Here is a 111,887-nt window from a genome sequence, read left to right as displayed (position 1 = left end):
GATTCTGGGTTTTTAGTTGTGTGGATTTTAGTGAATGGAAGAAGTGTTGAAATCCCATAAACATATGTATATACAAAGGCGTTCGTTGAAAAAGCAATTAATTGTCTTTGTATAAAAGAGTTGAGAAGGTAGGTGTCATAGTTTGTGTTAACAAAGCAATTTCAGCATCCCACATTTGGTTCTTCTTCTACATCAAACACAAGTTCCTCCTTATTTGGCACAACTACTTCATCATCAGCATCCTCTCCTTCACCTCTGTTTGGTACATGTGCCCCTTCTACTCCATCCTCATTCGGTACACCTTTATCCGCATCAAGTACATGTTCATCCATGTTCTGCCTCCCGGGATTGTTTCACCAGAAATCAGCAGAATATAATTCATGCGGGTCCTATGGAGATAATGGTGCTGTGGGGTTTCAAGATATTAGCATTGGTGATACTAGTTTGGGCTATGCAGCAGGAAGTTCTATACATGCAAACTAGTTGTACTGACAAATGACTCCAGTGCTTCTCAGATTGAAATTCCTTGCCTGGATATATTCCATATTCGTTTGAAACTTCAAAAGGATTCATTCATTGGACATGACAATCACTCTGAAGAGGCTGAAACTGGAAATAGAAGGACAGGGTTATTGGGCAGTGGCAAGCAGTCGCTATCAGAGATAAAGGAAATGGATATAGTGGAAGCAGATGAATTTGTACTGGGTAATTGGAAATCTCAAGTCACCACAAGTGGCATGTTTGTGCTTGATGGTTGTGAGGCATTGTTCCCAATGGTTCAGGTTGGAGCTCATCACTTTAGGTGGATCACTGTAAAAAATCCCAGTGAACAGCCATTTGCAATGCAGCTCATTCTTAACTCTGGAGAAATTATTGATGTCTGCAGGAGCACAGATGGTCCTCTGGAGCCCCCTTCATCGAGTATTTCTGTCCATTCTGAATTGACTGCTTCTACTAGGTATGGGTTCTCAATGGCAGAGAGTGCACTACAGAAGCTTATGTTCATCCTTAGGGTAAAGCATCTTTTGGGCCAAAAGTCTTTCACCCTTCAAATCAGAGTGGGTGGAGAAGTTCAGCCCTGATAAGAAATAATCTTTTGCCGGTGTGGAGTGGTTATCATTGAGAGGATTTGGTGGGTCACTTTCCCTAGTCCTGCTTGATGGTGTCATTCCTGACCTCATGGAAGATCATGCCAAGCCTGACTATGGCACCAGTGTCAAGGTCTTCATGGATGCTTCCATCAAGGAGATGATTCCACTGGGAACACTTGAATTTTCCCATGAGGACAAGGGCAACTTTTTTTTTTTTCTCTGTTAAGGTTATCACATTTGTATGATTCAGCTATAAATATAAATTAAAAAATTTACTATATATGCAAACAAATTATACAAAAGTTTCATACATATGGCAATTCTTCTTTTTTTTTCATTCTCAAAAAATCATTTATTAAATGTGAGACTCACAATTCTTCACTTATTACTTATTACATTTGTGCGTGTGGAGGTTTTTTTTTTATTGTGGTTGCGGTTGTTTTTTAAAGTGTTTTTTATACCGAAATATATCAAAATAATATTTTTTATTTTTAAAAAATTATTTTTGAGATCAGCACAATAAAATGATCTAAAACACATAAAAAATTATTTTTTAATAATTATTTTTTAAAATTTTTTAAAAACACGGTGCAAATCTTGTTTTTAAATATTCACTTAAAAGAAAAGGAAGAAAGAGAAGAAAGAGAAGTGCTATCCTTACTCTTTCAATTTTAAGATGTCTCTTCAAGTGCTAAGGGCGGCTCTATTCCATGTTTTTATGCGGTCACCAAACTAATTGTATTTCATGCTTCTTAAAATCAACTTCTTCACCTAAAATAATTATTGCTTTAGAGGCACTGATTGGCTAAATTTTGGATTTTTATGCTTTATATTGTAATTCATTTTAGTCTATACTAGATGGTTCGATTTTTTTTTTTCCCATCGTAAAGGGAAGCCAAGGCAATGCAAATGTTCTCAAAACAGAAAAAGAATAAGACTAGGACTCAGATTATTGACTTTACCCGAACCAATAAGGCTCACATAATTTCAATAATATGAAAAAAATGTTAAAAAATAGACCTAAGTCCATCAAGTTAAACATGCAAAATTTGCGATTTAACGGTAACATTGGGTTAACCCCATAAAAAATAAATTAAAAAATCTAATATTAAAAGGTAAAAATAAAAACAATTAAAAAAATAATGAAAAAAATATCCTAGTCAAATTAGGTTAAATTGTTAACCTCATGATCATATGCATAAGATTGAGACAATCATATATAAAGAAAAGAGGAAAAAAACACATGAAGATCAATTCTTAATAAATCAAACATTGAATAATAATATTAAAAAAAAACAAATTCAATAAAGAACCTTAAAACAAAGATTGAGATCAATATCTGCTAATATTTGAAACAAGTGACCCTACTTATGAGCTCGGGACTAATACCATTGAAGATAAATCCTAAAAAATAATAAAATAAAATTTTTAATCACAAAATATTAAAGGATGAAACTTGAAAAAAAAAAGCAATAAAAAAAAGAAACCAAAACAAAACAAAGAGTAAAAAAAAAAATTATAGTTAGAATTCGACACAAAAATAAATCAAAATCAAATGTTGAGTATGAATGGAAATAAGTACCTACATGTTGGATTTCTTAATAGTTACCCACTAGATAAAAAAATTTAGATATTAATAAATTATCAATTGGATTTTAGGTATCAATCATCTTACTATTATTTGTTATACAATAAAAATAAAAATAATATATATATATATATATATATATATATATAAAGTGTGTGTATTAAATTATTAAATTATAATTTTATATGAATTAAACATTAAGATATGTATATATGATATTGCATTAAAAAATGAAAATGTTCAACAAATATATTTATATAATATAAATATATATTTTTCAGTTTTAATAATATTCATATCTTATCTATTACTTATTAGGTAGGATAATCATAAAAAAAAGATTTATTTGGATTAAATTGTCATCTCTAATAATAAAGGATGAAATTATTGATCTCTATGAATATCTATTACATGAAAATTATATATTATTAAATAAAAAATAAATTAATTACTATATAAATTTGAAAAGTATGTATCAAATTATTAAACTATAAAGTATTAAATATTATAAATATATAAATATTATATTCACTTTAACCACGTGAAAAGATTGTTTTTCTCTAAAAAAACTCAACTCTTCCCTTGCAATTACGAAGGGCAATATTATATTCATTTTTTAACACTGAACAAGCATAGTTTTTTTTTTTTTTTACTCTTCATATTATATTAATTTTAACCTTTATACCTTGAGATTCACTCCAAATTACAAATTCCAAAAAAAAAAGAAAAAAAAACTAAATTGTAACTACATAAAAAACCCTAAATCCTCATTGTTCTTTTATGAAATTTAATTTAGCTAAGATATTTCCTCAAATTTACTCTCTTCCTCTTTACGACTTTTGCTTCCTCTGTCTCTCCAATGAGACTTCATGCTCTTGCTTTTAATGTCTTTTATTGTCCGTCCGTCCGTCCCAGCTCACGTCTGGAAAGTGAAAGCATTTTAGCAGGGAACTCGAGATTTACACGTTCAAAAACACTGTTTGTTTCTGCGTTTCAAAAGTATTTTTGATAAAATTTAAATTTTTTTTTATTTTTTTATTAATTTTAAATTAATATGTTTTTAGTATTTTCAAATCATTTTGATGTGCTGATATCAAAAATAATTTTTAAAAACTAAAAAAACATCATCGGCATGCATTTTGATACCAAAAACTATTTAAAAAGCAACAGCAAACACCGCCAAACAAACCCAAAGCACCAATCCCGCCTTTTTCACATGGGCTGGTGCATGACCGCTTGGCTTCGGTCTGATATGATGTACTGGAAAAAGAAAACAATAAAAGACATGTTAACTTCCATTCACCTTTGCTATCCAAATAAAGATAATTTATATGCTTCCATTCTCTTTTTAAGCCATCCAACCTAAAAGAAGGGCGAGAAATCCGGGCTTAGGGGGCTTAGGGAGAGGTTAAATAAAAACAATGACAATAATAATAATAATAAAAAAAATTAGAGTTTGTAAAAACACAATTTAATTTAATAATTTAAACCGGTAGTTGAGGTTTCAAAATATAGTTTTATATTATTTTGATTTTTAATTTTTTTCTTTATTTTTTTGTAAATATTATTATTCTTTTCAACCTTCAATCAAAATATTATTTTTTTCATGTCAATTTTGTTCTTTATTCTTTTGATTTTCTTGTCTTTTTACTGAATTGATTTTTTTTTTAATTTCACATTTCAATCAAATGTAAAAATTTATTTGTTTTTTTAATTTTGATCATCATTCTTTCGGTTGATATTTTTAAAATTCTTTTGTATAATTGAAATTATTTCTTTTATTTTATCCTTCAATATTTAATTGATTAAAAATTAAACTTCATGGTTTTTTTAGATTAGATGTTTCAGGTCTAGTGACCCGGGTCACGAGTTTAAAAAGTTAACACGATCTTTTTGTTTTTTTATAAAAAATTTTATAATTTTTTTTATTTTTTATCAGATTATTATAATCTTATCATCTAGATCGTAGGTTTGACAAGATATCCCAGTCAATTCAGCTCTGGTTATACATCAGCATCAATGCAGCACATTTTTTCAGATTTAAAAATATTTGCGAGTTTACACGCTTAAAAACTATTCTACCAGTTTATAGTTAAAATAATAATATACTATGAAAACATATGAACAAGCGGTGTCGTGGTGTAGTTGGTTATCACGTCAGTCTAACACACTGAAGGTCTCCGGTTCGAACCCGGGCGACGCCAAACTCGTCTAGGTATCTTGAATTATTTTTGGTTTTGTTTATATGCTAAAAATAACACGCTGTTATTATCATTAATTTTTATTTTATTTTATTTTACATGAGATATCGGGCTTTCTCTATGATATTTTCGTTTAAATTCACTACCGATATAATTTTTCTTCATAAATTTTCGAATATTCGTAAAATCCTAAATCGAAACTGTCAGCATAATGCCAGGCCACAACAGCATTCTTGTGATGCACGGTGTGGATCTTATAAAGATGGGCCATCATTACCACTTGCTTTTAGAAAACCTTTAATATCATTTTGGAACAAAATTAATATTCTTTTTAGTCGAGATTACCCTTCATCGGACCAACTCCATACGACAATGCCTCTTTTAATGATGGACATCATTACCATTTCCTTTTAAATATTCTTAATTAAAATAATATTTTATTATTTCTCTCCGATCAACACAATAAAACCATAAAAAAATCAAATTTATATTTTTAAATACAAAATAATCTGAAAAACACCTTAAAAAACATACTGTGTGCAATATATATATATATATATTATCATAATTGTTAAAGATTTAAAATCAATCTAATAAATTCAAAAATCAAAATTTAATTTAGATCAAACTTCTAGTTACATTAATTTGATGAAATCTAGTTCATCTAATTATATTTCTAATTATTTGACTTAATGAATTAATAATTCAGATATATGTTTTAATCCGTATGCCTATTATTATTATTATTATTATTATTATTATTAAATGCCAATTTGTTCGCCAAGTTTTGATTTCCCTTAAAAAATAAAACCACTACACTACCCTACCTCCTCTCTCAAGTCTCAAGTCTCAAGTCTCCAGTCTCAACAGGAGAACCTCTCAAGAGCGGGAGTGTGGTGATTTTTTAGAGAGAGAAACAAAAAATGGAAATCTCTCCCTCAACGACACAAGAATCTCTCAATCTGAACACAATTCGCAGGTCTCTCTCTCTCTCTCTATCTTGTATTTTATGTGTGTATAAATTCAAATTTAAAATAAAAATAAAAAAAATGTTTTCATTTCTTTTCTCCAGTCGAATAAATGAACTTGAAGAAATCTACAGAGATTGCAATGCAGATAGTTTCTCCGAAATAAACTCTTCTGATTCTGATGAATTAATGAAAGATTCCGCTCATCAACTTGTGGTAATTTTGTAATTCTCTCCACTTTCCCTGTCCAATCCTGTTTATTTTTATGAATTTTATTTATTTCTTCTGCATATATTTCTTTTTTCCTTTTGATTTGTTGTTTCAAAAGTGATCTTTTTCTTCGTACAGAGCAAAGTGAGTCAAACCGTAACCGAGTACTCCGATTTCAGTTTCCTAGGCATTGAAGATTTAGGTAATTCTCTATTTCTCCGTGTATTTTTATTTTATTTTAATCGCATTGTTTTATTTTTTATTTTTACTTCTTTTAAAAAAATTTGACTCGTGATTGTTTGATGTTTAACTATGAAATTTGTTGGTGTAGATGCATACTTAGCACACTTGAAAGAGGAGCTTGACGCGGCAGAGGCTGAGAGTGCAAAGATCTCTAATGAAATTGAGTTGCTCAATAGAACATGTATGGAAGGTAAAAAATTTATGATATTTATATTTTGAAATACATTTATAACAAGTTTAAAATATTAGAGAAACTGAGATTATTTGTGATTTTTTGCAGATTCTAGTGAACTAGAGAATGATCTTGAATGGATGAAGTGTTCGTTGGATTTAATTTCTTCACAGCGGGTAATTTGGAAATCTTTGAGCTAGATTTTTTTAATATATTTTTATGCCCGATTTAATGGAAATGACAGCAATTGATAGGTTTTTGTTGAATTGATTTGAATTTAGACTTTTTGATACTTTACAAGTGCTTGTTGTGAAACAAGTGACTTTTGTTGTTATGTGCTTCCTTTTTGGTCGCGGAGAAAAGATTCGCTGATAATAATGTTGTGGATTGTATGCTTATGCTTAATTTTATGGAGGTAAAGGCCACGATAATGACTGCAAAATGTTTGATGACATAAAATTTTTGATGATACAAAGGGGTTTTCAACACAACTAATTGTAGAGTAAATATTGTCTGGTTAATAAATAAATTAGTCTTCCTTATTATGTGGGATTTTCTATTCGTTTTTGAATGGATAGTTTGGACTTTTGTGGAAATTAGTGGATATCATGTACCAGAAAAGGTGAAATTAAATCTAAAGACTAAGGGGTGGAATGACAAAAATTCACTGCAACTCTGACTGTGTAAGTGAAACATTATCCTTGATGGTGTTAAACAAGTTTCTTCAGCAACAGTTTTACTGTGTAATTCCATGTCTTCTATCACTTCACTTTTCAGATTATCTGAAGAACTAATCACAACCCTTAGCATCTCATTTTTACCCACCTTTTGGTAGGATCGAGAGAAAGAAAAAGGAGATGAACAGATGGAGCACTTTTCAAGTGGAGAAAATCAATCAAATTTGATAAACACAAATGAAGAAAACAAGTTTGAGGTATTGATAACTTGATTCTTAAGTTTATCCTTGTTTGCAACTTGAGAATTATAGTAGCTGAAATTACATGGACAGACTAATGCATTTGTGCAATTACTAAGCTATGAGGTTCTGAAATTGAATCAACTGGTTTCTGTATCATGCCTGATTGACTTAGCACCAGGGAATGCTATTGGGATTCTTTCTATTACATTTCAGTTATGAGTTTCAATGGTGATGCACCTTAGAACTTCAAAATGCAATACCAGTACTGCCTGTTTCACTCACCAATTATCTAACTTTTTTTTTTACCTTGAATTCATTTCCTTGAGCAACTATTCATTGATAGCATTTCATGAGTATGTCTGCTTGCATTTCAGATTTTGAAGCTCGATAATCAGATTGAGGAAAGCACAAGGATTTTGAAGTCCATGCAGGATCTTGATTCCGTATGCAAATGGTAACTCTTTTGGTTTAGACTTTACTTATTTGCTTAGATTTTTTTTTCCTGCACCTGTCATGTATAAGCTTCTCTTTTCATTGTTGTCAGGTATGATGCCATAGAACAAATTGAAGATGTATTGTCGGGTCTGAAAGTCATTGAATTTGATGGAACCTGCATTAGATTGTCATTGCGGACTTATATTCCAAAACAAGATGTATTGTTCCTACAGAAGATTGAAGAAACTAATGTGCCATATGAAATAAACCATGAATTTCTCATAGAAGTTACCAATGGAAGTATGGAGATTAAGAAAGTTGAGGTATGAGTAACTAAAATCTCTCCAAAATTATGAATTGTCTTTCCTTATTCTTCCTATGCATCTTGTTTCCCAAAGAAGGAAAAGAAAAGGAATCTTAGATAACACATTGATGCTAAAAGTTTTGTAGCATTACAATGCAAACTGAATGATATGTGGTGAGCTGATGGTTTGGTCTAAGAAATCTAATCACCATAAACGAGATCATGCTAAAATATAAATGTATCACAATGGGTACCTTTTCAGTTATGGAACATTTTACACTGGACTTACTGGGCTGCCCAAATGGTTTTTGGGTGTTACATGGTCTCCAATGTTTGTGAGGCTGGCTGTCCATCCTTTACCGTGACATGCGATGGATAGGTAATTTAGGGGTGTCCTAGGCATCTGAATTACTTATTTGTATGCTTTATGTTTGCACAATCAATTCAGTAAAAATGTTTCAGCAGATAGGAAGATACCATAACTGCGCAACAAGAAGCTACAGCCTTATTAGCAATTGATGCAACAGAATGTGTTCCCAAGTAGATCCAGTTACAGAATAATAGAAAATAGAAAATGAAGGAAGATTTGAACTACATTCAATTGTACAGTATTTATACAAGGCTATACCATCTTTATTGTTGATTCCACCCCGATTCTCTCTCAATTTTTCATTTTGGCATTCAAACTCATTAAATCTCATGTGAATAGGCAAGAGATATGGAATGGCCAAGATAGTCCATGTTTTGTATTTGTCAAAGTTAGTTTAGTTTCCTCCACATTCCCCTCACTTGTTACATTTCTTACCACTTTTTGGATTTTGTTTATGTTTTGTAGTTTAACTTTTGCTTCTTTCTGCTACCATATTCTGGCTTTTGGATAAGTTTGATATGACATGAGTTGAGTAATAGAACTGAAATACAGGATAGATGAAATGCATCTCGTATCAAAGTCTTTGAACTAGACAGAAAGTTGACTGCGCAAGTTGCATTTCTGTCAGTAAAGTGTTAATGTGCAGTCTAAAGAACTTTATATTCTGAGATAATCTGTGGACAAAATTAGTATGAACTGAAAGCATACCAGTCTTTTTTCGCAGTCTAGTTAAAATATGGAACTTAAATTTTAGCTTCATAAAACTTAATCTGAATTGAGCAAGTGAATAGATTTCAGATATTTAATTTAATGACATTTGGAAACAAGTTAAGGCTAATAGGCATGGACCAAAATCTCAAACGTCTCACCTATAAAGAATGCAAAGGACCCGAGCATAGATTTTCATGCGCTTCTAAATGTTGTGTAGCAATCTGGCTTTAGGATCTTACTCCTTTCAAATTCCTGCTACCATGCCATCTTGATTTTCATTCGTTGATCAATCATTGGATGATCTTATGATGCTCATCTTAACTTATTGTTTTCACGCAGATGTTTCCGAATGACATATATATAGGAGACATTGTTGATGCTGCAAAGTCTTTCAGGTTTGTACTGTTTGGTATTTCTCACTTTTTAATGTCAAAGGTTTCTTTTTTCTTCCTCTTTTCCCTTTTGATGCTGATTAAGATGGAGTGAAGATTTCTTATCCATCTTACCTTAAACTTGATATGTTACTTGAAGAACAAACTCACGGAGTCTTATATGAGAATATTTTTGTGTTATTTGCTGTGAGATTTTCCTTTAGGTTCATTGAAACATAGTCTTGCAATGTCACAGGCAAATGTTTTTGCACTTGGCATTGATGGAGACAAGCTCTTCACTGGAGTGGTTTGTAAGAAAAGCTCAAGATAGAATTATTCAGTCTACTTTGAGACGATTGGTGGCAAGGAGTGCAAGTACATCCAGGTGAGAGTGCTGTGCTTGAGCAAAAGTTATTAGAACTTTGAGGTTCTGAAATAATCTCAGATGTGAAAACAAATTCTTCAAAGCATTTGCAGTTTTAGAATAACTTAATTTGTATTGCAGGCAATCCATTGAATACTTGGACAGAGATGAAATAATAGTTGCTCATATGGTTGGGGGTGTTGATGCTTTTATGGAAGTTTCTCAGGGTTGGCCCATAACAAATTCCCCATTGAAATTGGTATCTCTCAAGAACTCAAATCACCATGCAAAGGAAATTTCGTTGGGCTTTCTCTGCAAGGTTGAGGTGAGCGTTTTTGCCTTCTTCCTTGTTTTTCTATTTTTTTTGGGATGAAAGAGGTGAGCATTGTGTTTCTTGTTCTTCAATATTTTTTTGGATGAAATAAAATGGTCTCGTATGTTCAGAAGTTTTGATCTCTTATAAGTATAGTGCCTTTTTTACCCAACTTTTAATTTGATATCTGTATTACTTCTCCCAGTCAGTCAATTTTCACATTTCTACCTACATCTTGTCATGCATTCTTTAATCTTTTTTTAGTTTTGCTTTTTATGCTAATCAGAACATAGTCGTGTTTCTGATTGATTGCAAATTTGATTGAAGATCTATGTATAGATAAGACTCATAAGCATGCTAATAGTAGGCTAATGACAAGTGCTTTTAATAATGGTGGTGGTGGTGTAGAAGTAATCTTTGAAAGGTTCAGGTTTGTTTGAACATATTGGGTGCACGTATTCAGCAAGGTATATGTGGGTGTATATTCTTTGGGTTTTCGCTGATTTTCCGTTGGTTGTGTAATTTTCAATCATAGGAAGCGGCGAACTCCTTGGATGTACACACGCGGCAGAACTTGTCAAGCTTTGTAGACTCTGTTGAAAAAATTCTTGTAGAACAAATGCACTTGGAACTGCATTCAGATGGTACTTCTAGCGTATGACTACCACTGCACTATTTGGGGACCTAATAATACATGGACCCCCGGGTGTTTGCTCAGATATAACTTGAAGCCATAAACATGCCTGTAGAAGTGTGTCAAGTCTCTTCAGAAATCATTGTGGATGCTACCAAAACGATATCCTCTCCGACACAAGCTTCCATGTATGAATATATGCTCAATTTCACGTATGATGGTTTTCACAAGCACGCTTTGCGTTTCATGTTTCATTTTTCGTGAACAACATGACGAAGTTTTGCTTGATCATATACTTTGGCACTCAAGAATCATGCTATCTTGGATCCATGATTCTTGATACTGTTTCCTTTCCTTGTATGTTTGCTCAACCTACAATTATTTATTTTTAATTTCTGTCCAGGTTTGCAAAACACCATTTCATTTGTTCTTGAGTCTTGGATCTGGTCTCCTTTTGTATTCTCAGGAGTTTGTTGTAATGGTGATAACACTTGAAAAAAGTTGTTTTATAAAAAAGTATTTTTAATTGAGGTTGGTTTGGTATTTATATGTATTTGGATAAAACTGTGGTTGAAATTGAGGTTGAATAAAAAATAGTTTAATGTGTTTGGTTAAAAAATTACTTTTCAAATTGAGGTTATATATATATATATATATATATATATATATATATATATATATATATATATATATATATATATATATATATATATATATATATATATATATATATATTGATGGTTTTTAATTTAAATATTATAGATTTAACTACTCCTATTATATCATGAAATAAATAATATTTATATCAAATATTTTTTATTGTTCCATTAAACTATCTACAATTTCATTACGTATGAAATCCATTCGGACTACAGTTTCTTTAGTTTCTTAAGCGCGCAACATCAGGTAAAATATCATCAGGAACAAAATTGAAATTGCGATTAAATTTTGTAATTGCTACGTCATCAAGCGATCTTCTTCTAATTTTTTTTTGAATAAAACATAATTAAAAATAAAATTAAAAATTGAAATTGATCCAGGGGCCAAATTAAAAAAAAAAGAAGAGAATTTTCTATGAATAAGAGCCTGATTGCAAGATATCATAATTCCAGTGGCCAAATTGAAGAATGACCGCCTCAACTCAAATTGGCGTCGTTTCAAAGCAAACTGTTCATCTCTTTCATCCCGATTCAGTGGAAACGGCAACAACTCGTGGTAACATCCTTCTCGCCCCTATAATGCATGCCATTATCGAGGCACGAACAAAGAACGAAAACAAAGGGAAAGAAAATAGAAAGGACCCTGGTGATAAATAGAGGACGAGCAAAAACAAGAACAGGGGACTGACACAAAGTGGACACATAAAACACATGGAGTGAACGATACACACAGAAGGTGAAAGCGAGGATGAGCAAACACAGGAGAACAAAGCAACAGAAAAAAAAGACCCCGTGAAGGAAGATCGAAGAGTAAGTGAAGGAAAAACAGACACAGAGAGAGGAAAGCACTGGCCAGCCAACACACGAGCACCAGCTTTGCCTCCAAGTATACCAGCCCCCCGGCTCTCCCCCTTTGAACAACAGATCAGAAAAGAAACACAAGCGAACAAACACATATGAAGAAGTAAAAAAACAGAGGACCGAAACTAGTAGAGAGAGAGAGGACAAACCAGAACAAAAAAAGAAAGCAACAAAATAGAAAGAATCAGAGAAAAAGAAAACTAAAGGCATAATAAGAGGCATTGTCCAGAGTGCACCATATCCATTTGCTTCATCTTCAGCACATGTAAACTTCTTCTCCTTCCCAATCATAACAATTGATACTGTACACATAAGTGAATAGTCTTCTTACAAAAGTGAACAGCTTACTGTGTATGGAGGCAAAGAAAGTTCAACCACAGGTTGAAACTTGTAAAAAAACAGTATTTTACTGCTTCCAAAAAATCATGGTCTTGCCGCATATAAATGGTGGGACCCATGTTTTTTAATTTTTTAACCATCTATAACCAAACGGCTATTTAATGCGTTTTTGAAGAAACGCGAACGCTAATGCGTAGCCAAACGGGCTTCTCATATCTTATTTATTCACAGTACATGTGGTATGTTTGGCGACAAGGACATATAGTTCTGTTCTAAAATATAAGATGTTTCAGAATAGTGTTTTTACAATAGCTTAAAATAATAATCCTATTACCTGTAAAACAATTTTATTGTGGTGAATTTAGGGATTTTTAAATGTTTAAGTTAATATTTTTGTAGAGCATGTAATAAATATGCAAAAGAACATCATATCCTAGAAACAATGTTATTTGTTAATAGTGTGTATGATGAAAAAATTGTGAACTTTCAATGATAATACTAAAAAGAGATAAATATTTTTTAAGCATGTATTAATAAATGATAATATTCTTTACATAAATATTAATAAGGAACAAATATTTTTTACATATGTATTAATATGATGAAAATATGATAGGTCATGAGAGATTTTTATACACCTAAAGATGTGAGTGAAGATCTAGATTAAAAAGCCCGGGTTAGTCAAATCTTAAAGGAATATGTGTTGGATTCAGGCTACAAGTTGGGGCTAGGTGATGGGTTCAGGTCAGTCTAAACTCACAAGATTGGGCTAAAACTCAAAAGCCTAAAAGGTGTGAGGACGTGTGTATGACATGGTGTTAGGTCCAAGCATGCACCTGCTTGAGGGGTTGGGCCTAAAGGAGTTAGGAAGCGTGCTAAAAACTTGGGCATAAACACATGCCTTAAGCTTTAACTTATTTTTAGAGACCTTTCAGGGCTTGGATTCTTCTTAAAATAAGCTTAGAACAACAAGAGTTATTTAAAAAATATTAATAAATCCCGGTACAACACCTAGACATGGATTAGAGAACACCAAAATTGTTAAATATTTCGAAGCAAAAACCTCAAAGATGGGGTCGGCAAAGCCTCGAAACCATAGAGAGAGGTTTTGTAATTTATCCTTTCTATTTTATTTTATTTTAGTCTACACTATATAGGTGCTCACACTACGCCACAATCTAATCTTTTTTTTCAATGTAAAAAAAATATATATTAGGGCAATACAAAAGTTCTTAAAAATCAAGAAAAAAATATTAAAACTCGGGTTATTAAATCAATTGAGTTTAATAAACTTGATTAATTTAATAACTTGAAGAAAAATACAATGGTAATAAAGTGAAAAAAATTGACAATTAAAAAAAGATATAAGAAAAAATTCAACTTGAGCCCATCCGAGTTAGGATGCCAAAATTCAACTTGGTTATAATAATAGGGTAACCTTGTTGAAAACAAATTGAATAAAATCATGAAGTTTAATCACAAAAAAACCCTCAATGCTGAAGGTGAAATTAAAAAAAAAAGAGAAAAAAAACCTCGAGTTAAACTAGGCAAACTTGCTAACCTTGTGATTATGAGTATAAGATTGAGATAACCTCATACAAATGAAACCATAAAAAAATAATGAAGACCGATTCCTAATCAATCAAACGCTAAAAGATAAAACTAAAATAAAAAATCAATTTTAAGAAAAATAAAATGTTGAAGGATCTTATCTGATAACGAAGGAAAGAATTAAATGAGAATGTGATAACCTTATAAAAAATAAAATGAAAAATATTTAAAGCTCATTTTGCAGCATACAAAATATTGAAGGACCTAATCGAAGAAAAAAATATAATATAAAAAAGGTCGAATAAAACTCGACTCGAGTCCATTCGAGTCAACATGCAAGATCAACAACCTGGTTGTGATGCTAGGGTAATCTTATCAAAAGAAAATTGAATAAAACTATGAAAGTTAATTATTAAACAATTCAATGTTAAAGGGTGATATAATTTGTATCATTTTAAAATCAATAAAAAATCCAAAAGAAAACAAATAAAAAAATACAAGCCCAATCTCAAATTAAATAAATGCTAAAGAATAAAGCTGAAAAAAATGATTTTAAAAAAGAAAAAAAAAACAAGCACACTTGGACGAATCTTCTAAACTTGAGTAAATCTTTCAAATTCACAACCATAAAATTTTAGTCTTGGGCTCAACAAAGAAGCTTAATACTCAACCAATTTAATGTTGAAGAATGTAACTAGAAAGAAAATATCAATTTTAAAAATTTTTCAAAATAAAAAAATAGCAATCAAAAGAATGAGGATTAAATATGATATAAAAAAAACAAAAGAGAGTGAAATTGCAAAAAAAAAATCTAAAATAAAAAAATAGTAATAAAAAGAATAGGGACCAAACTTGACATGTGAAAAACTAAAAAAGGGTTAAATTGAAAACAAATTCTAATTTGATATATTATTTCATATAAAACAAATTGTAATCAAAAGAATAGGGAACAAATCCAAATGAGAAAATAAATGAAGGGTTCCCCCCTTTAAGCTTTAAAGGGTCATTGAGATAATCGAGATGAAGAGATACAAAAAGGGGGAAAAAAGCCACCTTAGCCAAGCTGAATTCTTGTCGGACACACATGTCACCTTATCATGGAGAGTCTGCCGATATCTTCTAAACATCGTTGTAGATGGTGGTGTTTGGTAATTGGACGGTGCCGTAAGCACCGCCTGAAGGGTGTAGGCAACGTCCACATGCTAACACATATAAAACATGTGTCAGTCACTTTTTTTTTTTTTAATAATATTCATGTTTGTTAAGTTACTAAATTTTCCATAACTAAAACTGATAATAACAAAAAACAACATAAGAAGAGGATAAAAATGACCTTAAGACAACAACCTTATTTTTTTTTAATTTCAAGGGTAAATTTATGGTTTTACGTTAAACAAAAGACAACAAAACCCCTTTATAAAAGCTTAAGCTTTTTTTCTTTTAAGAGTAATTAGGTTATTTTATTGTTTTGAGAAAAAAATAAAAAGACCAAAAAACCCTTTTATACTAGTCTTTATTTAAAAGGTAATTGTGTCATATACTAGGTAAGGTTTGAGTTGGGGTTTTTTTTTTTTATCAAGTTTGACAATATATATACCTTATTAATTACCCATAAGGAAAAGCAAATATCTATAAAAGACTTACTCAGGTTGATATCCATTGGATTTGGATTAAATTATCATCTCTATTATTTATGACTTGATTGTAATAATTTCAAGTGGAATGTTTTTATAAATATTAGAACTCCATTAATAGGAAATTAGCTTAATTATGGATAAAGAGATTCTATGAGAAAGTAGTTATAAAAATTACGTTTATCTCTTGTGTTTAAAACTCAAAATGAACTTAAATAGGGATGAGGGAGGCTTTCATTATCTAATAGACTAAACTGTTAGGATCCAATTATCCAACTTGAATCATATGGACAATTGAATCATATGTGTGTTTTCATAAAAAATCATTACAACATGAATTTATAATGTTATTAGATCAAAACATCTAAAATCACTGAGTAACTTACAACTAGCTATTTGACCAATGCTTTGCTATGGGTCTAATATTTTTTTCTTAAAAGAATATGCTTTTACAATGTGTTTTTGTATATAAAAAAAATTCCAAGCGGAATTCAAAAATTTTATGCATACATCTAATTAAATAAATTGAGAACTATTTATATAACAAAAAAAAAATTATGAAGCCCGATCCCTATCTAGCAGAAGTTAACTAACCAAACCTGTGACCTCAGTCAAGGGTTCAATTGGGTTCAACAATCTTTTTTCATAATTTTTTTTTTATCTAAAATAGAAACTTATAAAATTGAGAACTAACTAAATATTGAGATGATTGGAAAAAAAATCAAACTGAAATAAATTATGTTGCCTAATTAATAATTAATCAAATATTAAATGATGAAATTTAAAAAAATAAGCAAGAAGAGTTAAAGAAATCCAATTATAATAGATAAAAAGAAAAAAAAAAGGCCCAGGCTTTTGGGCCTGGATGGCTAAGAGCTCCTAGGCCTTTAGAACAAGGCCTAAGTGCGCGTGCCTGGAGCAACCATGTCTCTCAGTCTTTTTCTAAAAAAACAATTTAAGGGGTGGCGGACAACAAGTTGTGCACCCCTTAATTTTTGGGAAAAAATAGTGAGCAACATGTCAACTGCCGTGCCTAGATTCCAACGACCTCTAGTCCCTGAAAAATCTGGCTATGCTATTTTAGACCTAGAAAATCCTGTTTTCAACCATATTTTCATCTAAAAAAAAAAAATACCCCAAGCACCTTGTAAAACATATTCATAGCCTCTAACAACCTAAAAATTAGCTTCAAAACCCATAATCGAAACTAAAATTCTTTTAGGGCTATGTTATGACCCGATTCTCAAATCCATGACCAGCATATAGACAAGGTTCCTCTCCAAGTTTCCATACATATAAAAACTCAAACTTACATACAAACTTTTACCATTTAAATAAGCCAGAGTTATATGCAGCTTTTGATACCATATTAAAGTCCATAATATAAATCAACATCTTAATATAATAGTTAATACAAATATCGTAATTGTAGAACTTTAACTAGATATAATAAAATAACACCAATTACAATAAAAGAGCAGGTTTTGAAGTGTAATAAAAGTGATATAATAGCAAAACTATATGCTTAAAAAGGATAAATAATAAGAAGGTGAGCTCAACAACTTAGTGAGAGAGTGAGTATCAATTTTGAACTATCATCCAATTCAATGCCTATAATCTATACACAATCTTAATGACCCATCATTCTTCTTTACAAACAACACTAGAGCTCCCTAATAAGACACACTCGGTTGTATGAACTCCTTGTTCAACAAATATTACAACTGTTCCTTTAGCTCCCTAACTCTACTAGCATCATTCTATATAGTGTCATTGATATTGATTTGGTACCTAGAACCAAATAAATGCTAAACCGAATCTCCCTATACAGAGGCAATCTCGGTAAGTCATTGGAAAAAACATTGATGAACTCCCTGATTATAGGGACTTGGTCTAACTAGAGAACTTTCTACATCCACCATATATGCTAAGTAGCATTGTACCCCTTTCCATGCCATTTTCCTCGAGATGGCCTATAACATAATCGATGAAGATACAATCTTGTCTCCTTGAAACACTAACCCAACTTTTTCATCTAAATAAAACCACTTTCTTACCCCAACATTTGAATGAGGCCACATGCTTTGTTAACCAACCCATTCTCAAAATCACATCAAAATCAACCATATTTAAGACATTTATGTCTCCTATAAAGATCTCTTCTTCAATCTCCATTTCATAATCCAGATACATATACTCCACTAATACTGATTCATCCAAGAGAGTGAAGACTGAAATGAGAAATCCTAATAGAGTAAGTTATCTATCTAACCTCATGGTGAAATACAAGGACATAAATGAATGAGTTGCACCTTTAATAATAAAACGTTTGCTTTAAACGATCAAATAAAAAGAATTCATGAAACAATTGTGTTAGATGCTTGGCATCCTGCTGAGTCAAGGAAAAGACTCTAACATGCCCCTTGCCTTGCTGTATTTAACCTTTGTCACCTGTAACCCGACCTCTCTGACCACGACCACCAAATCCTCGACCACCATAAGCCATATACTAGCTTATCGATGGTGTCTGAACTAAATAGATGTTCCCGGAGCTGATGACTATCTCCTTGAGCACTCCTGAATCTTATAACCTATCTGACCATAACCAAAATAAACCTTAGTCCTCTTGTAGCACTATACACTATTATGGCTTCCTCCACGATGCTGACATGAAGAATTGTCTCTAGATGGAACAAAAGAGCTACGAGGTGCATTTTAAACTGAACTATGATTATAGCTATGAGCACTATTATTGCCATTCTGACTGTTTGAGCCACTAAGTGAAGATCATTGTCTAAAACTCCTCATAACCCATGAGCCCTAACGACCATTTTATCTCCTAGATGGGCTTGCATTTAATCTTTGCTGTCTAAAAGACTAAATCTCTTTCTCGGGCCTTTTAGACTGGCTTGCAGCCATGTCCTCTAATTTTCTTGCCTCAATTAACCTGGTGCTATCAACTGTTGAGGAGTAGGATGAAAACACTTAAGATACCATCATCATATACATCAAGGATTTGAGTCCTCAAATGAACCTCTTCACTCTTCACTCCTAAATGGGTAGAAGATGTTCAACATACCCTAACAACTGAGTAAACTTTAAATCATACTGATCTACTATTATGCTCCCTTAAAATAGCCTTTCAAACTCGTAAAATCTAGCATCCCTAACACTCCGAGGAAGAGATATGTCAAAAAACATGGTGTTAAACTCATTTAATGTCAATTGAGTCTCTGCTGGCCTCACTTTCTTTCTAAACTCAAACCAAGAAATGTCCACATCTCTTTCCAACCTGAATGATACCAAACTTACAGCTTGATGGTCTGTCATCCCAAAGCTTTACAACGCCGCCATATGTCATTTATAAACCTTTAAGGATACTATGAGCTATCTATCCCAGTAAAGGTAATAGGTGCCAACTTTATAAAGTCCTTCAACAACATATTGAATCTCTAAATAGTATGGGATGATGATGGTACATAGCTATCCCTTCTTTAATCTCCTTCCATAGTAAACTTTATTTGGATTCGCATAACCTAACTAAGTTTTTGGAATTCTGTAAGGTATTTAGGGTTAACTACTCCTCCACCTATTTCATCAACCATATTCTTCTCTTCTAACTCTAGAGGCTCCTCCTCCACTAGTGGAGGTACCTCCCTAACATGTTGAGGTACACGTGCACCACCTTTCCTCATTTGCCTTGCAATCCTCAACTACACAATAAGAACATCATCCTAATCATTATCTACTCTACTAGTACCAATTATTTGTCTATTTTTCAGAATTTCCTACAAAAAGTGAAAGCATTTAAGTCATGGTAGAAAAATAGCATGATAACTACCATAGTATTACAGGAAAGTATATCTACCATAAAATTCAAAGAGTAAAAAAAGACATGCTTGATGAGAATTTAGAATTTCAAAGACAACAGACAAGGCGATATGATTCCTAATGCTCTACATATTATGAAATTAATTATTGTTTTTTTAACCTAAGGCTTTAATACCAAATTTATCACGACCCGATTCCCGGATCCATGATAGACACATAAGTAAGATCCCTCTCTAGGTTTCCATACCTATACGAACTCAAACTTACATACAAACTTTTATCATTTAAACAAACTAGAGTTTCACGCAGCTTCTGATATCATAATTAAAGTCCATAATAGAAATCAACATCTTAATACAAGAGTTAATACAAATATCATAATTATAGAGCTCTAACTAGACATAACAGAATAATACTAATTACAATAAAAAAGTAGGTTCTGAAATCCAACAAAAGTGACCTGATAGCAAAACTATATGCCTAAAAATAATAAATAATGAGAGGTTAAGTTCAACAACTCAGTGAGTAGATAACGACAAAGAGAAACATATACAAATTTGATTTTAGGCTTTTTCAAGAAAGTTTCACAAACAAACCATAACAAGGACTATCATGAGGTAAAGCTCATTAGAAAATAAAAATGAGATGAACATATGGCTCCAAAGTGTAGGATGATCATTTCGTACAAGTTGTTGATTCCCCCAATTAATTAGGGTTCTTATACGATATGTACAAAGACTAACACTATGCTATTAACATGGGTATTCTAATTGGCATATTAAGAGGTCATATCATAATCAAACTAATAAAATTATATCTCAAGGATTAACTCATGATATCAATCAAATAAAAAACTATCAAATCAGACATACTCATATTTCATATCCAGAATTTAGATTAAACAAATGATATAAAAGAAGCATGATCCATTTCATACTAACAATTTAAATATTTATACTATTTTTTATGCATATGAAACATTATCCACTTACTTGACTCAAAAGCAGAACAAACACAAAAGCAAGTACTGAAAGAAATCTTATTAATGTCCAGTAAGTGGAATATTAGGAACATCTAAATACAAAAGAAGACATACTAAAACAAAACTTCAAAGGAATGTAAATTCAATTTAATACACTCAACTTAGGGTTTAACTTATAACTCTATACGTTTAGGAACCAATTTGGTCTTTTTTCCAAAAAAGTAAAAAGTCAAATGGTTTCCTGAAATCCAATTCAAAAGAAAACAAATCATAAAACTTGATAATAATTCACTAATAAACCTTAACTTTTCATCAAAACCAATCTGAAAACTAGGATTACATCTAAGGACTAATATGGGCTTTTCTCATGATTTTAGGGATGAAATTGCAATTTGCTAAATTGGAGGACCAAACTAAAAATATCATAAATCCATAATTATACTGAAATCTTATCCATAGTTCATCCTAAATCTTGTACAAGATCTCGAATTTTGTTCCAGGGACTAATTTGTAATTTTTCCAAAATTTAGGGACTAAAATGTAATTTTAAAAAATAAGGGACCAAATTAAAATTTTATCACCCTCAACCTCAAGGAACTTATGTCCAGTATTTCTAGCAAGGGTCTTTTCACAATTTCTTACACCCAATACATCAATTAAACAAATTAGTCTCAAAATCATTATTTGTAACAAAATGATCTAAAAACCAACCAATTAAACCATTACTCATAACAATTAATCCATAATATTTCAATCAACTCATCAATCTAACCCAAAACATAAACTTTAAAACCCTAAATCTTAATAAATTCATAATCTTAATTAATACCAACAATTATACACATCAAAGCACAAATCTTACATTTTAAACTTATTTTCTCTAACCCTCTTCTCCTTCCTTTATCTCTTCTTCTTCTTCTTCTTCTTCTTTCTCACTCTTGATTTTCTCTCTTCAAATTTGATTCTTTGTTTTTTTTCTCTTTCTATTTATATTCACCAATTTTTAAGCAAATTACCAAAGTTTCCTTCAATCATTTATTCCTAAAACATACTCCTTAAAGGGTAAGGTTATTGTTGTCATTTACTATTAAACCTTTCTTTCTTTATTTCAAAATATTATAGGCTCGAATATACCATTTTAGGCAAATTTAAGTGAAAACAACATATAGGATAAACTCTCCTTATCAAAAGGAACTCATTGACAACAAAATCACTCTTTTTCATGCCCTGAATTGGTCTTAACCAAGACTTTTTTTTTCTTTACCATAGGAATCCAACCATTTTTTTCTCCTCTCTCAAACCAGGGACCACAAAATAAAGAAAACAAAGTTTGAGACCATAAATGAATTTCATAATTTTTTAGGGATTGAAAGTTTATAATTTAAAAAGTTGGAGGATCAAAGTGAGTGTTTAGCCCCAAGTTTTTGGAAACCACCTCTTTTGCTACCTTTTTCAGTTTTGCTCCTTGTCTTTGAATCTTGTCATTCCTTAATAAATGTGTTTTAATTGGCCATAATTTTAGGTTTAGAAGGGTGTAATTAGAAAAAAATAAAAAGGGATAAAAAAAAATACCGTTGTAATTCACAATGATCTGGCTCTAGTTGAACAGTGGCATGAGGAACAATTTTTAGTATTTTTAATATTTTTTAAAGTTATGAAACTCGATATAACTTAAAGTTTAGATTACATGTTGGATGAGTTAACTCAAATCAATTCAAGGGTTTTTTTTTTATGTAAAAGAAGTCAAATATAGTTCTGTTTGATCAATCAAGTCAATCAATTTAATTTAAAATTTATCTTAAATCCTGGATTAGCAAATCACCAAATCAATTCATCGAATTGAGCTGAGTTTAATAACACTAGTTTAATAGGGTGTTTGATGCTACAGTTGAACAATAATTTTGCAAATTTTTGAATTTTTTTTCCATATTATTATTTTTTGGATCGTATTGATATGCTGATGTTGAAAATAAATTTTAAAAAATAAAATAAATTATTTTAATAAATTTTCAAACCTCTAATACTATTCCTAATATTATTCCAGATAGGAAGCACTCAAACCATAACTTTATTCACTGGCAGTAAAACCCCTAAAATATAGTAAAATCTAGATTCTATTGTTATTATTTTGTTGTTTGAATCACATAATATGACTGTCACTGCCATTGCACGAACCATCCCCTAAGAAAAAGAAATTTACGTACTTACCTTTAAAAAATCACCAGGCAAGAAAAAGAAAGATGTTTTTAGGTCTTGTTTGTTTTTTTCCTGGAAACAATTTTTCTCACTTTCCCATGTTTGGTAAGCACGTGGGAAGTTAGTCAAAGGAAATTAAATTCTGGTCAAAGGAAAAGTTACACTTTAGTGTTTGGAAAGTGTTTTTCTTTTCTTATCCTTGGAAAACACTTTTCTTTTTTACTTACAGGAACAAAATCTCTCCCTCTCTCTTAATTAGTTTAACTGGAACTCTCTTAAAAAAAAACACTTTTATGCGTGGCTGCTGTAAATCTCTCTCTCTCTCTCTCAAATCTCTTTATTAGAACAAAAGATCATCACAATAATTTCCTTTTTATTCCCTATTAACTACAATAATCTCCATTGAAGCAATGAATCATCCTATTTCAGGTAACCGTTTTCCTCAAATGTTTTTTTATTATCTGCCTTTTGTTTTCCTGTTTTTTGTTTGGATTTTTAGTTGTGATTGTGATTGTGGCATAAATATTGCAAGCTTGTTAATTTGCTGTGTTTTTTATGTTTTATTTGGTTTTTGAAAAAAAAAAACATAACAATCTCATGCTTTGTTTTGTATAAGATATCAGGATCTTGCTTGTTGATTCAATCTTAGATGCTTATAAGAAATTGAATGACCTTTGCTTTAAAAAATCTCAGATGCTATTGTTTGGAATTATTTATGTTATTGACTTTTCATATATTTAAAAATTACTTGGTGCTCTAATGAATGCAAGTAAGACAGTCCTTCAACAATTTCTATCACAATTTAAGCCTAATTTCCCATGAAAGTACTCGATCTGATTTTTCTATACCAAGAGAAACATGTGTGTTAGGAAAAAAAAAAGGTTATACAATGTTGAGATTAATATTGCAATATATAACTTTTAATTGAAAATAATCAAATTGAGAATAAATAGTAGTCTACTGGAAAATATTTGGCAGCCTAAAAGTTTTTTTTTTTCATGTATTCATAGATAATGATCTTCTCTTTATTTTCAAGACGAAAAACCCAAAAGCTTTACAATGTTCGTGATTTTCCAGAGGCGATGGAACAAATTTACTGCATATGCCATAATCACCGATGGAATTATTCCATCGATGACTCATCAATGAGAATACAAACAGAATCTATCCGTCGGTATTCTACAGAGAATTGGAACAAATTTACTACATATGCCATTATCACCGATGGAAATTTTCATCGATATAATTCTAGTGGGATATTTTTTTGAGCCAATTTTCTGTCTGTAAAACCATTGGTTTTTTTTTTACCAACAAAATTAGTAACATATGTTAGAATTACCGATGAACTGTATACCGAAGGACTATTTCTGTCAGTGAATTAGTCAGTAAAATTATCATCGATAGATTGGTAATCACATGCCGACGAAAAAATTCTATCAGTAATATTGTTAATTGTTGTAGTGGCACCTTACGTTTTATAATCAGCAAAGTTAACATCACAACACCGGCATATGCAATTTAGTTTTGGGTTGCTGCTTCAGTCACACAGTGATGTAAAGAAGACAAAGCCAGGATATTAGTACTGTGCTATAAGGCTCCACCTCTTATTCTCTCTTTTTGATATTCTTCACAAACTTAGCCTAGTAAACGAATTTTCTCAACTTGTAGACAAGAAATTACAAAATTTATAATAAAAGCAAAGTCGTAAAACAAAAGGGTTTCATTGATCTTTTCACAATATGCATTGCCTGCACTCTACAGCAGATCGATAATAATTTTTTTAAAATGTAAAAAGAATATTTTATATTTTAAAAAAATATTATTAAAAGAGACTTGGGTGTGATGGTCATGCCAGACCTAAGACAGTTGGGTCTAGGGCCAAGCCAGATCCAAGGTTTTTGGATCTCACATGGCTGCCAAACACCAGACCCAAGACACTTGGGTCTAGCAGCCTGACGACCTATGGCAGACCCAAGACACTATAACATTAATCGGAGTAGCACAACTTGGGTATGACGGCCTAGCTTACGTGATTGGAAATAACTTAATTCTAAAAAATTTTAAATGTTAACGGATGTGATGTTCTCACAACCTTTTTAAAATTTTAAAAGGCTTCAATTGAAGTAGCACAACTTGGTTACAGCATCAAGTTGTGTTATTTTCTTGATTTTGTTAATTATGATAGTTTATAAACTATTTTGATTAATTATAGATTTATAAGAAAAAAACATGATTACTATAACATGTTTATTTTTGCATTTCAAAAATAGTTTTGAAAAAAATTATTTATTTTTATTTTTTTCTTTGCTTTAAATTATTTTTTTAATATTTTTAAATTATTTTCATGTATAATATTAAAACTAAATTTAAAAAATAAAAAATTATTTTAATATATTTTTAAATAAAAAATACTTTTGAAAAAAAATATATCGGTAACAACCATAAAATTGAATTTCTATTGAAGGAATAACAAATTCATAAACATAAAAACTGAATTATTTCAATGGGAAAATATGATTTGAATTTTTAGATCTAAAACGTTAAATTAGATTTTTATGATGGTTTATTGTTTATAAATTATTTATAATTTTTTTATAAATAATTTTTTGACCCACGTTACTTGGGTCTGACAAACATGTTTGTCCCAAGTTTACTTGAATAACAACAACAACAATAATAACAACAACAACAATAACAACAACAATAATAATCATACTAACAACAACAACAACAACAACAACAATCATATTAATAATAGAAGATAGAATTTCTATTAAAGGCATAACAAATTTATAAACATAAAACATGAATTATTTTAATGGGAAAATAAGATTTGAATTTTCAGATTTAAAATGTTAAATTATATTTTTATGATGATTTTTTGTTTATAAATTATTATACTTCGTTTATAAATAATTTTTAAACCTACGTTACTTGGGTCTGACAAACATGTTTGATCCAATTTTACTTGAATAATTATAATAATAACAATAATAGTAATAATAATGAATAACAACAAAATAATAATAACAACAACAACAACAACAACAACAACAACAATCATGTCAAACCTGAGGTGCTTGGGTCTGACAACCATGTCTGACCCAAGTTTAGTTGAGTTTGGCAACATGCCAGACCCACTTTACTTGGGTCCCACAATAATTGGGGCATACGAGACCCAGACGCATAGGTCTGGTAGCCATGCTAGACCCAAACACCTTGGGTCTGGCAGCCATGCCAGACCCATGTGTCTTGGTCTGGCAAACCTGCATGTCTGGCTCTAGCATCATACATGGTTACCAGACCTAAGCAAACAACAAACAAAGAAAGAACAATAATGCACTTTAATTTTCAAGAGAGAGAAAAAAAGAAAAAACTCAAACAATCCATCACTGGTGGCAATCCAACCATGATATGTCTACACGCAACACTCCATATAGAAGAGGACACGGATGCACATCTAGTGATACGACAGATGGACAGATTTGACTATTGGGAAGTGTCTTATGTGCCTTCTTAATGGTGTTGGTGTCGCCCACACACTAGGCCGTATAGAACACACTGCAATAGCTTTTTGATAATAAAAAATACAACATGAAAAATACTATGAAGCCCCCCATGGTCCTCTTAATTACACAAAATACCCATGTAAAAATACCAAAATATCTGCAAAGACAGAGCCTTTTTTTTGTCTTTTCTGATGCTAAAAGCGTTATTTACTTGTACTTGGAAATTGGAAAAACCTGATTGCCCTTGTGGAAGAAAGGCAAAGTAACATTTATCCACTTGCAAAAAGATGAGAAATTGAAAGTGAAACTACTATTGCAATCTACAATGAAATGTCTCTTGGTCTACAGTGATTTTCTCACACCATTTAACTTCTGTTATAATATGCTCCAATTAGGAAATAATAATTCTACTACTATAGTTTAACTATATATTACAGAACAAGGGGACAAATTGGAAGGGAGACAAAAATAAAACTAAAGAAACATTCTAGATTTTACTCCTTTTTTAATATAAATTAATTAGCTTATTGATACACTCGTATTATTTTATCCTTTTATTATCTTATTCTTATACATGTTTTAAATCTTACAATAGCTTGCTATGGAGATATAAGGTGTGAAAATGAGTTAAATGAAGCTAAAGAGTGCAAATTCTTATTGCATTAGGAATCCAAATTGAAGAATGAATCCTAATGGGATCTTTGTGTAGTTTTTGGACCATATTTGAAGCTACAGGTAGAATTTTGTTATGATTCAAGTTGGGATGAAAACTAGATATTTTTCCATCTATATATAGTTAGCCTAATAACTCGTTCAGACAAAAAAGAGTGACATATTTGAAGTTAAGTCTGAAATCTAGCGACAAACTAACACGAGTCTAACCCATCTTTCCATACTAGGATAATGACACAGTATCTCATTAATAATGTGGCAAAGGTCCCACATGATTAGGAAGCCTCTCTAGAAGGTCAAAGTCAATGCATAAGTCATTAGAGTCATATTAATGTAAGAAAACCTTAAAGTAATCTGATTAGAGATTAGTTTTTAACTTGGAAGCTTTTTCACCTCCTCAATTCCATATAAAACCAACCCTAATTCTAAAATAAAAGGGATATTATGTAAAGAACATAGGAGAGGAGAGGGAGAGGGATTTTTTGGTTAAAAAAATTATTTTTCTTTTTCCTTGTCCAAAGTTACGTTAATCATAAATTTCATACAAGTTTAATTGCGACTTTAAGAGGTTAGTGCTCTTTGATTTTAATTAGCATGATGATTTTTGCTTAAAATTATTCTATATTTGAATGTGATACATGAATATCCTGTGTTTTTTTATGATTAAATTTGATGATTGATGACTGAAATTCTATATGATGTGCAACACATGTTTTTTGTTTTAAATCCATTGCTATTAATTAATTTATGTTTAATTAAGGTTATTATTTGATTATGGCTAATTCATGCATGGATGTTAGGTTAACTAAAAAGTAAAAACTTTTTGTTTTTCATGGTTGATTTATTTATTATCACATATCAGATTAGAAAACATATCTAAATTCAATGACTGATGTTTAATTATCCTTAAGGAATATTTCTTATAAAATAAAACAAAAAAAAATTCTCTATATTTTATATATGCCGAATCCACCTCTTATTTTTTCATAATTGATTTCTTTTGTTTTCTTATCTTACTAAGTTGTTAGTTTATATCATAAACAAAAATATACTTTGAATTACTTATCATTTAAATTGTATATTAGTTATTCTATCATATTAGTATAATTAGCACATCTTTACTTGATTTGTTTTAATATAAACTTAAATAGTTTATTTTAATTGAGTACTTAAGTTTTAATACTAGTATCTTTATAGGACAACAACCTTACTTTTTTATACTACAAATCATTAATTTTAAGGGTTTAAATTTGCACAACTTCATAACTCATCCCTTGTACATTATTCAACATCAAGTAATGAAACTACGTTTTCGATGTAAATTCTTGACTCAAAAGAAATGTTATAAAATTAGGTCTAACTTGAAGGGTCAATTTGATAATTCACCTACCCAAAACTTGACTCGAACTAAGTTTTATTTTGAAATAGTCTTCTTTTTATGCCAAAATTGACATTGTTTCGAGGGTTTTTTTTAATCATAGATTGGGCTAACATTGTCAATCCACATGTCAACTAACACAACATGGGCTTTGGGCTATGTCAATCTCTAAGTTGGGTCTTGTAACTATGCTCAAAACATGGATCACTTCTATGTTGTATTTGAACTAATTACAAAAAAAATGATTGCGATAGTTAATTTACTATACTCCTAGACGTGATGCATCATGGACATGAATAGTGTAATTATTATTTTGTCCTCCTAACAAAAGAAAACAATAAGCTTAATATTAAAGGTAATCTGGTCTTCTTCATGGGAGTTAATAGTTATTGTGAGATTGATTTGGGACAATTAGATCTTTTTATTTTTAAAATGGACAATGTAAAGATTATAAACCTTTTAAAGTAAGATATTTTAAAATGCTGATCATGGGAAATTAGGTATTTTTATTCTTTTATATGCATACTGTAAATAATATATTTTCATTTCAAGCAAAATTGTTACAAGATTGATAATCGGCTATTCTATTTTCTTACATTTTAGAAACACGGTGTAAAGAATATATTACTCTTTAAAACAAAATTTGTCAAGTTTGCATTTAGGGACTTTTATGTATTTTCAAATTGGATTTTTAATGCTTAACAGGTTGACTTAGGTACGATTTGGTCTTTTAATAATCATAAATATTATTTTTTAAAAAAGTTGTTGGAGCACATGTTGTCCATGCCAAAATATTGCTTTCCTAAGCAATTTTTGAAGCATCTCATTATGATTTTTCTATTGGTGTTGTGCGTGTACATGAAAAGGCAATGGTTAGACTCTGTTGAATTTTTTTTCCTTCTCCTCTCTTTTTTCCTTTTTCCTTTCCAAAATATAAAGGTGTCATTTTATTTTTATCTATATCAAACTTGATCCTCATTCTTTTGATTGCTATTTGTTTTGTTTTTTTTTGTTTTTTTTTTACTAATTTTTTTTCTTTAGTTTCACCCCCTCATCATTTGGTTTCATTTAATATTTATATCAAATTTGGTTCTTATTCTTTTTATTATTATTTTATTTTTTTCCTTTTTCCTAATGAATTTTGTTTTCAATTTTATCCCTCAATATTATATTTCAAATTATTTTTACATTAAATTTAGTCCCCATTCTTTTTATTACTATTTTTTTTGTTTTATATTTTTTATTGCATTTTTTTTCTCAATTTTATCCCTCAGTATTTTGTTGTTATAGAATTTTTCTGCATTATTTTTTAGGGCTTGCTTTCTATAGGGTTGGTCTCAGGCTCATAACTAAGGTTATAGGTTACAAAAGTTAAAACGAGTCGACTTTATTATTTTTAGGTTCTTTGAAAAAAAAATTAATTTTTTTTTAATATTTGATTTATTAAAAATTAGTCTTTATATTTTTTATTTTCACTTCCTTGTGCATAGGATAATGAGATTTACATGTTAATCAGGATTCATTCAAATTTTTTTTATATATATTTTTTTCAGTTGTACTCTTTAATATTAAATTATTTAATAATTAAACTATTCAATTTGCTTTTTCCATGCTTCGAAATAGCTTTCCATGCGGTCGTCGATTGTCAAATAAGAACAGGTAGAATCCTGAGATTCCCAAAACCAAAACTGCTGATAAAAAATAATTCGGAGGAATTGGAAGTGGCAAAACCTTCATGAATTTCTCTTCTGCTATATCAAAAGAAACAATCATATCCACTCCAGCATGGCCACTTTCTCGCATCCCCAATCAATGCAAGGCCCATCCAAAAATATACCTTGACGGTGTCCTCCCATGCGAATACCAGAATAGATGCCTTGAATTATTCTCCATGTAGTGGTTTTTAGTGTAAAGATTTCAAGCATAATTGGGACTCTATAGTAGCTGGATTCCATAAGACCATATTGTCCACCTCGTCAAGTTTGAACACTAAGCCATTACAAGATCCCAGAAACAACCCGACGGCGAAGGAGTTATTATGACTTCGTAAATTAAGACAACGAAGCTCCACTACTAGCCACTTCGAAGCCTGCAGAATGAAGAGGTTTGGTTGCAACGAGGAGCCTTCGGCAGTTAATGTTGTAGTTTTCATTTGCCCTTTTGAGATTTAACTTAGCAACTGGTTCGTAGGTGAGTATATCAACAATGATACCATGAGGGAGTTTCAACATGGCTTTTCAACTTGATTTCGATTTTTTAATTGCTATTTGAGGAACTTATATTATACACAAAGGTTTTACTAGTAGTTTTTTTTTTTGGAAAGTTTTGTTTATCGTTTGTTGGTGGAAAAAGAGAAGTTATGTCTAATGCCATCATGTACAATGGCTATAATGGAAAGAACAGAGGGATCTTCGATCCTCTTCTCCACATTATATATGAAAATTAGGGGATGCTACAAGAGGCCAATGCCTTTATAGAAGATGAGGCTACCTCCATGTAATTAGAGGTTTTGGCTAGAGCATGTGCTACGTAATTGCAATGTCTAGTTGTCTACTAACAGACACCAAGAAGATAGCTTGAAGCTAGAAGCAAAATGTCACTCACAGTGCTACCAAGGCAGGTGTAATGACTCGTAGACCAACATTCATAGCGAAAACAAGACTATAAAGAATTTTCCTCTCCAGATTCGAAAGTGGTAATATTTTCCTAAACAAGTTAGATTTGACATGTAATCAGAATTAAGAGGCATAAGTAATTACAAATCTACTCAATTCATAGACAGGGAACTTTCAAAAATTGGATCCATGAGGTTAGGAAATCTTTGCATAGCAAAATGAAAGTTCCAAACAACCAGTCTCATGTAAAGTCTGCAGCCATGTAGAGGGTGGGATATTTGGCTTTACCCAAAAGCAACGTACCCTGATTCGTAGTAACTAGTTAAGCTACAGCGAAGTGATCCAAGAAATACAAGAAGCATAAAACGATTAGTATTGCTGGGGAACATTCTTATATTGACTAGAAGTGCAGTCCCTTGCCCAATGCCCTGGCTTACCACATTTGTAACAAGTACCAGATGAACCAGAACCTGCTCCAAATGTAGCAGGAGAATCAGACGTAGACATGCCACAATCTTTTGCCCAATGGCCTTCCTTGCCACATTTGAAGCAGGAAGATCCGGTTCTTGCACCAAAGCTTTTGTTACTGGAGTCATTCATGTTGATGTAGACCTTGGGAGCAATAGCTTGAAGACCAGCTGATGCAGTATTATCATCGCACCATTTGAAGAAACCACAACCTCCCTGCAAAGCAACCAAAAGCACATGACTATCAGATAAAGCTGCATCTGTCTATAGCATTCCAATTCACCAATTGTTCCAGTAGGGAGTGGGGGGGGGGGGGGGGGGGGGGGGGGTGTTCAGATCATGTCATTGAACCGCGGAATGGCAAAATGAGAAACATTGACTATAATTTACAGCATGTATAGTCTATCTCAAGCATGCATAAACAATTCAGAAAAAAATTATAATGAAACAGAGAAGGTATGTTTCTCAGGGTGCCTTTTTCACCAACAACCATCCCTGTCAAATATTTCACACATGAACTCCAGTAAACAATTTCCCACCAATAGAAAACTTACATGGTCAACAATCCATAGCCAAAGAAATTCCACTGCTTTCATTTATGTTAATCACATTTATGAAATATGCCATTGAGCTCTTAGAATTGTCAGCTAACAGTTCGTGCCATATAATGGTTATCTGACCTGTAAACTTCTTTGAAATTGACATCAAATTAACCATTTCAAATTGGTCACAATCACAAGTTCACTGACTCCAATTTTAATGTATACTTTTCTTCTTATCCACAGGCACTGAAATGCACTTCATCATTATGACTTCACAGGGGAAAAAGATATAGAACTATGGCTTTCCATTGAATTAGAACAGAAAAAATAAAGACCATGAAGGACAATTAAAGGGTGCTTTGAGATTTCTTTGCAGTAAAAGGGGAAAGAAGCTGAGACGAGAAGCGGTTATAAACTTATAATGCCTGCACATATAGCATATGATATACAAACAATGATCACATTTTGCACTGCAAATACTTCACTATTCACTACGAAACAACCATGAAAATTCACAAAAGAAATCTTATTCCACAATAACTATAAACACTCGCTTCAAAATCCCTTTGATATTTATCATTTTCAACAAGCCACAACCACAAGTTCACTGCCTACAACAACAACAATGTCTCCATTGCTTATTATGCACATTCAGAGCAATGCATCTGTTACCCCCATCTACTGAATCACAGCCACATCAACCACTAAACCTAATGTATGTAACTCATATCTACCACTAACAAATGTTTATTTGATTATCTTTCACCTACATCTTTTCCATCACACACACTCTTTTAACATTCAAACCTTCCTTGTCCGTCAACTCTCTCTGTTAAGGCTCACAACAGTAAAGAAGAAATCCAAGACATGAAGCAGTTCACATTGGTAGACAATTAAAATTATAAGCTGTTCGAACAAAATTCACTTTTGCACCAACAATTACCTTCTTTCCATTATGAAACAACCATGAAGCATGGACCATGGTTATAAGACCCGCCCAGGGTCCAACCCAATCTAGGGCTTGAGTCATTAGTTGGCCAGGTCAAACCACGGACAGAAGGTTTTAAAAAAATTAAACAACAAAAACAGGAAACTATGTTGTTTTGGTAAAAAAAAAAAAATTCCGGTTGCCAGACTCCAAGACAACAGGGTCACCAGTTTGAATTTTAAGTCAGATCAGGTTTTATAAATGAACGGTCAAAATAAATAAATAAAATCCCAATTCCAGAATACAACTGGATAATTTAAAAACACCCAAAAATCTTCCATATGAAGAAAAGTAGGTACCTACCTGATTTTCAGGACATTTATAGAATTGCCTCCCATTATTGTCCCCTTTTCTAGATGTCAAAATCAAGCAAGACCCAGCTCCACATGAACATTGAAGCTCAGGAAACACGGAATTAGACACAGAACCATGGCTCCCACCCCCTCCGAACCCACCACCATTATTTGCCGCTGGAGATTCATCACACCATTGAAAAAATCCACAACCCCCACTTTCCTACACAAAAGCAAAACCAAAGAAAACTCCTCAGTTTTAACGCGCACGAATGTAATACACGCACGGTCAGGATACAAATCTTTACCTGTCTTTGAGGGCATTTGTAGAAATCCCGCCCGCGATTCCTTTCTGTATTAGCAGTAAAAACATTACAAACACCCAACCCACAAGGACACACCTTCTCGGGAGCCACCGCCCCACTGCCACCGCCACCGCGAGCATTGTAATCAGGAGGAGGGAGTTTGGAAGAACCAACGGCTTTGATTCGCTGTTGCCATAAAGTACTTTTACTTCCTTTTAAAGCTGCCATGTAGTCCCCTTCATTTTTGTATTCGTCCTTCACTTTGATCGTCGTCGTCGTGGTTTTGGTGTTCTCTTGGTTTTCGTTGAAACCTACGGTGGTGATTTTGCGGCGTTTGATGTTGGAAGCGGAGAGAGCTTCGGACTCAGCTTGGGCAACTTGAGAAAGGAAATCATCGTCGTCTGTGTCTTCGATTTCGATTACTGTCGTTTCTCTTTTGGATTTCATTTGAAGGGTCTCTCTCTCTATCTCTCTCTGAATTTGTGTTCTGCCTTTCTGAGTTTTGTTTGGCTCTTTTTCCCTCTTTAGTTTACCCGGGAGAGAGATTTTTCGATTTCGATTAAGGCGGTTTGTTTGTTGGAAATTTTCCTTTTTTTTTTTAAGTGATTTAAACAGTGAAATTTTTTCTGATATTTGATGATGTTATAAAATATAAATTAGAAAATATTTTTTAATATTTAATTTTATTATAAAAAATAATCTGAAAAATAATTTTTTAATATTTTATTTTTAAAAAATTTAACTAACATATATAGAATATGTAATATAAATATTTAATTACTTATAATAATAAAAATGAGATTTAAAAGGTATAAGAATGAATTTTTTTTATTATATCATATATTTATATATAGCTTATTTTATAAAATATAACTATATATATGTAATATAAATATTTTAAATATAATATTATAGATATATAACTTTATGAAATATTTTTTAAGTAGAACCTATTAATTTTTTTTTCATTTGTAAACGTTCAAAATAATTTTTTGATAGTATTAAGAAAGTCAAATTAGTTAATGGTATTAAGTGAAAGTTAGATATTTGGGTTTTTTTGGTATGAATATTTTTTTTTTAGAGATAAATAAATACAAAAATATTCTGATGAGTTTTTTGGATAAATATTGTTTTTTTTTTAAGAGTATGGACAATTATCCCTTTAATATATATCAATTAAGCATTAAGAAATAAATATAAACATTTTACATCAAACATTGTCATCTATAAATATTAAGTTTTGATGTCATACATATACATATTAGTTCAAATTAACAATCATAAACTTACTACATCAAATAAAAACAAGTAAACATACTTGTCAAATAACAAACATAGACTTTCTTATCATGGTAAAATCATCTTAGCAATCAGGTATGTAGTAGTGTTGGTTCACAAAATTTTGAACCCAAATTTTCCTCAAATTAGCATTTTTTACCATAAATATTGTTGTCAACATTTTATTTTGAACCAAGTGATCAAAAGCATCACCAAGAGTAACCTCTTCAAAACCTTCAATTTTCATCATTTTTGTATATAGCTCATTAACATCAAGTTGATTTTTGCTTAGACTTTAAATTGTAAATGTTACATCTCCAATCTTTTTAGACAACTTTTCAACACTATCATGTTCATACATTCGATTTCTCTTCTTATGTTGTCTCTTTTATGCACTAGAGAAAGATGTCTCTTTACCTTTTGAAGTTTCTTCATATTCCCCTTCATTTTCAATTGAAATATATTGCACTTCACTGTTCTCTTCCAAGTTGATATCAGCATACGATTTGATATAATTTTCGGTTATCATGTCTTTTCCATCAACAATTATCATTGCTTCATTCATATAAAGTTTTTTGTTGAGCAATTTGTCATGATTGGGATGTGCTTGTTCATAAAGATTAAAATATACAATTTTTAGTTCCTTATATAAAGTTTTGGAAACAAAAGTAAATGTAAAAATTACAAAGAGTATACTATTTATTATACCTTTACTTCGTCATCATATATATCTTTCGAAACCGTAATCATCTTTAAACAATTATCCCAACTAAAACCTCTTTTATTTTTAAGTTTGGTTATTATTCCTTATTTTTTTTTCACAGTTTTGAGATGATTGTTCACATACTTAGGCTCGCATTGCATGTTGAACTTTTGACTAATTTATGTTGCTACCTTTATAAAAGATTATGCTTTAAAGGTGGAAGAAAACTTGTTTCCTTTAAGTGCTTTCTTGACTAATATCTCAAGTAGCGTGTGAGACATAGACTTAGACCATATGAAGTACTCACCTTTACATTTTTCATTCTTCGGGGTACTCATTTCTACAAAAACAAATCCTAAATTTTTACAAAATAAAATCATACAATATTTAGATTGAACTAATTTTATACAAAAAAAATACAATTAATATCTAAAAAAGAACACATGAAATACATAAGAAATTATAATAAAAGCAACAAACAATCCAAATATATAACAAAGATAATACAAACTCATGAAATATATAATAAAAACAAACACATATAATTAACATTCAATTACTAGTTTCTTTTAGTGTTATAATCATTCCACATAGTTGATGCAATCATTTTTCTTTTTTGTTATCCATTCCCTATTCTCTTCCCTCTCCTTCCATTAGCTTAAACTGATTGTTCTTCTAATTAATTCACTTTCCGAACATATTTCTTCCATAAAAAAGTTATAAGAATCGACTTCCATTATGTGATTATGAATAATACAACATGAAAGCACAACATTCACTTGTGTTTCATAAGACCAAAAAGGTTTTCCATCAATTGATCTAAAACGACTCTTCAAAATACCAAACCCTCGCTCAAAAGCAATTCTTAATGAAGAGTGTCGAAGATTAAATAACTCCTTTTTATTTTTTAGTGAATGTTCTGTAAACTCATTCAAGTGGTATCGAACACCACAAAAAGAAAAAATGATTCCTTTTCGAATATCGTAACCAACATCACCAAGATAATATTTCCCTACAAATAAAAAATCAAACCTATTATTATCTTTATCTAATTAGACAATTTATATGTTTATTGCATATTATAAATATTTAATTTATACCTTCTGGAATTTTTAGACCACTAGGTCTTAAAAATGCATCACCCAAAACTCAAGAATCGTGTACATTTCCTTCCTATCTAGCTAAAACATATATAAACTTCACATCAAAAGTTATAGCTGCTAAAACATTTTGTATTGTTCCCTCTTTTCTACCTCGAAACTTTCCTTGAATTTTAACAGGAACATTTGCAGGAACATGGGTACCATCAATTGCTCCCACGCAATCCTATATAAACATGAAAAAATAATTTATAACCTTTTCTTCTAGATATAATTAATTAATGTATAAAAATATTGGTATTGTTCTCATATCTTAAAATAAGGATAAAATCTGCGATTATTCATTATCTTCGCGGGAACTGTATCCCCTAGATCTTTAATAAGGTGGTTGTATAACTTAGGAACGACTTTTAATACAATTCTAAAGTAACGATGGATAGTTTCAACAGACCTATAGTATGTACCACTAATAAAATGAATCTTTGTTTTCGACCTATAATTTGTAAGAACAAAATTATTTGCTCCCTAATAGACACATTTTGAGATAATCGCAATAGGTTATAACTCGTGAGAACATCACATAAATTATAGACGCAATGTTTATAACCTTGATTCAAAATGTTATCAATATAGAATTCTCGTTGAGCAATTGCATTTATACGTGGTTTTCTTAGTATATAAATTTTATTTCTTTCTCGTTCAATAATAGCTACCTCTGCAGCTATGACAATTACAGCTGCTCCCATAAATGTTGCATGAATAATCTTACTATTCATAATAAGAAAGCGAAGTTTTATGATAACAAAACCCAAAAAAAATTAGGGAATAAACATTCAAAAAGCATATCAAATACTTACACAATCAATACAAGAAATTATAATCAAACCGACACACATTAATAATGGCGTTGGAGGAGAAGGAGGAGGCTGGTCATTCCTGAGACCAAATGGTAAAAAAGAAGGCACACACGTACCACCCATCTGTGATCTCATGTCCATGACTATTTGGCGGAGTTGTTCATAATCCGCCGAGAGTTGCTCGTATTTTTCGGTGAGATGAGCCATGTGCTGATGCAAGGCCACAAACTCCTGAGACTGGGTGCTTAATACCGATTAGGAGCTCCCAATGGTTGAGACACTACGGGCCGCCACAAGTTCTCGGCTGTAGTGTTGGAGAGTTCGTACATCTAATTTCTATCGGGACCACCAGACAATTCTGCCTTCATCTATAAATCCGGATCGAAACTCGGGTGGGTCGAAGGATCGTCCCTGTATCTCTTCCTTAACCGGCTATTATATGTCTCCTGAAAATTAAAAAAAATATATCATCAAATTCAATTCAATAAAATAATAACTTACGAAAAAAATGATTGAACGAACATACCACAAAGTGTTGAGCGCGGTTGTTGACGAACTATTGCACCTCTTTTTAGCGGTCTCCACTTTGCACGTGCATCTCCACAAAAAACTCAATTGGGCTCGACTCATGTCCAAGAGACGTAGCCTATAAGAAAAAAATGTTACAAGTTAAATATATTTATAAATAACAACAAATTAATTAATCTAAATGTCATTAAAATTAATTTTACCATCCGCTTCACATGTGCAACAAATGGAACGAAGCCGCCCGGTGTGCATACCAATAAAGGTAATCCTTCATGAACCCTTTGTGTAGAAGATGCATCGTTACAACATCTTGGTGAAGAAACTTTTTATTCTTATACCTCCTGCATTGACACCTAATACCATCTTCACTAAAATTTCTCGGAATAGATGTTGCGAAACTAATAAAACTCTGAACCTCATTACCATAATCCATCCTCCGCAATCCTTGAGGTGAATCTCGATACATCCATGCACGGTCATCCATGACTTCTATTGGATACATATATATATATATATATATATATATATATATATATATATATATATATATATATATATATCAAATAATGATGACACCAATATGTATTAATTAATTATGTTAAGTAAATAATCAACCTACTTTCATACTTCTCTTAATTCATTATCAATTATCGAGGCACATATAAATTTGAGCACATTAATTTATAGAAATTACAACTCGGCAATAAAATTAACAAAATATAAAATGGACCCGTTAAACAAGCCACTATTTATATCATCACAACACAACTAAGTTGGTAATTCGACATGAGTTTCAACAATTTACAAACAAAACTAATTTACAAAATCTAAAACAAAACATAACATGCACAAAATCATATATCCATACAACAAGTTTGTTAGAGAACAAAAATAAAACAAGTAAACACCCAAACAAAATACAAATACTACAAAAATATGCAATAAAAAAATTAACATTTTAAAATTGTGTTCAAATTTAAAAAATGATAGATCTACTTACTTACAATGGAAAAAACACAAGAAAATTGCTTTTGTAACTGGAAAAGTCGAGAAATGATGAATTGTCTTGAGAAGAGGATGATATGATGGGGGAGGGTGGTTGTTAGTTGCAGATTTAGAGGGGTTTGTTTAGTTGCAAAAGGGAAGAAAGAGAAATGAGGGAGGAGAGGGTCAACCAGGTTCTTATATTAACTATTACCGATGGAATATTTATGTCTGTCAATCTATTGGCATTTCAGTCAGTGAAGTTGATACGTCATTGTACGGACATCCCAGTTTGAATCCCTTTATAATTTCGTTGGTATAATCACCCAAAAAAACTCCTACGTCATCAATCTGCTTTGTTTTTTAAAATTCTTTATATTTCGTCTGAGTTTCTCTCGGTATATACCAATATAATGTTTTTATTGGTATATATCAAAAGGGTTAGCGAGGAAATTAATTCGGTCGGTAAATATTACCGCAAAATAACAACAACAAAATTCTGTCAGCAATGCCATTCATATTTGTTGGATTTCTAGTAGTGTGTTGCTTTCATCAAAGTGGTTTTCCAGGCCATCACTTATTAAGTTGAGCTACTCTTTTCGATCTATTATCGTAGCTTAAGATATTTAAATTACTCTGATGCAGTATTTTCGTTCATATAGGAGGCTATAAAATGATGCTTTCGAGTCATGGCTTTCTACATGTCAATTCTTCTATTGCTAATACGAGCAATACAAGCATGGATATAAGATTCAATAATGGAACCGATACAGCATAGGACTCGGGTTGTCAATTGGAAGATTTAACTTATGAGTTAACGAGTTAATTTAAATTATAATTTATTAAAAAAAACAAACTTCCAAACAACTTGATTCAAAGTAAAATCAAGCCTTTAGTATCTCAATGATTCTTAGTTGACTCGTTCTCATGAACTAGGTTTAATAGTTAACCAAGTCAAGCATAACAATATAATATGTATTTGATATTGCGGTTAAAATATTGTTTGTCTAAAATTTGAATTTTATTTTGCCTAAAATTAATTAATTAATTTTAATGGTTTTTTTATCATTTTAATATGTTAATATCATAAATAAATTTTAAAAAATAAAAATATATATTATTTTAATATATTTTTAAATAAAAAGACATTTTAAAACACAACTTTTACAAAACATTAAGCAGGCTAACTTCCTTGCAGTATCATTGTTAGGATGCTTTCAAAGCCGAGCTATATTAGTCAATCATCTGATATATGTAAATACTTGTATTCTGTAACAGTTAGTTCACTTTTTGGTCCGGTACCGATGACTTATTCAACCAACCACTAGCCTAATGCTAGAACTTAAAAGAAGGCCATGGAAATGGAAGTCGTTCATTCTGTAACAATTATCATTTCCGGGAACAGGGATACTCTTCATTGTATGGTCCAGCTCTGATGACCTGTTCGACGAATATTAATCTAAGGAAAATGGAAGAGGCTCATTTGTAGGTGAAGCAGACAAATTGTCTAGTCTCCTTTTGTGGTTTCCATTTATACCAACCCACTCAAGACATGACCAGGTCAATAATGAAGCTTCTATCTTACCTCACCGCTGAAAATCATTTCTTATACTAATTCTTTCTCCTCCAACAACAGCTAGAGAAACCAAAATCAAGTTGAATAGCCATGTCAAAACTCCCCCAAGACATTATTGTTGATATCCTTACCTACTTGCCAGTCAAGTCTCTTGTTAGATTCAAGTGTGCGTGCAAGCCATGGCAGTCGTTAATCTCCGACCCTCGATTCGTCAAGTTGCATCTCAAACGGGCAATTGAAGGCAACAATATTAACCGCCAAAGGCTCCTTGTTGCGGCCGAGCCTCTTTATAGTTCTGTAGACTTTGAAGCAGCTAGTGATGGTGATGACATTAATGCAGTAATGGAGCTTCCTTATCCTAGCGCAGCAAGTCATACTGAATCCTTCGCTTTTGCATCGATCCGGGGATCTTGTAATGGTTTAGTATGTATACGTAATGGAGGTGACGTTCACGATATGTTTTTATGGAATCCATCTACTAGAGAGTCCAAGAAATTGCCAAAACCAAGTTCTTCTGTGCAGAAAGATGGTTTCCTTACTGGACTTGGTTATGATTCAACTATCGACGATTACAAATTAGTAATTGCCTGCTTAACTACTGCCAATGGTTCTCACCAAATTATGGCGCCTGAAGTCTTCACCCTCAAAACCAATTCATGGAGAAGAATTCAAGGCATCCATTCTGGTATCACCTTGGAAGGAGGTGCAGGAGTATTTTGGAACGGGGCTTTGCATTGGTTAGGGAAGCAAGAAACAGGTGCTGATCATGATGTGGATGTTATTTTTTCGGTTGACGTAGCACAGGAGAAGTTCATGGGGATTGTGCCACTTCCGAACCATTTTTGTACAGCTGTTTTGAGCATCTCAGGAAATTGCTTGTGCATTTTTGGCAAACTGCATCCTGATGAAAGCTACTTCGAGGCATGGATAACAAGTGAATATGGAGTCAAGACATCTTGGAGAAGACGGTATGCTATTCCTTTTGACAGATTATATATGGATTATTTTTCAACAGAAAAGTGCTTGACGAAGAAAGGAGTTCTAATGGACCATCATGGATGTCCAGGGACATTGCAGCTTTACGACCCAGTTGAAGATGCAACAAAGTTATTAAGAGTAAAAAACAATAGTGATCCCATATATGATTCTGTTGTATATACAGAAAGCCTTGTTTCACTTCGATAAATCTAGAATGTTAAAGAACATAAAGCAGCAAAATAAAGCTACAGATCAAGCTGTTTCTTCTTTCATTTCTATGCACGTTTTCGTTACATTTTTTCCATCCTATTGTAAGTGGTTTATTTCAAGTACCATTGTTATTCGGTATCTACAGTGTATGTATGCAATGCTGATAGATTGACTAGTTTCTTGTCTGTTCTGTGCATAATATTGCATCGTAACAGACGTTTATTACAAAGAGAATTACTGCTGTTATGTAGCCCAAAACGTGCCGGACCTCCCATTAAAAGTAAAAAAGAAGAGCTATGAGTAGGTCACCACAATGGATGCTCATGTTTGAAACAATAAACTAGGAAGATTATTAATATCTTCACATAAATGAACATTATTAATTTATATTTGCTTGAGTTTCTCCTTTTATTTCTTTCTACAATCGTGAAAATCATGGGATTTGATTTAATCTCTACCTAACCAAGATATATAATCTCGTCCTTAATTTTTTTCTCTGAAGTACTTACACCAGAGTACCAAGTATCAACCACTGCAGCCATTCAACTGTAAGCCGGCATCACACAAAGGCCAAAGGTAACCGTATCAGATTATAGCAATAAAGTTGAGTTAGTTAGAACCTTTAGAGAAAAACGGGAAGTTAGTGGTTTCAGTGAGTGACAAGGAAGTAGCCCCTGAAGTTAAAAGATGGGGAAATGCCCTGATTGGTTATGTTCTAGGTCAAGATCTACAATTCATGGCCATGAAAAGGTTTGTTGATTCTGAGTGGAGGAGAACATATGGGAATGTCAAGTTCTTTATAATAGAACCAGGAGTTCTTATGTTTGATTCTGAAACAGCTGAAACTAAGCAGCTGGTATTAGACCAGTGCCTGAATTAAACTGCCTAATTTGAAACTCCAGTTGTGGTCTCCTCAATCCTTGGTAAGATTGCAAGTACGGTTGGCACACCTTTGTTTACAGATAAGCTGACAGCAACAAGGGAAAGGTTGTCTCATGCAAGCGTTTGTATAGAACTAACTCCTGATTCAAAGATATCATAATTTTGAAAAGTTGTCAGCTTATTGCTTTTGGTTGTGAAGTATTTGGACATTATTATCAAAATTGTTCAAGGAAAAGGATGGAAAGTGTGGGCTAGTTTTATGGTGCTGGAAATTAATCTTCTAACCCTACTCTGGATTTATGTATCAGGTTGTATTTGTTAGGCTTTTGCTTGGAACTGTTGCTGAATCTGTGTTTCAAAAACAGTTAGGATATTATTTATTTGGTATCCATATGCATACATGTAGGGGGAACTAAAAAGGGTAAATATTAAATAAAGGTAAAGGCATTTACAAGTATTTATTGTGATTCCTAGAGGTCAAGAAGTTTTGGTACCAACTTCAATGACTAAATCCAACCAGGGATGAGCTGTTCTAACAATTTTTTTATATGAATATTAGCTGTTCAAACTTGACTTCCAAGAAAAGAAGTTAACTTTAAGAATTATAGCTGAAACCAAAAAACAGAACACCAAAATCTAGCTAAACAGCCATGTCCAAACTCTCTCAGGACATCATGGTTGATATACTCACTTACCTACCAGTTAAGTCTCTACTACGATTCAAGTGTGTGTGCAAGCTATGGCATTCGTTAATCTCGGATCCGAAGTTTGTGAAATCACACCTCAAAACAGCAAGGGAAGTCAACTCTAATAAGAGCCAGAGACTTCTCCTTTCAACCAGGACTCCTCAGTCCGTTGACTTCGAAGCAGCTAGTGAAGGTGATGAGGATAATGCAGTACAGGAGCTTGAATATCCTGATGTAATAAGGTGCAGTCCTGCTTACTTTATTGGAATTATGGGATCTTGCGATGGCTTGATTTGTTTATTTGTTGACTATGCAAAACTCGTCTTATGGAATCCATCTACTAGAGATTACAAGGAATTGCCAAAACCCAGTTGTGATCATGGCTTTGATTTCTTTGCTGGAATTGGTTATGATTCCTCTAATGATGATCATAAATTTGTAATTCCTAGCTGCACTACGGCTGATGGTTCTGAACAAATTATGGTTGAAGTTCTTACATTGAAAACCAATGTCTGGAGAAAAGTTCCGGAGATCTGTCAAGGTACTTCCTTGGTAGGGGCTCATCGAGGGTTATTTTGCAATGGGGCTGTGCATTGGTTAGGAAAGCAAGAAAATAGGTCTGAGAAAGAGTATGTGGCTGTTTCATTTGATGTAGCAGAGGAGAGATTCAAGGAAGTTGTGCCACTTCCGGATCATTTCGATACGGTGGTTTTGGGGATGTCAGGAAATTCCCTGTGTGCATTTGGTGAATGCCATGGAAGCTATTTTGAGGCATGGATACATGAGCAGGAATATGATAGCAGTGCATCTTTCAGAAGATTATTCAGGCTCCCAGCTGACAGGCTTTCTCAAGAACCTAAAGTAGTATTGTGTTTAACAAAGAAAGGAGAACTTCTGCTTGATTATGATGAATGGCAACTAGCGTTGTACCATCCTGTAGAAGACAAAAATAAATGCATCAGGGCATACAGAGATGGCAATTTATGTGATTTAGCAATATACACAGAGAGTCTAGTTTCCATCAATGGTGATGACAGTAGAAACCCCAGAAGAAGAAGTTGGAGAAAAATGGTGATTGCCTAAGTAATTTGTTGGATTACTTGTTGTCTTTGTTGGTAATTGGATTTTTGGGACCTTTCTCGTTTGGCATGTACACCATTGCATTAGTGTTCATTGTTCAAATATTTTGCTTGGATGGAGGTTGAGATGAGCTAGTTTTTGTTATTTACATATCCCTGTTTTATTCAGCCTTTTTTATCCTCTTCTTCGTAATATGTAGGCTATATTAAGACCACGAATAAATTAAAAATAAAACGAATTGTTTTTTAAAAAATAATTAATCTAAATTGACTCGATAAGATAATAATTCAAGTTATTTTTTGAGTCAATTCTTAAACTTAATAGGATAATTATAATATTTGAGTTTTGTTTGTTTCAATGATATGATATATGTTTTACTTCAATTACAGATTTAAAAATATTTAGATAATCAACGTACACCATAATTTTATATAAATTTCATTAAAAACTCTCTTCAAACCTTGACTAAAAAAAAATTACAAGTAAACATACTTTTTTTCATACAATAACTTCAAAAATTATGAACACATGCTAACATGGTGGAATATTTTCCAGCCCCAAAAGCGTCACCAATAACAAACTAGGTTGCCAAATATCACACACGTCGCCCTAAAAAAGAAGGATAGAGAAGTGCTTCTAATAATATTGTGAAATGAAAATTTTAACCACTGGTAGATGTCACACACACCATTTAAAGGCTAAAGGTTCTTCCTACTCGAACATACGCATCACTCATTTTGATTTTTTTATATTTATTCAAATACTAAATTGTGAAAATATGAAAAAGAATCTTGACCACAATTTAAAATTTTTTCTTTGAAGAATATTTTAGTTATTTCATTATGATTTTGAAATAAAAAAATTACTTTCCAGCAATTAATTTAGTAATGATTAAGATGTCCTGTGAAAAAACCTTAATACCTCCGCTATCTTGTTTTGAGATTTTTGTTGGGTAAAGCAAAATCACCATTATATATATTATGAACAATGTTTTTACATAATATTTTGTCATTTCACAATTCTTTTGAAATACAAATAAACTTATTTATCCTTAATGAATTTAGTAATGATTAATGGATAATATAAAAAGAATTTATTACCCCAATAATTAGTTTTAAGATTTTTATTATGAGGGGTAAATCACCATTACTCTGTTAACAATATTTTCACTCTAAATGAATACCGTTTTTCAAACGAGAACTAGGTTTTGTTAATGTGCCTTTTAGCATTAATGAATAACTGCATGTGTGTCACCATAGATTCCTTAAACTAGCGTGTAAGACTGGAAAAACTGCAGAGAAACACGAGAAGGATATTGGCCAGACTGGAAAAACTGCAGAGAAACACGAAAAGGATGGCCAGTTTAAGGAGAGTCCCGCTTAAAGAATCACCAGTTAATCACTTAATGTCGACTGGTTTGAATCATCACTAGACACTTGACACAGTTTTGATATTTTTTTAGGAGCATACCTCTTAACCACATATCTTTTAATGTTGATAAGCTACCCTTTTTCATGTTCAGCTGTCTATCTTTGAATGGATGGCAACAGATATTAGAAAGATTCGAAATGTGAAATGTGAAAGATTTGACTTGGCTAAGAAAATAACTATTAGAAGACTTCAGGTCTGCTCTGAGATGCCGGAGTTTATCCTGGTCTGCATTGAGCAGGTTCACATGATAAATTGCTATAAGAGCTCATTGTTCTTTGTATTCTACTGGGGTCACTCAAAATATTCACTTCTCTGTCTCTCCACTCTCTAGCTCTTCAACTTCCCTTTTCTTGTTTCTTCAATCCAAGAGGCAAGTCTCTTCCTCTAGCCTAATAAATTCTGTAATGGAATCTGTTTCTAATGATGCTCTAGCTAGGGCTTTCCTTTTTCGTGTTTTTGTAGTTTTTTTTGGAGCAGTGGCAATAAGTTTTGGTGAATCTTGAAGTCTGAAAAGTTTTGGTGAATCTTTACGTCTGAAAGTTGCATCCTACTTAAGCGACAAAACATGAGTCTTAACTATTTAATAATCAGTAGTTTATGGTCTTGAGTTAGATTTCTTGTTTCTTAAAAAGCTAGTATGTTTCATAAAATAATACGAATTCTCCCCCAATATCCTATTAAAGACTAATAAGATGATGCTATTACCTCATGTTAATCTTTGTTGACATGCAGGACATAATCGTAGAATTGTTCAAGGAAGACTACTCGGGTAGCACTGCAAATTCAGAAATCTGACGATGGCTGGAAGCCAGTTGGGAGTGCTTAGTGCGCTTGATGTGGCAAAGACACAATGGTATCATTTCACTGCAATTATAATTGCTGGGATGGGTTTTTTCACTGATGCATATGACCTATTTTCCATTTCGCTTGTCACCAAATTGCTTGGTCGTATATACTACCATGTTGATGGTGCAGAAAAGCCAGGCACTTTGCCTCCGAATGTTGCAGCTGCAGTGAATGGTGTTGCATTTTGTGGAACTTTAGCTGGCCAGCTCTTCTTTGGTTGGCTTGGAGACAAATTAGGCCGAAAACATGTTTATGGAATGACCCTCATGCTCATGCTTATCTGCTCTATTGCCTCAGGACTTTCCTTTGGACATTCTGCTAAGGGTGTCATGGCCACACTTTGTTTCTTCAGATTTTGGCTTGGTTTTGGCATCGGTGGTGACTACCCCCTCTCTGCAACCATAATGTCCGAATATGCCAACAAAAGAACTCGTGGGGCATTCATCGCCGCAGTGTTTGCCATGCAAGGATTTGGAATTTTAACTGGGGGAATTGTTGCTCTCGTTGTATCAACTGCATTTGACCATGCATACCATGTGATGGGGACACCGAACCAGAAACATTGGTTACGCGCGCGTATAATTATAGACGATGGAGGATAGCCCAAACCATTGAGAAATTGGGCTTTAGCTTATGTTTTTGGGCTTAATTCATATGAACTTTTAGTTAAGGTTTATGAATTTGGTTTTATTTGTTGGGTTAGATTTAATTATTGTTGGATATTTTATTTAATGGGCCATAAGCCCAATTGCTTATTCTAGTTAGGGTTTTAGTATAAATACCCTACTTTTCTAAATGTAAGGACAATTATTGATGATTAATGAAAATTGCAGATTTTGCATCTCCCTACTCTCCTCTCCTCTCTTCTTTGGCTTTTTCTTCTCCTCTTCTCCCTCTAGGCTTCTTTCTTTTCCCGGCTTTAATTCTTTTGCTTGTTGTCCCGCATCAAATTTGGTATCAGAGCAAGGCTTTTAATTGTTCTTACAATTAAACGATCTTTGCGTTTATGTGAAACCTACTGTAAAAAAAAAAATCCATGTTCAAGACCCTACTGTTCTAATTACAAGAAACCACGGATCACTGTTCACTATTCACTGTTCAAATCACTGTTCATCATCCAATGTAATCGGGTTTCCAGCAGCGGCGTCCCTGCCATCTGCGGCGTCTCAGCCAGTCACAACAGCTACCCACAACACCCATCACAACGGATCCACGCATCAACCAGTTTCATCCTCACCAGAGAGCAGTTTAGGCATCCCCAATAGCCACCAAAACCGAGATCAGCTCATCATCACTGTTCATCGTCACTGTCTTCGTCGACTCCTCAACAGCGGCGCCCCAGGCAAGCATCAGCGACAACTCGCCACCAAGAAGACCTGCACATCAGTTCCACAGAACAATCGACCACTCCACATCAACGCCGACCACAGCCATCGATCGCAGACCACGCCGAGTTACTGCCTTCAACAAACCTGCAGCGCCACAGCCACCGTAGTTCTCAGTCGTCGGTTCCAGCGTTGCTAACCATCAGCGCCATCAACCGCACCCCAGAAACAGCACCAGCCGCGACCCACCATCCACAGCGCCCTCACCTTCAGCAGCAACCCCGCCCAGATTGACACTGCAGGAGACATCAGTGGATCTCCGGCTTCAGCAGCACAAAATCACCAGCAACAGCCTCCACAGAAGCAGCCCCACTCCTAACTGAGAACCGACTGCCGGATCTGCAAAGTAGAAACGAACCAAAAGGAAGACAGCAAACAGAAGGAAAACAAAGGACACACCCAGCAGTACCCTCCATCTTCGCCGGCCAAACGCCACAGAAGCATCACCGCAGCAACAGCACCAGCACCAACCGCGACTCGCCATCCACAGCGCCATCGCCTTCAGCAGCAACGACCGATCCACACATCAACGGCCCCCGTCCAGCAGAGACTCCACAGACACCGCCGCCTCTTCCCTCGCACCGCCGGCTCCAAGCAGAATCACGAAGCCCCGCTTCGTGCACCATCGCCGACAGCAGCGGCCACAGTTCGCAGAAGCTAGGGGAGCAAGGAAGAAAGAAAGAAAACCACAGCTGAGAATATAATTAACCTAGACACGCCTTCGCCACATCATCACCATGTCAGCATCAGTGTCACCTGCCACGTCATTAGATCTTGCCATGTCGTCTGCCACATCATCGTATCTGCCACATCAGCACTGACCGCCAAGTCATCTGTCCCTTCAGCCATGCCACCCCTGCCACGTCAAACATGATCATCCTCGTCACCCACCACGTCAGCAAACTGGCCATGTCAGCAGTCCATTCATCTGGTTTGCCACGTCAGCTCCAGTTTCCTCCCAGCACTCTAGTTAGTGAATCACTCTCCCATATTTGTTGAAGTTTACGTTTCTTGGTTTTTCACTTGTCATTTAAGGTATTATTAATATTACTTTTGTGCCTAGAAAATTCCCAAAAAAAAAAATCTCACCTAGAATTTTAATTGTTAATTTTTGTTCATCAACCTCTTTCATCAATGATAGCTAATATCTTATTTTATTTGATAATTATGAATTCTTGCTTATGACATCGTATTTGATTAATCTCCACATTTAAAAAAAAAAAAGGGATAAAAAAAAATAGCTTTATTTTTGTATTGTGACTTCACATGCAAGAACCATTTGTGATCTCAATTCCATTTATAAGTTAGTGTTGCATGCATTTATGTCATGATTATTTAGTGTCCAAGCTTAAGTTTACACTTGTTTTAGACTCAACCTTTAGTGATACTCTCAATGACCATTTAAAGGGAACTGCAAACTTAGGTGATCAACATGTTTAAGAGAATTGAGCCCCAAGAGAGCTTTCGAATAAGGCACTCAAAGACTAATGAATATCACAAGAACAATCATTATGGACAAGCTCACTTTGAGCGCCACCAGCATGACTATCATTTAGGTTACTCTAAACATGATGACTTTGATGAGCGAGTCTTGAGTCCTAGCAAAATAAAACCCCCCACTTTTGATGGTCGTCATGATCCTTGGATATTTGATATGTGGATTCGTGATATGGATCGATTCTTTGAGTGGCATAACTTGTCTGATAATAGGAAAGTTAGATTTGCTAAGATGATGCTCATTGATGAAGCTAAAATTTATTGGAGAGATGTTGAGGATTGTTTAGAGATGAGAGATAAACCTCCTATAACTGATTGGATCAAAATGAAGCAAAAACTTCAGGAGAAGTACCTACCCCAGTCTTATAGGAATAAACTCTTAGATCAATGGAACAATCTAAGACAAGGGAATAAGTCTATCAATGAGTATATAACGCAGTTTAACGACTACATGATTAGATGTGCCATAAGAGAGAATGAAGCCATGACTTTGCGTAGATTTTGTAGAGGCTTAAATGATGATCTTAGAAGAGAAGTTGTATTTCAAGGTGTATCTACCCTTGACCAGGCTTATACCTTAGTTAAAGACTACAAGTTGGTCACAAAGAATCAGTGGAAGAATCGTCAGGACTCTTATAGTATCCCTACTAGGTCCCAATTCAGAAACAGTGATTCTTTGTTAGGTGCTTCACCCCATAGACCTAATCCTAATAGCACCCAACTTTGTAAGAAAGATAAAGGTAAACGAGTTGTCAATGAAGTGTCTAAGGTGAGTTCAAAGGTTAAATGTACCAATTGTTTAGGTTTTGGTCATATCTCCTTAGATTGCACCTCTAAACCCTTAGTCATCCAAAAACATAAGGATATAGGTAAAGAGGAATATTGTAGTGTTGAAGTGTATGAGCCTAATCTTGAGGATTTTAGTGACCTGGATGACGAGGATGTGCAAAAAGAGGGACTTAACACAATGAGTCCACATGAGCTTGAGACTGAGGTTAAAAAAGAGTCTGATATGTCTGCTTCAATGGTAGAGGAAGTTTTAGGGAACTCTTCAGTGGAATCGCTTGTAGAGATACGTATGGTCTTAGAAGAGTCTCATGATATTAGTCCTCCTAAACTACCTGATTCCTCATCCCACATGCTTGATGTCCAGCACATCATAAGTTTAGAGCAACATATTGAGCTTTTTGACCCCTTACCACATGCACGTGATGAGGAAGATGAAGATAATCCTAGTTTACTTGATCGTGTTCATACCATATCTACACAGGTTTCAAACAATGTTTGTCACATTCCACACCCTCAATCATTTAGTGTTCATAGTTACAAACCTGAGAAGCCTATAGAACACCCTCCCATATCTCCTCACGATAGGATGTCTAAGTCAGTTGAGTCATTACCATGTAGGGTTCATAATTTGCATATTGAGATCATGAAACAAATTCAAGCAAGTAATGAACAATACAAATTTCGAGCTGATTTACTTAAGTATCATGATGCACTTAATGTTGGAGATTATTTCATGATACAGATTAGACCTGAACGGTGTTCTTTGGAAACCGATCATAAATTGCAAGTAAGTAGTGCTAGACCATTCAAAGTGTTGCAAATGATTAAATCAAATAATTATGTCATTAAATTGCCATTAAACTTTGATATTAACTCTACTTTTAACATGAAGGACCTCATTCTTTATAAAATACAACCTATGTTTGATGCTTCTTTTGATACCCCTACCTCATTATCCATATCTTTGGCACAAAAGGAACATATTAATGCTACTTTGAATGCACAAGTTGTTTTTACCAGGGATGATGAACTTCAGCAAATCCTAGTATATGGGCTCGACGACCAGATTCAGACTATACTTGGATTATCAGAGAGACATCATAACAATTTGATCCTTATATTTGAGAGCATTATCGGAGCTGCCTTGACCTATACTCGACGGGGTCGAGTTCTTCCAACCCCAGGAGAATTGATGGGGACACCGAACCAGAAACATTGGTTACGCGCGCGTATAATTATAGACGATGGAGGATAGCCCAAACCATTGAGAAATTGGGCTTTAGCTTATGTTTTTGGGCTTAATTCATATGAACTTTTAGTTAAGGTTTATGAATTTGGTTTTATTTGTTGGGTTAGATTTAATTATTGTTGGATATTTTATTTAATGGGCCATAAGCCCAATTGCTTATTCTAGTTAGGGTTTTAGTATAAATACCCTACTTTTCTAAATGTAAGGACAATTATTGATGATTAATGAAAATTGCAGATTTTGCATCTCCCTACTCTCCTCTCCTCTCTTCTTTGGCTTTTTCTTCTCCTCTTCTCCCTCTAGGCTTCTTTCTTTTCCCGGCTTTAATTCTTTTGCTTGTTGTCCCGCATCACCATGCCCCTTCATATGAAGCTAATCCAGTGGCATCAACTGTGCCTGAAGCAGACTATGTGTGGCGCATCATTTTGATGTTTGGATCGGTGCCTGCAGCCATGACCTACTACTGGCGAATGAAGATGCCTGAGACTGCTCGTTATACAGCCCTTGTTGCCAAGAATGCTAAGCAGGCAGCTTCAGACATGTCTAAGGTATTGCAAGTGGATCTCTTAGCTGAAGAGAACAGGGAGGAGAACGAGTCATCCAAATCATTCGGCCTTTTCACCAAGAAATTCGCACGTCGCCATGGACTTCATTTGCTTGGAACCAGCGTTTGTTGGTTCTTGTTAGACATAGGCTATTATAGTTCAATTCTTTTCCAGAAGGATATCTTCAGCTCAATTGGATGGATTCCACCTGCGAAAACCATGAATGCTATATATGAAGTGTATCTGATTGCAAGAGCACAAACTCTTATAGCATTATGTGGTACAGTTCCAGGGTATTGGTTCTCCGTAGCTCTGATTGATTATATGGGAAGGTTTGCCATTCAACTAATGGGATTCTTCTTCATGACCGTGTTCATGTTCGCGCTTGCGATCCCTTATCATCACTGGACAAAGAAGTCTAATCGCATTGGCTTCCTAGTCATGTACTCTCTGACCTTTTTCTTCGCAAATTTTGGACCCAACGCCACCACATTTGTTGTGCCAGCAGAGATTTTTCCTGCAAGGCTTAGATCAACATGTCATGGTATATCAGCAGCGGCCGGAAAGGCTGGGGCTATTGTAGGTGCATTTGGATTCTTGTATGCTGCACAAAGCACAGACCCTACACAGACTGATGCTGGCTACCCTCCTGGTATTGGTGTTAAAAAATCACTTATAGTGCTAGGAGGGGTCAACTTCTTTGGGGTCTTGTTCACTCTATTGGTTCCAGAAGCAAAGGGAAAATCACTTGAGGAGATATCAGGAGAAAACGAGGATGAAGATGTTGTGCACGATCAACAGGCCTCTTCAGTTGGGACAATGCCACGATGATTTGGGATTTTTTTCAAGGAAATGTTGATGAAAGTTTGTTATTTTAGTAACATATAGAATGTAATTCTCTAATTTAATACTCCTATGATCTGTAATGAATAAATGATGCAAGCACATCGTCCGCAAACTTTACTACATTTAGCTTTCAATCACTACGCCAAGGAAGCAAAAAACGAACAACGCAGCCTCGGTAAAGTGCTAGAACTGAAACACAATCTTATGTCAAAACTTACTGATCATTGCATCTTTTTTTCTTTTCTTTTCCTTTTTTGTATAATTGCAGGCATTAGACCTCATGTTTACTGGACTCCCCGGTGGATAGTTGGTGGGCCTCGTGCTGTATCTTCATGGCCTTCATGCTCATTTTTGTTAATGAATTGACGCCTTCGTTGGGTTGCAGGATAATATTAATATTCCACTCAAAGTCCAATCAAACAACCTTATGCTATAGGGGGCAAACTCCTCCTCCTCCTCCTCCTCCTCCTCCTCCTATTTGTTTTGTGTTTACCTTTTTATATATAGACTAATTTTAGTAGTTGTGATCACTCTGAACTAGCAATCTATATTCTCCAACCTTTATTGCAATCAAAGTCTACGTTCATGCTACCAATTTTGGAATTAAGCAACACGCAAGTAACGAAAATAAAGATTGTAGACTTTAATAAATAGCAAGACTTGAAAGAAAACTTGCATTCCACTTACAAACGGAGACGGTATCACTCGGCAATTCAACACTTGAGAAGTGATAGAAAGCTGACCCATGTCTTGGCTCAACAAACTCTTCAGCTCAAAATCCAATCCGACTAGCTTAAAGGCTCGTTTGAAAATGCAATACAAACTGTATTTTTAAAAATTTTAAATTTTTTATTTGTTAAAAATAATTTTTTATATATATTTTCAGATCGTTTTGATGTATTGATATCAAAAATAATTTTTAAAAAATAAAACAAATATTATTTTGATATATTTCTAAACAAAAAATATTTTGAATCGCAACTGCTACCACAATCCCAAAAAATCTTAGTATTTAAAGAAAAAAGTTTAAGAGAATTTGCTTTTTCTTTCTTCTTCCTTTTCCCTCTTTGCCATGACTTCCATCCCAATTACCTAAAGATTGTAACTTAAGCTTTTAGGTTTAAAAAAGGATTGAAGAAACATTTTAGGGTATTAGTTGGTCTTAAAAGAACTCATTAGATGACTAAAATTATAGATTATTGAGGAACATATTGTATTTTTATGGGTTCTACATAGTTAAAAATTGACAGATCAGAATTCTAGAAATCTCAATCAACTGGCCAATTGATTGGCTAAATCAGTTGACTGGTTGTTATTGGTCTACTAGTTGCTCTAAACCGGCCGACCGGTTGGCTTGTGATGGCGATCGACCGGTTGGACATTTTGGTCGACCAATTGACCCAACAGTAGGGGTTAATCAAGTCTTTTAGGTTTGATCAGTTTAGGTTATATTCGAGATCAATCGGATGAATCAGTTCGGCTTTCTAATTACGTTTTGTTCTTTAAGCTTAGAGTTTTAATCTTTTATGTTGCTTTGCTTCGAGTCATTTTTAATGTTTTATGTATCCGTTATAGGTTCTGCTGATGTTCCTTTTAACGATCTCTAATAGTCTTCAGTTTTGCATTTGTTTGTCTTTTGCTCTTTTTTTTTCTAGGTGAGTAGGATAATCTTTAATATGCATGTAATATAAATAATATATGCATGTCAATTATATGATGATTAGAATTGATTAATTGTTGAATATTTATATATGTTGTTTTATTATCTGAATACTCATCTATTCTTAAATTTACACTCTCATTCTATTAAATTAATTCTATTCAATATGACATTCATTTACTTTGATAATTATGTGGATATTTATTATGTTTTGATGTAGAATTTGTCAATAACTCCATACTAACAAGCGTAATTAGTTTATATGCACATAGTATTCTATATATCTAACTAGTGAGAGAGACACCAGTTTGTGGCAACTGATCCTCCCACAATAATCACCTTCGATGTCATATGGTCACCATCTGGTATCATCTAATCTCTGGCATGTATTCAACTACCTTATATTAATATGGTTAGTATATATATTTATATCAAGATATATACGACTTTTAAATTATTAATATCTAAGATGTATATTAAATGTTATTCTCTCACTAAGTTGGTTAAACTCACCGCTTCATTTTAATATTATTTCAGGCTCTTAGTTTATGTTAGCATGTGAACCTTGTTGAGAGTTTTTACTTCTTCAGTTTTGATCGATATGTCTTGCTTGTTCCATAAGGTTTTCTTTTAGTTTTTTATTCGATGTCTTAGACACTTCATATTATATTGTTTTAATTAAGTTTGGATTTTAACAATGTAATAAATATTATGAATTATTTGTTTTGCTTTATCTGTTGATGAGAATTTTTGAAGTGTTATTTGATTTTATTGGTTTTGAAGAATATAATATTTTGAAAGATATTCAAACGCTGTAAAATCTTTATATATTTTGTTTTATGGTATGCACGTTCTAAAACTTAGTATAAGTGAAGTGTCGTTACAACATCATTTTTGTACTTTTAGGTTGTGACATCCATGATCCTTTGTAATGTTCCTTGATCCTTTGTTATACGTTGTCTTATGATGCTATATATTGTGAATTTTAATATGAGTTCCGTACTTATTTGTTATAACTATTTTTTTTTTTTACAATAGTTTTTAAGTGTATTTGAAATTGTGGTAGTGGTGACGGTTCAAAGTATTTTTTACTTAGAAATGCATCAAAATAAAAAAAATTATTTTTTAAAAATCATTTTTAACATCAGCACATCAAAATTATATAAAAACATAAAAAAACAAATTTCATTTTAAACAAAATAAAAATTCAAAATTTGAGGAAGTTCCAATAAATGTTCCTCCAAACGAGGCCGAAATTGGAAGAACATTTATCTATTTAAACAAATTTGTTGGAACTTTGGGCCTTACCAAATTCTAGGTATAATACATTTCCTTATGCATTATTGTTCAATACACGATAGTTTTAATATATACATATTTAGGTTCGCCACGCACCAACATGTGTGTATTGACTTCAAGAATTATATTGAGGAGAATACTGAGAAACACTAATAAAAATACCTGATTAAGAATTGTTTGGAGCATTTGTATCAAATCAATAAAATATAAAGATTTGAGACTTGTAATCGAGAACGAATATTTAGGTTCGAACTAAATTAAAGCCTATGTATCTCTGATTGAAAAAACTTAAAAGTTGGTTTACCTAATTGCAACCATCCCATTTGAAAGAAGCAGGAAACAGATGAGGAGAGGTCAAGGAAACTGGTGTCGTGTGTATGTTCATGTGTCAAACAGAGACATGCAAGAGATGATCAGTTGATTCAGGAAAAGTTGAGGTGGAGTTTCAGATGCCAAGTCTTGTTAAAGACTGAATCAATATAGTTACAATAGACAACTGCAATTATCTTATAGATTGGATCTTGGCTTCATTGAAATCTCTTATTTTGGCCTATTTATCCCACTGCAATCCAGTTTTAGATCCACTGGCTAGAGTTCTAGCATGAAATGTCAGTAGCTATACTGCAAGAGCCGAAAGGTAACTAATATCAGAGTGACAATGAAATGTGTCCATGGCGCAATTGATCCATTACCAAATAAGAATCATATCTTGGTAGATATGAACACAAAATGATATGTAGTTGAAACAAACAAATACCTACCCCTTATTGACTGCAACTTTGCACTAAACAGATAAATATACAATCATCTCAATCAAGAGAACATGACAAAATGAGTAGCAAATCTGACCTTTACAATTGTTACTGACGTAAAAATGCAGAGACATTCCACTGTTATCCCAGCTCAACACGACGATAATGGTTTTACAGAAAAGGACTCATCCATCAACAATAAATTGGTCATCCTGAGTATCTCCATCAACCCTACTGTCCCCATGAACCATACCATTTACATGGTGCAAATTCTGCATCATTTGTGAAAGATAATGGTTGCTAGCACCAGAATGATCAGCGAGCCCAGTTGAAGCAGTCCAATGTGAAACAATCCCAAGCAACTGGCCAGTAAGGTTTTGTTGCTCATGAAGAATACGAGTCTGGAACTGCCCCATTTCTGCTCGGTGCTGACTCAACATCTCATCAATCCTCTTCTTCCATTCTGACCTCTTCCTAATCATCCTATCTTCTCATTCCCTCTCTTGAATCAACTCCTCCTCTCTTCTTCTTCTTTCCCTCTCTTCGCTCTCCTTCTCCATAGCTTCCCATTCTTGAATCCTCTGCCTCGTTAACTTTTCCCTATCCTTTTCCATCTCTTCCCTCTTCTTTTCCCTTTCTTCCAACTTCCGTTCCCATTCTTGCTCCCTCTCCACCAGGACATTCTCTCTTCCTTGCCTCTCCCGCTCTCTCTCCAGCTCACGTTGCTCAAACCGAGCCTCCATGTCCCTCAACTGCACCAACTGGTTTGATAGAAATCCAAACACCCTTTTCTGGAATCCCTTCAGTGCCTTCCTCTTTTTCCTCAAATTAGACACATTTGGCTCCACTTCTTCATACATGAAACCATCATCTCCATCCTCCCTCACCCGATCATTACCATTACAATTCTCCTCTGCCTCTTCCCCTTCATAATCAAACCCCAAACCCAGCACCCCATTCTCACCCCCATCAATCCCAGCAAAATCCCCATCAGCCGAATTACCTAGTTGGCCAAACTCTGCCATCTCCATTCCCCTGACACCCCCTAACAAACCCCCACCATTCTCCCTATCCTCATTCAAGACTCCCATCAAATCATTACAATTACTACCATTAGTTCCATAAGAAACTGGAAGATCCCCAAAAACCTCCTTGTACAGCAAAAAATTCGACCAATGTGTACGCCCTTCCAACCAATCAAACCCATCCCCATTGCCACTACACTCTCCACCAGCACAACCTGAATTGTCCATTGATGAAAACTCAGGTTTCTTAATCTTTTGCTTAACAAGCAAGTACTGGTGCCTCATGTTTTGCACCTTAGTAGACACATCTTTCCATGTCCATTGCCAAGGGTAAGCAATCGGATCACGAACATGATGCGCAGAATTCACATACAAAGCAATTGGTTTATATTTCTTCTCTCTAGTTTTCATTTTTGCAAGGGTCCCATCAGAGACCATCTCTCTATATTTCTCAATTAGGGTTTTCTCTTCTACTTCTGTCCATTTCTTTCTTTTTGGTGGCATCATTAGAAGAACCAAAATATTTACAAAAACTACCAAAACCTATAGAAGAATCACCACTAACACTTCTTAACTCAATCAAGATCCCAAGACTGTCACATAAAAAACCGTCTAACATCAACCAAAACAAATCTACCCAGATCAAGAAAACAACAAACTAAGCTCCAAAAGACATAGTAACTAACAGTGCTTACCTTGAACTGGGTATTGCAGAGACGGGTTTCTTGTAAGCTTTCTGGAGGGTGATTTTCTAGGGAAATTTGAGAGAGGAAGTGAAGGAATCTGTGAGAAAGAGTACAAAGTTCAGTGCTTTTCAAGTGAAAGGGACTTCCTTTTTGTCTAGGACTACAGTACCTGTAAAAACCATATAAACGGTAATGTTTTTATGCATCTTTTAGGGATAAACGGTGGTGGTAGATTGGTCGGTCAAGGACATTATTAGTGTCCAATAAACGAAGAAAACTACACATATGATCCTTAGCTTATAAAAAGTTTAATTTTTAGTCCTTTATGTTTTCTTTCACTTCAAAGATGCCATCTTTAAGTATAAAAAAAAATTGATGTCATGTATTACTACTCTTCTATGTAAAATAATGATGTGAAAATAAAAATAGGTAAAATGGTTATAATCTTCTCTCTCTAAAATAAATTGTGTGATTTTCAATAAATTTTAAAAAATAGAATAAACAAAGAGGAAATAGGCGGTCTAAGATTATTATTTTGGTGTAGTGGAAAGAAAAAAAAAATACTAGGATTCTTTAAAATAAATTGAGAATCAACTAACAATTAAAGACAAATTCTTTTAAGGAGGATTCTCCTAAATATATAAATCAAAGTTAATTTTAGTTGTAAGCTTAGCTACATAGAGTGTGTTTGATATTACAGTAGCTGTTATGGTTGTGGTTTAAAAAAAATTATTTTATAAAAAGTATTTTTAGTTGAGTTTGATTTAAAAAAATAGGTGTTTGATTAAAACTGTGGTTGAAATTGAGGTTGAAGAAAAAGTAGTTTTAATATATTTGGTTAAGAATGCTTTTGAAATTGAGGGTTTTAATATATATATTGATGGTTTTTAATTTAAATATTATGGGTTTAACTATTGCTATTACATCATGAAATAAATCACATTTTATATAAAAAAAAATTACTTTAACAAAAAACTATCTACAATTCTATTACGTACAAAATTCATCCGACAAGAACTACAAAATTAGATAAAATATTATCAAGAATAAAATTAAGATTACAGTACGAGTAAATTTAATTTACCTTAAACTAATTTTAAAAAAAAAACAAAAAAAAATTATTGTTCACGTTTATGTGAACAGTGCGAGTGAAATCAATTAACTGCATTAGTTTTTCAGAAAAAAAAAAATTTGTTCAGTGAACAGTGGAGGCATGCTCCACTGTTCACTGAACAGTGGATGCATGCCTCTACTGATTTGGAAAAGAAAAAAAAATTGTTCAGTGAACAGTGAAAGCATGCTCCACTTAGGATTTTGGCCGCGCAGGAAGCAACTCCTTTTTTCTTGCATTTCAAATGTAGCAGACCGTGGGACCTATGAACAGTAACACACGTTTGTTAATTAACCAAACAACTTGTTGCATGAAATCGCAAGAAACGTGGACGCTACCACGTTGCAAAACGCTTTCATAGTCAACACATGACTTAGCTTTTCTTAAAGTATGAAACAGACAAACTTTTCAACTTCATATTAGGAGTTCTTTGATGTTAAAAATAATAACTCTGAATAAGTAATACTTGTTAAAATCATCATGAATCAATCGAATAATATCTATAGAATCAAAATTATATATGACCTTTCTGAAGCCTCTATCACATGTCACCAATAAACAATATTTAATTGCTTACAGTTCTAGAAGTAGATTAGAACCAAAACCTCCATAACTTGTAAGATCCATTAACCATCTCCCTTCAGAATTTTTTAAGAGACCCCTAAAATTCAATCCTCTCTGGGTTCCTAAAAGAGTTGTCATCCACATCAAGTTTCATAAATCTTTTTCAGACTTAAGCCATGAGACAATAGTGGGGTGCCTACACATCACCTCTGGATTATTCCAAGTATCACAACACATTTTTTAGAAAATAAATTTGACGTAAAAACAATTTATCTCTCAAATACTTATCCTCAAAAGCTAAAATATTCTTTCTCCAAATTTATTAGATACCAAACAAGAATAACAAGGAAACGTCTAATGAGGCAAATCTTTGAACCCTCTATCACATCAAAACGCGATACTCTTGTCGGTTTGTGAGATCTAATCCAGGTCAAATATTCTTGGCAAAAACACAATCACTAATACAATGTAAAATGTCCTCGTCCTCGTCCTCCTAGATACAACTACCATAGATTGGAGATGAGAAATATTACACTTAAACCACAATAAATTAGTATGAAGGCTGTTATGAAATTATAGGGACTATTTATTTATTTATTATACAATAAGGATTAATTAACTAATTTTGATAAATTACAAGGACTAAGTTATAATCTGTACTTTTTTCAATGTCTTATGCGAGATCTCTTATCATCTTTTGCCTGATCGAAATTTGGTTATCAGCGTAAAATAATCCTGAGCAGGACAGGGCAAGATAGCTGATGTCAATTGACCTCAATTATCCTTGAAAGGATTCAACATGATTTTTTTTCTTTTTTTTTAGAGAAAAAGAGATTGAAACATGATGTTATCATTTCAATAGAACTTCAGAAGAAATAAGAAGAGAAAATTGAAAGAAATCTATGTTAGCTGATCTTTATCGATCTGAAAATATTGCCCCAAAACAGTAATCATCTTTACACAACAATATTCACATCCTTGATACTACTAATCTCTTCAAGAAAAGCAACCAAAACAAAAAAAACAGAACAAAAAGAGCTACCATTAAGCATAAATAGCAGTATCCGTGCATGTTGTTAATAGCATGCACATTGATCTCTCAGTTGAAAAATGCATGCCCTCTTTCTTGCTAGCTAGCTTGACCTTACATTTGGAAGATAAGAATTTTTCCAAAGAGCGGAAAGGTTGGCCATGGTAGTGCTTAAAATATAGCCATTTGTTGCTCTTCAGTATTTGCACTTGTGGGGGAATTTTCCTTTGTGGAGACGGGAGTTTCGGGTGAAGATTTACTATTTGGAGCATTTCCCATATCCTTTGTTCTATGAAGGAGAAAGGTCCCAGATAAGATTGTGATAAAACCACATACTTCAGTTACAATCTGTGATGCATTTTGTGAGTCCCAGTCCTGTATTGTCACCAAAGATGTGAGGAATGGAACAGATTAGACACCTTCAAATCCGACGAAATCCGATAAAACTAGTATGTTAATCATGATCAAACAATGTCTTTTTGTCAGCTGGCAAGGAGTTGTGTGGGAACAAATGTGGAAGCTAGATCATTAAAATACTAGTACCTTAAACATGATCATGCTGGCAAGGATTGTCAGACTGGTAAACATAACATAGTAGACTGGAGATATAACTGCAGTATTAAAGGTGTCCAGTGCCTGCAAAACACTGCAGATTTAGAGAACGAAAAATTACGCAGCTTGGAGATTCAATGATTCTTATATGCGTAGTGGTTTCAATTCATATGAAAGGATTGCGCACCTCGAAACGTAATGGAGTTAAAATAATTCACTTCAACAACATAAAATTATATTGCGAAGAGGAAGAAGCACACGGATTCAAGCTCCATAGTTTCTGAAATTTACCTTGTTCAAGTAGTTGATCTGCAAAAGGCAAGCAAAAACCACAACTATAGTGAAAAGCCATGTCTGATAGTAGATGAATTGGTTCGATCCTGAAAATGTCAGCTTTAAGGCAATTCCCAAGGCTTTGACACTCATAACCTGCAGATAAATATCAAGGGTTTATCAATAGGAACAGAACTTCCACTGTTAGTACAACCTTCAAAGATAATGAACCGACCGTAATAGATCCCATGAGAGAGCAAATTCCGACATAAACAATCATATTTTTTTCACCATAAAGTGGTGCAAATCGGAAAATGAGGACAGAAACCACAACCAGAACTACTCCACTGTAGACAAGAAAACCTGTTAAAAACAGAAAGTGTTTAGATTGATAAAACTGAAGGATTCAGAAATGATGAATTGTGCAGGCTATGTCAAGAGTGTTTTTTTTTTCCTGTTATCTTATTTCATTTTATCCTTCAGCATAAATCCACAAGAATTCAAAGCATGCAGCTAGAGGATTAAGGATAACATCACCAATACCTGGCTCTGTAGCAAGGTGCCATACTTCCTTGACAGATTCAATAGCTCTCTCCTGCGGAGCATGTAAAACAATACTTGTCGATCCCACCACACAAAGAACACATCCAAGGACACCAAAGATGTGCAGTTTCTCCTTCAAGATGAAATGAGCTAGCACTGCACTGCAGAATGATGTTTTAGTCAGAAAATACCTACACCAGCCATTGGTAAGCTTGCACCCCAACCCACCTTCACGCACAAATACATCTATATAATTACTACAAAATAAGATTTTTAAATCTACAAATACATGCTTAAATAAGGCAAAGGCCAAGGGAAAAGTTATCTTGAATTCACTACTGAGGTAGTAAAATATATCATACCTGAAAATAATACTTAAAGCTCCCAATGGGGTTACAAGAATTGCAGGAGCAAATGCATAAGCTGCAAAATTAGCTATTTCTCCGACAATCACTGTAAGAAAGCTATATATCAACACAAAAATAAATAAAGAGGAGATTCCAAATATCATCATATCCCTTAAAGCAATTGGAAAACATAGTAGTTCTGTTCAAAATCAATCGTTAATAGAACAGAATACACAACCCAGGCAAGCATCCCATGCATAATCAGTAGGCATTAAAACAGATGAAACAACATTGAGTCATGAATCTCTAACATGAAATATCATTGAACAACTCCCTGCCAAAAACTTGAGGGTTTCAAAAATAGCTATCATTTTCTTATACCACACACTGATCGTCTCCATTCTATCTTTTTTCGTTCTTTTTTTCTTCTCGAGTTAAATAAATATGACCTTTCAGATCGCATGAAAATCATTGAAAAATTTTAGCAGGGACATTCACCCTTTGTGTTTGCCTGTCACTTCAAACCAGAAAACAACGGTTGTGAGATAGCATCATCCAAAGACGTCCTTGGTGTCATGGTATGTTAAATTATAATGGAATTTCTATGAATAATCATGTGGTTTTCAGCAAGAATCTTGTATCAATGGTGCTGTTCAGCTTGTTTCTCCACCACCTTTAGGTCCTTTACTGACTTTCCAACTGCTTCTTGCCCATCTTAAGAAGAAAACCTTCAAGAGCTTGCTTGTTTTATATTCTTTTCAATATTCATAGCTAATTGGAACATGGAAGGATTTAGCAAAATTAAGGATGAATCACCATCTATCCATAAGTTTAACCCTGGTTCCAAATTTAAGAAAGGATCTCCAAATTCCCTGCAACTGATTTTCATCCAGTCAGATTTGTCTGTCTACTCAGTTACTGTTATATCCCCTTACTTCAGATTAGTTAATTGGCCATAAAGCTCATTTCGGTCTTAAGTCAAATGCTTGTGCTTAAGCTTGGCTTCATCTCCTCCCAGCAGGAATATGGTTAATTCTCCACCCATAACCAGGTCAAGGCCTGACCTCCAAGTTCCATAATAGCAAATTGACCTCATATCAAACTACATACAAAGTAGGGAAACTAGTCAACTACCTCCCTGAAACTGAAGTAGCTAGCTAGCCTGAGAACAGTTACGCCAGCAAAACCAGTAACTTTACCCTGAAAATTCTTAGTAATCGATTAGATCCACTGGACACATCTAATAAATCATCCTGTGTATCCTTGCGTTTTGTTGCTGCCAATTTGACCTTTTACTTTGAAACTAACACTTCACAATGCCCAGGCTTTGTAATCATCTTCTCTCAAAGCTTTTAAAGCAGGAATCTTTCTGTCTTTCTTTTGCAATTTGCAGTACAGTTAAGGGTAACTTGACATTTCGGCATCATATTATGGATGCAAGGCCATTCAAACTTCCTTTCTTTCTTTCTGTTGCGGTAGAATCAGTATTCCAGGGTTAAAGAATCAACTGATAGCACATGCAATCTCCCTTTTCTGCTTTCTTTTCTAATGAATTGATTGGAAAAGCTAGAAATATTTTCGAAAATTGCAGCAAGTTCAAAATTGCAAAAAAAAAAAAACATGTGTGTTACAGATGACAATTCATGTTCATAAATCATCAAAACTCTATCAGAAAAACAAAGACTATCAACAAAATAAAGGAAGTAAAACTCACTAGCAATCATTCCAGCCCACCACCAAGGTTCACACAAGTACGAATGCCCTCCTGCACCTGATCACATTGTGAAAGCAAAATCAACTAAAAAGATATTGCTTCAATTATATTTTCTAATTCAAACTGAAAAGCTCGGTATCTTTCAAAAACAAATTGTATTGATCAGGAAGAAGAAACAAGCCTGCTCTGGTTCCGTTATTCCCAGATTTAAGAAGACCCTTCTTCTTTACAATAAAGCTAGACCCAATAAAAACGCTTGAAGAAACAGCCAAGACAAGTCCATGAACATTGTCAGGTGAAATCCCCATTGATCAAAAATAGAATTGGAGCCAACTAATATTCGGAATATATGTTTGCTTGCAGGCCAAGATCGGTGTCAAATTCGGGTTCCTGCATTTCCAAAAACAAATTATCAAGAAGAAAAAACTTAATTCTATAATATTAATAAAACCTAGATACAAAATCTTGCACGTGTATCAACGAGTCCAGGTCTTGTAAGAAAGTTCTGATTCTAACCGAAGACATTCAAGTCATTAAAAAAACAGCATATGACATTGACATGATCTATCTAACATGGATTGTAACAACATATGGCAATCCTAGGATCTTGGCGTGCACCCCAATAAATAAATATGTGTAACAGGTAATGACAAAATGTACCTCAACTTTCTTGGCACGCTGCAGACATTGATGGGGCTAAAAAAGTCCCATCTCCATTGTCACATGCATGAAATTGTGGTTTTTCTTAATGGTGATGATGATTCGTTTTCTTTTCTTTGTTTATTAGGTTTTTCTAAGGTTCATTTTGGTGCTTTGCCCTACAAAACAAGCAATAAAGAGGGAAAAGAAAAAAATAAAAGCAAGGAATATTAATTGTTAAAAATACAACTCTACAATTGAAGATATGCTCCGAGTCCTGCGCTCTCTTTTCTCTTTCGAAGGAGGAGTTGGAACAACATTTTACAACTTAAATTAATTATTATTTATGTTGCTTCTCTTCTTCTTCTTTTTTTATTTGCTGATTAGAGTACTATATTAATGATTTTTTTAAAATTAATTTTTAGATTTATAGCTTGTGCTAATTGGTGTTAGTAAGTTCTTCCCTTAAACCTAATGTTTAAAACCTAAATCATGAGGAGACGTACGACAATTAACATGATGCAGGTTCTACCACAGGAAAGAAATAATAGCAGCTTATATAAAGAAAATTCGACAAACAAAACCATAGCGAAAGCTTGTAAATAATAAACTTACAAAAATAAGAAAAATATGATTGTACGTTTAGCATAGACCTTGCTGTATGATACGGAGCTCGGCAGGGGAAATAATGAGCATAGGCCTCCTTGTATAATAATATGTGGCGTAGAAGTTATTGTTTAAGGAAATCTTTATTTAGGAAAATCTACAAAATCATAAAAGAAGAAGAAATTAAAAACTAAAACCTACACCAAAATACGACAAGGAATCCTTTTCTAAATTCTAATATTGCATGAAAAATCCTACACACATTGGGAAAAAAAAACCTTAACAATGTCAAAATTCCGATTCATTGATGAAAAACAGTTTACAATCTTTTTTTTAATATTAACGTGGATGTTCGGGCTAGATTTCACATACCTTAACTAATTTCACGGGTTCTGAAATTAACAACCATATAAACTTTCAATTACCATAAAAACAGTTTACAATCTTGATCATCGTAATCGTAGTTTCCATATTCAATTCTCATGTTATTTAAACAATAACATGTTTTTTTTAATGGCAGCACTAATAAAAAGTTTAGCATGATAACAACTAATAACTTACAATTAATTTAAAATTGCTATTGTTTTCAAAGATAAATTTAAAACAAAGAAACAATGACATATTTCATGTTTTTTTTTATTTTGATTAACCTCACTCACGACTGGGTAGGTCAAGTCTGTCAAGTTTAATTTTTTTTATTAATTTGGAGATAATGATTAAGATTAATTCATTCTAAAAAGAACTGCAGATCCTAAGCTTCCTGGCCCAATATCTCTAGCCCATTACCAGAGTTCTTCTTTTCAGAAGTTGAGAACGGTTAAATTTTTTATTATTATTAAAATAATAATTTTTTTATTTTTTTAAAATTAGTTTTAGATCCAAAAATATAAAAAAAAATCAAAATTTAAAGAAACAATGTGCAGTTCCAAACGGCAAATAAGAAAAAAGCAAAATAGCATCCTGCCAACTGGAACCCCATGAATCTTTACAATCATCTCAAACCTTAGTTGTAGAATCTTTCATTTCTTCTGTTGTGATCCTTACAATGACTCAGAGACCCTTTCGAGAGGCACACACCCTAAAGTATAGGACACGCGGTAGCTCCAGGTTACCTTTAAGAGTTATACATATACCAGGAAAAGCCAGGTTTTCGAATTGAGATTTATTACAGTGATTGAATATTTCAGGTAGCACCTAGAGGATCACAAAGCTGCTGCTGCCTGGACAGAAACCACAAAACTCGGTCCAAGCATCATGTCAAGAATCTCCCCACTCCGATGCCTTATGCTCTCTTCTATGTCTACAGCAAAACTGGTTGATGAGGTAACCCGGCCACGGCCCTGCTACGGTCAAATATGAGCGGTGGGAAACTTGGGCCAGCCAAGGCAAGGCTGGAGTGAGAAAACATCACACCCAGGCAAGGTATCCATCTAATGCCATAACTGTGGCCATTTAAGATGAGCTTCAGATCTTAACGCATCCATCTTCCCATTTTCATTTTCATTGTCATTATCTTCCTTTTCTTGTGGGCACGATTCTTAGCTGCAACCTGTAGCTTCCTCTTGGCATGCCGCACAGGGTTAGTAACAGCCATGACTTTTCCCTCCCGCTTCCTCTTTTCCCTCCTTACCTTGATATTCGTTCGTATGTTGCTATAAACCTGTACAAAATTCTCCATGCCTATAACTTTTCGTATGCGATCACAAACCTCTTGCGCTAACTGCTTCAAATTATCTGGAAGACAGGCCAGCAAATTCTTATCAAATCTCCATGACAAGTATCATGAAATACAAACGAGGCAGTCAAGAAAGAAGAAATTTCAACACAGTTGAATATAAGTTCAAGCAAATACACCACATTGTTATAATTTAAAGAAACACAACCAAAATTCTTCTCTTGTTAGATAAGTTCAGACAACCCGCCACTGTTGGTGAAACGGACATATTCATGATTGATACCCGCAGCAGATAGATCTCACCAATGGTGTGATATGAAGAGTGTTTGGAGAGACCATAATTTTTTTCATTTCAAAATATTTGTTAGATTATTTCTAAAAATATGGATATTCTTTCCAACACGGTTGTACTTTCCAATTATAGCTTTTCTACCTTAAAAAGAAGGCTCTAGAAGAAACAAAAAATGAGAAAATATCAGTCCCCATTCCCCAAAGGCATAATAAAAATTTATGAACAAAAGAATACATTTGCCATAGAGTTCAAAACAGCATGATAATTTCTTTTGCAGTTATTTCCATAATAATGATGGAAACTGACTGCTTAGCAATCAACCAAATATAACCTGAATACAGCTTTATGGTGCAAAGTACACAGCTGAGAAAATAGACAGTCCAACACATGAACAAAGAAATTTTGAGATGGCCTTCAAACATGTCAAAAAACTAGGAAGGTTTCAAGTTCATACTTTGACTTCAGGTTCGAACAAAAACTGGAAAAGATAATAATGTAAACAATTCTGTAACAGTGGTTACTCTTCTTGGATATGGAAGTTTGGCTAGAAGGCATGAAATGCATGTCAGTTTTTAAAAATAAAATAAAATACAAGATAATAAATACCAAATAAAGAACAAAAAGAAGATAAATAACCAGCATCATACATTGACTTCAATGGAGAATCGTGTGACTTTTGGAAGACATTTATATGATTTTCTAAAACTAGATTTAATTAGACCTAAAGATTTTTCTCAGCAATTAAGGGAATACTACAACAGCATTATTCACCTCTGCTCTCAGAAAATGCTAACAGAAAGTGAAATATCAAACTAACCTGGGACAACTTTTCCAGCAAATCCTTCGCAAACTTTATATAAGGGCAGCAGCATGTCAAATGCATAATGTTGGCAGTCATCTTCATTGATGTGAGCTGCAAATTCTTTTTCTTCCTTTGAGAAATGAGCCACAAACTCTTTAAAACAATTGAAGACAGTTTCCATCTGTGGAATATTAGACATTCGAAACAATTACTCAAGGAGCAGAAAAGCAAAAAAGAAATCTCTAAAATCAGAAAAGAAATTTCAAGCAGGTGCAAATATCATAAGCATCCAAATCAAGCTTAGCAATTCAAATAGAACTTTTCCCTGGACCAACCTGAATAGCATCCTTTAGAAGAGCAATATCTCCCATTTTTTTAAGCAAGTTAGAGACTAGAAAATACTGAAGATTATCAGACTGATTCACATTGTCGTGGCGACGTACACCAGAGATCACATGTAAAAGCATGCCTCTTCCTTTTCTTGTATCAAGCAGCTGGAAAGCCTCAAGAAATTGCCCTTGTTCATGTTGGTCAAGGGCAGACCAGAATTTACAAGGATCAACGCATTCCATTCTTCCCATCAAAATATGTGTCGCAAAACTTGCAGTGGCAAGATTATGTGTGATCAGGTTGCTCATGGCATCATCAATAACTTCTGTTTCCAGCTGGCAGCAGAGGGAGACGGCTATCATAAACACTCTACTTGGCCTCATAAGGAAAAACATTCCCAATGACTTCTCAAGGTCTTGCTTGATGGCCTTGTTTGCACTGGCAAAGTAAAACGCAACAAGACGACTTGAAACGTTGCGCAACCATGTGTGAGGATGCAAGAGCAACTCACATATTGCTTCCCATATATCCTGGAAATAAGTAGTGGGCACAACCCCATACACCCCAGAAACAGAAGTTAGCAAATTATAGAGAGGAAAAACCACCAGCATTGCCCAGTAGCTTTAAAAGAAGCAAAACACTACCAGCATTACCAAAAACCTATAATAATGGAAACTAAAAGATCGAACAACTAAAGCAACTCAATAGAGGAATTTGTTTGTCCATACCTCAAAGTCCCTTTCAAAGCATAGATCATGGAAACAATTTAGAATCTTCTCTAGCATAACCAGTGAGTAATACGCCTCTTTCCAGAAAGGAATGGCTGCATCAGAATGATCTAGTAGAGGCTCACTAGCAACAACTTTTACAGCAGACTGCAAGATTTTTTTGCTCACTGGCAATACACTATGAATGTACTTTTCCAAGCTTTTTTTCAAAACCTCAATTTTTTTCTTTGTGACCTCAATTTTTCTTTCTATGCCCTCAATTTTTGCAGACTTGTCCTTAACATTTTTCTTCTTATCCTCAATGTCTTCCTTCATAACCTTGTCTTTTTTAGCCAAAACCTGAACTTCTTCCTCCATGCCCTTAACTTCTTCCTTCATGCCCTCAATTCTTTTAGACTTGTCCTCAATTTCCTTCTTCATGGCCTCAGCTTTTCTAGTCAAGACCCCAATTTTATCCGACATGTCCTTCACTTCCTCCTTCATGCCCTTCACTTCCTCCTTCATGCGCTCAACTTCTTCCTTCATGTCTAAACAAATCTCAACAGGTAACCCCATGGTCTGTACCGAAAAAAATTTGGTACCCATTAGAAAATGGAACGTGCTGAGACAAAGAAAAATACTGAAGAAAATGGAACACACTTGAACCAAGAATCTAAACCTGTTATAAACAGTATAACCTCGCTCATTATGATCAGTTAAAATAATATAACCAGAGAGCACGAAATTTGAAGGAGAAAACAGCATTTGCAGGGGCAACATCCCTCCCATTTTCCTAGAGTATCATTTTTGCCTTCAGCGCATGCAGGTTTAGTGAAAAACAAGGCATGATCACACAGTCTATGATGTAGAACCAGAGGGAGAGAGGGATAAGTAGGATAAAAAAATTAGAATCCACTAGGCAAAACCCTTGATATTCACAAGAAGCACTTCTACTCCAAGAGAAACTAGGGTTCTTCAAATGCAAAAGAACATAATAATTTGAATTGATGATATTTTTGTTCATCAATTAATGGTCTCCACAAAATACATAACATATGTGCTCAAACAAAGCATGTCAAAACCCCAAAGATTTCAAATCCAAATAGGAAATAAATCCTAAGAAAATATAACCCTGACATTGTGTATTACATGACCAAAAAACAAGTATGTTTTACATGACATATAAATCCTAAATCAATGAAATTACATTATTAATGGTGGGACCAAAATACTTCTTTCATTGACTGCATCAGGTAACTTTCATGTATTTGCAACAGAAAAAAAAATTCCATAAAAATTTACCTGAGCACCGAGACTTTGCAGGTTCTGCTTCTCATCCATGTACCAAGATAGAATGAAGTCCATAATGGAATTAAATCCATCTGAGCTTATATGTCGAATGAGAAGCTTTATAACTGCACCGGTCATCAACCGAACTTTATTATCACTATCATTCGCCAAGCACTGGACCAAATGTATAAATAAAGATTGTCCATGTTTCTCCAAAAACTTCTTCTGAGATCCTTGTTGAGAATTGAATTCTTCGATATTGATTTTTCCACATTTGATAATTATTGCATGAAGCATTTCAAGTGCAGCTTCTCTTCCAGTTGAATGCTCATAGCTGCAATAATAGCCAAGTCATTCTTTGAAAAATATAGATAGATACATTTAAATAGATAGATGTAGAACACGAGGGTAAAATTTGAATCCGAGAGACACATGCCTTAAATTATTGAGCAGAAAATCTAAATGTTGTTGCAAGTTTTTCTTTGAAAGACGGTAATGAAGTAGGAATTTCAACAGGATCTGACTGCATTTCTTACGAATCGACTCCACTTGGCTTGTGACCATCAGTTCTGCAACTCGAATAGCCAAATCATACATCTGGGGAACAACTAGCTTCCGATTCACAATTGCTTTTAGGAGTGAGAGGGCGATGAAAGAAGGATTCCTTTCCAGGTCAACGAAAAGTGGAAATTCAATTAGCAGATGCAATTGTTCTGAGGAAAGGGTAACATTAGTACTCCACAGAAGTGCAATTAACAATCGTAGGCATGATTGCATCAAAGGACTGCTAGTGTTTACAGAACTTTGGGCAATATCCAACAATGTCACCTTTATTCTATCAGCCTGGGATGTAAGGGATGGCAACGGCAGTCTTACCAGTGGAGTAAGGCATGTAAGGGAAGCAGATAAAATATCTTCATAATTAGAACTCAAGCAATTGCCTAGCAGTTCAACGAATGGATCCAGCATTGATAAAAGCTGCTCAGCATTTTTATCCAATTTCACTCTCTTTATACGGTTTTGGAATAATCGAAGAGCAAACACAGCAATAAGATGTGAGCACACTGATTTAGTGCCAACAACTCGGCCTGAAGAAACTTTTTTCTGACTCACATCACCTCTACTGTGTAATTTTGCTACTGCACTGGAAGAATTCTTGAAAGAACCATTTTCTTCTTTGATCCAATCTTCAATGAGGCCATATATGAAAATGAATAGGTCAGTCTGATCAGCTGATGGATTATGCTCAATGCCAGCCGCTATGTGATTTAGCATACTTTCCAATTTAGGTTTCACCTTTGGTGTCAGATGCTTCAGCATGTGAGTTGTGACAGGTGAAAGAAGTTTCAAAGCGTGGGTTTTGAATGTTATGTTTTGTGCAATCATTTTCAAGGTTTCAAATGACTTTTGCTTCCTAGTTTCTTTCATTTTGGAAGCAAGCTTTTCCACCTCTTTCTCTTCAGCAACATCTCCAAGAATATCATTCTCTACAGCAGAAAGAAGATCTTGCAAACAATAATCCAACTTCCCACAGACAGGACCTGATAGAAACTTTGACAAGATAAAGTTGAGACTGTATCCCAATACATGGAGTTCATATCCTCTCTTCAAGGTAGCTCGTAGAACCCTGACTATGAACTGCAAATATTCCAGCCCAAGTTCTTTTAAACAAGCGGACAAAGCAAGCCTAGCTTCATCACGAATGCTTTCCATCCGACTTTTTAATTGGTTTGCGATGCGATGAATGATACTTGGAAGTTGTGAATCGATTGTGTCCCCCGGAAGCAACTTTAGAACTTTTAGTGCTGCCACGCTAATGTTCGCATTGACCTTGTCAGAATCAGAGTCCAGTAATTTTTGTATCTTCGGGAGCACAGTTTTATGGAGGCATGCCAGTATTTCAGAAAGCCCAACAGAAGTACCGTTTTTGTGTACCATAGCTGAAGAAGTACCACCAACACATTTGCGCGATACAGCCATAGAACAACTATCAGAGGTGTCAGCTAAACTGCTGTCAGGAGGGTCTTTGACTTCTTGGCTTGAACAAATTTGTGAAAAATGAAACTGGTCCAAGATAGAGCAAATTAGGCGCAACAAAATCTTCTGCTTGTCTAGATGCACATTCATTTCTTGAAAGCACCTAATCAATAAGTTATAATATGACTTCCATTCCATGAGAGCAGAAATTGAGGCAAGAGCTTCCAAACATGCAGATTTGATATGCTCTCCTTTTCCTCCTTGTTCTTCAAGCAATATATTGAAGAAAAGAGGGACAAATATTTTATTTAAGATGTCCTGGAAGATAAAGAAGTACACTGAGATTAAGTTACATGGAGAAATATTTTAAGTATAACATAAGCAATTAAGACAATTACCTCTGATGCGGTACTTTCACTGATAACAGTTTTAAAACGCAACAGAGCCCTTGCTATCATGCGCTTCTGCAATAATGAAGAAATTGTAAGGCTTTTGACTCTCATGAAGAAACAAAGAAATGACTTTAGACACAGACAGTTTTAAAACACAACAGAGCCCTTGCTCTCATGTGCTTCTGCAATAATGAAGAAATTGTAAGGCTCGTAACTCTCATGAAGAAACAGAGAAATGACTTTAGGCACAGAAATTCTCTACGCTATCGTGTGAAAGTGATTTCATTACCCAATACTATTAAAAAATCTGGTACAGGTAAGAACAGCTGTAGTAATTAACACATTTCTCATCGCATTAAATATAAGAAAAGAAACTACAGTAATAAAACATTTCCCAATGCACCATTTTCTGAAATCATGAACTGGGTATTAAAAAAGATGTTCATAATAAATGCCAGTTTATAGCACATACGGACATATTAAAAGATAAAAATGATGTCACATTTAATAAATGTAACTTGTATACAACCTATAAGGGAAAAGAATTTACCTGTAAGTGAATAATATTATTGAAAAAATCTACTTCAGCATCTTCAGAGCACAGAGCTTTGAATGAACTAAACTTCGCCACCTTTGGAAGTTTCAACACCATATCTCGCAACAATTCAATCCATTCCTGAGAAGATGCCAATTCAGTACAACAATCATGACAATACAAAAAAAAATCTCACTCTATCCTGTAAGTCCACCTTTCCATTTTTCCCTTGAAAAGACAGAATGGGTTTTCAATTTTCTATGATCTGCCTATTCCCAGCCTACATTTCTGCACAATGATCTTTGGATTCAAATACCAACTTTTATGAAGGGGAAACTTAGAAATATATACAAGTTAAGCAGTGGTCACTGGACATAGTATATAGTCAATTCTCCTAAAAAATGATATCTTTGAACAGGACCTTTTTATGGAAGAAAGAGAATTTAAAAAGGAACAGTTGAAATAAAGAAATAAGTAACATGATAATGAAATTCCATCTTCGATAGTTCTACGGGAGATCTGCTTTCCACTAGCTGAGCCAAATAAGTTCACATAAATTCTATTATAAAGCACAGGTTAAAATGAATCCAATTCACACAACTAGGCTAAAAGTCTTATCATACCTTTCTAACTGAACTTCTTGCCTTCATTGCATTGCCCATATATTTCAAAAGAAACTTATTTATTGTGCGCTGAATAGATGCCCTTGTCCAACAACCTTCACAGTTTGTTATCACTGGTTGATTTTGATCTTCTCCACAAAGAATTGCAGAGGAAAATTCAACAAATGAGAGCAATGAACTATAAGCGCAGTGCCTTAAAGTTATGTCAACTGATGACATATCATACACACAATGCGACAAAATAACTAATGCTTGATCTACTGGGATAGTATAGAATAAACCAACACCAACTTTTTCATAAGCTTTGAAAACTGTATCATAATCAAGGCCACCCATCTCAGTGGCAGAGGTTGCATTCAATTCATGGAGAAGCTTTGCCTGCATTAAGTCAATATAATCAGAGTTCAAACACAAAAAGCAGAAGTTCCTCTAACAGTAATAACCGCATGAAAAGTACTCAGAAGACAATTATTACCACAAAGAGGAAAGAAGGATCACTTTTAGCAAGAGCATCAAGAAGATCACAAATAGGCAATCGCACATCAAGTCCAACAGAAGTAAGGAGTGGAGAGACTGCTTTAAGAATTTTTGAACCACTCTCACTTCCTACTACTGGAACGATGTCCCGAACTACTTGCAAATATTCAATGCAAACATCTGCAATGACCATTTGTATAAATATAAAATATCCAGGTAGAAGTTAAATAGAATCAATACTTAAACTTAGGGAATACTCTCACCTGAATCTTTATATCTCATTGCTAATGATGAAAGCAAGATATCCACAAGCTGCCTTGCTGGCAATTGATCCTTTATATACTTCGATAGGAATTTGAAAATTCTAATTTGAATCTCTCCCGGATATCTAGCCAATGGAGGAAAAAGAGGGGCACTTAACTAGCATATCTTATTACTGATCCACAAATGAAAGAAAACAAACACATTTTGAAAATGAAACCATTCCATTTTCAAATAGAAAGACCATTAAGCTAGAAATTAATGTATCACAACAAGATCAACAAAGGTGGCAACAAATAGCATTACTTGGTAAACACACTGATTCCAAAAAGAGAAATATTTTATTTGAGAATTATCTTCATGATAAAGTGAATCTCACATTGACTTATGCATGCGCGTGCATACACAAAAAAACAAATCATTAATCATTGCTGTTTCTCAATACTTGCAGAATAGAGTAGTTCTGGAAAATGTATTTAACTTAAGCTGTATGGAAGCACCCTGTATGAAAGAATACGGAATGCAAGGCAAGCAAAACTAACCATTAATTTGAGTTTCTCATATATTTCTTCCTGAATGGGAAAATACATGCAAATTATTTAAAGTGCATAATTAATACCTCTTGGTTGCTTTATCACTTTGAAAGAGATGGTGCAAGCTGTTGATGAGTTCATCAAGGTTCAGAAGTAGAAGTTTTTGTGCAGCATTGTCTTCATCATCCAAATCATCTTCAAGATTCAACAGATTCTCCATGAACTTTAGAACACAAGATATAATAGCCTCGGAAGCTGTTGGGATAGTTAATATTGAAAAAATATTAGGAGCAAGATTCTTTTCTCTAAACAGAAGTGGTACAAGATGGGAACTTCTACTCATCGCCAAAAAGCATGAAAACAATGAACTTGGTTTCTCACTACTAGAACCCTCCTGCTTGAAACTGTCAATTAAAGGTTTCACTGATTTGAAGAACAATTCCCAGAATTCATCGCCAAAATCATGATCATCATACTTGTTCAAAACAAGGGAAACAATTCTTAGGCATAAAGACCGCATATCCTTAAACTGCTTAACGGTTGTGCTTCTCTGCGCATAGGAAAAATTTTAATCATAAACGACCAAACATTGAAAGACAACTTAATGCTAAAAATAAAAAAGAACTATTGTGATCTTCTAATGACATGGAATTAGCTTTTTGGTGAGTTTGTGCCAAGAAAATGTACAATGACAGTAATCACAGCAAGGCAAGTTGTAACATCTAGAATGGAAGGGAGTGTGAGAAGGGAAGATCAGGGTACCATTTTGCAATCAATAAGTAAATGGTGAATAAAAAGGATCACTTCTCCAGCTTTCTTAATTGTGAGTGCATAATTTACTATCAGTCTGTTGTTTTCATTTAGTGTGAAAAAACAAGATAAGCAGGCGTGTACAAACCAAAATTAACTAAAATCTTGACATAAACAGCAAGAATTCACTATAATCAGGACATTTAAACATTACCGCTACTTGATTTAATATCGCATTGTTGTTCTCATGCAATTTCTGGTTGTCACTAGTATTATCTTCGTCTACAGAAGATGCATCCTTCACAGCATCAAGACTTGCAGTGCAGCTTCCCAATAACCGAACCACACATCCCATTAATAGATCCAGAAAAGGTCTGGCGCGTGATTCATCAAACACTCCAAGAATATCTTCCACAACATGCAGAAAGCCAGTCCTCTGCTTCCAAGAAAGGGCCATTATTTTTTCCATGGTGAAATGCTTCAAGATATTAGAGGTTTGAAAATCATCCACAGAACTCTTGCATAAATTCCAAAAAAAAATTGCAGCACTATCAGCTCCCTCCGGTAAAATATGCAAGGGCTTTAATAGTGACACGAAGAAAAGAGTTAACTCGCCAACATCGAGTTGAGCTATGAACCGAAGAACCACCTTTCGTTGATTTATACTTGTGTGCTGCATAAAGAGAAGATATGCAACATTCAATGATATAAGAGACCGCATTCAAAATCAGACAGATGCCATAAAGTTGCTAGATCAATGTGGAAGCTCTTGAAATAGGACATACCTTTCGAGAGGCAAGCATCTTCAGTTTTCGCACTTTTGGCATCAGGAGGAGAATAACAAGAGGCACAAGATTGGCTCTGTGGCCCTCTTCAATGACTGCAGATTCTCTGCTTAAACTCCATGTTATTAGTTCTTCTCTTAAATGGTTTGAACTGATCAAGTTTCTCAAATGTTGCTCATATTGGAGCAAGAAATCATCTTTCCAGGTTAAGAGGCAATCTAGGACACTCGTTTGTATATGAACATCATCTTCATCAATGAGCCTGGTAAAAACAACCAAGCAGTTTTTGAAGAACTCAAACAACCAATATTAAAAAAGAAAAGGAAAAGGCAAGTATAACAACAAAGTATCCCCTAGAACTGCACCAACCTTGTTTGCAGAACATCTTTTACAAACTGATTTTGGTAGAAGGCCTTAGAGTTCCTCATAAGTTTCAGCAAGTTTAACCATTCTTTGAGGATGCCCTTCCACTCCTTACCTTTGCAAGTAACTGGATTGAATAATCCCACACTGCACTTGCAAATTCACATGTAGACACAATCATGTTGTAAAGTTTGCAATTTGTCATCCAAACCAAAAACAGTGATCCTCCCTACACAAGAGAACGACAAGAAAATGTGCCTACCTAGCAAGATCATTATTGTTGTAGCCCAAAAACTTCAAGAACAAAGGTATTATTTGTCGAGAACGAGATTCAGCAACAGAGGGAATTTTTTGCAGAGTTTGAAGCAATGAAGATAGAACAGTGGCACATGGTGTGCTATCAGATACAGGAGTGACAAATGAACACTCAGCCAAGTCTGAGAACAAGCAAGAGAATTATCAGATTTTCAGAGTGATAACATAGCTACAAAATTAGCAAGAGGACTAGGCTCAATAATCACCTGTCTTATCATTGTAAAAAAACTTTCTATTTTTCCATTTTACTAGGTAAATCAAGGATAAAATACACCAGGGGTATTACCCAGAAACATATGAGCTATAAAAGAACCAGCATATCATGTTCTGACAACTGAAAAGAAACTCACAATAGAAAAGGGAAAAACCTGCACCATTGACAAGTTGAAAGCCCTAACCAAGGGCATCGTATGACACAGGAGTTAACATAAACATCTATCAATACAATTCCTTTTTGGTTCACTGAGAGACCCATGGGCCTTGGGATAACACAATTTTGGGCTACAAAATACATTACTTACCATTGGATTTTCCCCTTGAGGACAAGTGTTTTCTTAAAGGGAAAATAAGGATTAATAAACACGGAAAAAGCTTTTATAAATAAGCATAAAAGAGAAAATCATATCACATACCACTGGACTGGTCAGACAATTCAGCACTTCCTCCAGGTTTATCATGAAACATATGAAATACAGATTGGCAATGTTCAAGATAACAAACAAATTTGTCCCATGCAAGGGCAACATGCTTGCCAATTAGAACTGCAAGGCATTCAGATGCCGAAGCCCATTGATAACTAAAACGGTTATGGAAGATGCCAATCATCCCACTCAACAAAGTGGGTATATAAGCCTCAGCTATTCTTCCAGCAGAAAGCCCCATCTGTATTCTAGAGATCAATAGGACAACTTTCCTGCTGGTAGATATTGAAAGTGTAGTTGCCTCGATCGAGAGAAGAAGTTGAAGAACCTGTAAGTTCAAACAGCAGTTGCCAGAGAATTAGAGTAGGGAGTCAAATAATGAGTGGCAAGACCTTAGATATACATACATCAATGCTCTGACTATCCTCGGGGCATGTCTCAGAAAATTCTGTTTTCATTTTCTTCTCAGGTGGCTGGTCTATAGCTGACATTTGACAACCTTGAGGTTCATAGTGACACAAAATTCTTAGAGTCGAAACGCGAATCCCCTTGTCAGGATTGCACAAATTATCAGCAAATACATCAAATGCATCCACAGCCTTCTTCCCTTCAAACTCGGGATGATATGTTTTATGGCTGGTGTCTGCTTCCAGCGTTGACCTAAAATATTAATGATAGCAAAATGTTATAGAAGTGCACAGTTTTCAAACAAACAATAGGTATTCAAGATCCAAGTAGAACGGTGACTTAAGAAAAGAAAAACAAATATCAAACAAATCAACCTACCCATGCACATGGTCCAAATAATCAGCAACAGCAGACAATACTTGCGAGGATGACTTGTATGTTTTTGCAAGACGCAGAACTTTGCTTGTTTCTTCAAGCTCAAACTTTTTACCGCATTTGTAATAGGAACTTAAAGAAGCACCAATTAAGCTTTGCCAAGTATGTTTAGGAAAACCTGCAATATTTTCTGAAAGAAAAGAATATAAATAACCTAGATTCAAGCAAAAGAAAATCTACATGATGAAACAAGCTGACAAGCATATTATGCCAATTAGTTACAACATTTTACCAACCACCTCCATTTAATGCTCTTCACGAGGCTACACCTTCTTAGTTAACTTTTTATACTTATAAGGTGTCTTTGGTATGGCGGTGTAAGCTTGGAAAGGCAGTTTGAGGAGTAATTGGGCAAAGAATCACAAAGATACTTCTGAAACAACACTTTTTAAGCATGTGAGTTTGCAGTTTGCAAGTTGTGACCACATCCCCAAAATGTGGAATGATATTTCATAAACTTAAACCGTATCTCATTCTAGCCTCAATTTCCTGGCTGAAAATGGATAAAAATGCACGCTGAAAAGCAATTTGCTATCTTTAAGAATCAAGAAACAGCTGGATATTAACAGTTCCACTGTCTCTCCCGCTAACCAGCATGAATTTGATTCCTTAGAGCTCATGTCTTAACTTATGTAGGGTCATGCATAATTATACCTTTCTTGTATGATTGGGCAGTACAGATTGATAAAACATGCATGAAGCAGAATTTGTAGCAAAAACAGACACTGAAGCAAGGGATTCTTTGTGGCTGCCTAGGTGCCTAAACTTGTTGGATCTGCATGCTCAACAACAATGATAACTTTCAAGATCACATTTAATAGTTTTATTTCAAAATATTTTATAACTTCACGATATTGCCTACTACATTACCTCCTTTGGATAAAAGATAACACGCTTTATCCAGCAGTCAAAAATGTGTATTTAGGACTATGATATTAAAACAGCTTCCTTTGATCTTTAGAGCAGTAAATGCCATTTGTAACAAAGAGAAAAGGCTTTTCATAATACTAAGCTACAAACTCAATCAGGAAAATAATGTATTCATAAATAACAAGAAATATCACACCAAACACACTTTTGACATTTGATCAATAACATAAAAAGAAACTCTCAGTGCAGGACTCAAACGAAGGTCAGGCTCAATAGAATGCAAGTATAACATATACAACCCATTCTTGAAAACAAATGTAGCAAAGCATGGCGGGAACTTAAAAGTTCATTAAGCTTGAAACATAGAGATAAGATTTTTACCAGCCTCAATTATAAAAAGCCGATCAAGTGCGTCTATCAGATCCATTAACAAGGATGGCATTTCTTGAAGGTCCATCATGTAAGGATAGCAGCAGACAACTTGCCACAGCAGAGTCAACTCACCCCTTTCAATTGGAGTAAATGAGCCATTTCCATTAACGATATTATCAATCACAGCCAGCCAGAAGCGCACTGTCTGTTGCAGAAAACCAGTAATCCTTGAATATCGTCCTTCAGGTGAACCATCTAAAAAGTTGGATCTAAGAGGATCCATTTGCAGTTTCTCACAGAAAGTCAAAAGCAGAAATACAATCTCTTTCTGTGAAGTTTCTATTAAATCATTCATCGCACTGAAAACCCAATAGAAAATGTCAGAGACTATGCATTCAAACTACAGACCAATGGGGGCATCCCAAAATCAACTGTAAATATGAATCTTACCTCAAGATATTAGCTCTGAATTCATATAGTATGCACGGGTCTCTCTTCATTAGCTCACTTAAAAAGGTCAAAATGCTGAAAACACAAGCCCAAACATAAGCCAGTAGAAAAGGAACACAGGGACTATATGGATGACACAAAAAACTAAACTGTTTCATGACAGACAATACCTTGAATTCCTCAACTTGAATGCAGGAGCCCATTGCAACAAACAATGCGAGATGGTAGCCATATCATTGGAACTCTTGAGCCCATCAAGAGTGCATAGCAATAATTGTAGAACCTTATCAATAACTTCAGAGAAATGGTTTTCTCCCTTCAAAGCAACATAAGGAATGATAAACCTCTCAAAAAGTTTTTTCACACATTCAAGCATAGGTTGGTAATCTGTTCAACATCAAGGCAGTTTAAGATCACAATGTAAGAGTTACATGAAAACAAGTGCAAATAACAACCTAGTGGGTCAATTAAGGAATCGATAACCTTTACCAAAATTATCACTTACCAGAAATTTTGTGGCCATCATTAATTTGGGCGCTTGATATAAGCAGTGACAAAAAGCGACTTAGATACGGCAAGTGATCATTGATTGCATAGTAGTCTATTTTCTGATATAGGCTATTCCACAAAAAATCTAATTCCTTTGGTTCTAGCTCCTCACATAAACGTTGAAGGGTTGTAGTTAGAACTTCATCAACAGTGTTAGAACCTGCAAATTGAAATGGGGACAATTAAAGTTCCTAAATAGTCAAATAATAATTCCCATTGCTGTCTTTCTCCATTCCCCATAAGTGACATTTAGACAAAAAGAAAATTTGTGGGAGCACAAGAAAGCACCACCAGTTTAGGAGATCATCCATTAAAATGAAGAAATATCAAAGCATCAAACTACCACAGAAAAAATAATTAAGGGAAGAAGAATATGCATTGCAGGTCAGAATTACCACTAAATGAAAAGTTTAGATATCAGGGTGTATCTTAAAATTTCAACCAATCTTCATACAGCTCAATCCATCCGAACCTTGTGCTTCAATTTTTTTTCTCTTGGAGCCAGCTGACTTGTGCTACTTTGGATCAAAAGATGAGAAGTCAAAAAGATGACCATCATAAGTAGCACCTTTAAATCAATCTTATGGTTTTAATTAAATGTGTAATCCTGCTCTTGTAAATCCAATATTATTTTGATCCCTACAAGAAAACTGAAAACTAGTTTACTACAGAATATAGCTCTGATATAAAAATAAATAAATAAAAAATAAACCAAATTAATTGTCCTTTTTCTTTTGGCTTGGATGTAAATGAACGGGTTAATTGATTGTTAGTATTGCCTCAGATCACTGTCTGAAGGAACCAATGTTATTCCCATTTTAACATTCCTAAAGTAATCTTTATTTCACAGTCAAGGTTCCCACCATAACAAGCCTTCATCTCGACAGTGGTGCCCAAAAAATTTATCATCAATGAATGGGTAAATTGATTATTGGACTTTTTGTTGTTTGTGGGTTTTGGGAGGGAAGAGTTAAAAGATTATGGTTTTGCACCACCCAAGTTGTCATTTGGTGTACTTAATTAGAGAGAAATGCTGGAGCTTTCAGGAACCAGAACACTACCAGACAATTGTTATGGATAGGATAGGTTTCCTTCTCCCCTGAAGTGCCATGCTTCAGGTGCTTTTATGGGTGTTTCCTTAATCCTAACTGATATTCAGAAGCATTGAGCTCCTTTATTCTTTTTCTTTGTTTTGGTTTATTTTCCTTAAGGATATCTGATTCTCCATTGAGTTTTGAAGAATACTTTGGAGGATATCTGAATATGACTTCTGTCATCGAAGAAAAAACATTAATATTTTCTCACAAGTCCTAGCCCCTTGAACCATCCTCACCCCTTTCTGAGATTGTGTATACATAAACATGCACACGCACACGATGGAACAAACTCAAACACGTAACATCTAACCTCGGAGAAGGCTTTTTCTTGTGTCTCAGTAAATGTGAGGCAGAGACATTTTTAGAGGTGCACAGAGACATTTGGTGCTATTTAACTACATGGGAAGCATACAAGAATGAAACCACATGAAAAGAATAACTGTAATGTCAAATTCTTCAGGAGAAAAAATTTCATGTGTGATGTAATTTAATAAACCATAAAGCATAATTCTTTGATATCTGGACTGATTTTCTCAAAACACAAATCAGCTGGTAATTGAAGCAAGATTTCCACGAATGATGTGCAAGATGGCTTATAAATTTCAATTAGGGGGGAAAATTATTTTCTCTCGCACCTTTACAAACTTGAAATCAAAGAACTTCAAATTTATATCTTAGTGGTTTAGAAAGAAGCAATAAAATGGTAAGAAATAGAGCCATAAATGATCAATATCAGACCATGTCTTAGTGTAAGAACTTGCCTTGATCACACTCATCACCAATGCTGAATATTTTTTTGCTTGTCAACTGCTGCAGTACCCGATCCGGTCTTGAATAAGGCTTTGACATGGTTCCTCTCATAACAAAATAAAGCAAAGCGCTGGCTCCATAATTTTTCACAGGTAATGGTTTCTTGACAACCTCAAGAATGACCTTTGCAATACCTGTAAATAGATATTCACATCATTAAGTTTAATAGGAACTCAAATTCAACACAAGAGAATCCAAAGAACCACCAGGCCAAGAATTTGAGTTCATTTACTCATAACTAATGAGCTGGAACCTAAAAACAGAATGCAATTACTTCTTCTTTTTTCCAATTCCTTTTAAACAAAGAAATAGATTTTAAAAGAGTTAAGAAAAATAAAGATACAAAAAAAACAATGGTTGTCCTCAAAAAACAAAAATAAACAACAATCTTTTTAAATCATAAACACAAATACATTTATACGCAGCCTTTACCTAAACCAAGTTTTGATCAAAGGAAGAACAAGAAAATTACAAAGATGATGAGAAAGAGCACAGAAACATCCTTCTCTACCACATACCCTCCATAACCACGTCAGAAAATCATGCAATAAAAACTTTTTATCCAAAAAATTAAGTTATCGCACCATGTCCCAAGTAGATTGATCTACTGATAAATATACAATTCATTCCTTATTGAGCTTCTAAGTATAATCAGTGCCCATCCATAATTGTCCAAAGTCCAAATGGCAATAGGAAAGCAGTATTTGGCGTTCTCAGCCCATAGATTTGTTATTTTGCAAAATGATAAAAGATCAGCCAAGATTCCACAAGTTTACACAGTAGTTGGTCTTGAACTAGGATTTTAGGCTTTAATTGAGTTTGTGACAAAAGATATAAAGCAGACAATCTGCCAGAGAACAATTTGTTCAGTGAAAAATAAAAAATTACGCTTGAACAAAATGGAAAAATGAATTCAGTAATGCATCCTGTGTAAACAGGAGAATCACACTTTGCTTATAAACATGTAAGACAGGGATTTTCTTATCCTTTTTCATTAAGATTGGAAAATAGAAACAGATTGATCATGCAAGGGACTGGTTCAATAAATTACAGTAGGGTATACCTTTCCTAAGCTGCCCCTCAGAAGCATTTCTCAGCAATAATGATGTTGTTGCTGCCATAAATTCTTGGACATACTCCTTAGGGTAATATCTTAATTTTACTGTTAGCCTACCAAAAAATAAGGTTAAACATGTAAGAAACACACTCGCACAAGAAATACACTTAAAATCTCCAGTCTAGTTTCCTGGAATTTGTCAAAGCTCGGCATCAAAAGTTCCTCACAATAAGATTGGTTTTTTATCTGCCCAACAGAAAAACAAAAATTCCTGCAAAATAACTACAAGCTCTTCATTTACCAGAACAAATCAAAATAGCAAAAATGGTACTCACTTGAGCACATCTACAAGCCTATTGTTTTCCAAAAGAGATTTTTGCAAATACATCAGAATATATGACCATGCCACGAAAATCTGCAAAACAAAGATCAAATGTTTAGGGATAAATATCAAGCTAGATAGTCCTATAAAAATGGAACTCACGAATTAACTACAAAGAAACCAAGGCTAGACCTGCTCGATGATATCTGGCTCCCTATCAGCACCACTTTTGAGGAGAGACACCAATGAATCAACAATCCTCGGTAGAAAGCTAGGCAGACAAAAAATATGCACATGTAACAAATTATACAACAGACATGACTTAACAACTTATAAAGATGGAAAACAGCGGGTGTCCACTAAGGCAAAACAAACAATCAAAATTAAATGGGATCTATTTAGCAATCTGCAGCTCTATTCCACTCAAACAAGGAAAAAAAATTAGTATAATATGTGGCCATGATCAAAGTGCAGTCCAAGAGTTAAAGCCTTCTTTGGCTATCCAAATACCCAAAAAAGGTAGAAAACTAGAGAGGGGAGAAAGCTAAGAGAGCTTAGAGATAAAAGTTTAAGAAGGGACTGAGCACGAGATGAATCAACTTGTACCGTCATAGCCAAAAACATACAAATCAAGTAACACTGCAACATAATTTTGGTTACAGATAATCAATTAAAGAGTGCTAGATGTTTTCACAACTAAAGCATATAGGAAACTATTAAATGAAAATACAAAAAGTAAGACCTAACTTCAAAGTGTAAAATACATAATGACCCGAGGAAACAACAAGAGACTTTAAATGCAGTGGAAAAGGAGAGCAAAAGGCAGAAGACATAGATATATGATTTTAATACATCTTTTAATGCTATCCCCCCCACCCCCAAACACAAACACACAAAAGAAAATAAAAAAGACAATCACTCCTCTCTAATAAGATATTCCACCTAACAAAAATCTTAGTGCATGATAACCAACTTTATCCTTTGCCTCGTCTACCCAATGCATAGCGCACCCCTTCATTCTCAACACTGCATCACAATAAAGGCATTTTTGTTGTTTCTTGTGCAAGAGAGATGGGTGGAAAATTCATCACCTAAGTTTGTATTGTTCAATTGCTTGGCATCCTTCATAAATGTACAACATTAGACCATCTTTTCACCAGTTTCTTTTCTTTTCGTTTTTTTTTTTTGTTGCAAGGGTTGGTATGTTTCATAATATGTGAAGCCTAATTCTGATTATCGAAGACAGGAAATCAAAGACAGATAGAAATAAAGGGCAGGAACTCACGAGACAAAGTCATCAGGAAGATCTCTACATAAAGCTGCAATCAACCTGTACATAAAAAAGGATTATTTTATTTCAGACTGCATAAAGTAGAAGAAAAAAAGGTCAAAGTTAAAAGAAATAAAAATAAAATCAGAATTTGGACAGTTCTTTTCTCCATGGAACTGGTTTCTAAATTACTCAAAGATTTAATGGCAGGTCGCATGATTAAATAATCATTTTAAACAACAGCATGGAATGTGGAACAACCATAATTGAGAAGCTGAGAAAGCTTGTTTGACCCACTCCATAATTGATCATCTTCTGTTTCTGAAAAGACATAGGCCATTCTTTTGAACAACAACAAATGAGCTAATTTCCTTCCTGTTACAGAGTGGGTATCTTTGACTACAAACACACATTTATATCAAAAACTTAGCGGGAAATGACCAGCTAGGTAAGACTTGAGTAAAAGTCGGTAAGCATTATTCCCGCATATTTTGGATTTAATAATTACTATCTACAGATACACCCCAATATAACACCACCTACATACAACCTACATCCCTCAGCAATAATAACCGGACCGTTGACAATGCCTTAGTACTAATTCATCAGTAATCCCCATGCGGAAGATAGTAGATAAACATTACTATATTTCCAAGTAAAAAAACTTAACACGCATTTGATAGCATTTTCTTCCTTGAGATAAATTACACCACAACCAAAAGGCAGAATCTAACACCGACAGTAAAATTCATAAAAAAAATCTGAAAGCATTTTGTTTTCCTTGATAGCATTTACAAACTTCAATTAGGCTTTTTATATATGAAAAAACATATCACAATTCAATAAAACAGGTTTGCATTATACCTGAGAATCGCTTCAACTGATAGTCGTGCTTTCACTTGTAATCTAGAAAGAAGTTGCGAAAAAATGGTTTCTTTGTGTAATATCACCAAAGGTAATGTTTGCACAAAGGGCATCATCTCCTCGTAAAATGAGATGAAATCTTCTGCTGTATTTAATTCCTGAATTGTGATGACACGAACTATAAGTAGAATTGCTTCTCTATACGTATGTTTCAAAACAAAAATCATAATTCCACTAATTACACAGCTCCCCACTCACCGAACTCATCTTTCTAAAAGCAAACTTCCGAAATAAAAATTTAAAAAAAAAAACATAAAAAGAAACTAGCAAACACAAGGTCGGGTCGCATACCCTAAATTCGATAAGGCAGTCCCGCAGAAAAGTGGACCCCTCTGATGGGGAAGACTTAATTTTATTAAGACTTGAATAAACATCAATTTCAATTTCTTCAATTCTCTGTGAGAATGTCTTGAACTGCAACAACAAAAATTTAAAAACAAAATCAATACAAAAGGAATAAATCACATTAAAAACCGAAAAGATGAAGAAACTAAGTAAAAAAAAAATTATTGAGATCGTGCGTTGTGGGGAGAGAGAGCGAAAGCCTTACAACAAAACGGCGGCCATGGAGACCCGGGGATTTGTTGAGCGACTTAACCGCCCGAGCATGAGACGGCGTCGCCATGTTGAGACTGCCTGCCTTTGAACGGTTCAAATTTGCGTGGTGAGACTGTCTGCCCTGTGAATTGTTGCGGAGGTATCAGGGTTTTACCAATTTAGTTGTTAGGGTTTAAGAAAGAAGTGTAAAACAGTTAAGCATCAGCGGTTAGATTGAAAATATATAAATAATTTGGAGTATTTATATTTTGTTTTGATGGGCTTTATCCTGGGCTTAGGCTTGGTCTTAATAATGGGCTGGGTTAATTGTCTGGGCTGGACTGGTTAGAGAAACAGAAATAGTAATTTTATAATCGTGTCCCCTTCTTAGACTTCTTGGCAGTGTAGTAGCGGTTACTTTTCAAATTATTTTTTGTATTAAAATATAAATAAATAATGTTTTATTATTTTTAAAAAATTATTTTTGACATCAACACATCAAAACGATCAAAATCGTGTAAATCATATTAAATTTTAGCACAAAAAAAATTAAATTTTTTTGGGAACGTGGTGCAAACTGCGTTCCCAAACATGTTTTTATTCTCTTTCTAAATTTATGTTTCTTAATAGTAATTAAGAGTACTATAAATATAAATATAAAATAAGATTTATGTAATGTTTTCTTACATTTGGGCCCTGTTTGTTTGCAGGAAAGTAAATTCCGGGGAAAGTGAATTCCGGGAAAGTATTTTCTGATGTTTAGTAGTATTATGGAAAATAAACTGGAAAACACTTTCCAGTGTTTGGTTATGTTATGGAAAATGAACTGAAAAATAATTTAATAATGAATTAATTTTTTTTTCAAGTTTATCTAATATATATAAAATATTTAATCACTTCCAATAAAAAAATGAAATCTAAAAAGTATAGTGATGATTTTTTTTATTATATCCTATATTCATACATAAGCTTATGAAATATTTCTACAAAAAGCCTATTAATATATTTTTTTCAATTTTAAAAGCTTAAAATAAGTTTTTTTTTTCATATGAAGAAAGCCAAATTAGTTTATGGTAAGAGTTATATATTTGAGTTTTTTTTTTTGTATGAAGAATTTTTTATAAGATCAATACATACAAAAATATTTTTTATGGGTTTTTTGGATAAATATTTTTTTTATACGGGTAAAGGCAATTATCTCTTTAATATCCCTTTAATATATATCAAATAAACATCAAGATATAAATATAAATATCTAACATCAAACATAATCATACATAAATATTAAGTTTCGATGTCATATACATACATATTAGTTTAAATTACAAATATAAACATGCTAGACCGAATTAAACAAGTAAACATACTCATTAAATAACAAACATAGTCTGAACCCAAATTTTGAACATAGTCAAACCATCTTAGCTAGCAGGCCTGTAGTAGTGGTGATTCATAAAATTTTGAACCCAAATTTTCCTCAAATTAGCATTTTTTGCCATAAATGCTTTTGCCAACATTTCATTTTGGACCAAATGATCAAATGCATCCCCAAGAATGATCTCATCAAAGCCTTCAATTTTCATCACTTCCGTATACAGCGCATTAACATCAAGTTGATTTTTGTTGAGGCTTTGAATTGCAAATGCTACATCTCCAATCTGTTTAGATAACTTTTCAAGACCATCATCTTCATACATATGATTTCTCTTCCTATGTTGCCTCTTTTGTGTACTAGAGGAAGATGTTTCTTTTCCCTTATAACTTTCTTCATATTCACCTTCATTTTCAATTCGAACTGATTGCTCTTCATTGTTTTCGTCTAAGTTGACATCAGCATATGATTTGGCATGATTTCCGGTTGCCATGTCTTTTCCAACAACAATTGTCACTACCTCGTACATATCAAGTTTTTTGTTGAGAAACTTGTCATGATTGGGATGTGCTTGTTCATAAAGTTTAGAATATGCAATTTTTTAGTTCATTGTATAACATCTTAGAAACAAAAGTAAATATAAAAATTACAAAGAGTATAATATTTATCATACATTTACTTCTTCATCATATATATCTTTCAAAACTGTAATCATCTTCAAACAATCATTTCAGCCAAAGCCACTTTTATTTTTAAGTTTGGTTATTATTCCCCATTCTTTTTTCACCGTCTTGAGATAATTATCCACATGCTTAGGCACGCATTGGACGTTGAACTTTTGACTTATTTCTGTAGCCACCTTAACAAAACATTCTGCTTTAAAGGTCGAAGAAGGTTTGCTTCCTTTAAGTGCCTCCTCAGCTAGTATCTCAAGCAACATATGAGACATAGGCTTAGACCATGTAAAGTGCTTGCCCTTGCATTTTTCATTTTGCGTGGAACTCATTTCTACAAAAAAAAAATACAAATTTATACAAAATAAAATCATACAATATTTAGATTTAATAAATTTCATATAAAAACTACAATTAATAATTAAAAGAGAAAATATAATAAAGTCAACATCTACACCAAATACATAACAAAGATAATACAAACTCAAGTAAGACATAATAAAAACAAACACATATAATTAACACTCAATTACTAGTTTCTTTGAGTGTTATAGTCATTCCACATGGTTGATGCAATCATTTCTCTTTTTGTTATCCACTTCCTATTCTCTTCTCTTTCCTCTCGTTGACTTAAGTTGATTGTTCGTCTAATTCGTTCACTATCCGAACATATTTCTTCCATAATAAAGTCATAAAGATCAACCCCCATTATGTGATTATGAATAATACAACATGCAAGCACAACATCTACTTGTGTTTCATAAGACCAAAAAGATTTTCTATCAATTGATCTAAAACGACTCTTCAAAATACCAAACCCTCGCTCAATAGCGGTTCTCAATGAAGAGTGTCGAAGATTAAATAGCTCCTTTTCATTTTCTGGTGCACGTTCTGTAAACTTATTCAAGTGATATCGAACTCTACGAAAAGGAGAAATGATTCCTTTTCAAATACCGTAACCAGCATCACCAAGATAATATTTCCCTACAAATTAAAAAAATAAAACCTATTACTATTTTTATCTGATAGAACATTTTATATGTTTATTGCATATAATACAATACTTTATTATATACCTTCTGGAATTTTTAGACCATTAGGTCTTTATAATGCATCACCTAAAACCCGTGAATCATGTGCACTTCCTTCACAGTCAGCTAAAACATATATAAACTTCAAATCAAAAGTTATAGCTACTAAAATATTTTGTGTTGTTCCTTCTTTTCGACCTCAAAACTTTCCTTGAATCTCAACAAGAACAATTGCAGGAACATGGGCACCATCTATTGCTCCCACACAATCCTATATAAACATGAAAAAATAATTTATAAACTTTACTTCTAGATGTAATTAATTAATGTATAAAAATATTGGTATTGTTCTCATACCTTAAAATAAGGATAGAATCTTTGATTATTTATTATCTCAGCTGGAACTGTATCCTCTGGATCTTTAATAAGGTGCTTGTATAACTTAAGAATTGCTTTTAAAACAATTCTAAAGTAACGATGGATACTTTCAACAGACCTATAGTATATACCACTAATAAAACGAAATCTTTGGTTTTGGCCTTCAATTTGTAAGAACACTTTCCTTTCGTAAAGTTACTTTTTTTAATTTAACTGAATTCAGTTTCCTTTGACTATTTTCTTATATTGCTGCCAAATATGGAAAAAGCAGGAAAGTGAATTCCAGGAATTCACTTTCCTGCAATTAAACACGGCCTTGAAAGAGGTTTTTATCATTTTCAAGTTTTAAAATCCAACCTTTTACAAAAAGTGATTGTCTCGGTAGACACAATGGTTGTGCCTATAGTCATTTATTTTCCTTTTTTCACTCTTCAAATATAATTATATTAAAAAAATTAAAACACGTGGGAAAAATTGAGGATGTGCACAGTGAATTCACAATGTTTTCTATTTTACCCCTCTAAAACAAACTGGGGTATTTTTGTACTTTTATAAGGACACAAATATCTTTTAAAAACTCATTAGGGGTACAGATTTTTTATGCATTTATTTGTACATAAGAATTGCTAAAATAACCTTTCAGATAAAAAAACAAAAACAACTTTTTGCCCAAGGTTTTTGTGGTAATTTCATTTTTAAATGAATAATAAAAATACTTTTGGGATGTTGGTAAAAGATGCTTATTTTATCGCTTGTATTCGTTTTTCATTTCTTTTCTTCTTTTTCCTCCTTGAAAATGTATATTTAATTGTTTTAGTTTTAATTCTTGTTTTTTTTTCTAATTTAATTTATTGAACTTTTAAAAAAGTTTTATTTTTTTTGAATTTAGTTTTTGAATTACTATTTGTCATGTATTGTTTTTTTTTTAATTCGGTCTTTATTTTTTTACTTTTAGTGTTTTTTCCTTAGTTTTTTTTTATTGAAGTTTTATTAATTTTTAATTTCATCATTTAATCAAAGTTTTTATAGTGTATTGATTTTTCTAATTTGGACCTTATTTTTTATTTTTATTTTTCTATTAAAGTTATTTTCTTTTCAATTTAACCCTCCACTTATAAAAATTTTGTTGCCTTCTAATTTTTTTTTATTTCGATTTTCACCCTGTTTCTTTTAATTACAATTATTTGTTTTATATCATTTTATGTGATTGATTTTTTCTTTGTTTCATCTTTTAATGTTTGATTTCTTAAGGATCAGTCTTCATGTTTTTCCATTTAAGGCACTTCTGATCTAATAACCTGAGCCATGGGTTTGAAAAATTAATGCGAGTTGATATCTTCATGCTCATTTTCTTTTTCGATTTCATCATTTCATATAATTTTAAAAAACATATAGTTATATAGTTATCTTCAAATTCTTTTCTGTTAGGTGATCATGGTTTCATGAATTAGGGTATAGGTTTCGCAGGTCCATTGTGGTTAGCTTCCCCCTATTATACATGTACATGTCTACCATGTTAACTTAAATTGTTGTTTTTTTACTTTTTTTTATCCAATGGTGTACCTCCAAGATTTTATTCCCTAGGCTATCGTGATCTTTGCTCTTATAAAAAAAATTATCCTTTTTATTATTGTTGCCTATTTTTTATCATCTAATTCAAATAGAACAAATTTATTAAACTCGATCACACTTGTAACCAAAGTTGTTTTTTTTTATTTCTTTTAAGCGCATCTGCATCACCTAGATTATCAATGTCTTTTTCTATTTTTCTATTCTAATTTTTATTTTAATTGATACCTTTTTTCATATGTATTTTAAAAAAATAATTTTTAAATTTATGTTTTAGTTAATATCCCTCATTTATGATTTTTTATTTTGATTATTTAGCATTTTTTTATTGAGTTTTTCTAAAATGTTTTATGTGTATTTAATTCTTCAAGATTATTTTGATTCGTCTAAATTGTTTTTTATGTTTTATATACACGAACTTCATATTTTAAAATTAAAAAAAAATCATCATGCGTAACGTTACATGGTATTTTATTAAATAAACATTATGCGTGTTTTTATTTATATTGTTGTTTATTTGAATGAAAATGATTTCAATAAAAAAAATTAATAGACACAACAAGGTGAATATCTCATATTACAGGATCAAATATTTTAACACGTATCTATTTCTTGATTTTTTTTTTCAGTTTCGATTCTAGTTATTGTCGATTACTTTTTTTTTGTTTATTTACATTGATATTTCATCAATTTATCTAATAAGATGTTTGGATAGACTTTTCAATTTATATTTTTAAAAAATATAAAAACATGTCAATGAAAGCATGCATGTCTATTTTTAAAAAATATGACCCTCATCACAACACAAACTAAATAGCTAATATCGTGGATCCACAATGCACTTTTCATGATGCCTTTTTTCCCTTTTATTTTTTTTTAATCTACCCTCCACCTTACCATTGCAGGTCAATCTAAGCTAATTTGATAGGGAAGGATAAGATTGAAAGGCATGACACCAAAGTGAAAAGGGGAAAGAAATGGATGGCTTATTTGAACTTTATGATAAAAAATCTATTTTGCCCTTGAAAACAAAACCAAAAAATGATGTTATTGGGGTAATTTAGTAATTTCAAAATATTCTACTTGTTATAAAAAATATTAAAAAGGCAATAACATCCTTTTATTTTATTTTATGATGCACAATAAAATGACTCTTACACCCTTATATTTAAAATTCTTTAAAGCTTATGATCATATGTGTTTTTGTTTTTTGCCATTTTATGAGTAGTAGAATTACGTAGATGTCATTGGGTTTGGATTTTCTATAATTTATGTCAAAGGGCATTCTTGTACTTGTGCTCAGGTTTTTTGTAATTTTTAGGTCAGGTATATAGGCAATTATGTAATTTAATATATAAAAATATTGCTGAAAAAGTTATTGATGCATGAGTTGCACATGCCAACACATGTGGAGCCACTCGCCGGTCAAACGTTGCTTTATATGGCGATGTTTGATTCTTTTTAACATTGCCTCCTTAGAGAGGTGTGTGCGCGCGCGGCTAAAGGGCGTCGAGTTTAGCATCAATGACCTTTTTTTTCACTTTCTCCTCCCTCCAAATCCATACTCGGCATTTTAAATTCAAGGGTAGTCCTCCTAACCGGAGATATCCGAGTATTAGTCCTATTCTTTTTATTTGTATTTTTTTGTCCTCGGCTCTTTAGCAAATTTTTTATTTGTTTTCAGTTTCATTCTTCAATCTAAATTTTTAATTTTTAGTTTTTTTTTTAAATTTGATCCCGAATCTTTTTTTTCCTCTTTTGTAAATTTTTATTGTTTTTAATTTCATCATTGAATCAAGATTTTTAATCTATTATATATTTTTTTAATTTCTTTCCTCATTCTTTTGTGAAAATGATTTTTATTTTCAATTTAATCATTCAATTCAAAATTATCAATCCCCCATTTCTTTTTTTTTTTAAATTTGATTATTATATTTTTAATTGTTATTTTTTATTTTAAATATTTTTTTGTGATTGATTTTTTTTAATTTCATACTTTACATTTAATGTATGCTTCATGTTTTTCTTTGCGCTTCTGATCAAATGACTCGGGTCACGAGTTTTGTAAGATAGCACGAGTTCATATCATTTTTTTTATCTCATTAGTCGACGTTGATTTTAAAAAAAATTATAATTGATGTTTTTTTTTGTTTCTATTTTATAGATTTATCCTGATGTCATGACCCAATACGCGTGGTTGACGGGTTAACCCATATGGGCTCGCGTATTGTTTTTTGCTTTTAATTACTATATTTTTCTTTTGGATCCTTTTGTTTTTTTGAATTTTTTTTAAATTAAAATTTTAATATTTGATATATTGAGAATTAACCTATATGATTTTTTATATTTGATGCTTCTGATGAAATTGTCTATAACAAAGGGTTGACACCTCTTTTTTTAGACTTATTTTTTCCCATCTAATGATTCAACACTAGTTTTTTAAAACGGGTCTTGTGATTTTATTTTTTTATCTAGTTATCTTGATCTCACAAACTCACAGGTTGACGAGTTGACTCGGCAAACTCAAGTTTTTTTTGTGGTTTATAATTGTTATTTTTTATTATTTTATATGTTTATTTTTTTTAATTTTATCCTTCATCATTTTATAATTTTTTTTATAAATTTGTTATGTTTTGATTAGATGACTTGGAAACCGAACTTAATAAATTAACATTATATTTTTTTATTATTGAACATTATATTTTATTATTGAACATTATTTTTTTCCTTTTAAAAATATAAATGCATCCATTAACATCAAATAAAAAAAAAAGGATGTTATCGGAACTGCGGCGTAAAGTGGGTACATATCTAGTTCTCTTCCAAGGAAAAATACAACAACTACTTACTTTCCCTTTCCCCTTGCTTTCATCAACGCTATCACCAATCGGTCCCTAAAAAACCCAAATTCTCGCCTCCAGGCAAAATTAGGGTCTTAAGATGACGGATCGAAACAACTCCACAACCACTACTACCGCCGTCACCACCACCAATACTTCAGCTGCTAAACCAATATGGATGAAGCAAGCAGAGGAAGCGAAACTAAAAAGCGAGGCAGAAAACACCGCGGCAGCGAAAGCCGCATTCGACGCGACATTCAAAGTATTATCAGATAAGGCCGAAAAAGCTGTCGATTCGGATTCCGAGGAGGAAGACGCGGAGAAGGATTTGGCTAATAAGCCAGTGGGACCAGTTGACCCCGGGAAGTGCACGGCGGCAGGTGCTGGCATTGCTGGTGGGACCGCGTGTGCACCAGCTACGTTTGTGGTTGTTACTAAGGATGCGGACGGGAGGAAAGTCCCGAATGGAGGCGCGGTGATTAGGGTTAGGGTTTCGCCGGGAGTGGGAGTTGGGGGAACGGAGCAGGAAGGGGTTGTGAAGGATATGGGAGATGGGACTTACACGGTTACGTATGTGGTGCCGAAAAGAGGGAATTATATGGTTACTATTGAGTGTAATGGGAAAGCTATTATGGGGAGTCCTTTCCCTGTGTTCTTCAGTGCAGGTGTATATATTTACGGCTATGGAATTTTTTGTTTTTTTTGTTAGTTATACAGTGCCTGGTAATGTTGATTGCAATAATGAGTTTATAGGTATTTGTCTATCATTTCAACACCCTTATCGGCAGCATGTAGATGGCACTAACATATGGGCTATTCCCGGTGTTGTTTGGTCTTGTTGCTCATTTCTGCAATTTTTTTGAGTATGTGGTGTCTTGATCCTTTTGTACGTTTTGGGGGAGGGGATTAGTTTAAATTGGAGTCATACTGTTTTGATACTTTGGAAAATTTTGAATATTTTTGAAAATCTTAACTGTTAATCTATTATGATAATGTGTTCCTGATGTTTTTCTACGTGAACACTATGTTTGTTACCTATCTTTATTTGGCTTATTTATGCATATGGGCATGTGCAGTTTCTTTTGCATGGAAGTAAAGGAATTATGGGGATATTTTCTTTTGTGGTTTGTTAAAGTAAGAAAAGTTATTTGAGGATGATTTTCATGGTTAAATGGTCACTAATAATTTTGAGATCGAGGAAAACTGTTTGTATCAGTCGTGTTTCCTCACCATGCAATTTATCCTCAAATTGTCTCCGACTTGTTCTTTGTACATTTATTCTTTCTATTCTTCTTTAACACTTTTAGGTATTGAATTGTTGTCATGTTAACAGGCACTTCAACCGGAGGTTTGCTGGGTATGGCTCCTACAACTACGTTTCCAAACCTTGTGAATCAGACCATGCCGAACATGCCAAATTACTCAGCCAGTGTTTCAGGGGCATTCCCTGCATTCCTAGGAATGACTCCAGGCATTGCTTCAGGTGCTTCAGGTGGTGCAATTTTGCCTGGAGTTGGAGCATCACTTGGGGAAGTTTGTCGAGAGTACCTCTATGGCCGGTGTGCAAAAATGGATTGCAAGTTGGGCCACCCTCCACACAGTTTACTCATGACTTTGTTAGCCCCAACAACTACAATGGGGACTCTTAGTCATGCGCCTATGGCGCCTTCGGCAGCTGCAATGGCTGCTGCTCAGGCTATTGTTGCTGCCAAAGCTCTTCAAGCTCATGCTGCTCAGGTGCAAGCACAAGCTCAGTCAGTCAAAGATTCATCTGGTATCCTTTTTTTTTCTTATTAGCTGCTCATGCATGCATCATATAGCTTTTATGGATCCTTTTCTTTCCCATTACTTAAGTTATTGATTTTACTTGTGCTGTGCTTTGGTTTAAGTATTTTTTTTCTTTCATTTTTGTCCAAAGTTCTTACTGCTGAGCATTTATCCTCTTGCCAGGCTCGCCTGACAAAGCTCGGAAGGAGGATGCACTGAAGAAAACACTCCATGTTAGTAATCTCAGCCCGCTTCTGACAGTGGAACAGCTGAAACAGCTGTTTAGTTTTTGTGGCACAGTTGTCGAGTGTGCCATTGCCGATTCAAAACACTCTGCTTACATAGAATACTCGAAACCGGAAGAAGCAACTGCTGCTTTGGCCTTGAACAACATGGATGTTGGGGGTCGGCCTTTGAACGTTGAGATGGCTAAATCTCTTCCTCAGAAACCTCTTTCGAATTCTTCACTAGCTTCATCTTCTCTACCGATGATGATGCAGCAAGCTGTTGCCATGCAACAGATGCAATTTCAACAGGCTTTGATTATGCAACAAACTATGACTGCGCAGCAGGCAGCTAACAAAGCTGCATCAATGAAGTCTGCAACAGAGTTAGCAGCAGCTAGAGCTGCAGAAATAAGTAAGAAGTTAAAAGCTGATGGGTTGGTCATTGGAGAAGAGGAAACAAAAGCAGAAACCAAGTACGTCACCCTCTCTCGCTTTCTTTTAAAGTAGATCAACAATGATAATTTGTTGATAGTTTGTATCAATATTCTTTAGTTTTGCCTTACATTAAGATTTTGAAATACATAAATACTGCAATGAGTCTTACATATGAGGATCATGATTTAGATTACCTGCAAGAAAGGAGCACAAGGTTGTCTTAGTATGATCTTGTACTACCATGGCTTTCATTCTCTCTCCATCCATATCCATTAGCCTTTATGAAATATTTTGTTAGAATTGAGTTGATGGAGGACCAATTGGTTGCTTATCAATTGCTATTGCAATAGTTATTTAACTAGATTTGTGGTCCGCGCTTTGTCGCAGGCCAATCAATTTTTTTTCCGATGTTAAAAAAAAATACCAAGGAAAAAAAATCCAAGACTCAAGTCATTAGTTCAATTGGTAATTTAAATAATATGAATAAAAAATGCAACCACAATAAAGAAATTGAAAAAAAAAATGACAACAAAAAAAATAATTAAAAGAACCCGACCTAAGCTTATTCGGAGAATCAAACAATCTAATGTTGAAGGACAAAACTGAATTTTTTTTTAAATAAAACAAACAAAAAAACCAATTAAACCAGGTTAACTCGCAAACTCTACGATCATGAATATAAGATTGAGATAACCTCGTAGAAAGAAAAACAGGAAAAAAAGTTCGAAGATCAATTCTTAATAAATCAAATGAGAACATGTTAACTTCATAGAAAGAAAAATAAAAAGGAGAAAGTTGGAGCTCACTCTAGCAAATAAAATGTTGGAGGATGAAAATCAAGAAAAAAATATAAGTAAAAAAAGGTTAAAAAAACTTAATTCGAGCCCACTCGGGTCAAGATGCAAAATCCTTGACCTAGTCGTCACTGGAGTAAACATGTTTGAAAGCAAACTGAATAAAATAATGAAGTTGAATTATCTAACAACCTAATGATGAGCTTAATGATGAAGGATAAAAATAAAAAGATAACTTTAATTAAAAAAAGCGATGGAAAAAAGCATGAGCTAACTTGAGTTAACTTGCTAAGCCCGTGACTATGGACACAAGATCAAGATAATCTAATAGAAAGAAAAGGAAAAAAAAAGTATGAAGACTAATTTCTTATAAATAAAATGTTGAAGGATGAAATTGTAATAAATCAATTTAATAAAGGACAAAAAAAGGTCAACCTGCGTTAAACTTTGAAATCGGTAACTCTGGTCATGAACTTGAGACTAACCCTATAGAATGCAAACCGTACAAAATAACAAAGAAAAAAAAAGATGAAAATAAGAAAACATAAAGCTTAAAAAAAGAGGAAAAATCAAGTAAACCCGAGTGATCCTTTTAAATCCGGTCTAATCTCTAAAACTCGCAACTTGTGAAATCCTAGACCCGAGTTCAATCAAGAAGCTTAACCCCTAATCAATTTAATTTTGAAGGATGAAATCGTGAAAAAAATATCAATATAAAAACTTGTCAAAGCAGAAAAGATAACAATAAAAAAAGAGGAAAAAAAATTGATAGAAAAAAACCGAAGGAAGATGAAATTATAAAAGAAAAACAATCTAAAAAATAATCCCAAGCAAAGTAAATTGCAATAAAAAAAACAATGGGTGAAATTGAAAAACATTTGTTATTTAATAGATTATTCAAAATTTTAAAAAATAATAATAAAAATAACAATGACCAAGTGTGAAAGAAACATAAATTGTAGGGGTTGGTATGATTTTTTGTAGGGGTTGATGTTAAACTAGAGAAAGAGAAAAATAAAAATAAAAATAAATGGTTGTTGCACATGCCAAACCAGAGGCACTTTTGGTGCACGTGCCGCCCCATCATGGAAATCGGCATTTAGTGGTTGGATAGACCCACACGTGCCGCTCAAAGGACACGGTGGCTATCCATTCACTGGAGCGTGCATATGATTTATTTTTAATAAATATTTAATATATGATCATCAATTACAATAATGTCCTTGAGTAACCTTCAAATTAACAATAAAACCAATTATGAAGGATAAAAAAATCCTTATGAGAGAGTTATGTTGATTATGTCTTCATGATTAACAAAGTAATTTAACTATTTCAAAAAAATTGAAAAGACCATAACCCTCCTGATTGAAAGGCATTATATATTTTTTTATTGTAGGGGTAAATTAGTAAATTTACCATGCAAAAAATGAATTTACTAACCTAACCCTGCAACAATTATATCATAGTGAAAAGACCACATTGCCTCCAATGTTTAGCGTGAAGGCTTTTTGGGCCAGGGGCAATTTCATCAAATCATGATTTCCATGAATAGTGATGTGTTCCTAGAGCTACATTAACAACTTCTCCTTCTTGTTTAGGTTTTTGTTAATAAACGCAAACCTTTGTATCTTCTTTCACTTAAGCATGCAATTATGAGAATAGTTTGATGATTGTTTTCAATTCGTGTGACAAACAAACTAGGTAACCCTAATTAAAACTTGAAGGATATATTCCATGATTTTTTTCTCCACTGACGAGTTTACTGCCTCTTGCAGGTCACCATCCCCACCTCAAGCAAGGTCTAGATCCAAGTCGAGATCACCAATTAATTATCAAAGAAGGTTGAGGTCACCTTCTTACTCACCTCCATCTCGCCGCAATAGAGACCGTAGATCTAGGTCTCCCTTGAGATTTCGCTATCACTCAAGGTATAACTATGGAAGGCGATCATATAGAGATAGTAGAGATATTGTTGATAGAATGAGAATGCAGGATTTGGATAGATCACATGGTCGTCATTCACCTGTTTCAAGGAGAAGTAGAAGCAGGAGCGCAAGCCCTCGAACAAGAAAGTCCTACAGAGATGATTCAGGCTCGCCAAAACGTCGCCAAGAAAACTCAGCTCAAAGATCAAGAAAAGCAGCAGACAGTGGTTCAAGATCACCTAGGAGTCATGGGGGACGTCGGTTATCCCGAAGGAATATCACAGATAGCAAACTCAGATACAAAAGGCACTCACGCTCTAGGTCCAAATCTGTGGAAGAGTCCAATGACAGAGTGAATGAAATCCAAGATAAAAAGTCAAAGCAACATGGGAGGAGATCTAGGTCATTATCTGTGGAGCTTAAACACCATGGCAGGAGACCATCCCATAGAAGTTCGGATGAAGATGAATCGAATCACAGAAGCCGGTCCAGGTCAAAATCTGTGGAAGTTAAACGCCATTCCTATGAGAAAGTGGGCAAAACTGAGGATGGGAGGCTGAAGCATCGTGATAGGAGGTCCAGGTCAAAATCTGTTGATGATAGGCACTGTTACAAGGAGAGAGGAAATGAAAGCAGGGATAAAAAAACAAAGCATCGAGATAGAGTGCGGTCTAGGTCAATATCTGCTGAGTCAAATCATCCCAGAAGAAGTAGGTCATCCCCAAAAGGTAGGGATGAGAGCAAGTCAAAGCACAGACGGCACTCCAGGCCAATATCTCCAGAAGGCAAGCGGCATTCCAATCACAGGATAGATGAAAATAAAGATGAAAAGTCTAAGCACTGCGGTAGACGAATGTCAGTATCAGCTGAAGGTAAACATATCAGATCTCCAAGAAGTTCAGAGGAAAATAAATCAAAACGTAGGAGGCACTCTAGATCAAAATCTGCAGAACACAAGCGCCACTCAAATGATGAGGAGATAAAAAGAGAAGAAAATGAAACTCGTCATGAGCATACATCGGACAAAACAGAAGATGCCAATGAGGATGAAAATTCTTTTACGGACAAAGAAAAATGTAAAGATTGTGATTCAAAGGAACGGGTGGAAGACGTGGTAATGGGGGGCAAATGTGTGCTGAATTTAAGCAATGAAGAACCATTGTTACTGAAAGCTGAGCATCCCACAGCTGAACTGGAATGGTAATTACTACCATTGTGAGAAAAAAATATTTTTCAATGTTGTTGTTGACCTTTAATTAGCTTAGATCCGTTGCCTGGTTTACAGAATTTGAAGAGCGTTAGAGAACCAAAGTTAATTCTTAAGGACAGCAGAGTCTAGAAGGCTCGGTAGAGAAGCTGTATTTCAAAGGCAGCTGTGTTTGTGCCATGCTTCAATCTGAGAAGATCCAATCTGAGAAGCTTGCAGAGATGCGTGGACTTAAATCCTGCAGAATCAGCCTTTGCTTGCATGATGGGCGATTCTTATAGAAGATTTTTTAAATGTTCTTTGGTTGTTGGATTTTTCTGCCAGCTTTGGCTCCTCGTAAATATGAGCACTTTGTGTTTGTTTATCTTTTGCAGGTTCACTTGTAACATGTTGGAACTAGAGTCTTTAAGGCCCGAGCTGACTCATGATAAGGATTATATGTTTCAAACGGTGTTCTGCTGTCATCTGCATCAACCATTCAATCTTTCTAGCAAGCTTCTATTACTGCTAGATGTATGTTGGACTATTACTACCTCTATTGCTAACTGTGGACCTTTTTTTTTTGATAAAAATGTTTATTTGAGGAATTATTTCTATTTTCAGTTATCTTTCTTCTTGCTTCTTTTAAATTTAGCGTGATATATATATGATTTCATATACATCTTTGGTCTTAGGTCCTTTGATGGAGTGGTATAAAGTAATGTTTTATTACATAATTGCTGTGGCATTTAACTAGTGAACTTGCTATATTAGTGTTTTTTGAATCATAAGCATGACCTGCGAATGATAAAATGAAACGTTACTGTAGTTCTGGTGTTCATACCCAACCTACATGATTTAGTGCTATTTCCATTTACAGTTTTCATCTCCTTTCATCATTGTTCAAGGTGTAAACTTATAGTATATGTGGTAGATAGGTTGATAATAGGTTAAGCATTTATTTATGTTTGATGGTGTGGTGGGCGGTCATACCCCAATACATGCAGGTTATATGTGATGTTTCCGTTGGAGCTGCCGAGATCAATGACAGGATTGTTGATATTTACTGATGTAAATGAAGGTATGCAGTCAGTAGAGTGAGACACCTATCTGTTAAGCCTTCCACGAGTCATGGAATTCTGGGACTGTTGTTAATAACTCAATTGGATGCATCTGTCTGAAGTTAATACTTGTGTAACTGTAATAATATGTTTTAAAACCTGGTGCCTTACTCCCGTTCCTTTTCCTTTTCCTTTTCCTTTTCCTTCTTCTTCTTCTTCTCCCTTTCTTTCCTCCTTCAAAAGGTGTGTCTGCGTTAGTGAAGCTGCTTTTGAGGTCAAGTGAAACCAGAGTTGCTTGGATGCATAGCGGCAGTTGCACAGTGTTGTGCATGAGCAATTTTTTTGGCGAAATGCAGATTTTTGTTTACAGGTAATTTCTGTTCATCTGTCAGGATGAATTCTGTCTCATGATAAAGCTTCACCGATGCTTGTCTCTTCCAATCCATCTCTCTCTTGTATGGCAATGCCTAAGCAAAAGAGTGGAGCAGCATCACGCTGTGTAGGAAGAAAATCAACGAAAGGAGTTGGCTCTTGAAGAAAACATATGAATTGCATCATTTTGAGTCTGAAGTAAATCAGTATAATTAAGATAAAATTTTCAGAAGAACAGACATGTAAAATCTTCCAAGTTACTAATTTATGTAATTAACACTGGACATAACTGCTAATCTGATAATAATAATAATAATAATAAAAAAAGGAAGCAAATGTAAGCTATCAACAAGCATTGCCTTCTTCCGGATCGTTTTCCACTGCCTTGTCTGCACTGAAGGAGACATGTTTAACAAACTCTGTTCATTACGAGTGACCAGAAAATAATGCAAAATTTAGAGGGGAAATGTTAGGGATTTACTTGTAAATGTGCATTTACCATTAAAACACTTGGCTAAAAAAGGTGGGCAACGAATTCTTTCCTAGGACACATGATTTCACATAATCCTGTCAAATCTGTTTTGTGATGCGTTTTAAACTTTATTTATTGAAAATATTGTACAGCAAAACTTTGCTTGCTTTAATCCGTACTTCAAAGGACGAGGCATAGGCACAAGAAAATATTTAAAGGGATGAGCAAGTTATGCTTAATTAAGGCAGTAGAGTTGCATAGGGTTTCTAGCGAGCATGACTGCAACTCTACTGTCTTAACTAAGCATATATATATATAGAGGATAGATGCCTTTAATAATGAAATCCCGCTGCACGGATATGAACAATTGAAACTTTGAGAAGAAGCCTTCACACTGGATTGGGCTTTTCATGAATGCATTTTAGACTAAAATGTGACGGGATTAAATGTAGGTTTTTATCTCTAGTTTTCATTGTCCCTGGAAAACAAACTCCTTGTTGAAATAAAAAATGTTTAAGTTAGTAAATATAGAAGAGAAAAATAATATACAGAAAAGAGAAATATAATGAAGATAATGATTAATTTGCGATTATTGAATGAACTAGTGTGAAGCTCTTGAATAAATTTAAATGACGTGAACTTGCTTTAAATATCTTATCTGGTGATTAGAAATATTTATATATTTTTTTCACCTCATCTTATCTCGTGAAGCGTGGAGAGTAGTGTTAGAGATACTTTGTGATGCGTAAAGTAATGATAGATAGCAACCTTGTTATAAGCATAAGGAAATGAATATTGTTGGTGGAGAGCTTGATTTTCATCATTGATTTGGAGTCCTCGTTGTGCTATTGATGAAGAGGAGGTCGGCTGTTTCTGTTCTGCACGAGGAGGTATGCAGGTGTGTGCCATTCCTACACAGAAATTTTGTGTGCACAAGGTGTGCATGCAATAGTAGGTGGTGTGTGATTTTTTGGAACTTGAAAAAAATACTTTGAGGTGTGTTTAGAGGCAGGTACTGGACAGTCTGAGGTGTGTCGGAGTGAGTGACCTACCCAAACCGCTAGAATTTCTTTTTTCAAGAAAAAAATGTGCACTATCACAATTAAAGGCCTAATCCCTCCAATTTTGAGGAGGGTGAATAGAGTGAAGGCAGAACTAAAGTGTCTATAGAAAGAGAAGGGTACCAAACGGGTCATTGCAGTCTTTTTCGAAAACTCTCTTTTGTTTCACTATATAATGATCCAGGCGAAGCACCAAACATGGCCAGTTGAACCTGACTCTGTGTTCTATTATATTCTGTAGCTCTCCCAAGTCCCACCCCCTTAACATGACCCTGTGATCAGAGGTCTTTCTAAAGATTAGGTTCGGTAGAACTTTGACAGTAATATTGATGAACATTAACAAAGAAACTTGCTTGAGAACGTTTGAATTAGCTTTTGAAAAACATTTGAAAATTAATTGAAAACTGAGATAACCAGGGAAAAAAAACAACTGAAAAAACCAAACCGTAAAAAAAATTAATTAGAAAGATTTAAAAACAATTTGGTTCGGTCATGTTTTAGTTTTAAAAGGTTGAAACCAAATAAACCGACCGAACCGGTTCAAATAGAAATAAAAAAAGCCGGCAATACTATAAATAACAATCTTTATCTCTCAATTTTTTTTGTCTCTAAATCAAAGTTAACAGTCGCTCCTTCAAGTTCTTTACCTCTTCAATCTGGATGAAATTTTTTTTTTCTAGATTGTTTTTTTTTATTATTAATTTATTTTGTTAAGGTGAAATATATAAGAGAACCAGATATAGTTTTAATATTCATGATAATCTTAATAGTTAATAGTTGATTTTTTTTTCTCTCAACAGTTTCTTTCACTTGGTTTTAAAAAAATTAATTTGGTTATTTTTTAAATGAAACTATACGAACTGAAAATAATCATCCTGGATAAAAGGATATGATTAAAAGATATAGGAAACGTTTCGGATTTAATTCATAAGATTTATAAATCTGAAACACAATTGAAAGTGTGAATGAATATATTGCAGGAGAGTCGTTTATATGAGCACAGGCCAATCGTTGGAAATACAGAGGATAATTTGGATGCCCTTTATAGCAATCACAAACCTACACCAAGCAAACAGCAGGCAGAGACAAGATTTGACGAGTCAGATTGGATAGGATGAATCATCCTACCCTACAAATGCTACTGAACAAACTGTGATAATTGAGCTTGTATATATATATATATGCTGGTAATTTCTACTTATAATTATTATATTTGATTAACTAAAACCCGAGGCTACTGCAAGTATCTGTTTTGAAGCGTAGCTAAGATTATTTTTTAAAGTAATTTTTATGTTAAAATAGTATTTTTTTTATTTTAAAAAAATTATTTTTAATATTAACATATCAAAATAATTTAAAATAAAAAAAATAATTTTTTAAAAATACGATTTCACGTTTCCAAATGACATGTAAGTAGTAATAAGCCTATAAGATAGACATGGAATCATTTTCTTGAAAAATTAAAGCTGGCTTGACCTTTTCATGGTGCAGAGGGTTCACAATTTTTTAATTTTTTTACTCATCTTGTTTATCTATATTTTATATATCTGGGTCACTCGCTAAATCTGTCTCCTTTTCCCCTTTCAAAAACATCATTTTCTTCGTAAAAAACAACATTATTTTCAAGAGCATATGGCCTTGGTGGGCTAGCAGGAAGTTTTTGGCCCCCTCTCTTTGAAAGGTGAGGGTGGCGAGTTGCAAGCCCCCCGCTGTCTTTATCAAACTTGAACTGCTGAACGGGTCAATCCAGAATTTAGACTTAAAAAAAAACAAGATAAAAAAGGTAACTGACACCCTGCTCGGATATTCACATTGATCTAGTTTAGAAAGCTTTCAATCCTGGGAAAGGAAGGTTTGGAGTTTGTTTTCTCATTATCATGATTTCAGTTTTTTTAAAGCTATTAAAAATTTACATAGAAATTCATTAGATTCGTTAAGATATATATAAGGTGGCTGGATATTTATATTAATAATAAAAAAATAATAAAAGAACAAGATAAGAAGTAACGTAAAACAACGGTGATTCAACAAGCCAACTCATGACCCAGCTGTGTACTTTTCAGCCCCACCATTTCTTCAGGTGCTGCGGCAAGCTCGAGGAAGTCTAGGTTGGCTCCCAGCTGCATCTCTGTTGGCATCCCTGCTAGCGAGGGAATGGAGTCCTGGAGCGAGCTACTACTGATCATTGGTGTCTTGCGACCCGAACATAAAATCATGTCGACTGAGCTGGAATCATATAGCTGTGAGATAAAAAGTGCCGAGGTCGGTGTGACATGACAAATCTCTAAGCGTATACAGACTAGTTTTTATTTTAGGTGTTTTTGTATTTTAAAAAAAATTATTTTTTTATTTGTTTTAAATTAATTATTTTTTTATGTTTTTAGATCATTTTAATAAGTTAATATCAAAAATAATTTTTAAAAAATAATAAAAAATACTATTTTAAAATATTTTTGAGTAAAAAATACTTTAAAAAACAACAACAACAACACTTTTAAACACGAAAGTAGATCCTCCACTTAATGTTATTAAATTACTAACTCATCTTCAACTGGTCATTTTTATTAAAATAATTAACTAGATTACAACTAATAAGATCAAACAAGATCTAACAACTGTATAAATAAATAAATAACCAATTATCCATCCTCTCTATTCCATGCATAATTTTAATTGCCCTAAAAAAATAATAAGGTCCCATGATCTTACTACAAGATGTTTGTTAAAATTCAGATCAATGCATATGATGTTATGTATATTACTAGCATCTACCATTAAGAAGAAACAATGTTTTTGAAATGCACAGAAAGAAACAATTATATAAAATCTCAAATCTTAGGCTCCGTTTGTTTGCTGGAAAGTAATTTCTGTTTGAAAAGTGAATTTCGGGAAAGTGATTTATTTTCTAATGTTTGGTAGTGTAATGGAAAATAAATTGGAAAACACTTTCTAGTGTTTGGTTATGTCATGGAAAATGAGCTGGAAAATAACTTATTAATGTTTTATTTTTCTCAAGTTTATTCAAATAATGAGTAACAAATCTTACAAATTAAAAAGCTGAATGAGAATGAAATTGAAATTTTTTTTTTCATAAATTATCTCAAATAAAGTAAATAATAATCAAAATAATAGAAATCAAATCTAAAAAAAAAAGATAAAGAAATTAAAATAATAATAATTAACATTTTATAAATTATTTCAAATAAAATAAGTAACAATCAAAAGAATAAGGATCAAATTTGATAGATAAAAAATTTCAATAAAAAAATAATAAGGGAAAAGCAAATAACAATTATAAAAATGAGGATCAAAGTTAATATAAAAATTAAATTTTAAGAAATAAAATTGAAAAATAAATATTCAAAACAAAATATATATAACAATCAAAAGTTTGAGAATCAAATTTGATATAATCAGCAAATAATATAACATTTCTAAATTTTTCACAACTTTCGGAAAGTATTTTCCGCCAAGATTTTTCAGGAAAACACTTTCCTGAAAACCAAGCTAAATTTTTCTTTGATTGGAAAGTGATTTTCGTTGATCAATTTTTTTAATGGCAAACAAACACAGGGAAGTTTGAAAAATAATTTTTCAAAAAACACTTTTTAGAAAACAAATATGGTCTTAGTCATCGAAAATCCATTAATTATAAATAGAATACCCACAAATTATAGGCTTAGAAGAGTCTTAATTAAGTTAAAAGGGAATAAAATATTAAAATAGTCCTAATTAATAAAAAAAATTATATCTTTATTTGGCCAAATCCTTTATTTATTTATTAAAAAGCTGCCAAAACTCCCTTCTTCACGTTATAGCTTGAAAAATGGCCACGTCAAATATCACATCTATCACCACAGAATGTAAATTTTTAAGAAAATTATACTAAAAAAAATATATTAAAATTATAGGTTTCACTCTTGGGTTAGAAATTTATACAGTTATTTCTCATGTTATTTAATTTAGTCAGATTTCATCAGATTGGTGACCTCTTCGGGACCCTTTTCTTTAAGTTTGTTGATGTGGATTTCAAGCATGTTTGGAACGCAGAGAAAATCATTTTATACAATTTTTTTATTTTTTTTATATGTTAATATTAAAAATAATTTTTTAAAAAATAAAAAAATTATTTTAATATATTTTTAATTACAAAACATTTTGAAAAAAATTGAAATTTTTTTATTTTTTTATCTACTTAAAATTAATATGTTTTTAGTATTTTCAAATTATTTTGATATACTAATATCAAAAATAATTTTTAAAATATAAAAAAAATTATTAATATATATTTTATTATAAAAAATTATTTAAAAAATAACATCAATCACACTCCCATTAATTTACTTTCATTATTTTAATAAAGAAATACTTTCATTATTTTAATCAGGTAACCGTACCAAGTGGAGAGAACTTTCTCCGCTCCCTGTTCTAATATTTGGTCATGTGATAAATAACTTTATCTATAATTTAGAGTGGCTCGCCTCTCTCTTGTCAGACGACAGAAATTAATTAAGGTGACTTTCTTGTTGCATGTTCCCACTGCTTTATTGAAAAGCTTTTATCATACCGGTTTGAAAACTTTTTTTTTTATAAAAAAAATAATTATTAGATGATTAAATCAAGTCAAGTTAAATTTTTTATATAATTTTTTAAGTTTAACTTATCAGGTTTAAATTAATGTATTTTCTAATTCAACTTATTAGATTTAAACCATATATTTCTAAAATTTATCTGTCTCGAGTCAACTTATAAATTTTAAACAAGTATTATAGGATTTAACAAAATTAGTTGAATAGAATCAACAAAAAAATTTTAACAATGAAAAATTTCATAAAAAATAAAAATACAAGGAAAAACATGTCATTAACCGTTTTTATTGGTTAAGAGACCGTTGATATTGTAGTAATTTCTACTTTTTACCGAATCATAAAAAAATATTTGGTTAGCCAGATAATTTATGATGCTGACACTCGGCATCACATATAATTGTGTTTTAAATTTTAGTTTTGTAAAAGTTAAAATAATTTATTTTTTATTTATTTTATAAGTAAAAATACATCTCACAATAATTTTAATCAAACATGATTTCTTAAAAATCTACTTTTTTAAAACCACAACTAAAAATATTCTTTTAAAACTTATTTTTTTGAAACCGTAACTGAAAAAGCTACTACAATACCAAATAGACATTAAATATATCGATAATTAATACATGATCTCTTAACTAAAAAAATAGATAAAAGGTTATAAATTTTAATAAAAACATCTTTTTATATATATATATATATATATATATATATTTATTTATTTAAAATGACCCGCACGATTGCACAAAACATCGCTTAGTGACATTTAAGTTTCACTTGTCCACAATTTTGTTTTTCATTTGTATAAACACTAAACTCCAGGTCTCTTAAAAAATAGAGTACTAAACTAAATTACAACTCAATTGTTAGAAGTTTTATAGTTGACATCAAGTATAAAATACTTAAAATAGATAGGTTATAATGATATTTTTGTTTATAATAATTAATAATTGTTGAATCATCTACAACAATTGTAACTGAAGATTTTAGGCATTATGCATAAGGAAAGAAGACTGAAATCTTAAGACTCAATCTTTATTGAAATCTAATGTTATTATATTGTTGTAATTGATATTGATCTCTTGTACAATACACACACACACACCATCGTAATCTTAGAAAGTAACAAGAGAAAATCTTCATTATATCACTTTGTATAAGATTTTATATGGTACAAGAGTCATAGATCAACGTCAATATCTTTTTCTTCATCATGTCAACCCTAATATCATCCGATGCTCAAACAAACCATTTCTCTCTTTACAATCCCACATCCCTTAAAATCACAAAACTTAATTGTTAAAACTATCTTGTTTGGAAAGATACCATGGTTCTATATCTGAAAGGTCAAAAAAGGTTTTTGGCTGTGTAGATGGTACTCTCAAACAACCATAAAAAGAAATCACTACTGCTAATGGAACACAATCCTCTAATCCAATGCACTAACTAAAGGTCGCATCAAATATGAGGTGTGTCACTTTTCGCAGCATCTCCAATAACTTTCTTGTTTTGCGTTCATTAGTGTTTGTATTCTAGTTTTTTTATTGATATTGTAGATTATGACATGTTTCATTTTATATTTTCAATCCAAGTATTGAACTCAAATAAAATTCATGTTGTTTTTAATAAAAGACATTCTATTTACCTTGTTTATGAAATGGCTAAAAACCATAATGTATCCTTTTTAAAAGTATGTTCATTATGCCACCAAACTCTTACAACTAATTTTTTTAGAAGTATGAGACCTAGTGTAGTTACTTTTAGTTATAAATCCAAATACTATATGTGCTTATGAGATGATTACACCAAATTCATTTGGCTTTTTCCATTTAAACACATATCTATAGTTGAAATTATTTTTCTTTAATTTCAAAAGTATGTTGAAAGATATTTTGATGTCAAAATTAAAATAGTTCAAACTAATTAAGGTAATGAATTTCATTGTATGAAGAATTACTTCAAATCTTGTAGAATTAATCATCATATTGCATGCCTTTATACTTATGAACAAATAGGTATTGTTAAAAGACATCATTGTCAAATTATTGAAATAGGTCATGCTTTATTAGCATACTCAAGTCATTCACAACAATATTAGGAAGACACATTTCAAACAACAACATACATTATTAATCAATTACCTAAAAAAGTCTTGATGAATCAATCATCTTTTAAAAAAATCTATCATAAAAAAACCAAATTATTATTTCATGTGTGTTTTTTGTTGTGCTTGTTGGCCTAATCTACAACCATACAATCATTATAAGATTAATTTCATTTTAAAATTGCATATTTGTTGGTTATAGTTTCTCATATCAAG

At 33.3% G+C, this 111,887-nt stretch overlaps 7 protein-coding genes and 1 non-coding gene across 11 annotated transcripts; 5 read left to right on the top strand and 3 right to left on the bottom strand.

Moving 5' to 3' along the window:
* The first annotated feature begins 4,809 nt into the window (after positions 1–4,809).
* On the top strand, positions 4,810–4,883 carry TRNAV-AAC (transfer RNA valine (anticodon AAC)). Its single transcript has one exon. It is a non-coding gene; the product is annotated as a tRNA-Val (tRNA).
* Positions 4,884–5,682: 799 nt separating this feature from the next.
* Positions 5,683–11,422, top strand: LOC133680936 (uncharacterized). 2 transcript variants are annotated; one of them, XM_062103986.1, is made up of 12 exons: positions 5,683–5,859; positions 5,953–6,064; positions 6,197–6,260; positions 6,390–6,482; positions 6,582–6,649; positions 7,309–7,407; positions 7,767–7,846; positions 7,937–8,150; positions 9,552–9,607; positions 9,840–9,968; positions 10,089–10,272; positions 10,796–11,422. In XM_062103986.1, the coding sequence occupies exons 1-12, from the start codon at positions 5,804–5,806 to the stop codon at positions 10,919–10,921; spliced, it is 1,281 nt and encodes a 426-aa protein (XP_061959970.1). In that variant the 5' UTR covers positions 5,683–5,803; the 3' UTR covers positions 10,922–11,422. The 2 variants fall into 2 exon arrangements, with proteins under 2 accessions (XP_061959970.1, XP_061959969.1); XM_062103985.1 differs by having other exon boundaries at positions 5,684–5,859; positions 6,390–6,491.
* A 19,836-nt stretch (positions 11,423–31,258) lies between these two features.
* Positions 31,259–34,295, bottom strand: LOC133699015 (cold shock domain-containing protein 3-like). The gene is made up of 3 exons (XM_062122140.1): positions 33,721–34,295; positions 33,423–33,635; positions 31,259–31,805 (listed from the first exon to the last, which is right to left on the bottom strand). Exons 1-3 carry the CDS (start codon positions 34,162–34,164, stop codon positions 31,491–31,493), a joined length of 972 nt encoding a protein of 323 aa, XP_061978124.1. The 5' UTR covers positions 34,165–34,295; the 3' UTR covers positions 31,259–31,490.
* Positions 34,296–40,565: 6,270 nt separating this feature from the next.
* On the top strand, positions 40,566–44,727 carry LOC133671512 (uncharacterized). The gene is made up of 4 exons (XM_062092306.1): positions 40,566–41,925; positions 42,545–42,787; positions 43,122–43,197; positions 43,462–44,727. Exons 1-4 carry the CDS (start codon positions 40,834–40,836, stop codon positions 44,580–44,582), a joined length of 2,532 nt encoding a protein of 843 aa, XP_061948290.1. The 5' UTR covers positions 40,566–40,833; the 3' UTR covers positions 44,583–44,727.
* A 1,140-nt stretch (positions 44,728–45,867) lies between these two features.
* Positions 45,868–53,287, top strand: LOC133690507 (probable inorganic phosphate transporter 1-5). Its single transcript, XM_062110734.1, has 3 exons — positions 45,868–46,380; positions 46,743–47,387; positions 52,128–53,287. The coding sequence occupies exons 2-3, from the start codon at positions 46,808–46,810 to the stop codon at positions 53,150–53,152; spliced, it is 1,605 nt and encodes a 534-aa protein (XP_061966718.1). The 5' UTR covers positions 45,868–46,380; positions 46,743–46,807; the 3' UTR covers positions 53,153–53,287.
* Positions 53,288–61,153: 7,866 nt separating this feature from the next.
* LOC133681982 (probable magnesium transporter NIPA2) lies at positions 61,154–65,582 on the bottom strand. 2 transcript variants are annotated; one of them, XM_062105234.1, is made up of 9 exons: positions 65,384–65,582; positions 64,905–65,113; positions 64,724–64,780; positions 63,025–63,115; positions 62,663–62,823; positions 62,355–62,482; positions 62,138–62,275; positions 61,838–61,930; positions 61,154–61,669 (listed from the first exon to the last, which is right to left on the bottom strand). In XM_062105234.1, exons 2-9 carry the CDS (start codon positions 65,029–65,031, stop codon positions 61,466–61,468), a joined length of 999 nt encoding a protein of 332 aa, XP_061961218.1. In that variant the 5' UTR covers positions 65,032–65,113; positions 65,384–65,582; the 3' UTR covers positions 61,154–61,465. The 2 variants fall into 2 exon arrangements, with proteins under 2 accessions (XP_061961218.1, XP_061961292.1); XM_062105308.1 differs by lacking the exon at positions 65,384–65,582 and adding an exon at positions 65,240–65,336.
* A 1,323-nt stretch (positions 65,583–66,905) lies between these two features.
* On the bottom strand, positions 66,906–88,038 carry LOC133681901 (U3 small nucleolar RNA-associated protein 20). The gene is made up of 31 exons (XM_062105126.1): positions 87,831–88,038; positions 87,572–87,694; positions 87,221–87,378; positions 86,372–86,416; positions 85,279–85,357; positions 85,100–85,179; positions 84,771–84,877; positions 83,659–83,841; positions 81,757–81,960; positions 81,422–81,638; positions 81,252–81,326; positions 80,811–81,160; positions 79,503–79,689; positions 79,124–79,376; positions 78,708–79,044; positions 78,023–78,197; positions 77,767–77,907; positions 77,398–77,659; positions 76,827–77,285; positions 75,949–76,412; positions 75,332–75,456; positions 75,067–75,248; positions 74,592–74,969; positions 73,984–74,109; positions 73,440–73,505; positions 71,501–73,359; positions 71,077–71,398; positions 69,796–70,353; positions 69,073–69,597; positions 68,753–68,918; positions 66,906–67,702 (listed from the first exon to the last, which is right to left on the bottom strand). Exons 1-31 carry the CDS (start codon positions 87,903–87,905, stop codon positions 67,440–67,442), a joined length of 8,544 nt encoding a protein of 2,847 aa, XP_061961110.1. The 5' UTR covers positions 87,906–88,038; the 3' UTR covers positions 66,906–67,439.
* A 7,601-nt stretch (positions 88,039–95,639) lies between these two features.
* Positions 95,640–103,246, top strand: LOC133697135 (uncharacterized). Of its 2 annotated transcripts, XR_009842822.1 has the most exons (6): positions 95,640–96,346; positions 97,015–97,455; positions 97,632–98,148; positions 100,680–102,029; positions 102,115–102,549; positions 103,023–103,246. XR_009842822.1 is itself a non-coding variant. In XM_062119521.1 (5 exons), coding segments are annotated over exons 1-5 (2,874 nt in total). In that variant the 5' UTR covers positions 95,640–95,781; the 3' UTR covers positions 102,116–102,642. The 2 variants fall into 2 exon arrangements, 1 of the variants encoding a protein (XP_061975505.1); XM_062119521.1 differs by lacking the exon at positions 103,023–103,246 and having other exon boundaries at positions 102,115–102,642.
* Positions 103,247–111,887: the final 8,641 nt, after the last annotated feature.

The sequence above is a fragment of the Populus nigra genome, chromosome 1, assembly GCF_951802175.1.
Source record: "Populus nigra chromosome 1, ddPopNigr1.1, whole genome shotgun sequence".
Classification (NCBI taxonomy): domain Eukaryota; kingdom Viridiplantae; phylum Streptophyta; class Magnoliopsida; order Malpighiales; family Salicaceae; genus Populus; species Populus nigra.
The sequence above is the reverse complement of the archived record's forward strand: the minus strand, read 5'-3'. Positions and strand labels throughout refer to the sequence as shown.

Excerpts from the sequence above, each read along its gene's own strand:
- LOC133699015 (XM_062122140.1), bottom strand. The coding sequence starts at position 34,164 with ATGAAATCCAAAAGAGAAACGACAGTAATCGAAATCGAAGACACAGAC. Across the intron at positions 33,636-33,720 it reads ACAAATGCCCTCAAAGACAG|GAAAGTGGGGGTTGTGGATT; the intron begins GTAAAGATTTGT and ends GCTTTTGTGTAG. Across the intron at positions 31,806-33,422 it reads ATAAATGTCCTGAAAATCAG|GGAGGTTGTGGTTTCTTCAA; the intron begins GTAGGTACCTAC and ends GTTGCTTTGCAG.
- LOC133681982 (XM_062105234.1), bottom strand. The coding sequence starts at position 65,031 with ATGGGGATTTCACCTGACAATGTTCATGGACTTGTCTTGGCTGTTTCT. Across the intron at positions 62,824-63,024 it reads GCTTTAAGTATTATTTTCAG|TGCAGTGCTAGCTCATTTCA; the intron begins GTATGATATATT and ends ATCATTCTGCAG. Across the intron at positions 61,931-62,137 it reads AGATCAACTACTTGAACAAG|GCACTGGACACCTTTAATAC; the intron begins GTAAATTTCAGA and ends AGTGTTTTGCAG.
- LOC133690507 (XM_062110734.1), top strand. The coding sequence starts at position 46,808 with ATGGCTGGAAGCCAGTTGGGAGTGCTTAGTGCGCTTGATGTGGCAAAG. Across the intron at positions 47,388-52,127 it reads AACTGCATTTGACCATGCAT|ACCATGCCCCTTCATATGAA; the intron begins ACCATGTGATGG and ends TTGTCCCGCATC.
- LOC133681901 (XM_062105126.1), bottom strand. The coding sequence starts at position 87,905 with ATGGCGACGCCGTCTCATGCTCGGGCGGTTAAGTCGCTCAACAAATCC. Across the intron at positions 81,961-83,658 it reads TGGTGATGAGTGTGATCAAG|GTTCTAACACTGTTGATGAA; the intron begins GCAAGTTCTTAC and ends TTCAATTTGCAG. Across the intron at positions 78,198-78,707 it reads ATTGTCTGACCAGTCCAGTG|ACTTGGCTGAGTGTTCATTT; the intron begins GTATGTGATATG and ends GCTTGTTCTCAG.
- LOC133671512 (XM_062092306.1), top strand. The coding sequence starts at position 40,834 with ATGTCAAAACTCCCCCAAGACATTATTGTTGATATCCTTACCTACTTG. Across the intron at positions 42,788-43,121 it reads CAGCTGAAACTAAGCAGCTG|GTTGTATTTGTTAGGCTTTT; the intron begins GTATTAGACCAG and ends TTTATGTATCAG. Across the intron at positions 43,198-43,461 it reads GTTAGGATATTATTTATTTG|CCATGTCCAAACTCTCTCAG; the intron begins GTATCCATATGC and ends CTAGCTAAACAG.
- LOC133697135 (XM_062119521.1), top strand. The coding sequence starts at position 95,782 with ATGACGGATCGAAACAACTCCACAACCACTACTACCGCCGTCACCACC. Across the intron at positions 96,347-97,014 it reads CCCTGTGTTCTTCAGTGCAG|GCACTTCAACCGGAGGTTTG; the intron begins GTGTATATATTT and ends TCATGTTAACAG. Across the intron at positions 97,456-97,631 it reads GTCAGTCAAAGATTCATCTG|GCTCGCCTGACAAAGCTCGG; the intron begins GTATCCTTTTTT and ends TCCTCTTGCCAG.
- LOC133680936 (XM_062103985.1), top strand. The coding sequence starts at position 5,804 with ATGGAAATCTCTCCCTCAACGACACAAGAATCTCTCAATCTGAACACA. Across the intron at positions 7,847-7,936 it reads CTTGATTCCGTATGCAAATG|GTATGATGCCATAGAACAAA; the intron begins GTAACTCTTTTG and ends CATTGTTGTCAG. Across the intron at positions 10,273-10,795 it reads GCTTTCTCTGCAAGGTTGAG|GAAGCGGCGAACTCCTTGGA; the intron begins GTGAGCGTTTTT and ends TTTCAATCATAG.